Source organism: Epinephelus fuscoguttatus, linkage group LG13, assembly GCF_011397635.1.
Source record: "Epinephelus fuscoguttatus linkage group LG13, E.fuscoguttatus.final_Chr_v1".
NCBI classification, from domain to species: domain Eukaryota; kingdom Metazoa; phylum Chordata; class Actinopteri; order Perciformes; family Serranidae; genus Epinephelus; species Epinephelus fuscoguttatus.
Genome location: NC_064764.1, coordinates 215858 through 325000, shown reverse-complemented (window position 1 = coordinate 325000; position 109143 = coordinate 215858). Strand labels below are relative to the sequence as shown.

General features: G+C 42.7%; 1 protein-coding gene and 1 long non-coding RNA gene across 2 annotated transcripts; both read right to left on the bottom strand.

Annotated features, from left to right (window-relative positions):
• Positions 1-19643: 19643 nt before the first annotated feature.
• Positions 19644-87068, bottom strand: LOC125900098 (interleukin-10 receptor subunit beta-like). Its single transcript, XM_049594877.1, has 7 exons — positions 86468-87068; positions 83436-83559; positions 72080-72261; positions 36685-36839; positions 35257-35407; positions 20430-20566; positions 19644-20172 (listed from the first exon to the last, which is right to left on the bottom strand). The coding sequence occupies exons 1-7, from the start codon at positions 86523-86525 to the stop codon at positions 19927-19929; spliced, it is 1053 nt and encodes a 350-aa protein (XP_049450834.1). The 5' UTR covers positions 86526-87068; the 3' UTR covers positions 19644-19926.
• Positions 67655-72073, bottom strand: LOC125900122 (uncharacterized). The gene is made up of 3 exons (XR_007450813.1): positions 69096-72073; positions 68567-68821; positions 67655-68379 (listed from the first exon to the last, which is right to left on the bottom strand). It is a non-coding gene; the product is annotated as an uncharacterized LOC125900122 (long non-coding RNA).
• Positions 87069-109143: the final 22075 nt, after the last annotated feature.

Below are 109143 nucleotides of genomic sequence, written 5' to 3'. Positions count from 1 at the left end.
GTTCCCCTACTTCTAATTTTAGAAATTAAGCACTGCTGGTAATGATTTTGTTTATACTTGCTTCATTCTGTCAGTATTAGGCTGAGGTTAAGTGAATTGCTGTGAAATGATTTCCTATTCACATAATCTCCTTTATGCTCAGATGGAGCTATGATGGGGATGTTGAGTCCCATAAATGAGCCAATTACACCGCGGAATCTTTGAATATATGAAAAGTATTCATAAATCATTGCATAATGTATCCACGTAGATTAATTTCTTATTACAGTTTTTCTCTATTGCTTAAACACCTTTTTGGAGGAAGACCTCCTTTTCTCAAAACTCTACACACAAACCACAAAAACACACACAAAAACTGCTAAACTCAACACTTCTCTTGCAAAATAACACTCTGCCTTCAAAACAAGTTCAACATCTTCTCAAAATGGAACTTTGTGTTCAAATGACACACACAGCCATCATATGAGTAGACACTTGTAGCACCAATTGAACATTGCAGTGCAAAATGGAAAACACTACTGTCTGAATGGACACTCAGAATTATACATTTGCATGTTCACGCTGTCACACTTGCCCATTTTGTAAAATACTGTATTATAGTATGTTTTGTGGTATATTCAAATATAAAACAACACATTTACAGTAACAGAATGTTTTTTTTTATTTTCATCCAAAATCAAACAAATATGGTCTCAACCATCATAACAGATTTACCGGTGTGCCACATCGTGCCTTTGGTTCCTGTCTGGCCACAGGACCTCATTCACATCACAGCTGATGTTTTCCCTCAGCAGGCAGTGGGGGAAGTAACGCCTTGAATGTCACATAAAACCTTGCCAGGCCTCAGCCAGGACATCGTCACAGGCCTCCTCCATTGCCTGGAGCAGTGCGACGCGCTGCTGGGGGTTGAGCTCATACATCTTCCATCACCTTGCGAGAAGAACTCCTCAGTGGGGTTCAGGAAGGGGGAGTATGGTGGGAGGAATACAGCAGAAAACTGTGGGTGGTCGGTGAACCAGTCTTGGACCACAGCAGCCCAGTGGAATCTCACATTGTCCCAGAGGACAACGTAGTTGAGCTGCTGTGGTCCAAAGAACTGGTCGTCAGGTGGGATGAGGTGGTTATGGAGTGTGTCCAGGAATGCCACACTATTGTAGGGACCGAAGGTGGCATGGCAATGGAGGATACCATGGTGATTCATCGCCGCGCACATGTAGATGTTACCTCCATGCTCTCCAGGGACCTCAACAATGGCACGCTGGCCGATTAGATTCCTCCTCCGACACCTTCTTTTCACCAGGTTGAACCCTGCCTCCTCAATGTAGAGGAATTTGTGGATCTCGGCGGCCGCATCTAGCTCCAGAACTCTCTGAAACAGACAGCATAACAGTATCAGACATGGACCTAGAGCAGTCAATACATGATTGTGTGAGACAATGTAAAGAAACACTGTAACTGCATCATACAGTATTACAGGTGCAATACAGTAATGTGTCAGTGCTGGATATAGGATTTACTTGCACATAGTCATGGCGCAGCTCCTTGACCCTGGCCGAATTCCTTTCAAAGGGCACCATATATACTTGCTTCATGCGTATTGCATTGCGCCGTATTAATAATTGAGAGCTGTGTGTTAAGTAGACTTGTGTGTGTAGTGTTTTGAGAAGAGGAGTGAAAAGGGAATTGAGAGCTGTGTATAAAGTAAAGATTAAAGTTCCACTGATTGTCACACACTAGAGTGTGTGAAATTGGTTCGCCACATTTGACCCATCCCCTGAGGGAGCGGTGAGCAGCAGCGGTGCCGCGCCAGGGAATCATGTGGTGATCTCACCCCCCAATTCCAACCCCTGATGCTGATTGCCAAGCAGGGAGGCAATGGGTCCCATTTTTATAGTCTTTGGTGTGTCCCGGCTGGGGATCTAACCCACGACCTCCCAGTCTCAGGGCGGACACTCTACCACTAGGCCACTGAGTAGATGTGTGTGTTTGAAGTTCAGCAGAAGTGGTTTAGTGATTTGGTACATAAGTCATAAGTAATAAGTTAAGGATTATGCACATTGTGCTAAGGGGAGAGGGAACAACATGCAGCAAAGGACTACAGCCTGGATTTGAACCCGAGGCCGCTGCAGCAGGAACTGAGCTCCCATACTTTGGGTGCCACCGATGACCCGTTGGACTTTATCCTTGATAATCATTTCTGATGTATATCCAGGAAAAAATATTAAAACGGGCAAAAGTCTTTTCAGAGCCAGAATCACTTCTTACGGCCTGACAAACCTCTGTCTTGCTGATGTGTTCAGTGTCTCTGATGTTATAAAGAAAACTGCTGCTGCTAAAGAATTGAAGGCCAATGCATAAAATTTGCTCCGATAATAATGTAAATCCACAAGTGTAATATTTGATATATCTGAGAGGAACAGATTGTTAGATAAATGATAGAGTGTGAGGTGAATGGTATCTTTCATATAGACACCCCACCGGGCAGACTAATCACCTTCTCCTTACGCAACAGCCTCTGAATAAACTGTGCCTCATTGTCCACGACTTCATTCAGAAAAGGACACCATGTCTCTCCTTTCTGCTACACGCTCAGCAGACTATCAGCCTCAGGCTCTGCCGGCTTGCAGGCGAGAACAAGCAGCGATCTCATACCGTGCCTGAAATCTCACGAGAACAAGCAGCAACAGCTGGAAGACAGAACTGGACAGTAGCCTGAAAAGTTCATTCATATATTTTATGAAAGATTTATAGAATAATGGCTGACTTTTTGCCAGACTTCGACTTTGTTTAGGAGGAATTTGATTTTGCAGAGTTTGATGGCCGCCCTTATTTATTTGAGCCAGAATACACTGACAAAGAGCTTTGTGAAACTGAAGAACGGAGGAGGAGAGAGAGAGGCGCAACAGGTAGAGGACAAGAGAGGAGGAATGGCTGCTGCAAGGCCGCGTAGCTCTGGAGACTGGTGGTGTACCTCTGAATGCTGTGCCCCAGTGCCCACAGAAGATGAATGCCTCTGTTGCAAGGAATGGGACCGGTTGCAGCCTTATTTCAAGGTCTGGATGTGACCGAGGACGAGACAGCTCCACCTGGAGTAGTATCCAGCTGGGCTTTATCTAGAGCTTGCAAGATTTCAGGCATGGTATGAGATCACTGCTTGTTCTCGTGATGTTTCGGCCGCGCTTTGGAAAGCAGAGCTAAATGGTAAACAAACATGGCACCACACCGATAAGGTAAGACAACACGTTTACATTCATTCATTCAGTCATTTTCTATATGTTCTCTGAAATTTATCCTAACGATATGAGGTGGTCTTTGTGGAAAAAAAGCTTGTTTAGTGGACTAACTTTGCACTTGAAGTATGCCCATTCACTTACGTTTTAACAGGTCTGACGCTACTATGCGCCCCGGCTGTATCTAGGCTAATGGCTAACATGCTAACTATTATTTTTATGTCACTAGTCACTTGAAACAAATTTAGGATGATAGGAGACAGGTTGAAATAAACCAAAATTTCCCTTTAAATATGATCCAGAAATATATTCTCCCTAAAAGTCACGTGATTTTGACAATACTGATGACATTTGTTTAAAATTGTACAACAACATTAGAGGGTGCCAAAATGATCACAGTAACTGAAACCTCCTCAGTCTGCTGAGGATTAATGGCATACACCTGGGGACACTCATTAGCCTGTTCCAATGTGTGTTCACTGAATGCTAGGGAGGACTCTTGCCTTGCCTCTACAGGCCCGTCCTCCAAAGGAAGGATCCTTGACTTTAAGAAACACCTGTTGGGTTTCACAGGACCACAGATGATTTGTCATTTGTTAAAATCTAAACTGGACATGTGATAGTCTCGCCACCAGACAATCAGAGATCTCCGGCTTCTGATAGTCTGGGGACACTCCTTTCTAAAGTGTGTTTAACACACCAGCGAAAATGGCTGGCAACAAAGCAACGCCTCTTGCATTTTTGAAAAGGACACGCCCTCACGGAAATGTGCACTCCCCCTTCTCTCTTCCGCAAGGAAACAAACACACAGAGAGCTTGAAAATGGATGCCGAGAGATTTAACTCCGTTTTATCAAACGTGTGCTCAGTCCACAAGATTGTGGAAATGAAGGACTTACAGCGACTTGAGCCATTTTGTACCGCTACACGTGTTTCTAGTCGGACTATGTTTACGAGCACAAGAGTTCAGCGAGCCACCGAAGGACTGCCCTGCGGATTTACTATTGGTTCTGCAATGTAGGGAGTTTTTTTTAAACTCTGAAATTGTATCTGCCCATCTAAACACAAAATCAGGGAGAAAGTCATCAGTCTTTAGTTAAGCAAAGCGTCTAAAGAAGGCTTTTCTTCTCTGCATGCTCTTTGTTCTTCAGACAAAGAGAGCTATTTCTCACCTCAGTGAGACCAGTCATCAAACTTACAATGACATGTGACTCTGTGATGTCACCAGGCAACTGTAGAAGGTCTGCTCCCTTCAGACAGTCTTCCTCTTGCTTCCGAGCTGTCAGTCAGCTCACACCACCTCTGGTTCCTGGGCCTTTGGCTGACTTGGACGGACCTCTCTTCCTCCTGAGCTCTGACCAACTCAGAGGCCATTGCCCCAAACCACTAAAGGGAGGGCAATTGCTCACAGACTCTCTTTCTCCTGGACCACGACTTGCCTACGCTCAAGGCAGAAGCAAACCTGAACCAGAGAAGTTAGAGGTGCAAACACAACGTTTGCAACTAAAAAGAATAAGCAAGTTGAGTGAGCGCCCCAACGTCTAACTCTGCACAGACCCCGAGCGACAAGCTTCCTTGGATCTGCTTTTTCGTAAGAAGGACAAAACAAAGACTGCATCTGGAACAACAGTTCTTTCCAGCTTTCTTCCGCCAGCTAACAGCAGCAGCACACCACAAAGCAACTCTTTCTTCCATCCATTCAAGGATCTGTAATGTAACAACTGGGCATAGCCTTATCACAGCTTTACAGACTAAGCAAGACTGTCAAACTTGTTGAATGTGATTAAATGCTGTTCACCAAGTTATTGCTGTGATTGTTTGCAATTAGGTCATTGGTTAGTTGGCTTTGCCAAAACTAAGTGATGTTAGTTTGCTAATGCTTTACACAGAAGTCTTGCTTGCAACTAAACATCTTCTGCACTAATCCAGACTCAACACAAATCACATTCACATAGACTCATTTACAAACAGGCTTTCAACAGAGCTACACCCAAGATGCAAATCAAAGTTTCCACTTCTCTTCCTTTGTCTTTGTCCTGACCACACGGTCAGACAAAACCTCCCCCGATCTGAAGCCATCTTTGATTTGGCCATCTCATAGTTCTCTGTTGTCAGCCATTTTGTTTTGAAGGCCAAACGGCCCTTTGATTACCACACCCGCCTTTGTCTAGACAGAGAGAAACACTGAGGAAGAGGCGAGCGAGCAAGGGACAGAGAGAAACACTGAGGAAGAGGTGAGAGCCCAGATTTAAAATCCTGGCAGGACAAGCTCGGGCTCAGTTCTCTCATTGAACAACAAAAAGTGGGGAGAGTGGGAAAAGAGGGAAAGAAAGAGAAACTGTAAAACTGTTCAGTTGCTATTTATTGTAAAATTGGTTGAGACTGTTAAGTCAAGGTGTGAAACATTTAAAGAAAAGGAAAATTCAAGCTGTTGCTACACTTTATTTTTTCTAAAATTAAGCACTTTATTTTAAGATGCACAACTTTTCAAAAACTATTTCATTTCTTTTCTCATTTTTTTTTTTTAAATGCATATCTGTATTGTTCAATGTTAAGTGACAATTAATATTGTCAGTATGTTTTTGAATCGTACTTTCTTTATTTGATTTGGCAGTCAGATGTTGATTACGTGCAGACGTTGATACAACACATACTCACACACCTATGGAACAGCCATTGGGAGCAATTTGGGATTCAGTATTTTGCTCAAGGATACTTTGACATGCAGACTGGAGGAGCCGGATATCGAACCGCTGGGCTTCTGATTGGTGGCCGACTCGTTCTACCTCTGAGCCACAGCTTTTTTTAACTACTGATTCTAGGGTTTGTACTTTGTTGAGGAGATCATTTTGGGCTGAATTTAGTGTAATGGTTCTCTACAGGTTTTTAAAACGTTCTTTCCATATTTCACCATTTTGAATAGCTAATTCTTCATTTTTCCAGATTACGAGTCAAAAAGACTTTCTTACTGCCACAGCCCTGCAGTGCTGCTACATGCTCCCAGTGTCTGAAATGTTCAGTGGCTCCATGATCCCCAGTTGCTGAAGAGTGGCCTGAAAGAGTAAATGCACACTCTGCTGCGACGACACTGCCCTTACATTTGTTTGCCGCGGCAGAGCACCCTCCATCGCATTTGATCCCAGTCACCCCCTAAACACATACTTCACACTCCTTCCATCTGGCCAACGATACAGGTCACTAGCTTGGAAGAAAATAAAATTTAGCAAAAGCTTAATTCCATATGCAACTGAACTAAACAAAAGAATGTAAAGATTGTAACTGTGTGGAATGGATATGTGTATGGTGGCAGGTATACGTCTGTGGTATTGATGTTGTCTTTGTAACTTGTTAAGTTGCCTGTGTAATGTATGTCTATTCTCGTGGCAGTACGAAATATGAAAATAATTCTCCTGAAAAGGACAATAAACCTCTCTCTCTCTCTCTCTCTCTCTCTCTCCCTCTCTCTCTCTCTCTCTCTCTCTCTCTCTCATGGATGTGTAGTGGGAGCATGCTCTCTCTCCCATACAATACATACAAAAAGGAATGTTGGTATGTTTTTTATGTTCTTTTTTTTAATATCCAACACCCGTGTTAAGCTCTACAAACAGACAATTAGTTTTGAAGTCACTGCCATAACTTACACAAGTGTGACAAGGAAGTGCACATAGCCTACAGTGAGGATGGACTTTTCACTGAAGTCTGAGACATCTTGTTCCCAGCAATTCAACCTTTGAAATAAAACATACTTCCATATTCATACATTCTGGACTTCTTACAGTTTTTCTCGATTGTTTACACACATTTTCTGAAAGCATGCCTCATACTCTCGGAACTCTACACACAAATCAAAAAACACACACACACACAATGGGTAAAACCCCTCAATTCTCCTGCAAAATGAAACTTTACTTTCAAAACAATGTTATTTCTTCTCAAAATGTTATTTTGTTTTCAAATGACACACACAAACCATCATATGAATAGACATTTATAAGAACCAGTTGAACACTGATGTGCTCAGTGAACACTATGATGAATGGAAAACACTTCTTCTCCATTCATCATAATGACTTAGGCCTTTTTTTGTTCAGTGTTAAACTACAGAGAGTACATACATAAGTGTGTTGTAAAATATTTTAGAATATTGTTTTTATACTCAGAACACACAAATACACGGTAACAAATATATTTTATTTTTCCCACAAAAACAATGTACACAGTGTCCATTCCAACCAACACAAAGTTGCACATACAGTGGTCTACATACAAAACAACAGAAGAATTTACTGTATACAGTTACAGTAAAAAAACAAAACAAAACTATGCTGCATCCTCTCTTCTGTTTCGGTCTGGACACAGCACCTCATTCACATCACAAACAATGTTTTCCCTGGCCAAGCAGCGGGGGAAATATAGCCTAGCATGGCAAATCCAGCCATGAAAAGCATCAACTGCTATATCTCCACATGCGTCTACCATAGCTTGGAGATGGGGTATACACGTTTGTGGATTTCGGTCATACACTTTCCATCTCCAGGCAGAAAAAGTGGCTCGGATCTCATCGGAGATTATGGTCCTTGGCCTTCCTCGTCCTCGTCCTCCCCATCCTCCTCCTCTTACTCTCACTCCTCTGGCTCTGGCTCTCCTTCTCTTGTTGGCATCCATTGCTCCAAAACAGAAAAGCTCACCTGTTGCCCTTTTATGCTAAAGCTCTGATTGCTAATTGTAAAACTGTCTGACAGGTGTTTGCCCATGTGATGAGTCAGTGTGTATAGTAGGGCAATTAACTTTAGAATTTTGAATGATAGTGTGTTCTTTGTGAAAACAAGAGATTTTCTTCATGAAAATTGTGCCAAATGCAGAGAATTGTGTGTGTGTGTAGAAAAAATGTGTTTTAGAACTGCAGTTTGAGTGTAAAGCAGGAATTGTGCTTGTAGTTTAGCAGAATTGGTTCAGGGGGTTGGTGCATGAGTTACATGTTGTGGTCATTGTGTCTCAAGTACCAGTATTTGTGTGTAAACAACTGAGAAAACTGTAATACTGGGAAAGGCATGAATGATCTGGAATTTTTATTGAGAAAACTGAACTTTTGTTTTGTATTGTTTCAGCAATAGAGGTCATTTATTTGCACTCCATTTCATGTATGACTTAGATAAGTTATGTATATGTTGTTTCATGTCAGAATAAAACCAAATCAAATCAAATCATGCTAACTTGTAGCACAAATAAATTACTTTATCTAAGTTCAGCTAACATGAATGTAAACCTTACCTTTTTTCCTCTACAAACACATGGCTAAATCTGTGAGCTCTGTAAGCTCTGTGCGAGACCACAAAAAAAAACACACTTTAAGTTATAGCTTCTCTGACCTACCAATTTTTTTTTCATTCAGCAAACCTTCATATTGCCACAACGAGGCAGTTAAAATTACTGTATGTATGCTTCACAAATACCCCTTTTCCACCAAAGCAGTTCCAGTGCTGGTTCGGGGCCAGTGCTTAATTTGGAACGAGTTTTCCTGTTGCGACAGACAAAAGAACTGACTCTGGGCCAGAAAAAACGGTTCCAGAGTGGCACCAGTTCTTTGCTGGACTAGAAGAAAGAACCAATACGACACAGGGAAGGGGGCGGGGTTATGGAGACCAACAACAATAAACGAGACCGTGCGAAGCGCCATTTTTAAAAAACCAGCAAGAGAAGAGAAGCCATGGATGCATCAAAACAACAGTGGTCCGCCAAGGAAACCAGCTGTCTCCTAGCGTTATGGTCGTCGACGGAGGTGCAGAAGAAACGCGAGGGAGCTTCGCGGACCAAGCCAGTACTTCTGCAAACACAGTGAGAGATGGCTGCTGCGGGGTATGAGAGGACCATCGAGCAGATTAACAACAAGCTCAAAAAGTTAAAAAAAAAAAAAGATTACCGGGACCAAAAAAGGGACCTCGGCCTAAGTGGCAACGGGCGGTCAAGGAGAAATCCACATCCTCGACTCAGTCCTTGGCGACAGACAGGCGTGCCAAGTGACCGGAGCCCTGAACTCCGAGGCAGGGACTTGTTTAGCCCCTGTAAAAGTTCCGGAACTCTGTCTTTCGGGGGTGGCCCCGGCCCCGTAAAATTAAGTTCCTGCGGTGGAAACGGGCCTATAGATGTCTTCAGTCACTGTTTATAAAGAAATGAGAACATGACAGCCATAATCATTTCTATGAATTTATTGAACTGAAGGATGACACAATATTGGTGACATGACGTAGTCCAGCAAACAAAGGTAAAAGTCAGGTAAGCAGCAACAAAACAGCAAAAACAATAGATAATAGACAACAGAATACACAACCAGAAGTGTAGTGACTAGTGTTATACTTAGCCGCTACTGGCTGACAGTGGCATAAATGGCTGTTAGGGTGTCTACTCAGTTTAACAAAATAAAACAGATGGTAGACGTTGCGATTTAACTCAAAATGCATTTTAATTCTGGCGATGGTTTCTTTAACTTCCAATAAGCCTTTGATCACAATGAAATACAAAAATAAAAACCGAGCACAGTCGAAACCTGTTAGCGTCCTACCACTTCAGCAAACCTTTACAAAATCAACACAAATTGTTACACACCTGTAGCCACCTTCCCCCTTAGCTACGTGACATGACATTGACCTATGGTGGCCCTCCAAACAAAAAATGAATACATGGAAACAAAAGTAAATACATGGCTCTTACAAGACATTTGAATGGCAGGTTCAATCATTCCCTCTGTTAAAATATGCCATTAAAGCAGCTCTAATGTCAGCCCCTTCTTGGTTTCTATGCTCTTGTAATGCCTGAAGAGGAGGTTGAATGTTGGCCTGTCTGTCCTAGTGCTCCTCAGTGAAATTGTCACCATGTTCCTCACAAATGTTATGAAGGGCACAGCAGGTCAGAGCCATTTTCTTGCTCAGGTCAAGCTTGCAGTCATTTCTTTTTAGGAGGCACCTCCACCGTCCTGTCAAAGGCCATTTCCACAACCGACCGTGCACTGCTTAATCTATAGTTGTAGGTGTGTTGTTCAGGGGTCAATCTGCTAGTGTCCGCAAAGGGCTTCATGAGCCAGCTCTGTATGGGGTAGGCTGGATCACCTATCAGGTAATGTCCAACATCACAGCCAGAGATGGACACTTTGTTTTGGCCCAGAAATTACCCGTCACTTAGGACTTCCCACAAATGTGACTGTTTTAGGATTCTTGCGTCACGCACACTCCCTGGAAAGCCAACACATACATCCCAGAAAAGATAAGACCTCTGCCATCCACAACTGCTTGCAGAACAACCGAATGCCATCCTTTCCAGTTGTAGTAGTCTCTGGGAAACTCCTCTGGTGCTATAATTGGAATGTGACTTCCATCTATTGCACCAACACACTGTGGTACCCTCCAACGAGTCTGAAAGTGAGCGGCCATTTCCACCAACTTCTCAGCATCAGGGCATGCAATGTGGGTAGGGAGCAGCACCTTGATGACTGCATTGCAAAAATCCTGCAAACAGTTAAATACAGTGCTCTACTCCAAAAAGATGGCTGATGGTTCTGTATTCACCACTGGTGGCCAACTTCCAGATGGCAATTGCCACCCGCTTCTGGATAGGGACACACAAGCGGTAATTTGTGTTCCTCCTGCCAATGACATGCCTCACTCGACTGCAGATGTACTCGAATGATTCGCGGGACACACGGAAGTTCTGGATGAACTGGACAGAGGTGAAATCAGGAGCAATTGTATCCCACCAGTAGTGAGATCTTGGGTGTGCCCAGACAACGGGTGATCTTCGGCTTGCCATCAGTTGCAAGACTATCTATAAAGACAAAAATGTATAGGTAAATAAGCATGTTGAGTGGAGAGTGATCAATACTAAAATGAATATCCACCATGCTATTTAAACCTTATGCCTCATTTAATAAAGTTTTGCTTGTATTGAAAAATAAGGCCTAGTCCACACGGACCTGTGTACTGTAGATAGGATAACCGCAGTATTTCATTGTGTTTATGTTTACATGTATTTCAAATAGTACAGTTCATTTCACAGAGCTAAGCATCGTCCAACTGAAACTACAGAGCAGCTCTCCCACAACTCAAGCACAAAGAAGCCCAATTATACGCCTACAGACGGATTTTATAAAAGGCAACTCTTTGGCATACAGAAACAGTAAAGTTAAAGATTAAAAATGAGATTAGCGCGATCAAAAAACAAGTGTGTTAAATATGGCTGTAATTAATTATTCACAATTAACGCGATAATTTGACAGCCCTAAGTAAGAGACAAACCATGTATTATTCAATGCGATTTGGCTGTTTGGCCAAACACAACCACACTTTTGTGACCCCAAAACCGCGTTTCTTTGAAACCGGAATCCAGGGAGAAGTTTTTGGAAGTCTCTGGTGCCAGCGGTTGCGTGCAGATAGTATTTTATTGTGTTTATGTTTATGTTTATGTCAAACGTAGTGTTTTATTTTGAAATTTGTTGACACAATCGGTTAACATGGGCGTCGAAAGGAAACTGGCTTCGCTTCTCTGCGCTTCGATTGTGTCATCCACACTGCGCCGCACAGCTCCGCTCGGCGTCTGGTCTATTTTCTGCATGAGCCATGAGTGAATGTGTCAAGGCGGGCAGGAAGTCAAACAAAGGAACAACAACAGCATCTGGTCAATTTTCAGAATAAAACAAATTTCAAAATAAAACACCCCGTTTGACAAATGCGATGTATATATGTGTGTGTGTTTATATACATATACTCATTACTAAGAAATGGACATACATGTACAGTTGTTAGAAAAACATGGCGTATAATTTTATGAGGTTATTTACTTACCCATGATGGAAAAACAGCCCCAAATGTGATGGAGACAACAGCTGGGAGCAGAAGTGCTTGTCGACCGGCGTGGAGAAATGCGCGTCTGCTGTGAACAGAAATGCTCTGGCTCGCGCAAGAATTTATGTGTGCTGTGCTTCACAGCACTTTGTTGGCAATGTGGCCCTGGCGTTATATTCTAGAACAAACCCACACCAGCGCTGGCCGCTGCGCTACGCCACTCTGCTTCAGCCCACTGCTCTATTTCCAGTGTGGCCGGCACTGCCTTTTATGTATGTTTAAGGCCAAAACACACCGGCGCCGTACTACGCGCGTCAAAACAGCCACCCCCATTATAAACCCACACCGGCGGTGGCTCGACGCGTGTCGACGTGGCGCGCTGCGGCACTTTACGCTATTGTCCTATTTTTCCAGCGTCACCGCCCTTAAATAAGCACTATTTTGTACTTCCCAGCTCCTGTAGTAGCAGTAGCAATGTACTGTCGTTGTCTAGTTGTCGCGGTCGTCCTGCGTTGTGTGTTTTCTTCTTGCGCCCCATCTTCTTACTGGAGTGTGCAATAGACATCCGGTTGACGCCCTGGCAACGCAATGCTTTTTGTGTGTGTTACTGTGCGTTCACACCGGGTGCGAGTGAAGCGAATTACTCGCTTGTAACGCGCCACGTGTAATGCTGTGTTCCCACCAAACGCAATGAATCACGTAAACTGCTACTCACCAGAGACAGGTGGACAGATGCTCCGCAGCTGAAATGGAGCACCTGTAGTTGGTGTCCTGCCGGGAGATCCTGGCGCCAACCCTCGCAAACAGGTCATCAAACTGGGCCCCAGTCAGCCTGAAGTACCGCTGAAAGCGGCTATCATCCAGACGGAGTTCCTGGAGGAGGTGGTGAAACTCGCCAAGCTGGATGCGCTTCTGCAGGATAGGGTAAACCCAAAAACGACGGCGTTTGGCCCTCCGACTCATTTGGGACTTCCAGAGCAGGTACAAAGCAGCGATGGTGGTTGTCTCAGCCATGGTCGTCAGTGGCTACCTGGAGCTACATGATACTACGTGTCTACTCTACAGAGACCACAACAAAAAGGAGCAGGCTTGGGTGAAAGACGCCGAGGAGACTGGTCTACTTGGTAAGTTCTGTAAATATGTGTCTTTAATTAGTTTGCAGAATGGTTGTACTTTGAACGTTAGCACTAGCTTAGCTCCAGTTAGCACAGCCGGCTTGCCCGCTACTCGCGCGAATGACGCGATAACACGAATTAACACAATGGTCAGGCGTCCAAACTTGCGCGTTACAGGCGGCGCATTACTCGCGTTACGAGCAATTAAATCACGTTCATTGCGTTTGGTGGGAACACAGCATAACTATGTTATCTCTTTTTTAGGATGCCTATTTCAATACAAAGTGGGTGATCACTGCCAGACATTAAAAGATGCAGCACATGTTGCGACAAATTTCATTGTGCGCTCTGCAGCTCAACAGTTTATCAACCCACAAAGTTGAGCAAAGTACAGGCTCATCTGGATAGCCACTTCAGTCGTGCACTTGTCGATGTAGGTAAGATTTGGAAACGTCTCTCAGAAAATGCTAATAAAGTTACCATGTGTCTGTCTATGCATTAATACCAATGATTAATACCAGATATGCACAATATTGACATTCTCCTGACAGATCTGGTGGACTTGATGGCTGTCTCTGTTGACAGTTGTGCACATATAACTTGACCTTTTCTACATGTAATAATTTATTTCAATGCTGTTATTAAGACATGGCCAGAGATTTGCCTTCTGGAGTAATGAGGCCAGAGGCTTGCTCCAGGAAACTCTTCAGCCAGTGTACAGAGTGCCAAAACAAATAGCCCCAACTGAAGATGTTCCCGCTCACATGCAGGCAGTCAGTGACCGTACCCAAAATGAAAAAAGACTTGTGGACTTCATCATACAGTCACAGGGAGCAGCGTAGCATTTGGTGGTACTTTGACAACTATTACATTTTACATACTAAATAACTGAATAGATTCACCCTCTGCCATTGTTAGGATATTATACATAACATAATAACATAATTATTTCTGTCCTTTGGTTTATTTACAGGATGTGCTTAATGGAAAGCCATCTTAGTGGTTTCCTCAGAAACCCTCATACAAGGGCCTCTAACTTCCCGGCGCGGCACAGGGTGGCACAGGGTGGCAAACCCCGTGCAGAGCTAGTTTCGAGCAGTGCAACCCGAGGCGCGCTCAGTTTGGTAGTTTGGAAGACCGAGGTGTGCTGAGATGGGTGTGGCGGTGTGGCGGTGTGCGTAATGGAAACCCAACTTGATTTGATTAACACAGCTGCAGACAAAAGAGTTCACATCCCTCTCAGCCAACCACAAACAGCCATAGCATCAGATAGGGAGTATATATTCAGCATCTGTCATCTTAGAAAAGTCAAAAGAAAAGAAACAGAGTGAGACTGCGAGAGAGAAAGAGAGAGAAAGAGAGAGAGAGAGAGAGAAACGCTGTAAACAAATTGTAAGTTATGTTCGGTGTATTAAGGGTGCTTCATGTGATTGCCTATACAAATATTAAAATGTTCTTGCTTAACGTGATCTACAAAGATGGAGTACATTATTGCGAGGAGGAGGAGGAGGAGGAGGACTTATGCAGAAAGAGGCCGAACTGCATGTGCCGAAACAGCAGGAAGAGCATCAGGGCGCACAGGAAAGGAGAGACCGCCTGGCTGCACAGCTCTGTCCTTACATGTGAGTATTTCCCTGTACATCCATTCACACATTTATGGTGTAAATTTACTCAATCACATTAAATATAGCCTACAACAAATCACCCAAAACAAATTATTTCAACGTTCAATTTATTTTATTTATTGAGGAGAGTGGGCTCATTTGATTGGTGTGATGTGAATTGGCTGTGTAAAACCCACTCCACACCTTCTCCCCTCCCTCTTTCTGACTTGTGCAGGAAGGAGGCACAGAGGTGGGAAAGAGGAGTAGCTGTGCCAGCGCGCATGGTGTGCCAAACTTGCAAAATCCGCCTGGCCACACCCAGTTACCGCCTCGCCCGGTCTGCGAAACTAAAGGCCAATGTGCCTGTGTACCTCAACAGTGAAGAGCAGCAGGACACCCTGTTTGCCTGTCTTAAGGGCATTCTGGAGAAAACACCAACAACACTGAGCTTTACTGATGAAGTAGACTTCATTTGTGGTGTTCTTTTTCCTGAAGTAAGCATGGCTGTGTAATGCATTTCTGTGTGGTTTTTGATTTTCAAAGCTTCCCCTCTCATATATGTACATACACAGACACACACATACATACATACATACATACATACATACATGCATACATATATATGTATATATATATATATATATATATATATATATATATATATATATATACACATGTATTAGGGGTGTAAAGATTCATCGATTACATCGATGCATCGATTTATTTTCCTACAATCTAAATGCATCGATAGAGCCTTGGCACTGATGACGATATTGCTGTGAAATCGATTTACAAGGTCAAAAATCGATGATATCGATTACTAAGCATTTGTGCGTTGTATTTAAGCACGATAACGTTATATACATGTATTTTTATCACTTCTAATCGTAAAGTTGCTCGATTTGCTTCACGCTCCCTGAATGTGACGTCATCGGCATGTGCCGGTAGTGCCGACTCAAAACAAAACGAAGCATGGCTAACAGCAAAGAGGAGGCGGACGAGCTGGAGATTTTCAAACCGAATTTGAAGTTGAGTGTGTGGAAACACTTTGGTTTCTGCAAAAAAGGAGGTGTTCTGGACAAGTCGGTGGCTGTCTGTCGAATGTGTACTGACTGAGTAAAATAAAAGAAGAAGCAGGGAAAACTACTGTCCATTCAACCTGATAGGTAAGGTTGCACTTTATTTTTGTATATTATTGTACTCCTTTTATACTGAGTAAAATGACAGAAGTAGCAGGGAAACCTACTGTCCATTCAACCTAATAGGTTGCACTTTATTTTTGTGTATTATTGTACTCCTCTTATACTGATTGAAAATCACAAGAGAAGTAGCAGGGAAACCTACTGTTCAGTTGTAATTCAGCCTGGAGGAATGTTGATCACACTTTTTGATCAGCAGGTTCTGAACTTGTGATAATTATAGTATTTAATAAAAGGTGAATGTTTTTGCCATTAATTGTCGTGTTTACTTATTTATATCCAAAATTAATTAATCACTGATTCTCTTTCAAGAAAAAACTCCCCTGCACGGTCCACAGTATTCAGGTATGTATTTCACAGTCACACTGGTTCAGTTTTTGGCAAAACAAAAAAAGTTACTGAATCGATTTCTAGCCCTTGAATCGAATCGAATCGTATCGTTCTAGATGAGCCAAATATCGTTCTTGAATTGAATTGGAACCATGGAAAATGATATGAATTGAATCGTTGTAAAAATGAATCGTTACACCCCTAATATGTATGTATGTATGTATATATATCCCACAGTATTAAGAAAAAAACATAAAAAAACAACAACACATATTGGCCATTTTTACAGTTTATTCACTTGACACTGTCAGGGACCTCAGTAGCGTGTGGAAGATCCATACACAGCCACAACAGCTTGGCACCTCCTCCTCATGCTGGTCACATTTTGCTGTGGGATGGCATCCCATTCCTCAACCAGGAGTTGTTGAAGGTCAACCAGTTGATCCCACAAGTGTTCAATTTGGTTGAGATTTGGACTCCAATCGGGTGCCACACACCTGTGACTGACACACACCTAGCAGCACTTGAAGCTCCGAACAAGCGTGAATACCAACAGGAGAATGTTGCAGGGGATTTTGGCACATTGTTTTGGGGCGTTACCCATATGTTTAGATGTGTTGCTCATTCCACTAATGCATGATCCTTACAAGTTGTACCTCGTTGTAAAGGTGACTAATCAGGCTTTCCAACAATATAAAATACAACTCCACTTGGCATAATTAAAGGGGAGAAATAATTGACTGAAATAACATTTCCAAACCTTTTTTGAGGAGTTAAGTATAATGTGTGTGTATATTCTGGCAGTAGGCACTCACAGGAGGCTGAGCAGGCCTATCTGTCTGGTCCAGTTTATGATTAAAGGTAAGGGTACATTTTCAAATGCAATTTGAAGTAAAATATCAACTTGGCAATCATTGTGTTCTCTGTTACCAATTTAGTGAAGTGGAAGACTTCATACAGAAGCTTGCAAAGAGAAGGAAGATCGAGGAATTGAATTTCCATTAAAAATGGGAAGAAAAATATACTTGTCTCTCTGACTTTTTATTTCTTATTGATTGTTTTTTGTACATTTTTATATATTTAGACATGTTCAGTTTAATATTTTTAATCGGTCCCCACAGTAATCCTTGTGTTTTATGTTTTTGTAATCTTTAATATCTGGTGAGGAGTCAGTCAGCTCAGATTTATTTAAGAGTAATTAAATTACTTTTTACTCCTTCAAAAAGTAATCACAGTTCTGATCTGTTTACTTTATTTCACAAGTAATCAGTTACATTACTAGTTACTCCATTCCCTCAAAAAATAAATAATAATAAACAACACAGAACAAACTCTAGCAGGACAGCAGAGCGTCCCGACACTGTGTAGCCCAGGATGGGTGTTTAAGTGTGGGTGAGAAGAGCAGAGAAGACCACGGTGGTCAGGCGGGGCGGGCCAACACTGCGTTACTGGCAATGGTAATGAACCTGGGCTTGTAACTATAATCTGATTAGGCCTACTATTACTAATTAATTTCTCCTATTTTTGATAATCAAATTACAGTAATGTGTTACTAAATAACGAGTTACTGCTCAACACTGATTTAATAAAAAAGTAGTATTTGGGTACAACAAAAAGTAAAAATAAAATAAAGGTAATTGCAGCCTCTGCTCGGCAAATTAAACGGTCCTAAAACTGCGGTCCTCAATCTGCAGCCTCCATTATTGCAGCCTCCGCTCGGTAGGTGGTGCTATGACGAAAATTGAAGGGCCCTAGAACTGCGGTCCTGAAACTGCGGTCCTGAGACTGCAGCTTACTGCAGCTTTCCATTATTGCATTGAATAGCAGACTATGCTGTTTATTTAAGTCCACATCCATACTTTGATAATACACACTCATACACTTAACTCTTGGCTGTATAAATACCTCAGTGTGGACAGCTCCAGTGGGCCATGCCACACTCCTTCTGTTAAGTGCAGAATCCTGTACCTACATGTCTCTTTGGCTCTAACATATGATCACTTTAAATATCAAAAATATCAATACTATACATATTATGCTTTCATATAAAAGACTGAGCCTAGCAATCAATAGAATCAGTACTAAAACAGTGATTAGTTTCTCTCTTCTGTGTCTTATCAATTTGTATTTCAAGAGTTAAACTGTCTGTGCAAACAATGTTCCGTTGTTGTGAACACATCTAGTGCTTTTGTGTTGTCTCAAACAACATATGCATTGCACATGCGAAGCGCACGGCATTGTGCACCATAACTAGTTTTAGGAAAACCAGAATTACCATCTTGCGGTTGTATACCTCCGCAAATTAGTCAAGTTTCTGTGAAAACATGGATGCTTCACACACATCTTCCCCCCAACAGCACAGAAGATCTATACAAATAGCACAATTTCAAGATAAGTGTCACCAATACAGTATCTGACCATATGTCTTCTCTTCTGTTCCTGACATATGATGCAGTAGTAGTAGTATGAAGTAATGTCCAGATAAGGTTTTTTGCAGAACTTTATGATGGCACAGTAAAGTTCACCTTTGACCTTTTGGATATAAAATGCAATTACTTCATCATTATATCCTATTAAACATTTTTTGAAGTTTTTTCATAATTAGTGTATGTATTCTTGAGTTACTCTGGAGCTCTAACTTAAAAGAAGGGAGGAGGAGGGAAATGCCTCAACATCTAAACCTCTGACACAGAGACAGAGTTCACTGGCAGAGTCTGTTCACAGAGGCTCACGCCTGGGATCCACTGGCGTTTTTTGTGTCCGCCGTGACGCTTATGCCTATTCATTTCCTATGGATCGCGTCAAACCATTGCTGACATCCCTGCAAAGCATTTTGGGTAGGCAGCGCGGCCGTTTGAGCAGCTCCAGCGTGCCCAAAAGTTGACCGCGACTCAACTTTATGCAAATTAACCTGTCAGACGCGAGGACACTATCCAGTGGGGAGCAAGCTCGGTGGTGGTCTGTCGTGACGTTTCGTTTACTTTCCCTCTATGGAACAACATGGCAATGGAAGATAAGCTAATCGTAGCAGTGGTGAGAGCTTTCCTATAGTAGCCGCGTCCATCTGTATTTCCGCATATTTCTGGGCTCTGCCTCCAAAGCGTCCTTTTCAGGGTAGGCGTCGCGTCCGGCAACGAATCTCTGTGACGCCAGTGGATCTGAGGCGTCAGACAGGAATATCCAGGTAGGCCATATCAAAGTGAAATTAATGGTCTAGTTAAATCAGATCTTCAGCACTGGTTCATGTTTTCAAACTGTATTTGGTCATCATTAGCTATTACTTTAGCAGACTGATTATTCACCTCATAAATCACGACACACTGCTTTACCCTTAATGAAAGTACGTAAACCACTTTTATTTATGCATCCTATCGATATTGGTATCGATATTGATATCAGCGATTCTGGCCCTGAATTACTTGGTATTGGCTCAAAACCAAATTTTGTTGCATCGCCCACCCCTAACAGTAACGTGCGCACCGAGGAGTAATGCGGGACTGTTGCAGAATTTGTTGCATTAAAACTCAAGTAAGAATCAATAGTTCACTGTTTCTCATTGTCTTTAAAGTCATTCCTGCTGATGATGTCTAACAGTCCCATCTAACTGAAGCCTGCAAATCAACTCTTCTCCATGGCCTCTGCGTTTTTCAGCCTGTCCCTCTTGGTTCTATCTCTCCCCTGCTGTGGTGTCAGCATAGAGGTGTCAGGCTGTTGGCTGCAGCTACTCCCTGCTGCCTCCAGTGGGCGCCCTTCTTCCAGAGTCCTGTTGTCTGCAATGACGCTGACCTGGTCGTAGATCTCCTCTGGTGGATGGGAGTTCTGCATGATTAAGTACAGTGACGAGTTGGGGGGTGCCAGTAGGTACTAGGGGGCAGAAAGGAAAATGATTGAGGTTTTTGGTAAATACCTGGGTAAAGACTAACAGAAGGGAAAACACTTCCATGACTCTTGCTGCACACATGCATACAATGGAAATCCTTATTTCAGTTTTATGGACATGCAAGTAGATCTCATTTTGTTGCTTGCCACACACACCAAGACCTGACAGGGTATGATGATGAATTAAACATTACAGACAACCCTGTACACACAAATCCATGCAGACATATAAACATACAAACCTCTTCAAAGTGCTGAGGCAGCACATATTTTGGATGAAGACATTTTTTCCGATACACCACTGCAACCACCACCAGAGCCACTCCCGCTACCATAGCGACAAACATCCCAACAGCTACCACCCACGGAGCCTCTTCATCTGCAAAACAATGAGACCAAGAACAGCCAGAGTAATAAGTACGTTTCTAATTTTAATGTATTTGTTGTCAAGCCCTGGAGCTTTTTGATTGGAATCAGTCACTGCGAAAGTCAACACACATGCCAACTAGTGACGGTTTTGTCCACACCCACTTACAGAGAACATCAAAATTGAAGATGCTTTGCATACTTAGCCTTTTTTTCAACTATTGATGAAATTCAACACCTTCTGCAAAGTATTTTACATTCACCTCTGATGACAGAGAGGGTTTGGACAAATTATTAGAAACACCACTGACTTTATTATTAATACTAATAATAATACTAATAATAATAATAATAATAATAATGATCAATCGGTTTTATATAGCGCTTTTCTAGGTACTCAAAGACGCTTTACAAAAGAATACGCACAGAAACAGGCACTCAAACAAAACACTCAAACAAAAGGCAGGTAAACAACACTATAACAAAGGGACAACATATTGAGAGAAAGAGCGGGTGGAGGATGACGAGGGAGGATTTTCAGATGCTGTAGGTGATCCTGAAGAGATGGGATTTAAGCTGACTCTCGAATCAGGGGAGTGTATCAGAGTTCCGGATGGCCAGGGGCAGGGAGTTCCAGAGGGCAGGGGTGGCGATGGTGAATGCTCTGTCTCCCAGGGTATGGTACTTGGTCTTGGTGGTGGGGGTGAGAAGGTTGGCATCGGCGGAGCGGAGGCGGCAAGTGGGGGAATGGCGATGGAGGAGATCGGTCAGGTATGAGGGTGCAAGGTTGTTTAGGGCTTTGTAGGTGGTGAGGAGGATCTTGAAGTTGATGCGTTGTTTTATGGGAAGCCAGTGAAGTTGACGGAGGATGGGAGTGATGTGTTCTCTGGAGGCGGAGTGAGTGAGCAATCGGGCAGCCGAGTTTTGAACATATTGCAGTTTTTGAAGAACAGTGGTGAGGAGGCCATACAGGATGCTATTGCAATAGTCGAGTCTGGAGGTGATGAAGGCGTGGATGAGTGTTTCGGCAGCTGAGGAGGAGAGAGTGGGGCAAAGGTGTGCAATGTTGCGGAGGTGGAAGAAAGATGTTTTGGTGACGTGGTTGATGTGTGATTTGAAGGAGAGTGTGGGGTCCATGATGATGCCGAGGTTTCTGACCAGGGGGGAGGGAGTGACAGAGTGACCATCGATGCAGAGTGAGAAGTCCTGGGAGGTGGGGAGGATGGATTTTGGGCCAAAGATGATAATTTCCATTTTATTGCTGTTGAGTTATAGGAAGTTGTGGTTCATCCAGGTTTTGATGTTGGTGAGACAGTCGGTGAGGGTAGAGAGAATGGCAGGAGTAATGGCTTTGGTGGTGATGTAAAGCTGGGTATCATCGGCATAACAGTGAAAGTGAAGACCATGGCGGCGGATGATGTGACCTAGTGGGAGCATGTAGAGAATGAAGAGGATCGGGCCAAGCACTGAGCCTTGAGGGATTCCGTGTGAGACAGGGGTGGTGTGGGATTTGTGGTTGTTGATGGAGATGTAGTGGTATCTTTCAGACAGGTAGGAGGTGAACCAGGAGAGGGCGGAGTCAATGATGCCAATGGATTTCAGACAGCTGAGGAGGATGGAGTGATTGATGGTGTCGAAGGCAGCACTGAGGTCGAGGAGGAGGAGAATGGTGAGGGAGCCGGAGTCAGAGGAGAGTAAAAGGTCGTTTGTAACTTTTGCAGTCCACTTAAGCATCAGCACTAACTGTGGCCTCTGAAGGTGCCATCAAATTGAAAACAGTAAACAATAACAAAAAAATTAGAAGCCTCACAGATGTAGGACTTTATTAAACTGCTGCTATTCAGTATATGGCTCTGATGTTAAACAATAAAAATACGTTTTCCAGCAAGTTCCACTTTTAAAGAGGACCTGTTATGCTTTTCATTTTTGTGTCTTAAGACCCTTACACACTAAGCTGACAGTCGGCAGTTGGTCAACGTTGGACCATCAGATAGCATTTGTGGCCTTCATCGCTGTGGTGTGTCCTGCACCGTTGGCCCTAGTCAGCAGAAGTCGGCTATTTTTCCACTGATACAGCATGCTGAATTGGCACTGGTGACTGTGGAGCCCATCAGTGAGAGAAGTCACTCTGATTAGCAGTTCAGCTCAGCGCACAAGTAGCGAAAGGCATCAAACAACTGATGTCCAGTAGGGGTGGGAATCTCTAGGCACCTCACAATTTGATTCAATTCCGATTCTGAGGGCAACGATTTCGATTATAAAACGATTCTGGATTCTAAAACAAGCCAATAAGAAAATTTACACTAGATATTGAAAAAATTTATTGTAATAAAACTGGGAATACATATCCAGTGCATACAAACTCTATCACTTACTGTGGTTGTGATGACTACACTCCACCAGTCTCATCCGGTCCATCCTCCTCATCCACAAATCTCAACGGGACTCTCCTGTCCCTTGTCGGCCTCCTCAACATTTCTCCTCCAGTATTTACAAAACTATAACTGACTATAACTATCTATAACTGACTATAACTATCTATGAACTATAAAAACACGGACTATTGCAAAAAAGATGAATGATGGCAAAACTACGAACTATGGTGAAAACATGGCAAAAACACTCAAAAACATGGCATAAAAAAACTCAGAAGCTCTCAAAAAATACTATTATTTACAACACTAAATATTACTTACAAAGAAAACGCCACCCAAACGCCACTAAAACTAACCAAAACTCTGCTAAAACACCACTAAATCACTCCATCTTGCACTCTCATCAGCTGTCACTCGCCTCCTGCTGTGCTCACTTCCCTCCCCTCCTCCACAGGTAATGACATCTCTACTGTAATGTATATCACTGGAAAGCTCCACTTCTCAGCTTTCAGAATCCATTAGAATTACGTCGATAGTGTGAACGGTCGAGGAGTTACGGCAATTTGAAAAATAAATATAAAAATAAAATTAAAATCGATTATGAGTTTCCCACATCAATGCTCGCATCGCTCAAGGCAGAATCTCGATGCATCTAAAAATCAATTTTTTTCCCCCACCCCTAATGTCCAGAGGGAGCGAGACCAAAACAAACTTGTTCCAAAAAGTCAGATTATTTTTCAGTAGTCATTGAGCTCTTTAGCAGAAACGATTCCTGATGGTTTGTGTTAGAAACATGCTCTGCTCTTTCAACATTGGATTGTGCTAACTGGCTAACGAACATCGAGACAGTTACCCTTTTTGAATGACAAATACAGGCTACCACAATCTATTGGTATAGATAGTTATTTCCTCTCATACAAGCGCAGACTGTACATGCCAGTTGGCCATCTGCTGTAATCTTTGTGGTGTGCTCATGTGCAACTTTTTGGCATGGTGATGTTAGGTGATGGACCTTCATCCTCCCTAGTTCTCTGAAGTTGGTTTGATGTTTCTGGGCCCCAAAACTGACTTGACTTTTGAAGTGCATCACATTCTGTAGAACAGGTTCTCTAAAGAGTTTGAAGGCTGTTTCCAAAGTCACACTCTCACTCATTCACTTTTCCCTATACAATAGACACGGGCTACTTTACACCATAGTGGACTTCATCATTATGTGTCATCACTGATAGTTTTGGTGTTGTGTGGCTGTAACATCTCATCTATCAAATGTGACACATTCATAGACTATAAAGTAATAGACGTCACTACTGTGACATCAGCCATTGATTTGTGGACTGACGCTTTGAAGCCTCGAGTTTTGCTGTAAAAAAAAAAGTCACCTTCAGTATGGTACTTTTAGTAGCTTATAGTGACCTTGATGAAACTTTATTAGTCGTGTTCTTCTCAACTTAAACACAACATGTCAGGCACTTTTACGGACTAGAACTCTACTTGCAGGCTCTCATGTCTCCTGCATGCTACCATGATGTGCAGATCAAATCCTCTCAGGTGGCGGTGAAAGTGGAGATGGATATAAGGTTCTATTTTATCCCTGCTGTACTTTTAGCACTGAATATTCCCCTTTGTGCATGCGCGGTTTGAGTATGTATATCAACAATGTCACCCGTGACCCCTGGATGATGATGAAGAGACTATATCTTCCGGTGACATCAGAGGATAATTTCCTTTTCATCTTCTCGCATGCAGGTTGCTCTTCGGAAGCAGTGAACTGCATCTCAAACTTATATCCCGTAGCTAGTAGTTCCGTGGCCATTGTCGGTTGGAGCAGTGGACATTCGCCCTCCAGGAGCTGCGACAGCATTCTTTCCCTCGTCACAGAAGTTGTTTAACTACACTTAATTCAGTGTGGAAGTGGTGCGTCTTTTTGCCGTAAGGCAGTGTTTCACTTCCCTCTCCGGACAAGGTATGTAACTCCTAAGATTTGTCGGTGAAAGTTGCGTTTGCACATCTTCCTGGCACTTGATTTACTCTGACTGAGTTAACAACCTCTGTTTCTGGAGTTTTTTTTGCTGGAGGGTTGCGTGAGTGCTTCCCAGTTGCCAGAGTGTATAGCCTGTTGTTTATTTAGCGGTAGCATCCACACTAAAGTTTATTTTGAGTCACAACTGGATATGAGTTTGTTATAATCAACCTCTGTTGGTGAAGGCTGCGTATGCGCTGCCTCCCCCCAGCATATGGTCTCAGCCAATCTCCACCTGGCTGGAACATTGAGTGGCTGGTCACCAAAAACTGGGAAACATGTGTTGTGAATGTTTACAAGCCCCCACCAACAGCGCTGACTGTATCATCACTTCCATCTGTGCCTGCTCCCGCCATCTATGCAGGTGACTTTGTTGCAACTCATAATGTAATAATGGCTCATAATATAATAACTTAAATGTAATAAAAGTTCATAATGTAATAATCGGCTCATAATGTAATAAAATCATGAGCACATAACGTAATAACGGCTTTGCGCATAATGTAATAATGTAATAACCTATTACATTATGAGCCTTACTGGCGTCGCTCATAATGTAATAACAGTTCATAATGTAATAATGGCTCATATTGTGTGAAAACTGCTGCATTATCATAATTTTTACATCTTAAAGGTGCAAATAAAGCAAACGGCATGGGTTTCAGTGCATAGTAAACTAAATTAGTGAAACCAAGAATTATTTAATCGTAATTGCATTCTCACATTTTATTATGTAAGGCTGACCAAACGTCCTGTTTTGCCCGGACATGTCCACTTTTCACGTCCCGTCTGGGGCGTCCGGAGGGGTTTTATAAACTGATGATAATGTCCGGTTTTCTGTGTGTTTGTGTGTGTGTGTTAGAGTGCAGCACGGGCCGCATATTTCTGTCCGAACCCGAACCGAGCCCGACATTATTTAATGACCAAAGCACTGAGTTTCACAGTCACACAGTTGTTATGGTTACAGGCTATTTAACAGGCTGGGCGTGCACCATGGGTGCTCAGCGAAGAAGGGAGACCTCCGTGTTTGAGACGGGAGCGGGAGGCAGGAGGTCCGACGCTTCCAGCGAGAGGAGAGGGAGAAATATAACAAAATAACATAAAATAGGAAAAACGTGTCTCCCTCTTTTATTTTATTTTCAGCGTTTAATCAAGGCGGAGGTGGGTGGCTGGAAGTCCGAGACTTCCAGCGAGGGGAGAGGTAGAAACAAACAGTCAATGTGTGTCTGTGTGTGTTACGTTCAGGTGTTGTCACATAAATAACAGTGCCCAAGCAATAAACAGGACAGACAATAGGATTTTATTTATTTTTACACTACATTTTCACTGAAAGCTGACCACATCCGACCCGAGCCCGAATACAATTTATAGCTAGGCTACATTTTTGACCAAACCCGGCCCGACCTGTCGGGTACCGTCGGGCTCGGATCGCCACACTGTGCGTATGTGTCCCCTGTTGGGTCCTATCTGAATTTCTGTCTTTGAGAGATATTATTTTGTAATATAACTGAATTTTCTATCCATACATATAAATTTTAAATATATTAAAATTATAAGGCATCTTTGAGTAAACTGCAAGTATCATTTAAGTAGGCTATGTCGTGGCCGGCCGAATGTCCTCTTTTTTGGGAAATCAAAATATGGTCACCCTACGTACATCTCCGGTTTCAGGCCTTTGTTGCGGCATACGGCGAAGGCCAGGAGAGGGTTGGTGTAGGAGTTCCAGCGTGCAGAACATAAGCTTGGAGGCTCTTTTGGGTCAAAGAGTAGCAGTGCTTCGGTGTTAGAAGCCCACTCACTCAACACTTCACCATCCTGTGGTGTGTGGCTGTAACCCCAATCTGAGTGTTGGCAGTTGAAGGTGTGTTAGGTATTTTGGGCCTTTGAGAATGCCATGCTCACTTCCACTGTCTGATTGTTGCAGGTAAGCAGTTGGTGGAAAGTTTAAATATTATGACGGATGAAGTCTGCTGCATAAGTATTAGTAGGTTATACAGAGTGGCAGGACGCAATAGTGGCCTTGCGTCCTATATCAGGCAGTTCTTCAGCCAAAATGCCAGGTGGATTACAGCCTGGATCGTGACTAAACATATATCCTTTGGATGGGTCCATATTAAAGACATTCATTGGAAGAAGTAAAGTTTTCTTTTAAAAAAAAAATCCCATTCACTCGTTAAGCATTGATCTGAGTGAACACTGGCACAGTCACTGACAAATGGAGCCCCCTGGACTTGATTTTTGCTCTATTTATGCATATTATTTAGTTAAATTTATTTGGACTTATGTTTTTACTTGGGTGTCCTGACAGGCTGTGTTTACATTTTAAGAACTTTTGAGCTGGTTCATTGTTATTACATGGTTCTAAAACGCTCTTTTCATTCTTGCACAAGTTCCAAAATAAAGTAAATTGAATGAATATGTCATGCTGCTATCATGTATTTAACGTAAGTAGTAGGAAAACAATGCTTAAAAGTCTTTATTAAATTGGCATTAAGACCAACAATAAAATAACAGCAACATTTTGACTGGAAGGTCTTCACTAGGTTGTACGGAAGGAGAGAGTGTTCACTTACTTATTTGGTTACTGTCACGCCACCTATAAACAAATAACAGTCAAACACAAACACAGACCTCTGCCCTTAAGTGCACTCTTGTTGTCAGTGTGTGCAGTTTTGACCTAAAAATGATGATAATGCAACACTTTTCTCACAATATGAGCCATTATTACATTATGAGCTGTTATTACATTATGAGCAGTGCCAGTAAGGCTCATAATGTAATAAGTTATTACATTATTACATTATGCACAAAGCTGTTATTACGTTATACGCTCATGATTTTATTACATTATGAGCCGATTGTTACATTATGAACTTTTATTACATCTCTGTTATTACATTATGAAGCGTTATTACATTGTGAGCTATTATTACATTATGACTTGCTACAGACTTCAACTGCCAACACTCAGATTCGGGTTACAGCCACACACCACAGGATGGTGAAGTGCTGAGTGAGTGGGCTTCTAACACTGAAGCACTGCTGCTCTTCGACCCAAAAGAGCCTCCAAGCTTCTTTTCTGCATGCTGGAACTCCTACACCAACCCTCACCTGGCCTTCGCCGTATGCCGCAACAACGACCTGAAACCAGAGAGACATGTCTTGGACAGGTTTCCTCGTTCACATCACTGGCCATCCATCATCAAAGTACCATCGCTGGTACAGTCGGTAGCTGGCAAACCGGTCAGCAGATGGAACTTCAGGAAGGCAAACTGGCAGTCGTTTATGGCAGAAACGGAAAGAAGAACTGCTGGTCTCCCGGACCCAGAAGCAGCTGATGTGGACGCTGCATACGCCGCCTACCGTAAAGTCCTCCTAAGGGCAGCAAAGCACAACATCCCACGTGGCTACAACAAGAACTACATCCCAGGATGGGATCAAAGGTGGATCAGCTGTCTGCTGAGCTCATTCTAAGGGCCCGCAAGCCTGCTGTCCCTTCGGAGGAGGATGAGGTGCTCACTCCTCCAATGCCAGAACTGGTTCCAGAGGATGATGTGCTCTCCCTGGCAGCTTCGGCTGCTCACTTCCATCATTATGGGGGAGATACAGGGGATGGGGTCTCCCAGGCCTCAGAGCCGGGCTCCCACTCCTCAGCGCAGAGTTCACTGGCTGAGAGGGAAGACAGCTCCTTGCGTGATCATGTGTCATGCGTGATCATGCGCATGGCCCTAGATCGCCTACACACAGGCATACCACAGCAGGCGGACTCAGCTCCTGCAAGTGCCTTCTTCAGGCACAGGCCGGCCTCCACTGCCTTTGCTGTTCCCCACTCTGAGGCCTACCTGAAGGAATTGCAGGCCTGTTGGAGAGACACTAGAGCTTGCTTCCCTCTCTCTGCTGATGGTCGAACCCTGGCAGCTGTGCACGACGCAGCAAGAGGGGGCCTGGATCGCATGCTGGCTATCGAACCTATCATCACATCCCTCACATATAATTTAAACTCGTCACCAAGTCTGGCTTTCACAATCGAATTTGACGGAAGCGTCTAGGAGAACTCTCCATAGTCTCCCTGTGGAGCCAGGAGAGATATGTGGTCGAGCGGCGCAGGAACCTGGAGCGAACCATCCAGGCTGGACAGACCAGGCAGCAGCTTGCAGGTCTTCGATGTATGCCTCCCCCCAACAGGCCTAGGCCTCGGGACAGGCTGTCGGGTATTTCTCCCATCAGCAGCTCAATTACTGGGTTACTCACGCTTCAGACCCGTGGGTGGTTGCCACCTTAGCCCACGGGTACAAGCTTCAATTCCGACGCCGGCCCCCTACATCCAGCCAGGTCAGAATGACCATCATCAGCGACCCATCAAGGCTGTAGATCCCCGTCACACCCCGAGGGTTCTACTCAACATTCTTCCTTGTGTCAAAAAAGACTGGCGGATTTCTTCTAGTCTTAGATTTGAGGGGACTGAACAGGTTTATGAAGGTCATGCCATTCCATATGTTGACCACGGTAAATGTTCTGGGAACTGTTGCCCAGGGAGAATGGTTACGTCCATAGACCTGAAGGACGCTTATTTGCATGTTCCCATTGCCCATCAACACCGGCATTTTCTGCGTTTTGCCTATCGAGGCCGCCACTGGCAGTTCAGGGTGCTACCATTCGGGCTCTCCCTCTCCCCAAGGATGTTCACAAGATGTGTGGCAGTGGCCCTTGCACCTCTGCAGGCATGAAGGTTCTTCCATACTTAGACGATTGGCTGATCTGTGCCCCATCCCGGACTGTTCCAAGATACAGAGCATCTCCTGTCCCACGTGGCTCACCTAGGACTCAAAGTAAATATGGAGAGGAGTTGTCTGGAACCATCTCAGACCACAATTTTCATTGGTGTTGAATTGCACACTGTAACTTTGACAGCTTGTCTGTCCCCTCACCGTGTGGCCGACATTCTGCACCTTCTTACCCTATTCCAAAGGGGACATCTGTTGCCCTTGGTCACATTTCTTCATCTTCTGGGCAAACTAACATCCGTTTCAGCTGTTGTTCCGCTGGGCTTGCTATCGCTGCGCCCTCTGCAGAGGTGGTTGAACAGCTTCCACTTGGATGCCAGGCGGCACAGGAAGCTCAGGGTGTCACAGCAGTGTCTCCTCACCCTGGGTCCGTGGAGGGACAGGGCCTACATGACAAGGGGTGTCCCTGTGGGCTCTATTCCATCTCGCAGGGAGACTGTCACTACAGATGCCTGCACCTAGGGATGGGTGCAGTGTGGCAGAGCAGGGCGGCTCACGGATACGGTCTGTGGACGACCGCACCGAACACATCAATGTGCTGGAGTTGCGAGCGGTGCATCTAGCTCTCAAGCACTTCCCGCTGTACCTGAGAGGCAAGCATGTCCTCATACAGTCAGACAATACCTCAACTGTATATCATATCAACCATCAAGGTGGGGCCAAGTCTGCACAGCTGCTGCAGGTGTCACAGGATCTCCTGACCTGGGCAGCCCCCCACTTGATCAGTCTACGGGCAATATATCTACCAGGAGAGCAGAACCACCTTGCAGACTTCCTCTCCCGTCAAAGGCCTCCATCAGGGGAGTGGCGCCTCCCCCTGGAGGAGGTGCACACCATCTGGAGCCTCTTTGTCAGAACAGAGGTGGACCTCTTCGCCTCAGAGGCGTCAGCCCACTGCCCTCTGTGGTTCTCCTTGGCAGAGACGATCAGCCCTCTAGGCCAGGATGCTCTGGCTCATCATTGGCCAGAGGGTCTTCTCTATGCCTTCCCACCACTTCCTCTGATTCAGCCAGTACTTCAGAGAGTTCTTCAGCCCCCTTCTGGCCAGGGAGGACATGGTTTCCTCTGCTGCACCAACTCTGTCATGGCGTGCCGTGGCGGGTGCTTCCTCCAAGAGCCAGGAGACCCCCAGCACGAGATCTTCCCCTGGTGCTGGATGCACTATGTAGGCCTCCCTTTGAACCCTTGGCACAGGCAGAGCTGAAGTGGGTGTCATATAAGGCCGCATTCCTCCTCGCCATTCCCTTGGCGAAGCGTGTCAGTGAGCTGCATGCTCTGTCAGTGACTCATGTCTGAAATGGAACTCAGATGGATCATCCACAATCCAGCATCTGTCACACTGGATTGTGGATGTCATCCGGTGTGAGGTGCCACTCTACCAGGAGAGTCTCCACATCTTGGGCGGCCCTGAGAGGAGTATCCCTGGAAGACAGTTGTGCCGCTGCCTCATGGGCATCGCCAGACACTTTCCCCAGGTTCTACGGGGTGAATGTTGCCACTCCCCATCCACTGGGTGTGGTCCTCTCACCAGAATCCTCTGATTCTACTCATTGAGGTTCGTAATCTGGATTCCTCGTGACTTTGCTGGTATAAGTCATTCAGTGCTTACAGCACCACCTCTGGGATGAAATAGAACAAAAGTTACGAATGTAACTACGGTCTATGAATCCCGAATGACCGCCAGAGCACTCAGAATCCTCGTGTTCTCGCAAGAAGATTCTGTAGGAAATTATCCTCTGATGTCACCGGAAGATATAGTCTCTTTCGGGTCATCCAGGGGTCACAGGTGACATTGTTGGTATACATCAGGGCTATTCAATTACTTTGGAACTGGGGCCGGTTCACGAAACTGAGGCCAAATAAGGGGCCAGAAAATATGAGTAATCACGGTAACAAATAAAGAAATTTTAACAACATACTGAAGGAGTTAATATATTGTATTTTGTAAATGCATAACAACATATGTGCATTGTGTTATACTAAGACACATAGGTCCAAAGCACTGTTAAATTCAAATGGCAATACCATGTTCAAAAATCAGACCAGGTGAGCGATATCCAAGCCATATTACACAGACATGTAGAAAAATGTATTTAACTGACAGAAAACACCCACTTAATTGCACATAACTGTACCAGCACAACTTGACAACTTTATCCTGAATAGACAATGTGGAGATAAATTCCAATGTTACAGGAAAAGAGGGAAATACTTCTCAGAAACATCAAACTGTCCCCCCTGCTCCACCTACTAGCTAAAAATAGAAATGTAGATAACTGATGACTGAATACATACACATATAATACACTTTTTTTCTTCTTAGAAATAAAATAGACTGCCCCTTAAGTCCACACATGGACTACTACTGTACTTACATTTGTCCATTTTGAAAATATATCAGACAACTTAACAATCAGTCTAGGTGAGCCATATCACATATATTTAATATTTCACTAATTTGAGTGACAGGCAAAATCAGATTTAACTCCACCAACAAAAATAAAACCAAAGTGTGGTAGTGATAGAATTATAACAACATAACACTGCATGCTATTTTATCAAGGCAAGGTATTTCAAATTGCATCACTCTGTTAAATGAATACAATTCTAAATAACTGATATGGCACTGACAGACAACTTAAACTTCAAATGCACCAACAAATACAAAACAAGACTACATACTATGCTACTGAATAGAATTATAACAACTAACAGTGCATGGTATTTTATCAAGGCAAAATGTTTCAAATTGCATCCAACAATAATCACTTCATCCAGGTCAGTCCTGCTAAGACATGAGAAGAATCAATTTAACAGTCCCTTAGTTGACCTCTCTTGACAGTACCAATGTTAAACTGTTCCTCTGCTCTAACTACTAAGCCAAAAGCAGATACACTGATAAGGAGATTTGGTGAGGGCTTTTCATTCTTATCTGTCCATGTTGAAATTGCACCAGACACCTCAATATTCAGTCCAGCTGAGCCATACCACATCAAGAAAAAAATTAAGTGCATAATATGGCATTATGAGGTGAATAACATGTAAACTGCATCATACTGTTCAAAAATCAGTCCTCATTGCTTGCTTGACTAACATGTCTGTTACCTTCTATGTAGTTTACCAACATTTGCCATCTAATGAGAGAAATGGCATTTTTTTGACTTAGCAAGAGCAGTGAAGTCAGGTGTATATGTTGTCAGAGCAATGCGCAAGCAGTGTTGCAGATGCTGGTCAGTGAGAGATATGCGATTGTGAGTTTTAATGGCATTCATGTGTGAGAATGACGACTCACAAGTGTATGTTGAGCCAAACGTTGTCAGGAGAAAAAGTGCAAGACCCCTTGAGTGTGGAAATTTCTCTTGGCTGACTTCATGAGTCCAGAATTTTTCAAAACCTGCCAGCTGCAATGACTGTCGCAAGTCTTCTGATGACTGAATGTCAGTGAGTTCCAGTTGTAAAGGTGCCTTGTCCAATGACATTATCAGCTCCTTTGCTTTCATTGCAAAGTCTGCCTCAACATTCACACAGAAAGGGTCCTTCACAAATCTCATCACTTCATGGGGGATGCTGAAATCATCAAACCTAGTGGCACAGTTGTTTTTCAATGAGTCAATAAAGCCTGACATCACCTTTGTAATTTGTAGGCCTGATTTCCTCAATGTGGGGAAGTGGAGCATCTTCCCTGGACAAAGATCAGCAGAGAAAAGTGAGAGCTTTCTTTGAAAAGCGTGAAGTCTCTCCACAAGTTGCGTGACTGTTTTATCTCTGCCCTGCAGTTCCATGTTGAGTTGGTTCAAATGATGGAAAATATCGCTAAATAAGCAAACAGCAGCATTAAACTCCTTATTTTCCATCAGAGACAGAAACTTGACAGCTTTTTTCAGCTTTGAATTCCGGAGAAACACCACAATCTCCTCTCTTAGTTCACAAAATCGTTTCAATGCGTTTCCTTTGCTAAGCCATCTAATGTCATTGTGAATGAGCAAATCTTTGTATTCAGCTGACATGTCTGTCAACAACTTGCGGAAAAGTCAGTGCTGTAAGCTGGAGGTACAACAGATAAAGTTTATAATTGCCATGACAGAGTCCATGGTCTCTTTTAACTCACCACTTAGCTTGGCACACAGGAGGCTTTGGTGGATGAGGCAATGAACCGATCTCAGCTGCGGAGCCACGGCTGTCATCCTCGCGGCGAGCCCCTGTTCCCTGCCCGCCATCGAGGGCGCACCATCCGTCACCAACATGTTAACGCGCGCCAAATCCAATTTGTTCTCTTCAAAGAATAAAGCAATTTTTGTGAATAGAATCTCACCGGTGGTGTGTCCCTCCATGGGAATTAATCCAAGCAGATCCTCACGAAAGCATTCCCCATCAAAAAATCGCACGTAGAGGCACAGCTGTGCAACATCGCTGTTATCCGTCGATTCATCCACGGCCAAAGACATCACCTCCGCCTTCCTCAGCTTGTCCAAAAGCGTCTCGGAAATGTCCAATGCAAGGGCCTCCACTCTCCTCATATTTGACGTGTCAGATATTGGAATTTGCTTGACCGAATCGATTATGCTTTTTCGGGTTTTCTCATCTGTAACCACTTCCTCGATTGATGCCAGCATACACTCTTTGACAGTCTCTGAGTCTGTAAACGGCTTTTTCTTTTTGCCTAATATCCATGCCACCCTTAACGATGCAGCCGTTGCTCTCTCCTGATCCGTACAGGCCCGAAACTTTTCTCATAACAAGATGTAAGCCCCGAAATCTTCTGGCTCCGAGCAGCAGAGTCCGGTGGGAAAGTGGCGTCAAAATTAGCGTGTGTTGTCTTGAAATGCCTTCTCAAATTATACTCTTTACTCACGGAGAGGCACTCGTTGCAGATTAGGCACACAGGCTTCGCACCAACAGCAATAAACACATATTTCTCTGTCCATTCACTGTTGAACTGCCTATTCTCTGAGTCAACTTTTCGTTTTTTTAAAGTAGAGAGAGACATTTTGTCTTGTTAGTCGAGCTCCGTGCTTGGCTTGAAAGAAGAAACAAATAGGTCAGAGCAGTGCGCGGCTAGAGCGCGTATGGGTGACTTTGATTGGTCCATTGTGGTCCCCAAAAATATGTGTCCGGCCAAAACAAGTAGATATTCTTCCTCCTCTTTTGATTACATAGCAGATTGCCACCATGGTGTAAACAGGTGCATACCGCCACTTACTGCACCAGATAATGTACCATGAGTCATAGCCATGAGCTGTATATGAAACTACCCGCATGTATTCCCTATGTTCCGCCCAAGGGGCCAGCACAAAATCCCCCGTGGGCCGGACCCGGCCCGGGGGCCGCCAATTGAATAGCCCGGGTATACATACTCGAACTGCGCATGCGCAAAGGGGAATATTAAGTGCTTAAAGCACCGCCTCTGGCGGTCATTTGGGATTCATAGAACCGTAGTTACATTCGTAACTTTAGTTTTATGGCCGGCCACCCGATGTGCTTTTACAAATAAACGAATAAATAAAAATCCAGCAAAGACACTTACCGATGGTGGTGCTCTCACAAACAGCTTTGCTGGGCTGGCTGGGGTTGTGGTTGCTCCCTGTGTTGATTTGGACTTGGACGCAGTACTTGGTCCAGGGGTCCAGGTCACTAAGAACCACCCGGTTTTGCTGCACGTTGCTAATGTTTCTGGCCTGTAACAGGAACAGAGAAGAAGAGGTCAGGTGTGGAAATGAAACTAGAATCACCCCCTTATGGTTACATGCCTCTGTAAAATTGTCAAGTTGCAGTTACAGTTTACGTCCATGTCTGTGAAAACATGGATGCAAACATCTTCCCCCTGGGAAGACAATCTATACAATCAGTACAGTTTCAAGATAGGAGTCACCAATTCAGTAGTTGACAAAATGTTTCCCCTTCTGTTCCTGAGTCATGACATTGTCATGTCACAGTGAAGTTGATCTTTGACCTTTGGATAAACAATGTTATTAAATCCCTCATGGTGTTCTTGATTTCTCCAAAATCTAATCAGTTCATCGTTGAGTCCCGGTCCAAGTGAATGTTTGTGCCAATTTTGACGTTATTCCCTCAGGGCATTCCTGAGATATTGCATTCACAAGAATGGGATGGACGGACAACCCGAAAACATGGTGCTTCTGGCCACAGCTGTCGCCGGCATGGAGGCATAAAAATAAATAAAATACATCACAGCACAGTTACATACGGGACATGGCAAAGATCAATATTATTTGAAACAACAGTATCACATTATGGTAAATGGACCTGCATTTTTATAGCGCCTTTCTAGTCATCTAGTGACAAAACACTTTTTACACTACGAGTCACATTTTAACACACTCACACACCGATGGAACAGCCATTGGGAGCAATATGGGGTTCAGTATCTTGCTCAAGGATACTTTGACATGCAGCCTGGAGGAGCCCGGGATTAAACCGCTGATCTTTCAACTGGTGGACGACCCGCTCTACCTCTGAGTCACAGCCGCCACCATGGTATTGTAATGTTACGGCATTGTAAAAATTATTGTTCCATAAGGAGTGTTTTGAGCAGATATCAAAAGCACATTTATGTCCAGATTTCACAAATAATACACAAAAGACTACAAAAAGACCAAATAATGCATAGACTGTCTATTCATCATTTGGACAATATCTTGACAAATACTAGATGCATTACCATGACATTTGGTACAGATAAGCTAATGTTGGGAACTTTTTTAGGTTTATGTTAACTTGGCAAATTCAAACTGTTTATATGTTATTCATATGGCACAGCATTATTTATGCCATTCATAAGCACCTTGACACTCTGAGCACAGATGTTTTTTGTCATGGATGGTCAAGTGAGAAATCAGATCCCCAAACCTAATGGTTAATAATACTTCGTTGATGAACCACAATGTGTGAGATCCACACTGATATAAAGAGCACTTAGAGCAATGCATCCAACCTTTTCCTTCTGTCCATCTTTCCAGTAGGTGATGTTGTAGGTGGCCAAGTTGTAAACATTCCTGAGTGCAGAGATCTTGAACAGTGGATCTTTAATGCTGACTTCCACAACACCCCCATTCGAGAGGAGAGAGACACTGGGTGGGCCGATGATGGCTGAGGAATGGACAGAGAACAGTTAACAAAGCTTAAGCCTTCAGATAAAAGCAGATGGAGGTTCTGGCATGTCCTCAGTAAAGACAAAAAGGTTTATGATTTAATTAGAAAAAGATATAGTTGGGGCGTCGGTAGCTTAGTGGTGGAGCAGGCGCCCCATATACAAGGCTGTTGCCGCAGCGGCCCGGGTTCGACTCCAACCTGTGGCCCTTTGCTGCATGTTACTCCCTCTCTCTCTCCCCCCTCTACGCTTGTCTGTCCTGTCAAATAAAGACTAAAAATGCCCCAAAAAATACCTTTAAGAAGAAAGAAAATGATATAGTTATATTTAACAGTCTTTAGTCATTTTTTTGTCGTCCCTTGTAACAAATGTTTTCCTGTTAACTCACACACATTAAAGAGTGCCACCATTGTCCCTGTGCCCAAAAAAGCCAACCCTGACTGTCTAAATGACTTTCACCCTGTAGCCCTCACCCCAGTAGCGATGAAGTGCTTTGAGCGGCTTGTCATGGAGCACATTAAAGCACGACTCCCTGTCAGCTTAGACCCTCTGCACTTTGCTTATATGGCAAACCGGTCTATGAAGGAACCATACCTTGACTCATCTGGAGGCTAAGAACACCTATGCCAGGATTCTACTCATCGACCTACTCATTGTTATATAAACTCATTAATCAACATGGAAAAATAATCAAAGTGTATCCATACCGACAGGGTAACCAAATCCAATGTCCTAAATTAAAAGAGTTGAAATATATTGCCATAATTATTTCTATATCATGCTATACTTCAGAGGGAGATATACTACGTGTCTTGTAACACATTTTTGGTGTACTATATCAACCTGATGAGTGTATTCAAATTTAGTTGAACTAAAACAATAATACTAGATACTTGCATTGATCCAAGTGTGCAGATTCTCTTTTCTACACAACTAAAACAATAAATAAATAAATAAATAAATAGATAGATGAAAAAGAAATGCATTTTTGGAAAAATAATTATAATCAAGGAAAGAATATTGGATCTTTTTCAGTTTAAGCTGCAGATTTGCAAGTTGTAACTGTACTGGACATTTTCAAATCCACCCTCAAAACTAATCTGTTCACCATGGCTTTTTAATTCGATAATCCATCTCATGCCCAGTGTACCATCACACAATTTCTCTGCTTTCTTCTGTTGTTTGTTATAGTTTTGTTGCTTTTCTGTACTGCTTGTGTTGTATTGTACTGTTCTGTTGGTGTAATTGTTTCATTACTATGTACTGTAAAGTGACCTTGGGTTTTTTGAAAGGTGCTATATAAATTAAAGTTATTGTTATTATTATTATTATTAATGATTGATGGACAAAGAAAGCAGCAGTAAAGATGAAATTTTAGCTTTAAAAATAGTTTAACAGAGGAGGAGGTCCAGAGATAAAATGTGTTTTTTTTAAGATACAGAGGTGAAACGGGCGTAGAGCAGTGGCAGTACCCACAGCTGACCAATCTAAAGCATTGGCGAATCACAAGATTTATTACTCAAATACAAGAGACTATTTTTAAGCGGGCAGTAGGAGCAGGTGCTGTGAGATCTGTAAGCCAAAAATACTAGCACGAGTGCTGGACCGACTGGGTAATAATCCAAGCATTATAGCACCAATTCTTCTGAATTTATTTTCTGGAATACCAGAAGGGGTTGCCATTATAGGTCAACACAACAGAGTGACTGGAGCTCTACGGCTGTGCATTGCTGCCAACCCCAGGAAAGTCAAGTGAAAGACAAATAGGAGAGGCCACATAACCGAGGCACCCTGAAGAAGACGGCCCAGAGATACCAGAGTATACTCCCATATAGAAGATATACATTCATTGATAAGTACGCCAGTGTTGGGATTCACAGGACCACAGATGATTTATCATTTGGTAAAATCATCACTGATTTCAAGGCTTTTTCCTCTACATGCTCTTTGTCTTCAAACAAAGAGAGCTAAGTGGCACCCCTCTCCACAGGAGGTCTCACCTCACACCTCAGTGAGACTCAAGTCCCAAAACTTGATTGGACAAGACCTTTTACAGTGACATGTGACTCTGTGATGTCACAAGCATCTGTACCAGGTCTGCTCCCTTCCACAGAACTTCCTCTTCTCTTCTCTGCTCCAACCGTGGAGCAGTGCTCTTCTTGCCCCAGCTGTTGAACAGCTAACACCTCTTCCCGTTTGGGCCTGGACAACAGAGGCCCGAACCCTTGCTCCATAGCCCAAACCACTAAAGGGAGGGCAACTGACCACAGACTCTCTGGCAAACACAAGGTTTGCAAACCAGCTTTCCAGCAACAAGGAACTAAGTGAGTTAGCACCCAGTGTCTAACTCTGCAAGGACCCCGAGCGACCAGCTTCCTCGGATCAGAACCTTTGGAACAAAGGACCCAACAAAGACTGCAGCTGGAGCCATCTTCTCAGCCTTCTTCTGCCGGCTAACAAAGCAGCACTACCGAGTGACTCTTTCCTCCATCCATTCAAGGATCGGTAACGTAACAACTGGGCAGAGCTTATCACAGCTTTACAGGCTAAGCAAGACTGTCTGACTTGTTGTATGTGATTTGATGCTGTTTACTGAGTATTGTTGTGATAGATTGCAGTTAGGTCATTGATTAGTTGGCTTTGCCAAAGCTAAGTGTTTAGTTTGCTAATACTGTTCACAAACAGATTCTTGCATGCAACTAAACAATCTCTGCACTAATTCAGACTGTTTGCAGCACACGTCACATTGACACAGACTCATTAACAAACAGGCTTTCAACAGAGCTACATCCAAACAGGCATCTCCAAGTTCCCGCTTCTTTTCCTTTGTCTTTGTCCTGACCACACGGTCAGACAAATACCTCGACCGGAAGCCAGCCTTGATTCGGCCATTTTGGTAGTTCTCTGTTGTCAGCCATTTTGTTTTGTAGGCCAAACGCCTCCTTGATCACCACACCCGCCTTTGTCTTTCTTTTTTCTCTCTCACACACACACACAAACACACACACATATACACACACCAAGCTTGTATATAGTTAGTTAGAATTTGTGTGTTTTGGTTTGCTTTGCTAATTTGTGAATAAATATAATTCTTAGGAATCATGCCTGCTGTCTGTTTAATGTTGCACAAGGGTGAATGAATAGTCATCCTCTGCTGCGTCAAGAACTCCAAAATCCTTCAGGCATTACCGTTAATTTTGGTTGTTGTTATTAATTTAATTATTAATTAAACTCCAAATTAATAGTTTAGCCTATTTTATGAGACTGATCTTTAACTGAACTAAATCATTTTTCCCTTTACGGGAATGGTGCCCCACGAGGTGATTTAATGTTAATTGAGTCACATTATTTAACATAATTATTAATTATTAATAATAATTATTAATTATTTCCGATAGCCAATTTAACCCCAACATATTTGGTGCCTCCGTGTGAAGCCTAAGGTGTTGACCCCAACAAATTTGTTGCCACCGTGTGAGGTAAATATATGTTGATTCCCAACATATTTGGTGCCACTGTGTGAGGTAAATATATGTTGATTCCCAACATATTTGGTGCCATCGTGTGAGGTAATTATATGTTGATTCCCAACACCAGAGACTGACAGATAACCAGAAACTCCCAGATAGGAAGGAGTTAGCTTACAACAAGGCTACACGGGGGCAAAACAGGGAAAGGAAAGAGGCTCGTCTGACCGCAGGATGTCACTGGCTGAAGCAGTGATGAGAGCCCACCCAGATTGCAAAAAAGATTCAAAATTGTATGAGAAAACAGAGCAAAAGAACAACAAGAAGTCATCAATGGCAAAAAGACGGCACTTTCAATGAGGAATGCCGCATTAAAGTGGAAAACTATGGAGCTTTATCCCTATCTTTATTCAAGAGAGTGGTCTATCAGTTTGAGAGCATTATTTATTGATTTCACGCTCAAAAACCCTGCCCTCACACTCAAATAGCCTCTGCTTACGCTTGGATCTACTCTGTTTCTGCTCAAACTGTGTGCTTGCACACAGATACCATGTTGCTCGCACTCAGATACCATGTTGCTCGCACAGATTTCCTGCTCGAGCTTCGGCTTTTCTCCTCACGCTCAAACTGTTTCTGTGCGCTCGTGGAATTTCTGCTCTCACACTTCTGCTCTGCGCTTGGATTTTGTTGTGTAACAACCCTGTCAAAATCCCCCAACCAACAGAATGCCAGATTTACTGTTGACCAATGAAATGACCCCAAGGAGCAGCAGCTGCTGTGACCTTACCAGAAAATGAGCTGCAAGGATGGTTTCAGGTTAAAGACTCCACCCCAAACATCACATTATTGATAGCAGATGGACACGAATCACATGAACTTGGTCCAATGGTGAAAGCAGCCTTGGCAGGGGAGATGTACATTCACATCTTCCCAGACAAGCAGTACATAAGGATATCTAGTAAGATATACAATGAGGCAGTAGCACAAAAGGTTCTGGTGAATAAAAGGACACTAATGCAGATGACACTGACCTCGGAGCAGGAAGCCCTATTAAGTCAGGTGCTGGAGGAAGTACAGTCAAAACACAAGACGGATGTAGGACTTGTCAAAGTCAGCACAGCCGGTACGCATAAAGATAAAGCAAGGTGCTAAACTGCCCTACAAAAAACAATAGAGTCCCTGTAACACTCCAATCTTTCTAATCAAAAAACCACACTTGTGTGATTACAGATTGGTGCATGACCCGAGGGCTATTAATGTTGTAGTGGAGGCCGAGACACCTGTCGTCCCCGATCCACGCACACTTCTCACCAACATCCCACCTGGAACACGATGGTATACAGTGATAGATCTACAGTATGTTCAGCTTTCTTTAGTGTACCATTGCACCCAGACTTGCAACATCTTTTCACATTCACATTCCAAGGCCAACAATATACAAGGTTGGCCCAGGGCTTTGTACAAAGTCCCTCCATATTCAACAGGGTGCTGGCCCAAGACTTGCATAATTTACATGTCCCTAGTACTATCCAGTATGTGGACGATCTTCTGATTTGTAGTTCCACAAAGGAGCAGTGTACAAGAGACTCAATTGCAGTGTTAACAGCATTAGCAACAAGGGGACACAAAGTGAGTAAGTAGAAATTGCAATTCTTTCAACAGAGGGTTAATTACTTAGGCAGACAATTGCACGGGGCGGCTGTGGCTCAGAGGTAGAGCGGGTCGTTCACCAATCAAAGGATAGGCAGTTCGATCCCGGATTCCTCCAGTCTGCATGTCTAAGTATCCTTGAGCTTGTGTGAATGGGTGAATGTGACTCGTAGTGTAAAAAGCGCTTTGAGTGGTCAGATGACTAGAAAGACGCTATACAAACGCAGGTCCATTTACCATCCATTTAAGTCCATAAAAGACTAATTGCCCCATCGCAAGTAGAAGCCATAGTAAACGCTCCAAAACCACAGACAGTAGGGCCCATGCTGACTTTCTTGGGGATGGCAAGGTACAGTCAGCCGTGGATCTGTGATGATGCTCTCAAAACGGCATCATTAAGAGCCCTGATTAAAGCAGCAGGACAAACAAACAATGCTGCCCACTTGCATTAGACAGAGGAGGCAGAATGATCCTTCCAGGCATTAAAGGAAGATATGCAGTCCGCATCAGCACTTGGCAACCCCGACTACTCCAAACCCCTTCACTTGTATGTCACAGAACGCTTGGGCTATGCTAACGCTGTGCTAATGCAAGACACACCAATGGGAAAACAACCATTGGCCTATTATACTACTTCTATACTAAGACAACTTCTACCTAAATGTTTTAATAAATACAGTATTTATTCACTACACAACTGTAGCACAACTACATACACAACTCTAGCCTAATCTCCTCCTGTCTCCTGTGAGATGTGAAATTTGACATGTGAAGTGTATGGCAACTTAAAACTTAATGTTTTGATAAATACACTATTTATTCACTACACAGCTGTAGCACAACTATATACACAACTATAGCCTGATCTAATTGCAGCCTGGCTGAGAGCACTTCATTTTTCTTGATTTTTTTGAAAAAGAGCTCTAAGGCTCTGTCGCGCGCCCCCCCTCTTGACGGCGCCACTGGCCGCATACACGTGAGTGATCAATGGTGACAGCGTGTGTGTCAGCTTCGTCGAGTGTACCAAGTGCAGCACGATGCTGGTATATGACAACAAAAAGACAGGGACCTCGACACTTAAGAGGCACATGACAAAGGCTTGCCATGGAAAGAAAGACGAGAGTCAGCCTTCAATGTCCACATTCATATCTTTAAAAAAATGTCGGGTTTAAAGTGGGCTCGGGCTCGTAATTACAGTTAAAGGGACGGGGCGGGCCGGGCTCGGACAGAACATGCACGGGCTTGGGTGGGCTTGGGTGGAGTCGGGCTGGATTTTTGGGCCCGATCTAAGCTCTACAGTTTATACACGGAGCCGACGTGCCTTCAGAAAGCTGTTAATGAGACCGTCACGGACTATGTTATTTGTGCAGAGACTGCCATCACAGCACTGAGGAATGCAGGAAACTGCCAGACTCATTTAAGCAATTTTCCATCCATATTACACAAAGTGATGAGAAGTTAAGTTTCACTGAGTTTAAAACAAAGCCACTGCTAGTTGCATATAGGGGAAACACTGCTCTTTTTGCTATGTGTTCTTCTGGGTCATCGTGTTCTTATTCAGCAACGTGTGCAGTTGCTTCGCTTTCAGAACTCTCTCCATTCACCATTCTCACCTGTATACCCTGTAGCTCTAACTGCCCCTCTGTGCACCACGCTCATGTGTGTGCACTTGTGCGCGAGACCAGCGAAAGCACGTGAACACACATGAACACACATGAACGCGATGCCCTTGTCTCATGGTCTCGCGCATCAGGACACTTGGATCACTACGGACGAGCAGTACCAAGATATTTTATGGTTTCAATTATGTGTTTTTCGACGTTTGAATCTGGGGTGCCATAAGCCTCCATTAGGTGGAGTTGTGTTGCTACCCCCTCTCCCCTTGGGTCTCCGCAAGTGATGTGAGGACACTAAAACTTGCTAAAACTTCAGCTGAGTCTCCCTCGGCATATGGGTGAGTAGATAATGGCTGAATTTTCATTTTTGGGTGCACTACCCCTTTTAAAAACAACCAGAGCTGACCAAAGTGCTGTACAGAACATGTGAGTCAACATCAAATATCAATTAATCAACAAAATCAGCATAATGTAGTGCAACAAGGACCAGTTAAGAACAATCAAATGCCAGGGAATACATATCAGTTTTTAGTTTTGCCTAAAACATAACTACAGAGGAGGCACATTTGGTAGAAAATGGTAAAGCGTTCCACAGCTTGGGAGCGGCCACCGCAAAGGTCCGATCTCCCCTGCCCCTTGACTTTGGGACAGCCAGGAGCAGCTGAGGATCTGAGAGGTCTGGGGTCGGTGAGGGGGCACAGGAGCTCAGAGGTGTACTGGGGTGCCAGGCCATGTAGGGATTTGAAGGCAAAGAGTAGGATTTTGAATTCTGTTCTGAACTTGACCGGAAGCCAGTGCAGAGATGCCAGGACGGGTGTAATGCTTTCTCTCTTTTTTGTGCCGGTTATTAGTCTGGCAGTGGCATTCTGCACCAGCTGCAGATGGGACAGAGCAGTCTGGTTGATGCTGAAATAAAGTGTGTTGCAATAATTGAGTCAAGAAGAAATTAGGGTGTTCTTGACGGTTTTCAGATGGGTAAGTGAGAGGAATGGTTTGACTTTGGTGATATTTCTGAGATGGAAAAAGCAACCTTTGACCACGGCGTTGATTTGTTTTTCAAATTTGAGTGATGAATCAAATTGTCTTTGTCATTATTTTCACCCTTATCATTGTTTATGCTGCTGTGATTGTTACTATTGTTGTCATTCATTTAACTTATTTATTTTTCATTTATTTTATTGCCCCCCATCCCTCTTTCTCTGTAGTCCCCAAGCCCCCACCCACACAGTTATAACTAGTCACATTAGACATAATGATTCCGTTGTTCTTCCTTAGACTTCATTACATCCCCCCATTTCCCTTAAAATTTGCTTTATTTTTTTCCTTTTTCTTCTGCTCACCCTCTCTCTCACCTCCCCTGACACACAGTTCATAAATTATATAATTTCATCATTGTTATTGCTCTGCATTTATGTGCATTGTATTCCTCCTCCATTCACTTTTTGTGTATATCTTATATATGTGTGTGTGTGTATGAATATATATATATATATATATATATATATATATATATATATATATATATATATAGTCACCTGAAATGGTTTCCACTTCACAGGTGTCCCTTATCAGGGTTAATTAGTGGAATTTCTTGCTTTATCAATGGGGTTGGGACCATCAGTTGTGTTGTGCAGAAGTCAGGTTAATACACAGCCAACAGCCCTATTGGACAACTGTTAAAATTCATATTATGGCAAGAACCAATCAGCTAACTAAAGAAAAACGATTGACCATCATTACTTTAAGAAATGAAGGTCAGTCAGTCCAGAAAATTGCAAAAACTTGAAAAAAATGTGTCCCCAAGTGGAGTCGCAAAAACCATCAAGCGCTACAACGAAACTGGCACACATGAGGACCGACCCAGGAAAGGAAGACCAAGAGTCACCTCTGCTTCTGAGGATAAGTTCATCCGAGTCACCAGCCTCAGAAATCGCAAGTTAACAGCAGCTCAGATCAGAGACCAGATGAATGCCACACAGAGTTCTAGCAGCAGACCCATCTCTAGAACAACTGTTAAGAGGAGACTGTGCGAATCAGGCCTTCGTGGTCAAATAGCTGCTAGGAAACCACTGCTAAGGAGAGGCAACAAGCAGAAGAGATTTGTTTGGGCCAAGAAACACAAGGAATGGACATTAGACCAGTGGAAATCTGTGCTTTGGTCTGATGAGTCCAAATTTGAGATCTTTGGTTCCAACCGCCGTGTCTTTGTGAGACGCAGAAAAGGTGAACGGATGGATTCCACATGCCTGGTTCCCACTGTGAAGCATGGAGGAGGAGGTGTGATGGTGTGGCGGTGTTTTGCTGGTGACACTGTTGGGGATTTATTCAAAATTGAAGGCACACTGAACCAGCATGGCTATCACAGCATCCTGCAGCGACATGCCATCCCATCCGGTTTGCGTTTAGTTGGACGATCATTTATTTTTCAACAGGACAATGACCCCAAACACACCTCCAGGCTGTGTAAGGGCTATTTGACCAAGAAGGAGAGTGATGGAGTGCTGCGGCAGATGACCTGGCCTCCACAGTCACCGGACCTGAACCCAATCGAGATGGTTTGGGCTGAGCTGGACCGCAGAGTGAAGGCAAAGGGGCCAACAAATGCTAAACACCTCTGGGAACTCCTTCAAGACTGTTGGAAAACCATTTCAGGTGACTACCTCTTGAAGCTCATGGAGAGAATGCCAAGAGTGTGCAAAGCAGTAATCAGAGCAAAGGGTGGCTATTTTGAAGAAACTAGAATATAAAACATGTTTTCAGTTATTTCACCTTTTTTTGTTAAGTACATAACTCCACATGTGTTCACTCATAGTTTTGATGCCTTCAGTGAGAATCTACAATGTAAATAGTCATGAAAATAAAGAAAACGCATTGAATGAGAAGGTGTGTCCAAACTTTTGGCCTGTACTGTAGATACATATATATATATATATATATATATATATATACATACACACACACACACACACACATTCTTGCCAGTTATATTACCAAAACCTTCATTGCTTTATATTGTTCACCTCTCCTGGCTTCATGCATTTTTAAAAAGTGAGAGTAGGTGTTTCTGTGATGATCTGGAGAATTCAAGGATGATGATTGTGAACAGAAAGAGACACAGTTTATATAGGATGGTGGCATGCATACTGTTACCTAAAATGGTGTCTTGACAAATTTAACTTGACCTTGGGCCAACTAGAATTAGTCTAGTCGTCTGTCATAACGGAACATGATCCCCAGGGGTCTTGACCAAGTATCCATTGGTCAGTGGAGATGAAAAAATACATACTAACAAAAAGCAAAGTCAAAAATCAAACAAACGAATAAAAACATTTCAATATTTTACTGTACCTGTATGAAGTAGAAAGAAATTAGAAACACTTCACAACGTGTATAGTAAAATATTTGTTTTAATGTTTAGGTTGCTGGCATGTATGAAACCTTAATGAACACTTAAAACCATGCATGTCATTTTTTTCTTTTTCTCTTTGCCTCTTTACTTTTTTTTGTTGTAAAAAACATTTATCAACATCCACAATAAACTCAATAAACTATAAAATTAACTCAATAAACACTAAAGTTAAAGTGTCTCTTTTGACAGGTTTATGTGAAAATGACAAAATTTTTCAAAAAATCTTTTCAACATCTTAATCTAACACCTGAACAGTTAGCATGTCTGTTTTTGGACTTTCAGACATATAAGTGTCACAGAAATAAATTAGAGAACAGATAGTTATGAGCAAAAACTCAAAATGGATGTTCCCCTCATCAAAACACATCACTTAAAAGATTTTCCAAAGAGGCCTAAAGTAGTTATCCTCCTTTGAGCCATGCCACTTGTTGTGTGAGGTGCTCTTCTTCCTTTGCCCGGCCAAGTCTTTACATAAGGCAGTGGATTCCACTGCATGCATGGTGGTCCAACTGAGCTGATGAAGAGGAAGTTTGCTGCATTCTTTGTTGTCAGTTTGCTCCTGTACTCAGTTATGATATTGTTCATGGCACTGAACCCCCGCTCACAGTCTGCATTACTTGCTGACAGTGTGTTCACTGCCACAAGCAACTTCCTCATCTTGTTGGGAATGCTTCTTCCTCCATTGGCCTTGTATTCTATGAATCCAAGGTGTGCCTCTTGTTCATCCAGATGTAGGACAAGACACAAAACCCTCACCTCATCTTCTCCATATCAAGGATTGTCGTGGTCCCACTTGACAGGATTAAGGACTGTCATTTTGAGCCTATTGTAAGCCTCTTTTCTGTTGTCTGTGACACTGGCCTGTGCTTTGTTTGCTGTGGTTGTGAAGAGTCTGTCTTTCATACTCTCTGCCACTGCTTGAATGAATTGTACAGAGTCAATGATGGGAGACTTGCCAACTCTTAACTGTTCTCCCTTAAATTTCATTACGTCCTCTGCCTGGGTAGACTTCAACTGCATGTTGTTGAGTATGAACTGAGGCTTTTAATGCGTTTGACATCAGTGTTCAGTAAGGGTTACTTTAAAAGTAATGAAAGTACTTTAAAAAAAAAAATAACCAGTTACTTTACAAAGTTACTCCCTGAGTAAAGTAACTCAATTACTTTAAAAGTACTTCTAACGTTACTCCCTGAGAAACGTAACTCAAGCACTTTTAAAGTACTTTTGAGTATTCTACATTTCCTATTGGGCAATGGACCACAGGGCACTAAGTCTACATTTTTTTGTCTCCAAAATTAAAGTTATGGACCACTTGCCCTTCACTGAGATCCAATTCTCCCATCACAGCTGTCACTTTGACCAGTAGAAACACAGAACGATCTGCTGCCGTAGACAACTGTATGACAACAACATCCCAGCATTTTTAATATTTCCTCTAGGGATGTTACCACACAGAGTAAAAGGGGGAAATTATGGTGTGAAACAGCAGAGGCACTTTGTCAATCCGCTGAGTTAACGTTACTGTCATTAGCATCAAGCTAGCAAACAATGGTACATCCTCACGGTTGGACATAAAGTAATAACATTAACAAATAGTGGCGGGGCTTTTACTCACCACAACTGCAGAGGCTCCCAGCTTCATTTGAAACAAACTACATTATTGACAGTCCGTTATTTATTAATTCCTCTGTGTCTTTATATATTTACTTTTTAACCGCTCCATTCTATAAAGTCTTTATAAAGTTAACATATCGCACCGTCATTTCAAACTCAACACTTGTTTCAAATTAAAAGCCCCTTATAACCTCTGCTGAGAGAATCCCTCCATTTTCTAAATAGGCCTTTATTCTGAAACATTTGTCAGAACTTCCTGTGAAAGATACAGTAGCTTGACAGTTTACGTATGGCGCTTCAAATGTAGCTCCTGCCATCTGCTGACGTTTTTAGGTGACTACAAAAACATGTCGGCTGGCACATGAACAGACACAGTGACTCAAATAATAGTGAAAGTAATAAAAATAGGACAAGAATAACCTGATGACATCACACACGTCGTGAAAGACGACCGGGGATAATTGGTGAGTACCAGCGTGTAGCGTGTAGGCCTACCAGGCATAATGCAAGTCCTGAGTCTGAAATACGTCTGTCAGCGAGTCCTACTCCACCTATTTAGACTCCACCGTAGACAACGGCAGCATTTCTCTGACCACGTAGTGAGCCACAAGCTCCATGGCTTCTTTTAGACTGAGGTTTAATGTTATCTCTGTTATTAAAACCAAACAACAGCTGTTGCTGTTACTGTGTAACGCGTCATACCCAACTCTGTTTGACATACATTGTCATGAATTCATGGGCCTTTGGGAGCGTTGTCTCCCTGTTTTGAAGAACCTCTGACAACTTCTTCAGTCCAGTCAGGACATCTGCCATCAGTGCAAGACTTTTCAGGAAGTTTACAGAGCACAACTTAGATAGCAGACCTTTGAATTTGGCCCTCTCTCTACTGTCCCTTGTCTCATCCTCCGATGCCCTGTAGAAATGTTGTGCCAGCGCTGGATAAGAGTGCCAAACTGCAGTGATTGCCCTGCATGAAGAAGCTACCCAGCAAACACTGAACAATCCTTCTCAGTGTGATGTGTAAGTTGTGAGCACATTCACGTAGCTCCTGCCTGTTTTTTGGTGACTGGCTATACAATGAATAAAAGCAGTCAAGGAAGGCCTTTTGTTCCCCCCTGTTGCCTCCAGTGCCTGGTCTACAGCAAGCTCCAGTCTGTGATTAAGGCAATGCCTTAACGCTTACCAACACCTGACTTCACTCCAAGCATTGTACTGGCCCCATCACTGCAAAATCCAATGAAGACTTCCCGCAGCAATTCAGTGGTGAAGCCACTCTTGAACAAGCAGTTCATAAGCTGTTCTTTGACATGAGCAGCAGACAAGCTATCCAGCTCAATCAGGTCCAATGGAAAGGCAATGGGCTCCATATCTCCATCAACACTAGCTTTCAAAAACATAATTAGTGTTGACTTGTGCCCCACACTGGTTGACTCGTCAGCCAATACTGTGATCTTACACCTATTTTCTATTATCTCACTCAGTAGTTCCTCCTTCATCTGTGATGACACGTGATCAATTATATCAACACAGACAGTTTTGCTCTGCAAAACATGACCTAAATCGACAGAATTAGCTTGCTGCAGTTCAATCAGACTCTCAAAGTCTGTGAATGGCTTATTGTTTTTGGCCACATAATATGCTGTCCTGAATACCCTGGCAGTGGCCTCAAATGCAGACTCCTGACTGGTGGCGTTCATGTTCAGAAGTATGTCTTTCTTTGCTGTGTGAAGAATCTTAATTGCTTCATTATGTGCTGTGGAGTTTCTGTGCTCGTGGATTTTTTTGCCCAGTGATAAAAGCTGGACTTCCCTTGAGCTACCAAATGGGGCTATCTTTCCCTCAGCCCACTGGCTGGCAATGCTGACACCACTGGATGCCATGACACCAAGATTCTTCACATCGTGGCATGGGGTTTTCAAAACACCCCCTTTGTTGACAGAAAGTTGGACTCACCCACCCTCACACTCAGCGTCCCGGTGACACAGACCTCCTGTCTGTTTCTGTAAGCTGATACCATTCCCCTCAGTGGAAAGAAGCTTGTATTTACTTGTATTTCACAGATAAGAAACAATAAATTGTGAAGACAGTAAAGCCTCCACTAAAACAGCATTTTAAGTCGTGTGTGTGATTTATCCTTCAGGGATTCATACTTCGGGATTTATCCTGGCTTCATATGAGCAGAGGAAACCTCCGCTTGTCACTAGGCTAATTTATACAGTGTAAAATGCCACAGGCTGGCGTTAATAACGTTAGCATGTTGTATTTGCTTGGAAAACATGATTAGTATAAGACTGTTGTTTTGTCGGTGAATGTTGTGAGTTGTAATGGAGCCAAACTGTGTGCCGCTGTTGTCCCTGGCTCTATATGAGAAGAGGAAAAGATCGCTAGACGCTAGGCTAATTTATACAATGTAAAACGCCATAGACTCGTGGTAATAATGTTAGCATGTTGTATTGGTGGGGGAAATATGTCCAGATAAAGACAAGTGTTTGTCTGTCAGTTCTGAAGTCCAGGGCAGGAATTTCACGAGGGCCATGAGGGCCATGGCTCTCATGCCCTCCTCATTTGGCCCTGTGCCCTTGAAAAATATATCTGCCCTAAGGCCACAGTGGCCTTGATGCCCCACCTGCACTGCCCCAGGTGATTTTGCGGTTTTCTCCTCTGCCCTTTTTCCTGTCAACACGGCTTTGACACCTGCGTCTTTTGAGAAAAAAAATCTGATGATATTCTGGACTCTTATTGAGCAACATCAAATGAGACGATGCGTACATCACCAGTGGTGGGTTTGATTCGAGCCTGGCATGAACCGCTTGGACGGGCTGTAACGACAGTTTGACACCAATCTATCACTGGCCAACCACGAGACTTCATCAAACGCCCGGGCAGGGATCTGTACTGAGACCCAGTATTAAACAACCCAAGGTAAATTTAATCAACATTGTAATAACAGTAAGCTCCGCTATTATCGGCGTTACTTTTTAAAGTTTGGGTTTTATGTATCATCATTCTGCAGCGGTGGGGCCGCGGTGCAGATGAAGGGAATATAACTTCAAAATTACTCTAGTTGACGACAACTACACTTGTTACTGTGAGTAAGTGCAATAAAACCTCTGCCAGCCAAGCAAATACTTTATCAATACATGTGATCAGCATGTAGAAAGCCATATTTCAATCTGCTCTGTCCACAGTCTCTCATTCACCGCTATTATGATTTATGATCGCAGTCAACACAAGCACATCGCGCTCGCGAGGCAAACAGCAAAGTGTTAAAGACAAACTAAAATGAAAGCTGTCTGTATGTAGGCTAACACTTTATCTGAAGATGTACCTGAGGCAGCCGACCTGCAGACAGTGAGTGTCCTCCTCAGTAGAGGAGGGACAGAGAGCAGGATGAATGACTGATACTGATGTTTGTCTTCATGCTGAGATAACGAGACTTTCTTCACTCAGTATTGTGATGTCAGGAGGAATATTTATATTGAGATATTATTGGGTTTTAAATAGTGACTTTGTTGTTGTAAACATGACTGTTGCTGCCACGGACTGTATAAAACTATACCCTGTGTAACTGACCTATAAGGAAAGCATCAGGAGGTGAGGTGTGTGCATGTATGTGTGTGGAGGAGAGGAGAGAGGGAGATGCTGGTAGAGAGATAGTGTGTGTTATTAGATACTGTTAATGTCACTTATTATGCTTCTGTGCATTGATAGCTCTTTTTATTCTGTTTCTGCATCATGTTGAGGAGGGCCATGCCTGTATATATAAATATATATATGTATGTAAAAAAAAAAAAGTGGATCAGTTGCTTGCTGCTAAAAATGTGGCCCATCGACATTAGGGACTTTAAGCAGCGGTGGATTTTGCCACGGCTATGGCTCCCGGAAATAAATCTCTCCTGGCGCTGGTGCCGTAGCCGTCAGATCCACAGTAGTCATTACGCAGGTTGCTGCAGTATAGCTGTCAGGTCGGAACAGCTGATCGCTCACCACGTGACAGGGGTGAGCGTAAAAACACAGCTCAAGTGAGCTATCTCAGTCCGGTCAAAATGTCTTTCAAAAGGGCCAGAGAGGAGTTGCTCTATGCATTAGATAACAAGTTAATATCAGAGGAAGAGTTTTTGTTATTATATGACGTGAACAAATCTAAGAACTTAGATTTACCATATCAACACTATGCGCGTTTTAACCTGGATGAAATGGAGGAGGATGAATGTCTGGCGGGGGTTCAGAGTGAGAAAGTGCGACCTTCCAGTGTTGGCAGATGTGCTCGGGATTCCAGACAAGTTCATCTGTGATCAGAGGAGTGTCGTGGGAGGGATGGAGGGCTTATGTATGCTCCTAAAGAGGCTGGCTTATCCATGCCGGTATAGTGATATGATGGCAAGATTTGGTCAGCGGCAAGTACCTGTCCTGAGCATGGCCACAAATTGTGTTCTCGAGTACATCTATGACAGACACCACCACCGAATCACTCACTGGAACCACGGCATATTGAACCCTGCAGCTCTACAAACATATGCTGATCGGATCCACCAGATGGGAGCACCTCTTGATAACTGCTTTGGGTTCATAGATGGCATCGTGCGACCCATAGCCAGACCCGGGACCGATCAGCGGACCCTGTATAACGGCCACAAGCGTGTCCACAGCTTAAAATTCCAGGCCACAGCACTCCCCAATGGATTAATTGGCAACATCTATGGTCCAGTAGGTAAGAACTGAGTAAATAAAACACACAAAACATAAAGAGCACTCTCATAGAGAGCAACAAAGCACATTGTGAAACATATAAATAAATTTACATAATTGGCTGCATTAACTAAGGGGAGGTGAAAGGAAACTTCATTCCAGTCTGCATGTAATACAGCAACGTAACTTAAATGTCCTGTCTTACACCTGACCGTCAACACAGACAGATGCCTGCCTGTCATGCATGGTCATACATAATATTATTTGTTTTAACGCAAAATTATGAAATTAACTTAAACTGTATGATGGCAGCTCTGTCAAATAGAAACATGTGTTATGTATTATGTTACATAATTTTCACAATATATAGGCTATAGGCTATCATATATTATCACTCCTTAAGTCCCATGAAGTGTGTGTGTGTGTGTGTGTGTGTGTGTGTGTGTGTGTGTGTGTCTGTGTCTGTGTGTGTCTGTGTCTGTGTGTCTGTGTGTGTGCACGCGTGTGCGCTAAATCGGCCTAAATGTAATATAGCCTATTGTTCTCGCCTTGCAGAGGGGAGGAAACACGACTCTGGGATGCTTGCTGATTCCAACCTGTTAAGTGTCCTGGAGGAGCATGCCGTTTCTCCAGGTGGTCAGCGCATGTGTGTGTATGGGGACCCTGCATACCCACTGCGTGTGCACCTTCAGGCTTTCAACAAGGCCATGAATGAAGTCAGGGTGTCCGTGGAATGGTTATTTGGGGACATAGCCAACTATTTCAAATTCATGGATTTCAAAAAGAACTTGAAGATCGAGTTGAGCAGTGTGGGTAAACTGTATGTAGTATCTGCTCTTCTAAGGAATGCATTAACATGTCTGTATGGAAATCAAACCTCACAATTTTTTGGCCTTGACCCTCCACACATTCAGGAGTACTTTTCATAAAATAGGTGGTGGGAGGTGATTCATTTTTCATTTTCTTCTTTTGATTTGTAATATACACAAGGCTATTCCAGAGACAATAGTCTTCACTTTGATAATCCACGATAAATATTATTATTTGTATTCTGGATGTGTATTCTTGCCATGTGTGATCATTGTTTACAAGAACTGAACAGAAAAAAATTCTTATAAGTCCCGATATGAATAATACTTTTTTATTCACATGTATTCAGTTTACAAAAATCCACAGCTGGTATTCACTTAAAAAAATAATATCCACAGCTGGTATTCGGGTAAAAAAATGTTTCAAAATAAATAATATTCACAGAGGTAGGCTATTCAGTTTACAAACAAATGTTTCAAAATAATACTCACAGCTGGTACAAAAATATATTACAATATATTACAAATAATATTTCAAGAAATCTAGAATTAGTCCTTTTTTTTAAGGCTCTCTATGAGGGCAAGCATAACTTGCCCTTGTTGCTGCTGCTGCTGCTGCAACATCATGGCCTGTTATTGCTGGAGAAGTGACATCATTTCATTATGTTGTGTTTGGCGTTCTTGGGCTCTCCTCTCTTGGCCTTCCAGTTCCAGTCTCTTCAGTTCTATTTCCTTCTCTCTCTGTGTTCTCTCTGCCTCCCCTTTCTCTCTTAAATATTGAATTGTATCATTCCCACTTCTCCTTTTTCTTTTACCCTCACACTCTTCTTCTCCATCTTCACTTACCCTTCTTTTTGTTTGTCCCATCCTCTCCATTGCCTTCTTCCTCACTTCCTCTGCTTTGGCCCGGTCTGCCTCTATCTTTTTCATGCTGTCCTCACCCCCTCTGTTCTCCTCTGCTGCTTGTTCTTTCTCAGTTATTTCTTCGATGAGCAGCTCCAATTCTGTTACATCTTTTGAGGTCCCACTGCTCATCTCATCTTTTTGGTTGTCAGATTTGAATTTTCCTTGTAGGGCAGCAAACCTCTCCCTCACTGCCCTCTGGGTAACCTTGAAGTGGCGCTCTTGGCAGCTGTTAAGGGACTCTGCCACCCTGTTCCACATCTTGCCTCTCTCTACACTGCCTTTCTTATGTTTGAATGGCTCTGTCACTAATATTTCCCGGCACAGAAAGATGCTGTGGGCCTCCGTCCACTCCACTGGGGGTCTGCAGAATAACAGCATGAACATCAAAGTTGTTAGCAAAGTAGTTAGTTCAGTGTGAACTGTAATTGTAACTGTGACCTACTGTGTGCGTTTATTTGTCCCACTCCCACTGGCCAAAGATGCAGATGACATAGCTTCAAGGGAAATGGGAAACTCTTAATATTAGATTAGATTATTCAAATGTATTATGCCAAGTACAGGTACAGAGCATAATGAAAAGAAATGTGCATATTTTTTATAAACTTAATTTGAACAATTAAATTTAAAAAAGACCTAAAATTTGACAACTTAAGCACACATTTAATCAGAGTGTGAAGGAATGGAATAAAGACTAATGTACATAGTAGGCTAATTATAGGGTATACTGAGAAATTATATAGGCTACCGTATGCAATGCAAGGATGAGAGGAGAATATAGCCTATAGCAGAAAATAGTTCACTATGGTTTTTATACAGTGAAATATACATAGTATCCTGCGTCTGTGGGAAAGGATCGCTGAAACATGTAATATATAGTTTGTCACTATCAATTGTAGAACACGTTTCATTTCAGAAATATAATGAAAACCATTTAATTCACTCACCTGAACCACACGTTGTAGCGACTACTTGAGAAGCTTTGTTTTCCCGTAGTGAGTCCGCGGGCTACGGCAGACAACACCGGCACTACGGCTTAAGTCTCTATCAGCAGAGCGCAGATCTATTTCCGGGAGCCGTAGCTGTGGCAAAATCCGCCGCTGCTTAAAGTCCCCATTATCTGGTTTTGAAATGTGGCCCAGTAGTAATCAGTAAATAGTAATTGAATAGCCCTGCTGTAGTTTTTGTTTGTTAGTTGGCTTACAATTATTTTTGATGTGTTGTTAGATAACAGCACATCAAAAATAAAGGCCAAGTGGCCTTGCCCCTAAAATGACGAAATTCCAGGCCTGGTGAATCCAATTTGCGTACTTGTGTTTGAAGTTGTCCCTATTAAAGTTATAGTTGGTAATCCTGTTCAGAAACACTTTTTGTTATACTGGGTGAAATGGTCCTTCCATCCTGAGAGTAGTCAATACATAATGTGTTCAGAAAAAGAAATGAAAAAAATCCAACCTCTGTGGCAGCTGCAGGGCTGTAAAAACTCTGACCAATCCCTGCCATTTGGTGCGAATGAAAAGAACCAATCAGATGCCTTCATGTCTCGTGCCCGAGCCCCCCCCCCCCTCTGTCCCTCCCTCCCTCCTCCCTGCGTGCACTCATCACGTTTCACCGTTGCCGGAAATATTCAGCACACTCAGCAGAGACACTGAGTAAGCAGGAGGATAAGTTTGCTGAACAATGGCAGATAAAATGCAGCCAAAAGTACCACTTCCAGCGTTACTTGTAACGGCTCGCCCCGATAAACAGCCTAAGAAAAGAAAGTCTGAGGCAGAAAAGGCTGCAACGAAACAGGCTCTGGATAAAGCGAGAGGACAAACTAGAGTCAACATCGGTGCAGCTTTTGAACGGTGGAGACAACTGAGGGAGCTGAAGGGCCTGAAAAGTGATGCAGAGGTTGCTGTCTTTCTGTTGGACAGGTAATTATTTGTTTTGCTTCGGGGGGATTTGTTATTTTCATGAAATATGTAACGTTAGCCAACTTAGCTACTTTTGTAGCTGGTATTAGCCCATTGCTAACATTAGCTTCTCTGTCAGTGTAAGCCAGTTACGTTACAGGTTGTCTGTACATACTGGTTATCTAACTTATAGGATATGACATTTTGATCATATTGCACAGTCATAGTCGCCAGTATCTGCATTATAATTGTGATAAAATGACGTTGATATATTGGCTATGAACGGCACAACTGTGGTGATGTAGCATATTTGTGTTTTTTGTAGCTATGAGAAGGATCCATCGACTTCCACGCCATTGAAACACAGATTGATGAGACCCCCTCCCCCACCTGTTTCAACTATTGTTTCTGAGTCTCTGTCCGACCAGTGAGTTTTACTTGATGCTGCTATGAACATGGCTTAGACTACTGTTGTCTTTGGTGGGATATATCCATGTTTAACCATCTATCTTTTAGGGGTGCACCGAATATATTCGGCCGAATATTGCAAAAAAAAAAAAAAAACACATTTGGTATTCAGTGGAATAGCAGCCATAGCGCTCCGCGGCGCAAGATAACAGCTGGCCAACGACTGAGAAGCCCGGCTCCAATAATGTCCTCTTCTTGTTGTCATGACTGCCCAGAAGTACCTGGACAGCTGAGCCGTGGCAGCACACAGGTATGTGGCGTGTCAGAGGAGAAACAAGACGTTCACATTTCTGTCTTTGTGTCAGTAACGCTCCACAAACCTCACCGCACTTTAGGGACTGTTCTTTACTTGTCAGGGTGGCTGGTTGATTTTTATTTTATTTATTTATTTTATCTCAATCCCCCCCTATGTTCATCAGTGATTGGTGCTGTTTTTGAAGTATGAATAAGTCAGTAAGTAATTTATTCCATTGGAATATCATTGATGTATTATAGAAAAGTTATTTATCTTTTTATAAATGACAAAAGGCACGTCTGCCTCATTTTTGCTGTGGTATTGTGATACTACTCAGAACCATGATATTTTCACTTGTACCGTGGGTCCCAATTTTGGTACCCTGACAACTGGGATTGCACCGAAATGAAAATTTGTGGCCGAAACCGAATAATATTAAACGCTTGGCCGAATACCGAGTACCGAATGGCGTTGTTTAGTTTTTCATTAGTTTTTGCAGATGAGCCCCCTCCAGATTAGTGTTGTCATGGTACCAAAATTATGACCCACGATATGATACCAGTGACGGTATCACGGTTCTGAGTAGTATCACGATTCACGACGTATTCCTGTCTGTGTCTGTGACCCGCGTTCAACCCACAACCGGCAGGATTCGCCTTTAGTTTCTGCTGCTGGTTGAAATCTGTACTCACACAGCGTGCTGTATGATTTATTTTGCTCGAACAAAACTATTTTTAGTCGCAAATGCGAGTGCGGTGACGGACGGAGTAAAATATCACCACACTGCCAACATTTTACTCCGTCCGTCACCGCACGATGTTTGATTGCGTTATCAAAACACGCAGCTATTATTCGGCCTTGCTTTTCACTTATTCCACCGAATTCCGAATGTGTGGTTTTTTTGCAATATTCGGCCGAATATTCGGTACATCCCTAGTGACAACACTAATCTGGAGGGGGTTCGTCTGCAAAAACTAATGAAAAACTAAACAACGGTATTCGGTATTTGGCCAAGCATTTAATTTTATTTGGCTTCGGCCGCAAATTTTCATTTCGGTGCATCCCTACTATCTTTCATATCTAGCTTGTTTGTTTTATGTGTATCAAAGTGCCCCTTGACAGATACTTAAGAAAAAATGTTACTGCACATACAATACGTGTTATCAGTGATATCTGTGCCAAATCTATATGCAGACAGTGGGTAAATGTCAGTGAGTGTGCAGTGTGTGTTTGTGTATATCTGGGGGAAAAATGAAGCCTACTGGCTGGTGTGGTGGGGGCAGGGAAAGCTGATTAGATCTTTTGAAAAGTCTGATGACCTAAGGATAAAACCTGTCCTTCACCTTAGGAGGTCCAGCACTTCACACGCTCGTTAACATCATGAAACACTCCACCAACCCCCAAGACTAAAAGAAAACACAGTTACAGTAAGTTGTACCTCTACCTTTGTGAGGGTGTTGGTGGAGTAACTGATCATGTTACAGGCTCGTCTATGGACTCTCCTCTGGTAGATGCTATGCAGAGAGGATAGGGCAAACTGAGGATCTTCTCAACAGTTTTTATTACTCTTCAGGCTTTTTCGGTCCGTCAAAACATCTTCTCATCAACTGCCAAACCCAGGACTTCTATTTCTACATATTAACAGTCCTGTGTTGCACCCTTGATGAATAAAAACGTTTTTTATGTTGATGCTGACAATATTATATAATTTTGTATTATTCACAGAGATGATGCCTTCTCAGTAGCTGGGGTTCAGGTTTTAAACATTAGCTGCCCAGAGGAGACAGCTCTCCAGCAATTGGATGCAAGGTATGTTATGGTAGTAAGATGATTTTGTCCAATTATTTCCCCAAAAAATTTTAGAGTAAATTCATGGTCTGTGCATTATTTCAGCGACATGTGGTAATGTAATATTCCCTCATTTTTGTGTGTGTTTTTCTGTCTTTTTAGTATGTCATCACTGGACCTAAACATTGATGATTCTCCAGGGAAGTGGACTCAGATGATGATGACAGTGATGACGCAGATTTTAGGCCTCGTATTTGTTTTAGGTAGGTTCAATACCCTCTGGCTCCACTTACAGTCAAGTTATTGTGTTTTGTTTTTTATTTCTCATAGCTGTTCTTATTACAACAGGACTGGCGGTGCTCTGAAGACTCCAATTTGCTTGGAATCACTTGAAGAAATCAGCATAGAGGACACTGTGCCTGATGCTCCAGACACCGCCCCAGATCAAACTATGGCAGACATGCCAACACTCTCAGAAGCAGAAAAAGTCATGGTTGAGGATGACATAATTGGCCATCCTGCATCCATTGCATATCATGACAGCCTGAAGCAGCTTGCCGAGTATCTCCTTCTCCCTGTCAGCGTGTGTTCTGCCAAGGACCCAAACAGGAAGGCAGAGTGCACCTGGACCATTCGAAATCAATATCAGGTCCAGGGGAACGGCTGCTGTCATTGAATGGGTGAGTCTTTATTTAGCATCAAAGATTATTACATATTTTGGGACTGTTTTTACCCTGTAACACCAACCCTATTTTGTGGATCAACTCGAACATAAACAAATGGAGAAGCTTATAACGTAAGTGCTGTGGGGCGGAGAATGTTAAAAGTATGTGTATTAGTCATTGTAGTTACTGTAATGTGCTGTCTTTCACCGCCTGCTTTTTTCCAGATGTATCCTCGTGGTCACACTGTTCCCAGCCCATGTTGAAATATGGGATGCTAGTTGGAGACTTCATGCTTTCCAGTAATATCCTACTGTCAGGCAACAACTACGCCAAGATCTCACTACTGTTCAAGTTTATGAAGATGGGGATGGTGGAGAGGTCGACATTCTTCAGGATCCAGGACTCCTACTGTGTGGACACTATAAAGGAGTTCTGGAATGAGAAGAGCGGCGCAGTCATCACCCAGCTCAAGTCAAAAGGGCCTGTTGTAGCCCTGGGTGAGTTTGAGACACACACGCATGTGCGCACCCCCCAATCTTACAATGACCCATGGCATTCCTGTAAGACCCGGCGCCATCGCTTCTAACAAACTGTGAAATTTATTACTTCTCTCCTCGCGTAACCACTTCCTTCATTCATGAATCGACTCTAGGCAAGCGGTTTCCTTATATGGAGAAATGGGGGCATGGTAGTATGCTGATTGCAGATCGCGGACACGCGCCTGTCAATTTAGAATGGTTCTGATTTACTAACATACGCACAGTGGTGAGAACAAAATTGGCCAGTACGCACGTGTCATGAATCCGACGGTGATTTTGCACACGTACTTATTTTTTGCGGAGAGTAAGAACATTTCTGCGCAGATATTAGTGAATGAGGCCCAATGTTCTTATCACATTTTCTAATTTATTTTCAAAGGAGATGCTCACATGGTCAGTCCTGGATTCTGTGCGCAGTATTGTACGTATACTGCCATGGACAATGGATCCAAACAGATAATCTGCATGGTCAACATCGACAAGCGTGAGACCATGTGGAATTCTGTCATCATGGAGAAGGAGGGCTTTATGCGAGCATTTGAGACACTATGTGAAGAACTCAACATTGAGGAATTCTGCACGGATGCTCATTCACAGATATCAGCCCTCTTCAGTAAGTTTATTATTGTATTTTGCTTTAGGAGATTGTTTCAGCAATCCAACTCTATGCATAGAGTCCCATGCCACAATCATCACTTACATTATTATGACTGGACAATGATTTGGATTATGACTTAGCATATATCCTCAATGATTTTTTTGTCTTACAGACAACAAAGGGAAATATAAAGATTGTGGCGTCCGACACACCCTGGACATGTGGCATGGGTCCAAAAGTTTGGGGAAAAGAATTCATGCAGTAAGTTCATGATCTCTCTGTAGATAGATATAGCTGGATTTTTTTTAAAAAAATCATCTACATCAATTCTCTTCTCATAAACCTATTTGACATCCCAAAAATGTATTTGTGCTACAATGTCAAGGCAGGACAGCAAAGGGGGTGCACCATCCTTCAGATGTGGAGTAAGGATATCTGCAACCACTTCTGGTATTGCTGCAAGACTGCAGATACATATGAAGATTTATTCGTAAGTATTATCGAAATTCATCTATCTAGGCCAGCCTCTATTGCTGAATAGTTATTGGGCAAAATTGGCTTCTATTCTTATTTACCACATTATTCACAACACATGTAATTTTTTTGCCATAGGACAGGTGGGCTGGACTACTTCACCATGTGACAGGAGAACATGCGTGGGCCCTTGGTGCCTGTCAGCATGGTCCCTTGGTGGAGGACAGAGAGAAGGAGTGGATCCAGAAGGGTTCTGTGGCACACCAGAGACTGACACTGCACGCTGGCTAAAGAGCATACACAAATATCTACATTTTAGGTATGTCAACATAGGTCTATGTTCAACTTACTGTTTTCCCCTATGCAAATATGTGGCCCGCCACAAGAAACCCAGCAACAAGTCGGCCCGGTTGAAAAAAAAAGAAAAAATCTTTTTTTTTTTTTTTTTTTTTTTTTAAAAATTACTGATTTTTGTTTTGTTTGTTTTTTTCCAAAATGTGTAAGTTGAAATCATGAAGAAGCCACTCCATGTTTCAAATAACAGTATTGGTGGCCTTAAAACCATAAACTTTGGATTTGAATTTGGGTTGTTTTAGAGGAAATGCTCTGATCCTAGTTGGGGGTGCGGCGATAACAACAGTAAATTTGCATACTGGCTTTCTTTGGCTATTCACGTGCTTTTGTTCTTTTTTCGGCCAATCAGCTGAACCACATGCAGCCAGCCACTCCTGCATATTAAGGAAATGCTACTTCTGGAAGCTGCATGTGTTTTCATCATTGAATGAAGATGGACCAGGAAAAACACATTGCAGAAGAGCTAAATCGTGGCTGTTACAGCACAAATCTTTGGCAGTACTTCTTCGACAAGACAGATGCTTCTGGTTATGCCGACGCCGATCTCACTTCTGATTCTGAACCCGAACTAGAAGATGAAACTGACGAAATCGACGAGAGTGACTGCATTACACTGGAGAACATCCCTAATCTACAGCTGACCTTAGCCGAAGATGAAGATGATGAAGAATCCCTCAGCCTCGCAGCGGAGGAGCTGGAGCGTAAGACATCAGAAGCTATATCTACGGTAACATTTGAAGGGGATAAAGACAGCAAAATGGAGAAGATCCGTAACTTTGACTGCAAATGCTACAGAAGAAGAAAGGAGAATTCTCTCCTTGGGACACAGTCGTGTAGCCACAAACTTTCTCCAGAGCTTATGTACAACATAGGGATGGATTCTTTTGCTGCCGAAAGAGAGTGGCAGGACATGAGAATAATTGGACAGCTCGAGGTGAACACATGTACAGTAGTTACTTCTGAGATGACTACATCAACCAAGAAGCCCCCGACGAAAAGAAAGCACCCCCGAACCATTTATTTCATCGGAGGCAATGAAGTCTGCAGGAATACTTTTCAGTATCTTATGGGGTGAGTTTTCATTAACGTCCAAGTTATCTACGTTACGTTAGTGTTCATTCGAAGTCACATACAGGGATTACAAACTGTTTTTTCATGGCTATACCTTACATTGTTATTAGCTAGCTCAGTATTAGCTCAGTACTGTCATGAAAGTGCACTGGAACGGCACCAGTTCCGACCCCTGACGTCACATAACCCACAAACAAATATGGCAGCCCCTGTGGATGCGGTGATGCTGCGTCTGATACATGGTAGACTTTAGGACAATGTAAAACTGTCTGTTAAACTGTTTGTGCACCACAGAAACATCAGTTTGTCACGGTCACACTGATTTTGTGTTCACGTTTGTGGCTGTGCACCTGGAACGCTGTATCTAGGCTAACGGCTAACATGCTAACTATTATTTTTATGTCATGAGTCACTTGAAATAAATTTAGGATGATAGTAGACAGGTTGAAATAAACCGAAATTTCCCTTTAAAATGAAAATGATATGCACATCGAAACTAAGCTGTAATGGGAGGTTTATGTAGGGTAATGTGAGCATCTGCTATTAATTTGAATAACACACCAACCTGATGATGTGCTTGAATAATGTGTGAATCACACACCCCTGGGTGAATAACACACCTTTGGGTGCATGAATAAAGTATTGACTGTGATGCTAATGATTTAGCAACTAACCTACCTGAGGGCAGTTTGGATGAATATATCCAGAGTCAGGTGACAAGGTGCCTGTTAGCATGACCCATGATCTGAAACTTCTTTGTTTTCCTTTTTCAGAATTGGCAAAGACACTCTGACTGACATAATCAAACACTTTGATGAGAATGGGGAAAGACCACGGTTAAGGAAGAAGAGCTCACAGCCACGGCCAGCCAGGTTCGTCAGCCGTGAACAAATCCACAGAGCTGTGGAATTTATAAAAAACTACACAGAAGACAATGCCATCATGCTGCCTGGCTGACATCCTGGGCATAGGGATTGGCATGTGAAGTTGCTGCCAATCCATGTGTCTAAGGCCTCAGTGTGCCGTCTCTACGTGAAGTCTGCTAAGGAGCTTGGTATGTGTAAAAATTGATTTTGAATCGAACTCTTCTAATGTGAATTAATGTGAAGCACTATTAGCAATTAAAGTATAATTAACCGTAAGTAATATCTGTTTTTTCAGGTGAGCGTGCAGTTTGTAAATCAAGCTTCAAAGCAATGTGGAACCAGCTCCTCCCGCTCATCAGAAGCTGCAGGCCACGTACAGATCTCTGCTGGCAGTGCCAAAACAATAATGAGCAGCTGGTACGAAGTACAAACCTCCCAGATGATAGAAAGTCTGAAGCGGTCAAGAAGCAACAAGATCATCTTGCCCTAGTGCAAAAAGAGAGGGCTGTGTACAACGAGATGACTGCTGCCTGCAGAAAGACATGTGCTGACTCTCAGTTGTCTTTTGGACCCTCCCCATGAGCAAGCAAGAAGATCAGGATGCATTACAGTTTTGATTTTGCACAGCAGGTACTATTTATCACACGTTATTTACTTCACTTCACTTTATTAAATGTCCCTTGAAGGGCGATTTGGTTTGCAGCAGACACACACGCCAAGTGTTACTGTACAATATTAAAGTGCATAGAGAATAAGTAGCCTAATAATAAATAGTTACAAGTGCAAATGCAAAGTAGCAATAATAAATAATAATAAATAGTTGCAAGTGCAAATGCAGAATAGCAGCAATATAGCAATCACGGTTATTTTGTTGAATGAAAGTTTTTTTTATTTCTATAATTTTTATAGTGTTTGATTTATTAGACTGTGATGAATAGACACAAACGTCTTTCATTTAATCTAATCCCCTTTCCCTCTCTGTCTTCTTCAGATGCACTTTCCCTCAAACCCTCTTCAGCCTGGGCCAATGTACTTCCTGACTCCACGGAAATGTGGCCTTTTTGGTGTCTCCTGTGAAGGGCTGCAAAAACAGGTGAATTTCCTGATTGATGAAGGCATGTCATCAAGTAAGGGGAGCAATGAAGTCATCAGCTACATGCATCATTTCTTCAGCAACTTTGGAGTCGGAGAAACAGACGTGGATCTTCATTGTGACAACTGCAGTGGGCAAAACAAAAACAACTTCATGCTCTGGTACGGTGCCTGGCGGGTTGGACACAAGCTTCACTCCACACTTAGCATCCACTTCCTTATTGCTGGCCACACCAAATTTGCCCCTGACTGTGGCTTTGGACTAATCAAGCAAGCATTCATGAGGACCAGAGTCAACACTCGATCGCCAAGGTTAGTTTATTTTATTTGACTACTGTAAATGTGTAAAACATGCATTTTTTAAAAAAAACATGAAAAGTAATAGAATATTTCCATTGCGGTCCTTGCTGTCAACAGGTAGTGGAAAACAGCTCTCCTGAGAGTCACCTCAGTATCCCACAGCTTGTTGGAATGGCAGATGGCAGAGTGACAGTCAAGACCTTCGACTGGCAGACGCATCTTAGTCCCTAATTCCGAAGGCTCCCACAGATCAAGAGTTATCAGCACTTCAGGTATTTATATTGAAACTTCCACATTGCATATAAAAAATAATTTCATGGACATGATAGTGTTTTATGAGAAAACAGTGAGTCATGTTTTAAATATCCTGTTATGTGCTTATATTCTGTCACAGCTTTGATGCCAAGAGACCAGGTGTGATGCTTGCTAGAACTCACAGTGATGCAGAACCTGTCGAATTTCAGCTACTGCGCAATCCGGGAGTTCTGCCCCTTGTTGACAGTCTTTCTGTCCTGGCCCCACCTGGACTGAACATTGACAGGCAGACCTATCTTTTTGAAAAAATCAGGCCTTTCTGTGCTGACGAGGCAAGAGACATCACATGCCCAGAGCCAAGGGTCACAGCACAGAAGAGTATGCAGAAGAGGATGCGGGTGTGATATCACCAAATATTGGACTCTCCTTCACACCCTCTCCACAATGATCAGCCACAGGAGCTCATTCAGCAACAGACTTGATCCATCCACACTGCATCACAGAGTGACTTAAATGTATTTTATTTTGGTAAATATTATAAATAAGTATTTGCTCCTTCTGACTCTTACGTATATTACCTTCTTGTTTTTCATTTTTATTCATCAACATTAACTACATTGTTCAAACTACTACAATAGTTTCTGCCTTGCAGGCTAACAGGTACCACTGAGAGCTAGACCAGTAGGGGGTAGGGCTTATCTAAATGAGATGCAAATGAGCAGCATTGTGATTCCTGGCACCTGAGAATTCAGAATCGTTCAGATTGGATTTCTCAGGAAAGTAGTTTGAGGAGTGCCTGCGTTCAAATGGCCACAACTTCTTCAAATATTTTAAGATTTCCACGTGTTAGACATCGTTGGAAAGTTTAGAAACTACACTTTCAGAATCTGTAAATAACTCAAAATGCCTCTCGGGAGACTTGTTCCTGGTTTTTCCATGGCTGGTCACATATTTCACTGTACTTCGGAATTTGTCCTGCTATGTCTTCATTTGTATTACCAGAGTATAAAGCAATAGTATCCTTCCTCTGTGCTCTCAGGTCAACTGCAGAGTTGGAGACCTTCCACAGTCATATTCTAATGTATGCCAGCAAACGCTTCTGCGTTTCGCTGCCTGTGTACGCTGCTCAAGTCATGCTGGCTGGCATGGACTACAACCACCACGTTGACAGACCAGCCAAGAGAAGGGCTGATGGCTCTATTCAGTATGTTAAATTTTATGTGGAAAAACAAAATACTGTACATTGTAAGGTAACATGAATGTATCACTAAGCTTATATTCTTTTCTCTGGTGGCAGATATGGCAAGGTGTACAATAAAAAGTCCAGGAAGTGAAGCCTTTACACACTAAAGGTGGAAAAGGACTACAATTACATTGTGGACCTCCAAAGTGTGATTCTGCGGCGCAGGTTGTCCGCTACTGGGGGTTTGCCACGGACCGCAAGAAAGAGGCCTGATGATCCTCGTCAACATGGGGTTCTGTCAGGTGTCCCTGCCCCATCAACACGGGAGCTTTTGCAGAGTCAACTCAGCAGAGGGCTAGGTGAATTTTCTTACAATATTGTTCGCTTGATCATGAAGTGCTAACATACTTATGTGCAAAAGGTAATTTAAAAAATCCATATCATAACTTATGATTTAAAATAGTTATCTAAACAAAGCTACGGATAAACCACTTAGAAAATTGACATAAATGTTTGTTACTGTGTGAAATGGAAACAAAGTTATAAGTGTTGTCATTCATTGTGTGTCTTTGAGATGCAGTAATTATTGTCAGATGTGTAATTGTGATATTCTTCCTAAAGTTAAATCACTGCCAAAGGACTAGATCACCACAGCAATGACGCCTCATGTCTGACCTGTCAGCCATCCCTGGACATGCCTTTTGTTAGATGTAAATACAGAATGTTTATGACACTCAGAGGCGGCAAAAGTACAGATACTTGTGTAAAAAAAGTATTTTTCTTAGGTCTCTCTTGTATTTTTTTTTTAATAAAACAATAAAAAGTGTTATACCACATTCGTTGTCATTATTCATTTAGCATGTAAGGAGGTAAGAAATGTAATAGCTTGTTTATGCTGAAATGGTAAAGGAAAGTCATTTATCATTTTCAAATTTTTATTCCAACGTGACAAAATATAAATAAACAGAAATTTGAACTGTACAGACTGTACACCTCAGTGCAAATTTTACAGGAACAATATGTAAAGCAGTACACAGAATAAACAGCAGGGCCCAAGAGTGAATGCTATTTATTGCACTGTGCTTACACCCTACTAGGGATGAAACCTGTATACTATCAATGTGGATCTGGGTAGCAGTTTCTAATTTTCCAAACACAGCAACTAGATATTACTACTCTGTGCCCAGCTCCCAGTGCCCCATATTGCCACACAACATATTGCCGGTATGCTGCATAGCAGAATTTTTTATTGCTCTCCCCTGGGTCTGGAAGATCCTCCACAGCCCGGACATCATTCCAGATCCTTCTGGCAAGTCTCAAGACCCCCTCCTGCAAAATGTACACTTCCATGTGAGGCAGCATGGAAATGCAGGAGTCGTGCTGTTGCCCACAGCACTTTCTTTCTACATCCGTGGGCATCTCATGGCAGTTTCGGCACACACACCAAGTGGGTTGACCCGGAGCTGGAGGGCCTGGTGGAGGAGCATTTCCTGATGTTAACATGTGGAGGAGATCAAACATGAGGCTTGGGTCCCTTGTCAGGCAGATCTGCAGCAACTGATGGGATTCTTCCAAGCTCAGTGTTTGAATTCTAGCCTGTAAAACAATAGTTCATCAAGAAGATTAGACTTTTTTTTTTTTTTTTTTTTTAACAGAGCTTTACTGTCCTCTAAGAGAAATTTTGTGTCCACAGTACATGCCAGGTAATCATTTATAGTTATTGGTGATGCTGAGGTCCGAAAAATATGAAACAAAAATAAAAATGCTATTACAGATAGGCTACCTGCTCATCTGCAATTCTTTGAGCTTGCAGATTCTCCACTCGCAGAATATCCTCATGTCAAAGTTGTTCTCCGGTCACAGTCCGGCTTGCTCCCCGTCCTCTACCTCGACTTCCTCGGCTTCTACCCAGTGCACCCCCTCTAGCACAGCCTCCTCTTGCTTGAGCACGACCTCAGACCTGTCCTCTTTGACCTGAAGACGTGCTTGGCTGTGGACTGTAAGTAGGATCAGAGCCAGTGCTCTCATCATGGAAGCTCTAACAAGCAAAATAACGAAGATATATAAAAACACAAAATTCACGTTTGTCAGTGATGGTAACAGAAAAAAAGTTACATTGTTAGAATGTAATTTAGCAGACGCTTTTATCCAAAGCGACATACATTTGAGAGTTGATACAACACAAAACGTGTAACGTTAGCCTAGTATTGCTAACGTAAACATAACGTGCTAGCTTGAAAGCTGCAAGTAACGTTACTAACAATAGCCATGCTTTTTTTACATTCATTATAATAATAATATAGTTTACTTACAGGTGACTGAGACAAGAGGTAGTTTGGTTGATGTCCAAAATGTGCTGAAATACTCGGCTGTCCTGTGCCCTGCAGCTGACTCCGACTGCAGGATGCGCGTTCAAGTTTGTGGGGCCGTGGCCTTTGGACGGAGCACTGACGGGAGGGGGAGGAAGGGGCGGAGCTTAGAGGAGGTGCCACTTTCAATTCTTGCTAGCTCTCCAACATTACCAACTATAGCTTTAAGCTATATTTAATGTGTGTTTTGAATCAACTATATAAATAAAGTTTGATTTGAACTAAACTTTACAGCACTTAACACAGTCTTCCACCGCCGACTATTGTTTTGGAGGTGTAATTGCAGAGTGGTACAGACACACCACCGCAGAAGTGAAAATAACGTGCAGATTTTTTTTTCAGTGGACTTCAGTGGACCAAGATTTTCTTTGGTTGACTACAGCCCTACCAGTTACTTTACAAAGTTACTCCCTGAAAAAAGTGACTCAAGTACTTTTAAAGTACTTCCAACGTTACTCCCTGAGAAAAGTAACTCAAGTATTTTTAAAGTACTTTTGAGTATTCTACATTTCCTATTGGGCAATGGACCACAGGGTGCTTAGCCTACATTTTTTTGTCTCCAAAATTAAAGTTATGGACCACTTGCCCTTCACTGAGATCCAATTCTCCCATCACAGCCATCACTTTGACCAGTAGAAACACAGAGTGATCTGCTGCCGTAGACAACTGACAACAACACCCCAGCCTTTTTAATATTTCCTTGAGGGATGTTACCACGACAGTAAAAGCAGTAAAAGGGGAAAATGATAGCGTGAAAACAGCAGAGGCACTTTGTCAACCCACTGAGTACTGTTATTAGCATCAAGCTAGCAAACAATGTTAAATCCTCACAATCGGATATAAAGTAATAACATTAACAAATATTTGCGGAGCTTTTATTCACCACAACTGCAGAGGCTACCAGCTTCATTTTAAACAGTCTACGTTATGGAAGGTCCTGGAATCAATGAAATCTCCTTGCACAGCCACAGGTAGTCAGGTGCTGGTAGGCAGCAGGAACGTGTGTAATCAGCTTGACAAACAAATCCTCCGCACGCTGACATAGACTTTACTATACTTGACAACGCTGGAACAACGCTCAAATAAAGTATAGTAAAATCTATGTCAGTGTGCGGAGGATTTGTTTGTCAAGCTGATTATAGAAGGTCCGTTATTTATTAATCCCTCTGTGTTTTTATATATTTACTTTTTATCCATTCCCGTTGTCTTTATAAAATTAACACATTGCACCGTCATTTCAAACTCAACACTTCCTGAATTTGTTTCAAATTAAAAGCCCCTTATAACTTCGGCTGAGAGAATCCCTCCATTTTCTAAATAGGCTTTTATTGTGAAACATTTGTAGGAACTTGTTGTGGAGGATACAGTAGCTTGAATATTTGCATACGGTGCTTCAAATGTAGCTCCTGCCATCTGCTGACGCTTTTAGGTGACTACAACAACATTTCCGCTGGCACATGAACAGACACAATGACTCAAATAATAGTAAAAGTAATAAAAATAGGACAAAAATAACCCAATGACATGAAAGACAACCGGGGATAATTGGTGAGTACCATCGTGTAGTGTGTAATATCTGTCAGCCAAGTCACGGCACGATTTTATGACTCCACAATCGTGTAATGTGACATAGTGACTTTCAGAACGGGCAGAAAAGTCGTGTAGTGTGTGTACCAGGCATAATGCAAGTCCTTCTGAGTCTGACCTGAGTCAGCGAGTCCTCCTCCATCTATTGAGCTGTGGGGATTTTATTGACGGTCCTGCGGAGACTCCACTGTAGACAATGGCAGCATTTCTTCTACCACGTAGCTAGCCACAAGCTTCATGACTTCTTTCAGACGGATAGGTTTAACATTATCTCCGTTATTAGAACCAAAAGACCAGTGTTCTAAAAGTAATGGAAGTAACTGATGGCTTGTTTGAAAATGTACTCAAGTATCTGATTACTCAAACAGCAAACTAACACATTAGGTTACTCGTTACTGCAAAAAGTAATCAAAGTACTCTAACGCATTACTTTGTAACACGTTATACCCAACTCTGGTTAGTGCCCATGGCATCATGGCGAACTTGCACATCTGTGAAGGCACCATGAATGCTGAAAGGTACATACAGGTTTTGGAGCAGCATATGCTGCCATCCAGATGATGTCTTTTTCAGGGACATTCCTGCTTATTCCAGTGAGACAATGAGACACATTCTGCACGTATTCCAACAGCACAAAATATGACAACAGAGACGCCAGACTGTGTAGCAACTGAAGCTGAAAATGGTAAAGAATTTCACTTTCAAAACTTCAACAGTTTGTGTCCTCAGTTCCCACTTATTGAGTGTTGTTAAAAGAAAAGGCGATGTCACACAGTGGTAAACATGTCTCTGTTTCAACTTTTTTAGAATGTGTGGCAGGCATCAAATTTAGAATGAGTGTATGTTTACAAAAAAAACAATAAGATTTATCAGTTTGAACATTAAAAATCTGGTCCTTGGACTGTGTTCAATTAAATATAGGTCAAAGGGATTTGCAAATCATTGCATTCTGGTTTTATTTATGTTTTACACAATGTCCTAACTATTTTTGTAGAATCAGGGTTGTACATGCAGTCAATTGACCAATTGTTAATCTTAAAATATTGATTGGAGCTACTTTAATTGATTGTCTTTTGTTTAAACAACCATTTATCTACACTATAATTATAACAAAAGCTCTATTTACTTGAGTACATTGGAATCAGTTTGCAGTGATTGACTAATCAGCTAACAGAGGAATAATTTAAGCGCTAAAAATCCATCATAAAGTAATTTCCTGCAAGATATGTTTTTGAGAGCACATCAGCTGTATTTGCTGATAAAGATCACTGTAGAGTTTTGTTATAAAAATGAACACATGCAGTGTTTTACAAGCCATGAATCATAGAGTTTCTACTCACTATCTCTGTCCATAGTAATTTGGTTACTTTCCACCCAGGCAGAGCTCTCTGTCCCCAGCTGCGCCCGCACTCTGCCTCTATACTTTCCGTACTCAAATACGGAGATGTTAGGGCACATTGTGAAGTCACATTCAAGCGTGGAGATGTTCACACAGCCCACTTTGTAGTCTGTGAATGTGGATCTGTGGACAAAATACAGTGCTGGTTTTACAGATTTGCTAGAGGTGATGAAAAGGTAGAAACAGAATGGTAGTGACCAAACCTCTGAAGCTGACGGTGGGCTTGACAGCAACACAGTGTGTGTGTGTGTGTGTGTGTGTGTGTGTGTGTGTGTTTGACAGCGTGCTTCTGTGTGTAAATAATTTTCAGACAAAGCTAGCAGTACACCATGCTGTCAAATAAAGATTTAATCATCACATCAACACAAATTATAACCTTAATTGCGGCTATGACTACCATGTTAGCAAAGAGATGCCTATCTAAACATAGAATAGAACAGAATAGACTTTATTGTCAATGCACAAGAAGTACAACTAAATTTGCTGTGCCATGCCTGAAATAGAAAAAATAGAAAACAGACAATAATAAATACACAACACATACACGTACACATGTACAGTCATTCCAATCAATAAATATAAAAAATAACATTAAAAGCAGTATTGCACAAGTGGACCCATTATTGCATGTTTGAGTTAAGCTGAATGATTCTCAATATAATTCACGACACAATTACGCAGTGTTTGATTTTGTTCAGAACATCCAGCTGTCACAGAGCATAAACATAAGCATTCATTTTAAATCAAGTTTGTGTACACCTGATAAATCTAAGCCCAGTTTTCACTTTTTTTTTATGCCTCTGCACTGGTTAGCTATGGCTGGAGCATTATGTTTTCGGGCTGTCTGTCTGTCCTGTCCTTGTGAACACAATATCTCAAGGATGCCTCAAGGGAATTTGGCACAACTGTCCACTGGGACTTAATGTTGAGCTGATTTTGGTGGCCAAAGGTCGAAGGTCAAAAGTCAAGTCTATATATCCTCATCTGTCTCATTGTCGTGAATGTGGTATTGGGAGAAGGAGGAATTTCTTCAAAATTGGCACAGATGTCCTCTTGGACTTGTAGAGGAACAGCCTCTCTGGACTTCCCCTGAACCAGCATTATCAATGAACAAGACACACCAGACCACCGGGGGTCAAATGTTTAGGATTCACCCCTGTATTACCCTGACTAGACAAAAACTTCTTTCAGCCATCCTTAGGCCAAAACGAGGTAGAAAGTCACTTGGGATCCCTCAAGTTTCAGATGCCATCCTAAAGTATCCAGCCTTGGGGCAAAACGCAGTGATGAACGACCCACTAGTTGTCGTGAGACAATGCTTCTTTGCTCTGCCACATCCTGTCCATTCGCATTGCCCCGGGAGAAATCACGCCCTCTCCTCTCTTACCAAATGTTTCTGTGTGACAAAATTGAAATGTCTGTTGGAAGTGAAATTATACATTTCATCCCTATTATGTGTTTGGAGTTGTAGAAATATAATTGGGATTTGTTAATCAACCTGTTTTCATGAATATGTGCTTTCTCATTTTGTTTTTCATTATATGTTGCAACTATAGGTTGTTTTCAATTGTATTCATTTTAATTGGATGTTAAGAACCGATTTTGACCATAATGAGAAGAGTATGTGCCTATCGCGCGTAACATGTCAAAGTATATGTCAAAGAGATTCACATATATATATATATATATATATATATATACTTTTTTTTTTTTTTTTTTTTTTTTTAAAACGCTGCTGCGTGACGTCACCGCATTGTAATTTGAGCCGAGGCGAGCAAGCCGGGGCAAGCAGGCGAGCGAGTGAGCGAGCAGCGTGGAGCTGGAGCAGCAAGTGGAGCAGGAGTCTGGCGACAGAGAGAGATAAAGGAGAGAAAGAGAGCGAGAGACAGGAGCAGAGAGAGAATGGCAGCTGCTGCAACCATCACCACGCCGCAGCTCGTTGATAAATCAGGTGCGCAAAGTGCTATATGGAATTACTTCGGCTTGAAAACAAATGAGGACGGTGAAGCCATTAACAGCGATGCACCACTGTGCAAACGGTGTTATAAAACATGTGTGGCCAAGGGTGGAAACACTTCCAACTTGGCAAAACACTTGAAGGACAAGCACCCAGACCTGCACAAGGAGTTTAGAGAACGACAGGTAGTAACTTATATACCCATGAAAAAAAGCCACATTCAGTGCTAAAAGCAAGCAACGCCAGCCCCCTTCACTCTCCACAAAAGTAGCTCTGGAAAAAAATTTAAGCTGCATTGCAATTACCACTTTCTCTGGTTTAAATAGCCTATTTATATTATTTTATTTTATATTATATTTATATTCTCACAGTGATTTTTAAACTTTTTGCCATACATGTAGACATCCTGATTAACAATAAATTTAAAGTGGCCCCTTAATTTTTTTTTTCCAGAGCTGTAAATGCACACATGCATGATCTTTATGAAGTAACAAACTTTTACATACACATTTAGCCATTTTATATGTTATAAAGACTACAGCGTAGTAACATACCATTTAAAGACACTGGTCCTAATTAAGACTATAAGGCTATATCTAATGAAAATATTTTTTTAGGTTATGTAACGTAATTAAGGCCTCAGCTTGTATGACAAATATATCACCTTCATTTTATTTTTTGATGACAAAGGTCTGGTGCTTCTGGTACAGAGAGAGTGACCCCACCCAGTGCCCCCACTCAGAGGCAACCAACCTTTCAAGCTGTTTTTGAGCAGCATGCAAAATACTCCAAAGACTCCAAAGATGCTAAAAGGCTCAACAGAGCAGTTGCAGAATTCATCTGCATGGATCAAGTGCCAGTACATACGGTTGAAAAGGCTGGGTTCAGAAACCTTGCTCAGCAGCTGGACAAACGATATGACCTTCCCTCAAGGAATTTCTTCATGTACACAGAAATTCCCAAAATATATGAGGAAACAAGATCAATAATTAGTGCACAGCTGGCAGACAACCCATTCTTCTCCTGCACTACAGACATCTGGACAAGCAGAGCTGTGAGTTCATACATGGCTGTAACTCTGCAGTTCATTACAGCATCCTGGGAAATGCAGTCCTGGTGCATAGGATGCTCTGCATTGCAGTCTGACCACACAGCAGACACTCTGAAAGAGGTCCTGGAAGATGTCATCATGGACTCCTGGGGCCTTGATATGGCAAAAATGTCTGGAATTACAACAGACAATGCTACCAACAACCACAAAGCATTTTCCAACTACCTCTGGATTCCCTGTTTTGGCCACAATTTGCATTTGGCAGTCAAGAAAGCCATCGAAATTGATCGCGTGGCAAACTGTCTGTCCCGGCTACGTAAGACAGTGTCAGGCTTCTCCAGATCAAATAAAATGTCAAGACAGCTGAAGGACAAACAAAAATCTTTAAAGCTGCCACAACATAAGCTGATTCATGATGAGCCTACATGATGGGGATCCACCTATGGTATGGTGGAACGCTTTTGTGAGCAGCAAGCATCAGCAGCAAGCAGTCTGTGCTGTTCTGGCTGATGACAGAAAAAAATGGTACCTCATACCCAAAGACACAGACATGACAACTTTGGAAATAGTGAGGGATGTCCTGGCTCCACTCAGTGATTTCACAGATGCCCTTAGTGGAGAGAAGGAAACAACTCTCTCATCAGTCCTGCCACTGTGGAAAATTAAAACCTGGCTGAAAGATGAGGAAGGTGACAGTCCACTGGCACTGGAAATGAAGGAGAAATATAGAGAAGACTTTGAAAAGAGATATGATGACCACAATATTAAGATGGGACTGAACATCTCCACCTACCTAGACCCAAGATTTAAAAGCACATTTGTTACAATGGAAGAGGAAGTTAAAGGGGAACTGCTCCTAAAAGCTCACAGAGTTCTGCCTCCAGGGCAGCAGAGGGCAGAGCAACGAGAAGACTCAGACTCAGAGCACCAACCAGCAGGTGCTGTAGCAAAAAAAAAAAAAAAAGAAGTGATCTAAAAAGCCTGCTCTGCACAATCACCTCCGAAAAGAGGGGGGCTGACACTTTAACAAGACAAGATTCGTCCACACTGACAACACCTGAACAGTGACTGACTATGAACAGTTAAGAGAGATAAGTGCTGCACAGGACCCTCTGGCCTGGTGGGGTCAACATGAGGCTGATCTGCCCATCCTTGCTCAGTTTGCAAGACAACATATGTGCATTCCAGCATCAAGCTGTGCATCACAACGTGTCTTCAGCACATCTGGAAATATCTGTAGTCCAAGGCGTTCTAGATTGAGCGAGGAACACCTAGACATTCTTGTTTTCTTGGCCAAGAATCTCAACAAGACAAAAAGCCTGAGAGACTCTACACCAGAATCAACCACCTAATAGTAGGCAAGGGAGGGAGTAGGGAGAAGGGGACATAATGTTAAGAGAAAAGCAAGAGATTTTGCTGCTACAGTTGCTAAGCTTATTTTAATTTCATTTTATTTGTTCTCATTGTTCTAACTTAATCATTTTTATTTATTCACACTGACTGTTCTAAAATTGTTTTTTGAGTGCAATAAGAAAAGCCCAGTATTTTGAATTGTATTTTATTACACACTGTTCTAAAATTGTTTTGAGTGCAATAAGAAAAGCCTAGTATTTTGAATCGTATTTTATTACACACTGTTCTAAGATTGTTTTGAGTGCAATAAGAAAATGTTAGTGTTTTGAATCATATTTTATTTTTTATTTTATTTATTTTAAAATTGTGTTGTCTGTGCATTAGAAAAGCCTGTCTTTGTGGTATTTTTTTTATTTACTGATGCATACTGTTATAGTTCTAAGATTTTCTATTAAAATAAAGTCAATAATGACATTTTTTGTGTTCTCTTTTTATTTGGAAAAGTATCGAAAAGTATCGAAAAGTATCGGAATACATGTTGGTACCGGTACCGATACCAAAATGTTGGTATCGTGACAACACTAATATATATATATGATCTGGTATAATAAGAAACATTAACTTTCTTTTGAAATAAAGTAATCAGCCTGTTTTACAACTAAGAAGACCACCTTATCAGATCCGCTCACTTTGGCCGGTTAAAAACGTGCGCTTTGGTGCACTCGCTCTCTTGTGTGTTTCTCTCTCTTGTATTTCTGCTCTCTTGTTTCCTCTTGTTTCCTCTTTCTTGTCTCGCTCTCTTGTGCTCTTCTTCTTGTTTTTTTCTTTTGTTTCTTCTTTTTTGTATCTTAGCCTCTTTCATATTTACGTTTGTTACGCTTTTATACACTCACGATCAAATTTATTTGAAACTTTTAAGCTTTGCTTATCCAGTTTTCATTTATCTCCAGTGTTTTCAACATTTTTATGCGTGTTAATAATAACGTTGATAACAATATCGAACAGCCAGCGATGTTGTTTTCACCATTATTATAAGTGAGTAATTATAACAAAGTAGACAAGTGCCCTTTTCGACCTGCCTCTTCAACCAAAGATTCATCAAAACCAGTGGCTGCCAGCCACTTGCCACAGTGGTTCTCATGCCAAAGCCAAAGGCTTTTTGCAGTGTTAGGAAATCGACGCTGGGGACACCCACAAGACTTCACAGGCTCAACCGCTCCCCCCTCCACAGTGCTGGAAAATCTGGGAGTTGCAAAGTGAAAGTTCGGGGCCCCAGGAGAAACGTCTGCATGATTCGCTGCTAAGAAGGGAGGTAACGAGCTCCCCTCACAGGTGACCCTCTGGGCAGTGGTGAGAGCTGATGTCAATTTGGAGATTTAACTTTTTTATATTTAATTAATTAAGATTCCTTAGATAAATATTTTGCGCATTTCTGCATTCCCAAGTTATCGTAACATACTCTCACTATCGCCAAATTAAATAACTCATATGAGTGTTACTTCTTGTTTTAATCAATTTATACATACTGTTGATTTTGTGTTATTTAATATTATCCTCATTCATTTATTCAGTTGTTACCCATTTAGCTTATATAAATTTTCATTTACCGCCAAGTCGTTGTCTGTGGATATTTCTTTTGAGTAGGAATTAAGATCACTGTATGGAGAATTCATACCCAGATATTGAGATTGATTCATTATTGATAAGTGTGCTGACGAATTAATAATTGGTTTACAGAGTTATTAATTTGATTAGTCGCTTCCCTCATTAGGAGGGTGGTGACCCAAACTTTGTCACGAGTGCAAACATTCTCAAAAAGTAATTTCTCCTACAGACTAAACAATGAACTGAGTGGATTTTGGTGGTCAAAAGCCATCTTATGAATGTAATACCTCAAGAACAGCTTCAGGGAATATCTTCAAATTTGGCACAAATGTTCACTTGGACTGAAGGATTTTAGAATTGTGTGATCATAAATCATGGGCCACTGAGCAACTCTGTTGCTCAGTGGCCCATGATGCTAAAATGGTATAACTGCCATGTAAACAATGACCAGGATGATCTGCACTTCTTCCATACTGTGCAGCCCATAGAGCAGGCACACTAGAGACTTACAGCAGCCGAGCGCTACCAAGTGCAGCAGAGTGTTTTACTTCCACCAGCTGAATGGCTGACTTCCAGTTCAGCGCTCCACTAACTTGAATAAGGATCAAATGATTTAATCTTGCGGCTCTTCTAGACTTTCAAAATGTTATCAGACCAAATCAATCAAATACTCATTGTAAAACAAATCATTTCGTGGGGGTGGTGTCACTCAAAAAAAAATTTTTATTCATTGATTAGCTGACGTCTCTTCCCAGTGAGTATACCTCGGTATACCAATTCAGTGAGAAAAAGTATTTTTGGGCCACAGGACATCACGACGGACCCCAGAAATTGCAGTACCACTGTAGTTCAGCTCAGCACACTAGAGGAAAAACTGAGGGGAGGAAAGTAAAGAAAGAGCTTAAGCAAAGAAAGTTCGCTCCTTGGTATAACTCTCAAACCCGTAAGTTAAAATAAATATCACGAAAATCTGAAAGGAACTGGCAATTAACCAAACTGGAAGAATGTCATTTAATCTGGGCAGACAGTCTCAAAACGTATAAGAGGGGCTTCCGCAATGCCAGAGCAAACTATTACTCAGCTTTAATAGAAGAAAATAAGAATAATCCCAGGTTTCTTTTCAGCACTGTAGCCAGGCTGACTGAGAGTCACAGCTCTACTGAGCCTTGTATTCCTTTAGCCCTTAGCAGTAATGATTTTATGAGCTTTTTTAATGACAAAATTCTAACTATTAGAGGCAAAATTCATGACCTCCTGTCCTCAGATAGTACCTATCTGCCCTCAAACACAACTGTAAGACCTAATATATATTTAGATTGCTTCTCCCCAATTTCTCTTCAACAACTGACCACAGTGATTTCTTCATCTAAATCATTAACGTGTCTCTTAGACCCCATCCCAACTAGGCTACTTAAGGAAGTCTTACCTTTAGTTAACACTCATATATTAGATATGATCAATCTATCCTTATTAACAGGCTATGTACCACAGTCTTTTAGCTGTAATTAAACCTCCTAAAAAAGTCCACCCTGGGTCCAGAGGTGTTAGCCAACTATAGACCAATATCTAATCTTCCCTTTCTTTCAAAGATCCTTGAGAAAATAGTTGCAGTGCAGCTGTGTGATTTTCTCCATGATAATAATTTATTTGAGGAATTTCAGTCAGGATTTAGAGTGCATCATAGCACTGAGACAGCACTAGTTAAAATTACAAATGATCTTCTGATTGCTTCAGACAAAGGACTCGTCTCTGTACTTGTTTTATGAGATCTTAGTGCAGCATTTGACACAACTGACCATCAAATTCTGCTACAAAGACTGGAACACTTAATTGGCCTAAAAGGTTCTGCACTAAGCTGGTTTAAATCTGATTTATCTGATCATTTTCAGTTTGTTCACGTTCATGATGAATCATCCTTACGTACTAAAGTTTGTTTTGGAGTTCCGCAAGGTTCTGTGCTCGGACCAGTCCTATTTACTAGGGGTGTAAAGATTCATTGATTACATCGATGCATCGATTTATTTTCCTACAATCTAAATGCATTGATAGAGCCTTGGCAAGTTGTCCCTCACTGATGACGATATCGCTGTGAAATCGATTTACAAGGTCAAAAATCGATTATATCGATTACTAAGCATTTGTGCATTGTATTTAAGCACGACAACATTATATACATGTATTTTTATCACTTCTAATCGTAAAGTTGCTCGATTTGCTTCACTCTCCCTGAGTGTGACGTCATCGGCATGTGCCGGTAGTGCCGACTCAAAACAAAACGAAGCATGGCTAACAGCAAAGAGGAGGCGGACGAGCTGGAGATTTTCAAGCTGAATTTGAAGTTGAGTGTGTGGAAACACTTTGGTTTCTGCAAAAAAGGAGGTGTTCTGGACAAGTCGGTGGCTGTCTGTCGAATGTATACTGACTGAGTAAAATGACAGAGAAGAAGCAGGGAAAACTACTGTCCATTCAACCTGATAGGTAAGGTTGCACTTTATTTTTGTATATTATTGTACTCCTTTTATACTGAGTAAAATGACAGAAGTAGCAGGGAAACCTACTGTCCATTCAACCTAATAGGTTGCACTTTATTTTTGTGTATTATTGTACTCCTCTTATACTGATTGAAAATCACAAGAGAAGTAGCAGGGAAACCTACTGTTCAGTTGTAATTCAGCCTGGAGGAATGTTGATCACACTTTTTGATCAGCAAGTTCTGAACTTGTGATAATTATAGTATTTAATAAAAGGTGAATGTTTTGCCATTAATCGTTGTGTTTACTTATTTATATTCAAAATTAATTAATCCCTGATTCTCTTTCAAGAAAAAACTCCCCTGCACTGTCCACAGTATTCAGGTATGTATTTCACAGTCACACTGGTTCAGTTTTTGGCAAAACAAAAAAAGTCACTGAATCGATTTCTAGCCCTTGAATCAAATCGAATCGTATCATTCTAGATGAGCCAAATATCGTCCTTCAATCGAATCGGAACCATGGAAAATGATATGAATTGAATCGTTGTAAAATGAATCGTTACACCCCTACTATTTACTGTATATATGCTTCCTTTAGGTAAAATCATTAGAAATCACTCTGTAAATTTTCATTGTTATGCGGATGATACACAGTTGTATTTATCGATGAAGCCAGAAGAAAGTAATCAATTAACTAAACTTCATAATTGCCTTAAAGACATAAAAACCTGGATGAGCACCAATTTCTTTATGTTAAATTCAGACAAAACTGAAGTTATTGATCTTGGCCCTAAACAACTCAGGGACTCTTTATCTGATGACATAGTTTCTCTAGGCATTGCTCTGGCCTCTAGCACTACCATAAGAAACCTCGGAGTAATATTTGATCGAGATTTGTCTTTTAATTCTCATTTAAAACAAACCTCACAGACTGCATTTTTTCATCTGCGTAATATTGCGAAAATTAGGCCTATCCTGACCTGAAAAAATGCAGAAAAATTGGTCCACACTTTTATTACCTCTAGGCTGGATTATTGTTAACTCCCTATTATCAGGTAGCTCTAGTACGTCTTTAAAAACTCTCCAGCTAATTCAGAATGCAGCGGCATGTGTATTAACAGGAACTAAGAAACAAGATCATATTTCTCCTGTTTTAGCTTCTCTGCACTGGCTCCCTGTAAAATCCAGAATTGAATTTAAAATCCTGCTGTTAACTTATAAAGCTCTAAATGGTCAGGCTCCGTCATATCTTAGAGAGCTCATAGTGCCATATTATCCCACCAGAACACTGCGCTCTGAGAATGCAGGGTTACTCGTGGTCCCTAAAGTCTCCAAAAGTAGATCAAGAGCCAGAGCCTTCAGCTATCAGGCTCCTCTCCTGTGGAATCATCTTCCTGTTGTGGTCCGGGAGGCAGACACCGTCTCCACATTTAAGACTAAACTTAAGACTTTCCTCTTTGATAAAGCTTATAGTTAGGGTCAGCTCAAGCTTGGCTTGTACCAGCCCCTAGTTAGGCTGACTTAGGCCTAGTCTGCCAGGGGACATCCCATAATACACCAGGCACCTTCTCTCCTTCTCTCTCTCTCTCTCTCTCTCGTGTCCTATTACTGCATCTTGCTAACTCGGCCATTCCGGATGTCACTAACTCGGCTTCTTCTCCGGAGCGTATGTGCTCCACTGTCTCTCAGGTTAACTCGTATTGCAGCGTATACACATATGATTATTGTCACACATGTATACTATCAGATATTAATATATTATTATTAATTATAATATTACTTTCATTAATGCTATTGTAAGCTACTGCCATTACCGCCTATCCTGCATCTCTCTCTGTCTCTGTCTCTCTCTCTCTCTGTCTCATTGTGTCATACAGTTTACTGTTAATTTATTATGTTGATCTGTTCTGTACGACGTCTATTGCTCGTCTGTCCGTCCTGGAAGAGGGATCCCTCCTCAGTTGCTCCTCCTGAGGTTTCTACCGTATTTTTTTCCCCGTTAAAGGTTTTTTTTGGGGGAGTTTTTCCTTATCCGCTGTGAGGGTCCAAAGGACAGAGGGATGTCGTATGCTGTAAAGCCCTGTGAGGCAAATTGTGATTTGTGATATTGGGCTTTATAAATAAAACTGATTGACTGATTGATTGATTTACTTGCATCCAGAACATGCAACTACGAATCAGCATGGTAGATGAAACTTCTGATTTTCTCGTAACTGGTCTGATCACAGCACTTCAGAGAAACGGAACAGCATGAATGATGAAGCAAAAAAAGTCTATTCATATGCAAAATAGCATGTAACTGGCCCACAGCTACTGAGTGCTTACCAGAAGAGTGGAATTTCCAAGTACTAGTGGACGAGCAAAACTTTGCTTTTGCTTTTAGTTGTGTAAATTCACACTGTGTCTATACTCTTGGCTTTACACAGCTCACCAGTTTCAGAATTTTAACAGTAAAAGAAGATTCAATCTCTTTCAAATAAATGCTGACCCTCATCCCTGGATATTTCTTCACAGGTTTCATAAGATGTGGATATAATTATCTGCTGCCTTTGTCTCATATGATAGTAAACTGGGTTTCATACTGGACAAAAACAAACAATTTGAATATAAAAACTGCACTGTCTCAGGGTCTAACAACTTGTGATGGTCGTTTTTTTATATTTTCTGATGTTTTCTGATAAATTGATCAATCTAATAATCAATAATGAAAATAATCCATAGTTGCAAATCTAGAAATCAGCTGTAGTTTTAACCTTAACAGTCTTTGATGGCTGTGCAGTAATAACAGACTGACAAAGAAGCCAGTGTTTGCAGAACCACAGAGGATTTTATTGGTGCTAAGAGTGGTGCTGACTCACTTGTACTCAGTTGTGTAGATCAGGCTGCTGGCTGGCTGTTCAGGTGAATCCCACCGCAGCACCAGGTTCAGGTTATAGGAGGTCAAGTGGACATTTGTGGGTGTGCTGAGGACTCCTGATACCACTGCACAGGCCAAACCCAAATATGGTAAAAAGTTAGTAGGATCACAGGTCCACTCAGGAATGGATATAACAGTCAGTTTTTTTAATAATACAAAACATGTCATGAGCTGAGCAACTGTACTTGAAGGTTTTCTATTGAAAAAAACCCATATTAACGACAGGCTCTTTTGTCTTTGCGATCATCATTGTTGTGTGGTGATCATAATGTTGCATATTTTATCGGCTCATCATTTTGTTCTAATTATGTTTCCATTAAAGCCACAAAAAACCTGTATTTTTGTTCCCCAACTTCATTTATTGGTTTTTATTACATGTTTACAAAATTCAGCTACACTTATTCATTCAGTGAACACTCATTATTTGTGAACTGACCCCTCCCAATGGTACTAGGGTGACCATATTTTGATTTCCAAAAAAGAGGACACTCGGCCGACCACGACATAGCCTACTTAAATGATACTCGCAGTTTACTCAAAGATGCCTTATAATTTTAATATATTTAAAATTTATATGTATGGATAGAAAATTCAATTATATTACAAAATAATATCTCTCAGAGACAGAAATTCAGATAGGCCCCAATAGGGGACACATACACACACTAGAGTGTAGCGATCTGAGCCTGACGGTACCCGAGGGGTCGGGCCGGGTTTGGTCAAAAATGTAGCCTAGCTATGAATTGTATTCGGGTCCGGGTCGGATTCAGTCAGCTTTCAGTGAAAATGTAGTGTAAAAATAAATAAAATCCTATTGTCTGTCCTGTTTATTGCTTGGGCACTGTTATTTACGTGACAACACCTGAACATAACACACACAGACACACATTGGCTGTTTGTTTCTACCTCTCCCCTCGCTGGAAGTCTCGGACATCCAGCTGCCCACCTCTGCCTTGATTAAACGCTGAAAATAAAATAAAAGAGGGAGACAGGTTTTTCCTATTTTATCTTATTTTGTTATATTTCTCCCTCTCCTTTCACTGGAAGCGTCAGACTCCCGCCGCCTGCTCCCGCCGCCCGCTCCCGTCTCAAACACAGAGGTTTCCCTCTCCGCTGAGCACCCACAGCGCACGCCCGGCCTGTTAAATAGCCTGTAACCATAACAACTGTGTGACACAAACTCAGTGCTTTGGTCATTAAATAATGTCGGGCTCAGTTCGGGTTCTGACAGAAATATGCGCCTGTGCCACACTCTTAACACACACACAAACACACGGAAAACCAGACATTATCATCAGTTTATAAAAACCCCCCGGAAGCCCTGGACGGGATGTGAAAAGTGGACGTATCTGGGAAAAAGAGGACATTTGGTCAGCCTAATTATGGTACACACCCAGTGTAGAGCAAAACAAAAAGTACAGGGCAGAAAAGTACAGGGAAAATAAAGACGAAGAAGAAGAAGAAGAAGAAGAAGAAGAAGAAGAAGAAGAAGAAGAAGAAAAGCTCAACATAACAATGAGTCAAAGCAAGCAAGACAATTATATTCAGTCCAAAGCAATGACAGGTCATGGTATTAACATATGTCAGAGAGGGATTCCATGTCTTTTCAAATGCATTATAAGTGCCAGATAAGGTCAGCCTGCTTTTTTCAAGTTTAAGAAAATGCAGTACCTCCTTAATCCAGCCCGTGTGGGTAGGCAGGACTGATGATTTCCACTTTAACAATATCAGTCTCCTAGCTAACACAGTTGTAAATGCTATTATGTTCTTATTACTCCCCATCCACCTCATATAGTGTGGCAAAAATCTCAGTAATAGTAGTGGTAAACAGTAAATGTAATCAAGAAATCCTAATGACAAAACAGTGGCATCATTAGGCCTGGGCGTTTGAGGCTAGGGCCTGTAATGTTTTATGAGTAGCCCCAGGTCTACATATATAGGCTATAGGCCTATATAATAATACTAATACTAATACTAATACTACTAATAATGATGATGATGATAATAATAATAATAATAATAATAATAATGATGATGATGATGATGATAACAATGAAGAGCCCCAAATGTACTCATTACATGTATTACAGGCCCTGAATCTTTAAACTAACCAAAGCTGACAAATAAATGTGGTGCAGTATAAAGTACAATATTTCCCTCTAAGATGTTAAGGAGTAGAAGTATACAGTAGCATAAAATGGAGACACTCAAGTTAAGTACAAGTACCTCAAAATTGTTCTTTGGTACACTACTTGAGTAAACATGCTTAGTTACTTTCCACCACTGTTAACATAAATAAATGTAAAAACTATTGTTACATCTGTAGTCAATAAATGTTTAATGGTAGCAGTTGCGAAGTACTCGCTTTTTTAAAGATTATTATTTTTTGGCATTTTGCCTTTATTGGACAGGACAGACTAAGAGTGACAGGGGGAGAGAGACAGGCTGCAAAAGGTCATGGGCTGGAATCAATCCTGTGGCCGCTGCGCCAAGGACACAGCCTTTGTACACTGGGCATGTCCTTGACTAGGTGAGCTAGTGGGTACCCTGCAAAATTCTCTTTCTGCTCAATACCAATACAAATAATTAACAACTACTAGGCTAATACTTTTTACATGACAATTCACAGTTGACCTGGAAACAGTATCTTAAGTACATATTTACTTTTTTTAATGATTAAGATGTGTACTTTAAATGTAAATAATGTTCCAGAATGCATAAAAAAAAAGCGTCAAAACGGAGAATGAGCTACAGAGGTCCAGACTTAGCCCCAAATGTCTTCAAATCCCAGAAACGCCCTTCTGTACTTAAGAAAAAAAAACTTTACAACTAACAGCTCCATATTTGATGTACTTGGCTGGGGTCGTCCTTCTTAAATGGAAGATGGTTCCTCGTAAGCTGTAGTTACAGTAATAAGCCCAGCACACATTCTGTATGATTAACAATCAAGTGACAAAGCTGAATTATGTTTACCTCTGGATCCGCATAGTGTTGAAAACGTCAGGGCAAAGGCACAAATAGAGGCTGACATGTTATCCGCAAGTCTCTTCTGTCAGTTTAAAAAATAATTTAGCTGAGCACTGTGGGTGACCGAGTCTGTTTCATATCTCATGTCTGTATTTCCTGTTATCATTCAACAGGGGGGGGAGTCCGCGGAAACGAAACTCACTACTGCACAGAAACGTCTGCGGCTTCAGGGAATCAGCCTATCGGTGACCGTTGAAAAAAAGAGGCACTCGTGTTGTCGTGTAAACAAGACTGCTTTTCAAATATAAAAAGTAGGCTCGTTCGAGATGAGCCAGGCCTGCGCAGATTCTATCACCGGCGATCGGCGCACAATGCATGTTTTGTGTCCGACTTCATTCCGACTTGCTCTGACGTATTACAAAAGTGGACGGTGATAAAATCGCGAAAGCGAGGTAGTGATGGTGAAATCGTAGCTTCATGAAGCAGTGAACCACCTTGACACAATTCAAGAATGACACACAAGGCTCTTTCGCGATGAACTGCGCCTCGTCTGCAAAGTGGACGAGAAGGCGGTTGCAGCAGGGGGCGGTGACAAAAAGTCAAGTCGGACAGTTTCCCGACAATGTACAGCAGCCTTCAGTCCGTACAGGAAGTCACAGAAACACAAGGCTACATCCTGTCCCATATGATGTCGATTTATTAAAATGTTACCAGACCCATCTATCAGTTTGTTTTCAGTCTCCAGTTGTTTTAATTACAATAGATTGATTTATTAAAATGCTTTACAGGCGATCTGTAATTTATTTTCATGGTTCACCCTCCCTTTTACATTAATTTTCATGTGAATCAGCATCATATCAGTTTGCTGCTGCAGAGCAGACCTGTCCCCTCAACTACACAGGCTAAATAAATTTTGTCTGACTACAAGGTTCATATTTTATACAAGAAAACAGCTTTCATTACAGATTACTCAGATATAGTCAGGGCTTCACCTCTGTACAGCTGTTATTTTAAGTATCCTCACATCCCACTGACTGCAAGTCTTTGTGATGTTAAATACTTAAATAACTAAAACACTCTCATGTTAATATACAGCAGCCTCTGTATAGTTTATGATGGATATATCTAGTCTCTAACAACTAAACTTCACCATCAGTCACACAACATTCTGTTCACACAATAAACTCTCCAAATCAAAAAACTGAAATTCAATAAAAATGAAAAGTTTATCTAAAATGTCATATCGTTGAGTAGACCTCTAAACCAATCAGTTAAATCAGGTGAGAGCCAGGTGGTGCAGTCAGTGAAGAGCAACTGCAGCGCCTGGCTCAAAAAAACTGTGGCTGTCTCGCTCTCGCGATTTTATCGCTGTTCATGTTAGTTCCGTAATACGTCAGAGCAAGTTGGAATGAAGTCGGTGTCGGACACAAAACTAACCGGCATGCATTGTGCGCCGATCACCAGTGATCAAATGTGTGCAGGCCTGGCACATCTCGAACGAGCCTACTTTGACACAACTGCTTCAAGAATGACACACGAGGCTCATTCGCCTGGAAAGTGGACGAGAGAAGGTGGCTGCAGCAGGAGGCGGTGACAAAAAGCTGCGGTCAAGTCGGACAGTGTCCCAACAGTTTTCAGCAGCCTTCAGTCTGTACAGGAAGTCACAGACACACTTATATCCTGTTTGAAATGGTGTTTATTTATTAAAAAAGTGATCAGACCCATATATCAGTTTGGTCTCGGTCTCAAGTTGTTTTAATTTTGATAGATTGATTTAGGCTATTAAAATGCTTTACAGGTGATCTGTAATTTATTACCTCCGCCAAAGAGGTTATGTTTTCGCCGGCATTGGTCTGTTTGTTTGTTTGTTTGTCTGCAAAAAACTCAAAAAGTTATGAATGGATTTTGATGAAATTTTCAGGAAAGGTGGATAATTGGACAAGGAATAGATGATAAAATTTTGGTGGTGATTGGTTGAAGCAAAGTTGATAAAATAATAAATAAAGTCTATGATCTGACAGCCTCAGCAGCAATCAAGACGGTGAAAATAGCGCCATCTGGTGGCCGGAAAGCACATCTTGTTCTACTTGCTAATTATTGTTGTAATTCTAAAGTTTAAATTAATGTTCTGTTTTGAAAAAAAGAAAGTGAAAAATACAAAAAAAATATATTATATTCTGTGTTGGTACAAAATAAAAACAAAATAAATACACAGTGTCTCCATGGTGAAGGTATATATAACCCGTATAAACTTGTATGTTGTGTGTGAAGGACACACCAACTTAAATCCTAAACACTGGTTTTTAATAACAGACTGGGTTACCCGAAGATGAACCTGCAACATGCATAGGCCGAGAGAGACACACACACACAAGATGGAGCTACAAGCACACTAATAGGCTAGGCTGTGCATAAGTACGGTGGCTCATGACAAACAAAAGAGTGATCATACAGCCAATGATCTACATCCCTTCTCTTTAGCTGAAATCTTCAATGAATAACAAAATGTCACTGGTCAGATAACAGTACAGAACATTTCACCATGTTATACCATTATCAGTAAGCAACCCAATAATGATATTCTTAGTTTACCTAAACCTAGATAACACTAATCAGGGTAAACAAGAGAGAAAACACATCACTTTAACTGGTGCATCTGTCACTCTACCATTTCACTATAAGTGCACAACTGAAATAATTAAATGCAGCAACAATAATAATCATACAAATCCAGCAATATGCATAGCATTTCAAAACATGAATTTACTACACATATTTGGGGTTTGGTCTGCAGGTGCATCCTGAACGTGTCATGTAATGAGCAGTTCTGTCCTTAGTGGGTGAGTGGGGTGTGGGTACAGGCTGAAGAGGAGAAGGGGGCTGTGTACACATGGCGTATGGCTCTGGCATTTGTGGTGTGGGGGGGGAACAGAGGGGCCAGTCACATGGGGGTCTGAGTCCTCTGTGTGGGGCTGTGGTGGTGGATCTGCCACAGGAAGGATGTGGTGGCAGTTCCTTCTGTATGTCGCTCCTTTGGGCTGGATCATGTAGGAGCGTGGCTCCTTGATCATCTCCTGTACAGTCCCAAGCTGGTCATATCCTTTGGGGTTTTGCATGCACACCACTTGTCCCTCTGCTAAAGGCTGTAGAGGGTGACTTGACTTGTCGTAGTGGCGCTTTAAAGTGAGCCTTTTGTTTAGAAGTTGGGCATTGATTTGTTGGGTGCATTTCAGTGAGGGTTTCAGTAGGTTGGTGCTCACTGGAATGGCTGCTCGTGTCTCCCGTGACATGAGATGCTGAGCAGGGGAACCCAATATTGAATCCCGGGGAATGTTTCTGCCATTAAGAAGGTTGAGGAACACATCAGTTCCTTCTTTGTGGGACTTTTCCATCAGCTCTTTAGCACTGCGCACCGGTCGCTCTGCGAGGCCGTTTGACTGAGGATATTCAGGGCTACTGGTGGTGTGGATGAAATCCCATTGTTTGGCAAAGTCCTTGAAATGCTGACTGGTGTATTGTCTGGCATTGTCAGAGATGAGAGTGTGTGGTGCACCATGAACGGCAAAGTGTCTCTTTAACTTGGAGATCACTGCTGAGGTTGTTATGTCAGGTTGGAGGTAGATCTCGTACCATCCGGAGTATGAGTCCACTTGGTAGTGCTCGCCACGCCAGTTGAAAATGTCTATGGCGATGAGACCATGGGAGGTCTGGGACATGATGATGTTGAAGAGGTTCCTTTTGTTGGTGTGACTTGGAGAATGAGAACAGCGCTTCAGAAATGTCTTTTGTTATAGTTGGCCAGAAGATGATGTTTCTCACTCGTTCAAGCACTCTTTTCAATTTTGCGTCATGGTCAGCTACTCCTGCGCCTCCAATGATGATTTAATCAACGATGACTGAGCATGGATAACCAGTGAATAGTTGCTCCATGGTACAACGAAACACCTCACTAGCTGAGTTAATGCCGAAGGGCATTCGTAGAAATCTGTAGCAGCCAAATGGGGTGCTGAACATTGTCATCAGTGAGGATTTCTTATCAAGAGGTATCCAGGACTGAGAAGACTGTTGCTCTGGACATCTGTGCTGACACCTCTTCAACACTGCGCACGGGGTAGTGTGGCCTTTTTAGTGCTGTGTTGAGATCTTTTGGATATATACAAAGCCTGATTTCTGGCTTGTCTTTCTTGTGTGTTGCCACCATGGAGGAGGCCCAATCAGTTGGCTCACTGACTGGTGTTATGACACCTATCCTTTGCATGCGTTCCAGTTCAGCTTGTACTCTCCCTTGCATCGCGAGATCGCAGGATCCAACGAGGACCCAGTTAAAACTCCGCGAGACGCAAGAGTTAAAACTGAGTCTGGGCAACCCGGGTCAGCCCGCCAGATGCAAGGCTAACCAAGAGGGCCTCACCTCCGCACCACACAAAGCACACACTGGCTACCACCTTCAGGCAAACTGCTATGCCTCACAATTAATTAACAAAAGGCAGCCTCATCATCTTCACTATCCTCGTCTGTTCTGTCATCATCTTCTCCAGACCCATCATCCCTCTCTTTGTGTTCTTGGTGTTGTGAGTATGTTGCAGCATATACCATCATTGCCTTTGCAGGAACAATAACTGGTACAGGCCAGACCTGCAGCTGCACAGCTGCACTTTGCTGATGTGCAAGGTTTCAAGCCGGCTTTGCAACCACAGCTGACAACATCTAACAAAGCAGGAGGAGCAGCTGGACTTGAATTCTGGGTGGGCATAATCAGTTCCTCTCCTTCCTTTAGCCTTCTTCTTGTCCCATCCAAGCAAGGTGATATCCACAGCCGGTGGATCAGGCTGGTCTGCTGCTTTCCATAGCAGCACCTGTAGGTGGGCACGTCTTCCATGAAGGCGCATATTGCGCTCTGTAGGAGGTAGTGTCTTCAGTGCTGGGGACCTTTTGCGCTTTCAATAAATTTCATCCTGGGCTGCATCCAAGGTTACAGAGCTCCTCTGATTGTACAGAGCCAGAAAGAAAGCCCTCGTTGTTTTTGTGATCTGTAAATCTGTGGCTTCTGCCTTTCCAATACAGTGGAGAAGCTTACCAGGTACGACTCTCATGGCCTTGAGTGCACCTTCCCCTTCCCAACAGGATATGAGGTGGTATCACATCCTGAAAGAGCATGCATGGCCAGAATGGTACCACATTGGTCACCCAGGTTGACAATGTCAAAACTTGTTTAGAGAGGTGTTGGTAAACTAGCCGTCCTAGACTAGCAATCCAGGCTTTAAGGATAACTACTGAGTTGGGAGCCTGGGTCAGCTCAGCGTTGGTATTACCAATCTGGTGTTGCTGGGAGGTCACAGGTTTGAAACCCAGGGCAGGCAGACCATATGAGAAGACTGCTGATATTTTGGTGCCGTGACACAAATGAGAGTGAGATTAAGGGGGGTGAGTGTCACAGAAGGCGTAACTGAGGCTAGGTAGGTATATTAACACTGGTAAACCTCACCCAGAAGTAGACATGTATTCAGGAATTTTAAGATAAGTACTCTCAATTCCCAATCTGCCGTTGTTGGGTGGTTGCAGGTTCGACCTAGGGCCTGTTCTTCTAGGTAAACCTCCGTCCCAGTGATATAGCGGAACGCCGGCGTTATTGAAGTCATAGCCCTATCATGCAAGCTTGTTACTAGTAACCGAAATGTGCAGCAACAGGAAAATTTGGTAATACGTAGCACGAGTTCTGTACTCAGCTGCTAAAGCGCAATGAACCAGGCATTTTTGAAATGAAACCAAAACTGCAAAAATGCCCTGTTAGGTTAGCTCTACTGCCGAGCACACAACTTAAGTTATGTTGTACCAAATATTCTCATTCCTTAACGTTTCAGTTGTTTGTGATTAGCTTGTTCGATAGGGCTATGAGTTCAATAACGCTGGCGTTCCGCTTTAAGGAAGACTTGCTAGTTGGTGAAACTGCTCCCTTTATGATTAAGTTTTCCATACATTTTTTAAATGTTTCAAGTACTTTAAAATTAGACTATGCTCCCTTGCCTTACAACATACTTATTACAACTACAACAGCTAGCTGCAACAGCTTATTTGCATAAAAACATGACCGTACCTCAAGAAATGTAAACAAATTTAGGTTATCAACATGAATTCAGCATCCTCTAAAACCTCTTAAACCACTCCAATATTGTAGAAACTGGTCACACAGTACAAAATTTATTGTCAATCTGGACGATTCTGCTAATTATGCTAATTGTGCTAATTATGCAAATTGCTCAACATATGAAAATTAGCATCTGGCAGTTTCTGTATGCTAGGGACCCATACTTCACATTTCTGTAATAAAACTTTGGTGTACTCAACATTTCCGGGTTCACAATGGGGCTCTATGGGCTGGCTACTAGACTACAGCCAGGACTGTCCATTGTTATCCAAATAACAAACCGTGGGTAACAAAGGACATCAAAGCTATCCTCAACGCAAAGAAGAGGGCCTTCAGAGCTGGTAACAGGGAGGAGGTGAGAACAGTACAGGGGGAACTGAAGATGAAGATCAGGGAGGCTAAGGAGAGGTACAGGAGGAAGCTGGAGTGGAAACTCCAGCAGTACAATATGAGAGAGGTCTGGAGTGGAATGAGGACCATCACTGGCTTCAGGACCAACAACAACAGAGGAGTTGAAGGCAGTGTGGACAGGGCTAATGAACTGAATCTGTTTTTTAACAGATTTGACACTGCTGGCCCTGCCCATCCCCCCTCTGACTCTTCTGCTGTCTGTCTTGGACAACCATCACCCACTCCACCCTCCTCCCCCACTGCTCCCTCTCACACCTCAACAGCCTCCTGCGTGAGCCTTCCTCACACCTCCTCTCCCCGTGGCCAGACTGACTGCACTCTCCATCATGAGGACTACACCCCTCCCCGACGTGTCGTCACCTCCACAATGTGCTTCACTGCTGACCATGTGAGAAGACAGCTGATGAGACTCCACTCAAATAAGGCTGCAGGCCCTGATGGTGTCAGCCCCAGGGTGCTCAAAGCCTGTGCCCCCCAGCTATGTGGAGTACTTCAGCATGTCTTCAACATGAGCCTGAGTCTCCAGAGGGTCCCCATGCTGTGGAAGACATCCTGCCTCGTTCATGTGCCAAAGGTGTTGTGTCCCAGTGGCTCCGAGGACAACAGACCCATGGCATTGACCTCCCACATCATGAAGACCCCGGAGAAACTCGACTTGGAGCAGCTCTGGCCCATGGTCAAGCCACTTTTGGACCCCCTCCAGTTCGCCCCGACTTGGAGTTGAGGATGCCATCATCTACCTGCTCAACTGCGTCTACGCCCACCTGGACAAGCCGGTGAGCACTGTGAGGGTCATGTTTTTTGACTTCTCTAGTTCACCACCATCCGTCCAGCTCTACTGGGTGACAAGCTGACAGCAATGCAGGTGGATGCCCCCCTGGTGTCCTGGATTGTAGACTACTTGACTGGCAGACCACAGTAGGTGCGCTTGCAACATTGTGTGTCAGACAGAGTGGTCAGCAATACCGGGGCCCCGCAGGGGACTGTCCTCTCTCCCTTCCTCTTCACCCTCTACACCATGGACTTCAGCTATTGCACTGAGACCTGCCATCTTCAGAAGTTTTCTGATGACTCTGCTATAGTTGGATGTATCACCAAGGGTGATAAGGATGAGTACAGGGCTGTTTTGGATAATTGTGTCACATGGTGTGAGCAGAACCATCTGCAGCTCAATATGGCAAAGACAAAGGAACTGGCTGTGGATCTGAGGAGGACGAAGACACTGGTGACCCCTGTTTCCATCCAGGGGGTCAGTGTGAACATTGTGGAGAGCTATAAATACCCTGGGGTACACATGGACAATAAATTGGACTGGGCTAAGAACACTGATGCTGTTGGGAATAGAATGATTTTATGACCCCGACGTGATTGAAGCCGGAGGAGTGACGGGATAAAAGACATTCAACAGCGGAGGACAGCAGTATCGTGACAACACTTGCCGCGGCCTAAAAAGAAGGTAAGCAGACGCCTGTTTTATCGAAGTTCTGCAATTGGAAACACTAAAACTTGTGTTGTCATTGTACTAAAGTCTCCTAGTCTAAAATGTAAAGGAATAAAATTAAAACAAAACAAAAGTGGAATGCCCTGGGGCAGGGTGAAAGGCCCTGGAGCAAATCATAAATTTGACTCCTAAATACGAAACATAGTCAACACCTCGACAGGATAGGGTGAAAGGCCCGGGAGCAAATCATAAATTTGACTCCTAAATATGAAACATAGTCGGGTGTAAGGCCCTGGAGCAAATCATAAATTTGACTCCTAAATATGAAACATAGTCGGGTGAAAAGCCCTGAGATTAGGTTTTCCATCTAATCTCTAAAAAAGAAAAAGACGAGTGTCCTGAGGTGGATAAGCTCGGGGGGGAACCCATAAGGTTGCCCCTTGGACAGCTGAGAATATAGTCTGAAGACACGGGTTGTCTGAGGTTGAAAGACCTTTGTGTAGATTGTTACAACACAAAAAAGAGGTTACAGAGTTCTGCGTGGCAGGGAGCGCTTTTCCATGTGATCCCTAACACTGAATACTATCGCTCATGTTGAGACATCTATTCAATGGTCCGCAGAACCACCCTTATATTGGGAGTGTAAATAAATAAGTCTTTTAAGGGGATATTGTTTTGTGGGTGGCTTACCGACAACCAGCTATTTTTACGGGGCGGAAGAGTTGTATAGAGTCTATTAGAGGTGACTCGAATTCCAACTCTTTTCGTGCCTGAGCGGTGGTCGCGTTCTGTGGGGAAGAAAAAGAGGAAGTTGTGTAATTTCGCCTTAAGATAGAAGCCATTTGCCGCCGAGCCATAGGCACCCCGCACCCACCTAGGAGAGTGGTGTAGAAGCTTGGGTGTGTCGGCCTGCATTTGGTGGAACTTAAGCAGCAAAATCACAACGGTAGAAAGGGGAAAATAAGTCTGCGCGGACTGCGCTGCAGAGCGGTCACGTGGCGCTGAGTATTGTGTGTATTGTTGTAATTGTGTAAGTTTTGTAAGTTTTGTAACATCGTGACGAGTAGTACCCTCTGAGTGAAATAAGTAAGAACAGAGGAGGGACAGAGAGACATCATGGACGGTGAATTTGACAGGGACTGTCATGAGCAGGGTGGGTGTCCTCCCATCCTAGTAAAAACACAGTACGGGGAGATTAGGAAACAGTTATTGTCAGGAGTAATAGATAAGCAGAGACAGGCTGTAGGAAAGGAGTTTGATGATTTATGGAAGGCATTACAGGCCCAAAATGAGCTTCCTGGCGATGAGGAGGTAGTAAATGTTACAAAGAAATTGCTGGCTGCAGAAGTAAAAGCACGAAATGATTTGGAAGAACACGCTAAAAAGGAGAATGAACCTAAATTTATAAAGAGAACATGGAAAAATCAGAAAGAAATGAAGGAGCGCAAACGAGCTCTGCTCCATCAGATGGCAGTTACAGCCATGGCCTACTGGAAAAACACAGACAAAAGTCACAAAAAACAAAACTGCTCCTGCAAAGGATCCAGCCTCACCCCCACCAGAGCCCACCCCTAATAGGTTGTATCCTGAGTTACCCCAAACACCCACAGCTCCAATTCCCCCACCATATTCAGGGAAGGATATGCAAATGCCAATGTTGATGATTAAAGACGGTGTGCTTAATACAGATGTGATAGGGGAAGAAGAGTATGTGAAGGCCAAAGAGGAAGTGATGAAGGAAATAAGACAGGGAATCGTACAGGTGGAGGCATTGAAACAGGATGTGATGAGTATTGTGGCGGGCACACAGAATGTGCATCAGGAGACTCTGAGATCCGTAGACAGGAGTAGGGACATGCAGGATGATGTGCGCAGCATAGAGAGCAGAGACAGTAAGAGAAGCATGAAACAGGGCCCTCTTTCCTCCAGCACCTCTAATGTGGAAGCAACGGAGGAGGAGCCGAGGCCACTAGCAGAGGCAGTGTTTCAGTTGAGGGCACAAAGAGAGAGGTCAGATAGAAGCAACAGAGAAAGGAGAAATAAGGAAAGGATAGAAGAACCAGAGGAGTGTTCTGAGATAGAGGAAATGGAGGATGAGGAAAGTCAAGGATGGTCAGAGTCAGACTCTGAGGGCGACCACGATACGAGGGCTGTAAGACTAACAGGAATAATGAAGTCAATCAAAATGCCACACAGTGCTGCGAGCTCACGTTCAGGTCGTCCCCGTTCTCCTTATAATCTCCGACAAAATAAGAACAAGCCAAAAACATTCGCCATGCCACTCCTGGAAAAGACCCCAGGAGGAGGAGAGGTATACCAACCCTTCTCCTTTACAGATATGCACTGCATCCTGGATAAGATGCCCCCGCCATTAGAGTGAGGAGGCCCCTGGATGGAGCGTTTCTGTAAACAAACCATGGGTCACAAATTAGCATTAGGGGACTGGAGAGCGCTATTGGGACAACAGCTCTCCAGCTGGGATTTAACTGCACTTGAGACGTTGGCAAAAACAGTTAATTTAGCGGATAAAGAGCCATTCGCCCACCATGCCACTGCTATCGGTCGGGCCATGCGACAACAGTTTCCCATTCCGTCTGGCGCCATGCACACGCTCACGTTTCACATCGAACCTGACGAAAACGTCGCAACATTCCTTGATGATGTAAGAACACATGGGTAGATGTAGCTGGAGTACACCCAGGGTCTTGTGACCTACAAACCACCCTGTTCAGAAAGGCCGTGTTAGAGGGACTGCCTACGAAGGTAAAAGAATCATTAGAGAACAATCCTGACCTTCCTGGCTGTTCCACTGAACAGTGGGAGAAACACCTCACACACCACATGAAAAAACACAGAGCTAAACAGGTGGAAGAGAAGGAAAGCACAGACTCAGCACAGGTTCAGCTGCTCAAACTTCAATTGGAGGATGCACATCGTAAAACGAACGATGTGAAAAAAGACAAAAAATCAAACAATCAAATGATTCAGCAGCCTCAGCCATCACCCACAGTTACCCCAGATCTTTTTCCAACCCCTGAGGGGGTAGACCCTCGCCCTCCCCATTGGAGCAGCTCCCGAGGTGGTACAGGAAGATTCAGAGGCCCCCCCCATCGCATTGGCGGGAACGCTGTCCACACCAGACCCACTCATGTAACGCTGACCCCGAGTGGTTGGAGGACAGGATGCACCGGATGCGAGGTGGGCAGCTCAGACCTCCCAGGGGTGGTGGAAATAGACCCCCCAGAGGCGGATATCAGGGACCGCACAGGGGAGGTTATCAAGATTATGTGCATCAAGCACCCAATGCCACTGTCGCTCCGCAGGGTCAATATCCTCTGATGACCTGGGAAGATTCCCAAGGATATTGACGGGGCCCAAGAACCCCTATGCAGGAGGGGCTGGCAGACCCCTACCTGCGACTGAAAGTACTGAATCAAGAACTGCCTTTCATGTTAGACACGGGGGCACGGTATTCCACATTAAACCTCCCTGTGTCTGCTACTCACATGTCATCATCAGCGGTTGAATTAACTGGGTTCTCGGGTCAATCAGAAAATCTGCCGCTCACAAAACCACTCACCACTACCATACTCCAAGCAGATCAGACATTTCCACACATTTGTTTCCTCAATGGCATGTCCTGTTAACCTTTTGGGCAGAGATGTGTTATTAAAGTGTGGAGCCTCCATCCTGTGCAGCCCGGACGGACTGATAGTGACATTCCCAAACGGGTACACTGTGAACTGCTCATTGTCAACTGTACATTCATCTTCACAAATGTTGTTATCTGCAGACACATCCCCCACAGCTGAAGGACAGTGGGCAGATATCTACTGGGGCCTCCTCAAGCCAAACACCACAGCAACTCCTGGGATTTGCGCTCTCTATCAGTCATGGCGCCCTTGGGTTCAGTCATTAAATCCCTACACACCTCCTGATCCCTTCCATGTAACACTTTATTATGATAGAAAAGGGAATGAGATGTATCAGCAGGCATTTTATAACGAAATTGAAGGTCACAGGTGGGATATACAGTCGTCCTGTATACTGGTGGGTAATGAGGGAGTGGCTGCAGCTGTTGACCTCGCTTCAGAACAGCAACAGTGGTATGAGGGGGAGGAAGAAGCCTCCCCTCACATATCTCTGGCAATCCATGCAAAACATCAGGCCAAAGACTTGGGCCCTATGTGTAAGAGGTTAATGCAGCTCACTGATTGGATCCGAAATCAAATTCCTCAGGTGGATTTCTCACCCTCTGAGAAAGCATATCGCATCAGGCAGGGAGCTACAGACAAGGCGATCCTGGAACACCGACAGATAGAGAGGTTTCATGGTAGGGAAAAGACTGACCATCCAGACGCAGAACACATGTTACACACACTTCCTGACTCTGGTCTTCTGGACCCACCATTGTGGGCTACTGTGCACAGGTCACCCCCATTACATTTGAGTTAAATGATTGGACACCGATTTGGCAGAATCAATATCGCCACAAGCCAGTGGCTGAGGCTGGTATTGCAGATACTATAGAGGGTCTGTTACAGGCTGGAGTGTTGGAGGCCTCAAACTCCAGTTGGAACACACCCATTCTTCCTGTAGAGAAACAGAATACAGGCAAATATCGCATGGCGCATGATCTCAGACGCATTAACGCAGTAATCTCCACGCCCACAGTACCAGTGCCAAACCCATACACCGCCATGTCTAGCCTGTCGCCAGAACATAAGTGGTTTTCCTGTATAGACCTTGCGAACGCCTTTTTCTGCCTACCTCTCGCACCGCCCCTTCGCGACATTTTCTCATTCACTCATCGTGGTAGACAGCTACGTCACACCCGCGTTCCACAGGGTTTCATCCTGTCACCTGGTCTTTTCAATCAGGTTCTCAAACAGCAGCTGGCTGAATTGTCACTACCAGAAGGGGTTGTGGTAATCCAGTACTTTGATGATATCCTCTTGGCCGCACCCGATCCCTCCACCTGCCTGGAGGCCACACGCTCTGTCTTACTACGCCTACACCACACAGGGTTCAAAGTCTCTAAAACCAAGCTACAATGCTGTAGGCAGCAGGTCTCGTTCCTGGGTCGCATAGTGTCGGCTAAGGGCACGGCTGTGTCCCCGTCACACAGAGAATTGATTCTGCATCACCCAAAACCACACACCGTGAAAGACATGTTGTCATTTTTGGGCCTCACAGTGTACAGCAAGCACTATGTGGCCTCTTATGGCGAACTAACCCATCCTTTGCGTGCCATGGTTAACGCACAGGGCATGCGCAATCTTACTGCTCCCCTGGTATGGACCACTGACACTGAAACCTCATTTATCTCCCTCAAACAGGCACTCTCTACTGCTACGGATCTAGCCATCCCCGACTACAAGCTACCGTTTTTTCTTGATGTTTCTGAAAAGACACACACCACCTCTGGTGTGCTTTTTCAGAAAAAAGGGGGAGGCAGACAGGTGCTGATGTATGTAAGCATATCCTTAGACCCAACCGAGGATAGACACCCACCGTGCACTCGACATGCAGCAGGAGTGGCAAAAATTTTGCAGAAAATAGCACACATAGTGATGGGACACACACTGACTGTACTAACAACGCACAGCATAGTGGCATATGTAAACTCAGCGGCATTTACTATGACATCACTCAGACAGACGAGGCTGGAAAAGATCTTAAATGCACCACACATAACATTCACACATGAAGGTGTAAACATGGCAGATAACATGGGAGAGGGTGAGCCACACAGATGTGAGGAAAAGGTGCAGAAAGACACCAGGGTGAGAGAAAATTTGCAGGCGAAGCCCCTGACTAACACAGAGGAAACACTGTTCACAGACGGATGCTGTTTCAGGCATCCAACTGAGGGACTGAAAGCAACATATGCAGTGGTGAGACAGACAGAAACAGGGTTTGAGGAAGTCCTCACGGAAAGGGTGACAGGGAAAGAGTCCTCGCAGTTGGCTGAGCTCCAGGCAATGATTGCAGCTCTAGAATGGTCAGAAGGGAAGAGAGTGAACATCTACACAGACTCTGCATATGTTGTAGGAGCAATCCATGTGGAAATGACACAGTGGATCAGATCTGGTTTTTTAACAGCAGCAAAAACCCCCATTAAACACGAAAAAGATATGAAGAGGCTACAGGAGGCTCTGATGAAGCCAGCACAGGTAGCAGTCATTAAGTGTAAGGGCCATGATAAAGCAGGGACAGCTATCGCTAGGGGAAATGAGGCTGCAGACATGGCAGCCAAGAGAAAGGCAGGATATAGTCCACAGTATATCATGCTACAAACAGAGAAAACAGTACATGACCTCCTGCCACCTTGTGATGTAAATATGTTAATAGCAGAGCAGCAGAAAGCTTCTCCACAGGAGCTTGCAATCTGGAAAGAGAGAGGAGCAGTAAGAACAGAGGGTGTGTGGAGGTCTCCGGACGGAAGACCAGTGTTACCCCCAGGGCTGATGAGATCAGTCCTCCAGGAGGCTCACGGGGTGACTCATTGTGGAAAGGTGCAAATGGAGCGAGGTCTCACGCATTGGTGGCACCCTTTTCTGCCAGCCATGATTGAGAATCACATCAGAGAATGTAAAATATGTACAGAATATAATGTCAGACCCACAGTGAAACCACACCAAGGGAAATTTCCTCTCCCTAAACTCCCAGGTCAAGAGGTCATTATTGACTACACAGATATGATAGAAAGAGTGGGAGGACACAGGTACCTTCTGGTGGCGGTGGATGCATACACCGGCTGGCCAGAAGCCATACCTGCCAAATCAGAGGATGCAAAAACAGTAATCAAATTTCTGATAAATCAATATATCCCCAGGCACGGGTTCCCCAAACGAATCAGATCTGATAACGGAACTCACTTTAAAAACAAAGACCTACAGCAGGTAGAGAAGGCATTGGGGCTAAAACACACATTTGGCACAGTCTATCATCCTCAGTCACAGGGCAAGGTGGAAAGGATGAACCAGTCTATTAAGGGAAAAATAGGCAAAATCTGTGCTCAAACTAAAATGAGCTGGGTAGATGCTCTACCCCTAGCTCTAATGTCAATCAGGAGCTCAGTGAACGCATTGACAGGGTTCACGCCATATGAACTAAAAACAGGACACCAGTTCCCGGGACCGGGAGCTGGGATCCAAACTACAGAAGAAATAGAAAGCCCTATGCAATACAAACCATATTATGACCAACTAACAGCATTGGTGTCAGCTTTCTCCAAACAGGTGACCACAGCTCGGGAGGGAGCAGAAGGGAAAGACCCCCCAACATCAGAGTGGGTCCTGCTCAAGGTGATCAAACGAAAGTGGTCAGAGCCAAGGTGGACTGGTCCCTACAAAGTCGTGGAATGGACGTCCCACGCCGTCAAACTATAGGGAAAAGGTGACACATGGTATCACTGGAGTCAGTGTGCAGTGGCAGAGACACCTGCCCGAACACTGGAGGACATAAGAGACACTAAAGATTAAAAAAAAAACCAAACAAACACACAGCTTACTCACACAGACATTTGTTCATTTAGCTTAGCATAAGTGCGGAAGAGATATCCTGTGATCAATGTGAAGGTTTGAAGCTCCTTTGAAGCAACACTTTGCCCAGAGTACGTTTGAGTAATATAAAGCCAGGATACAAGAAAGACTCGCTTGCAGAACATTTACACTCCATATTTACTCTTATATTTTACACGTCTATATTTACCTTTTTGCAATACAAAAATTAAAAAAAAATGAAATTGTTATTAGAATTATTAGGATTAGAACCACGCCACCATAAGTGGTGTGTGTTGGGAGTTGTTGTGTTAACCTGTGTTATTGTTTTACCTCTGTTGTATTATGAGTCTTCCCTCAGAGACAAAGCCGTAGAACCACCACGAAACCGAACCAGGAGAAACACACCAGGGAGTGGAACGTCAGACTCCTGCATAGCTAAGTATGGTGGAGTAGAATTGACATACATCATAGGGCAAAGTACAGGGTTCCAGTTTGACTTGTGCTCCGTAATAAACTGTAAAGGAAAGGATCCAAATTGGAGGGGGTATGACGTGTACATATGTGGATTCTCATGGGGAGGGCCCACACACAATCCGTGGTGTGGAAGATGGAGAGATGTGATGATGTATTCTGGGCTTTGGGACCCACCACCATATAGGGTAGGAGGACAGGACATTGGGAAAAAGATAAAGATACAGAGGCAGCGGCTTCAGCCTCTCCCAGGCTCCCATAAGCAGAATCCGGTATTGCTAAGCGTGTCTAATCTCACAACAAACCCATGGTCAAACTCAATCAGGCACCGCACCAAATGCAGAGATCGCACCAACAACACAATGTATTTGGTGTTGGGAGTAGACCACAGTGGCACCGATACCATGGGACTAATTAAACTAACCTTATTGAATCCTACCCCTACTAAAACCACCGTATCCCTAAGTAATGTAACCAAGGCGCCTGAACCCCAACAGAACACAGGCGTGATAAACATTGACTACTCTAAATTGACCCGCAGTGACGTGGTCAGATTGGCCACAGGCTATGGAGACAGAAATTTATGGTTAGACTGGGTGGCGGCGACAGCAGAATCCATGAACATGTCAAATTGCATTGTATGCTCATCTGCTAGACCTACGCTGTTCACCACACCAGCCCCTTTGTATCCTGACACAGACCCTATTGGTTTCAACTGCATGATAAATATGACCGTGTATCCTGATCCTGCTAATTGTACCACTCTGAGTTCTCTGTTTCCACACATAAAGAATCACACCATCCCACCAACTTTTAGTCCCAGAATCGCTAATTACACTTGTTTCCATAGGAACCTCTCCACCGGGGTAGTAACTGATATGGGACAGATGCAAGCTGACTGGTGCCAGAGAACACTGAATGTGAGTACGTGGCAGAACGCCAGCGCATGGTTCAGGCTAGAGGGGACCTGTTCTGGTACTGTGGAGATAAGACCCTCCACTTGTCCCTGCCATCCTCCTGGGTTGGTACGTGTGCACTGGTCCGACTGGCTGTACCCCTGGTCCTGTTAGGGATGAGGGATACCTAGACCAACTCAGGTAGACAGAAAAGAAATGCATTTGATATGGGCCAGGGAACAACCACGTATATGGACGCCATAGGTGTTCCTCGTGGGGTCCCAGACCAGTACAAATTGGCTGACCAAGTGGCTGCTGGTTTTGAAAACATACCCATATTAGCTGCACTGTTTCCCATCACCCCTAACAAAAATGTGGACAGAATTAATTATGTGCATTACAATGTTCTTAGACTGGCCAACAGCACTAGGGACGCAGTTGGAGGACTCTCTGAACAACTGGCAGCTACCTCCCTGATGACAGTACAGAACCGAATTGTGTTAGACATGCTTTTGGCGGAGAAAGGGGGTGTCTGCTCTATGTTCCAGGGCCTCTGCTGCACCTTCATCCCAAACAACACAGCTCCAGACGGGTCAGTAACTAAGGCGCTAGAAGGGCTGCGACGCTCTCTGAGGAAATGCATGAACACTCAGGCATTGATAAACCCCTGGGTGGTATCTTCAGAAGTGGTTCGGTAAGTGGAAAGATTTAGTGGTATCGGTATTCTTGTCTCTGGTGGGAATGCTCGCGGTGTTAGCATTATGTGGTTGTTGTTGTATCCCATGTATCCGGTCACTCTGTGAAAGAATCATAGTGACAGCTGTGGAGAGAAAACATCCACAGCCCCCACCATATCAGATGACTCAAATGGAGACGGCCACCCTGTTAGGAGGGCTGCCTACTGATTCAGATTCGGACTCAGACTCAGGAGAAGACAAGGTGTGAGTGGTCTCATGTGTATGAGACCAAAAGGGGGAGTTATAACTTTTTGTTTCAAAAGAAACAAAAAGTGCAGTAATCACAAGACATAAAAAGGGGGACCTGGATACATTGGGACTAAAAAAGTGGCCTCAGTCCTATGAGGCCAAAAGGGGGACTGTTGGGAATAGAATGATTTTATGTGTTTTACTATCAGTTGTGTTTCACTATATAAGTTTTAGATGTGTGAACAATGAGAATACTGAGATGATTTCAGCTGATCTGAATGTGTTTGCTTTGCAGAAGTGGAGAAGTACAGGAGAGGAAGAGACATGAAGTCTGAGGAGCACATACCGCAATGCTTAGATAATTAGTTTCATATATGGTAAAAAGAATAGAAAGTGATGTACAGATAGTAAGGTACAGCACGTGTAGAGAGTTGTGTTGTTCTCTTGTCTTTCAAAACAGGAACCACGCCCCCACTGTCAGCGGGAAGGAGTCAGATTAACACGAGGCAGGGGCGTGGTGTGGTGAAGGAGGAAGTGGAACTGCCAATGAGAAGAGGACAACGCCTTGCGTGCACAATGACACTCTGTTACGCTCAAATATACTGGGTCAGGGAAAGGACAGGAGGTCAGACTTCGTAAACTGACACGTCAGGGACGTGAAGTTGAGACCCAGAGCTCTGTAATTTTATTCCTTTACTGCTTAATAAACTACATTAACTGAGACCAAATATCTTCTCCTATTGCTTCATTAAAGAACACGCAGGACTGAGCTCACACATAGCACATTGGAGAGTAGGATGAGCCCAAGTCCATCAATGCTCTCTACATTCCTGCCTGTGGCCATCAAACTTGCAACTCCTCCCTCTAGGTGGCCCTGAGACTATTTCACCCACTGTCAACATGTGCAATAATTTAATTTAACTTGTGCAATAACCCCATTTCACCTTGACTGTATATATTCTGTGTATTATCTATTTATAATATATATATTGTGTAAATAATCTTGTTTAGGTTACAATATATATATACATATTTTCACTTTTACTTTTTGTTAATAATCCTGTTTATTTGAACTATATATTTGTAAATACTCTTGTTAAATTTCTTATATTTTCACTTATCTTTACACTCTTGCAAGGAGCACCTGTAACGCAAGTAATTTCCCCTCTGGGATCAATAAAGTATTTCTGATTCTGATTCTGATGTCTCTGTCCACTATGTAGAAGGGCAATGTGTGATGCTGCTCCTTTGAGCTGCATGGTAGTGTTACCTTGCCAGTGGTCCCAATTTTAGTGCCTCCATAAGCAACAAGATTTGCAACTCTTTTCCGTTCCACAATATGCTCACTGTTGGACACGTGTTGGAAAATCTCTTGTGGAATGACATTGCATTTCGCTCCCGTGTCAACTTTCATTCCAGTGGGCTTGCCATTGATGTGTATTGTAACGAATCCTTCATCCTTTTCGTCATCTGAGTGGGAATTAACACTGTCAACACTGTCGTGGACCTCCACTCCATCCACATAAAATGTGTCATCATCACATGTGGGTTGATCAACTGTCACTTCATGCACTGACTGCCTGAGAGTCATTTTCTTAGAGTTATGTTGTCTGTGTGGTTTAGACTTGCAGCATCGTTTGTAATGGTTTAGCTTTTGACAGTTATGGCACTTTTGTCCGAAAGCTGGACATTCATTCCTCTTCGCAGCATGGCTTCCTCCACAATTATTGCACTTTGTGATGGTATGTGAGGGTGACAGTGGTTTTGACTGATGTTTTCTGTTTGAAGCTGGTTTTACTGCATCAACACAGGTGACTTGCGTAGATAACATTTTGCTACTTGCTTCAGTCATTTCATGGATGCGGCAGATTGAGACTGCCTTGACAAGTGTTAACTCACTGTCTCTCAACAGAGATTTTCTCAAAGAGTCACTGGTAATACCAAGCCCCAACCTCCGGGGGAGACGAGTGAGACCAATGCGGAAGTGCCAAAAACTGCAGTTCACTGACTGTCCACTTGAGGCTGGTTCCGGAAGTGAGTCAATTCCCATAGACCCCCATGTTAAAATGCCCAACTTTAGAGCAGAAATAAACATGTTTACAGCCTGGTACAAAAAATGGTTTTGGTCTCTATAGTTAATTTCCCCTTTCATGACGACTCTGGGGGGGGGGGGTGAATTTTTTTCTAACTCTTCTGTTTAAATGTTATTAAGGTTTGAAATTGTGCATAATTAAGGGCGTGGTCACTTTGACTGACAGGTCGCACCATCACGGGTGGCTAACTAGCATGCTAACTAGCCGCTGGCTCTGCTGCAGAGCTGAGCCTCGACTCGGCCGTCTGCTCGGCGTCATCTCAGCCAATTCGTGCCCATGTTCAAGGCATTGAACCTGTCCTCTCAGCCGTGTTTGCGCCTTTCGGATAATTTTTCAGGCAAATATTGAAGTAATATGGCTTGCTGTTCGACTAATTATACCAACAGACCGTCCAAGAAGTCTGTGCTCCAGGTTTTTCGGTAAGTGAAATTCTGAAATTCTAGTATTATTTTATTTATGTTAATATGTTAGCACTAATTAGCGAGTATCAGTGTCTGTGGTCACTACGGTCACCACCTAACTTGTCAGCAGCGTGTATCGGTGTTTTCGGTCACCACCTAGCTTGTCAGCTTATTATTATTATATTATTAAGTCTTTATTTAATACATGTAAAATCACGTTGATACCGGGGGTCTCATTTTCAAATGCAACCTGTATCACAGCAGCAACATCCACATCAAGTTACAGAGCCACAGACAATACGATACAACACAAGCTTAGCTCGTTAACTAGCTAACCAGCCAGCTAACGGTTAGCCTTCGAGCAAGACGCCAGTCCGGGGATGCATGTCAGAGCCTGACAGAGAAGTGTTAGGATTTAACGTTAGGCATTTAGGGGGAGAATATTTTGAACAAAAGGCTGAGGCTGTGTGAGGTTTGAAAATAAAGGTCCACCACGTTAGTTAGCTAACGTGTTGCAATGTTAACGTTGTCATATGAGCAGTGTAACGTTAACGTAACATTAAGGCTATACTTGTGTATGTGAATTAAAAAGTGGCGAACTGTGTGAAATTACAATAAGGTGTGTAACATAATTGGAAAAAAAAACTAATGTGACATTTGACTGTCACATATAAAATATTAATAAGATTAGTGTATGATATAGGCCTGTGCTTAAACAACAATAGATAATGCACAGACAGAATATGAGGACTGTGATGGCCACCACCTTTTTGTTTTGCTAAAATAAATTGATTATGATCTGTTAAACATTGAAGTAAGTTAAGTTGTATTGTTTGCATGTAATGGAGTCTGTTAAATAGGTAACCTAACACATATATTACTTTTAATCTCTATTTGTCTGTGTAAAGTTTTCCTCTAGGTGACCCAGACAGACTGGACCAGTGGACACTCAACACGAGGAGACAGAACTGGACTCCAAACAAGACTTCCCATCTGTGCAGTGAACACTTTGAGAGTCATCACTTCAGCACTGACTCCAGGATAAAGACACCTTTTTTTCATACAATACCTCACAAAGAGTCAAGAAACTTATTAGTTTGAAATGATGAATTATTGTCCATAATACATTTAAATGCATTACATAAATTACTAATTGTCATACATTACTAAGTACTCGATTAGGGCACAGCTTGCTCCGTATTATTCCTGATAAGGTGAAATTACTGACACACCAGTGCAGTTTAGTGTTCTCCTGATGCAAAAGGCCAAATGAAGATTTTATTAATCAAGGAACATGACATGTATTTACCAACTTTAACATTTTAGTGCCTTTTATGCAAAGACCCTTTATCAAAGTGAGAATTACTACCTTTTTCCCCACACACAGTCTGTAAAGAATCAATGGAAAAAATATTCTCATAATGAGACAGCCGAACATAGCATGATTCCACAGTGGCAGTGAGCTTTGGTTAACAGTTCAGTTTCCTTTTGATAGCAACAATTATTTTAATGTGGATGAATTGCATACTGTACATTCATACTCCAGTTGTCTTGATAGTACAGTTAAATTTAAAATCACATTCAAATATAAAGTTGAATATCTACAGAACTTAAACACAAAACTATTTTATGAATGACAGCCACTTACTCAGCAATAAGATCATTTTGGTGGTGAGTGGGCTTTTAACCAAGACAGGCTGTAGTCAATGTTTTCTACCTGTGTTTTTAACCTATTATCTTTCTCTCATGTAGGACACTTGTGGAAAGTTGCAACGCCTCGACCAATGTGATATTTACTCCACAGTAAACAGGTTGTTTAACAAGAAATTAAGATTTTGCAAATTATGACACTGGGTCCTAATCCATAGGTTTTATAATTACTGTTATAAATCTTTTCATTTATTTCATGTGTACTTTTTGTAACATTTTAAAATGGATGTTTTCATGAATGCAAGCTTTGACTTAATTTTGTTAAACTGTTTGTGGAATGGTTCGAATTTTTGTGATATAAAGTGGACCAGACAAAATTTACTTTAGAGTAAAAGCAATTTTTTTGAAAGCTGTCTTTCATCAGTTTTCTGTGATGATTGGAAATATAGTGGTGATTTAAACCTTTAACAAAATATAATAGTTATTAATGGCATCTTAATGTTTTCATTTATGTCTTAACATTTACCCAAGTTTGCATTTATCTTAGCAGAATGTAAAAAAAAATAAAAAAATGAAAAGCTGATGTTATGTGCTGGTTTTGTTTGGACATTTCTTTAAGACAAATGAAGAAAATTCACTGAGAAACTCTTCTCCTTTTGTGAAAAACAAGGAAATATGTGCACACTGAATAGTTTTAAGTCCCGTAGGAGGTATTATTTATTTGTGACGTTGTGACATAT

Excerpts from the sequence above, each read along its gene's own strand:
- LOC125900098 (XM_049594877.1), bottom strand. The coding sequence starts at position 86,525 with ATGTCAGCCTCTATTTGTGCCTTTGCCCTGACGTTTTCAACACTATGC. Across the intron at positions 35,408-36,684 it reads AAGATGGACAGAAGGAAAAG|GCCAGAAACATTAGCAACGT; the intron begins GTTGGATGCATT and ends TTCCTGTTACAG. Across the intron at positions 20,567-35,256 it reads TTGTGAGAGCACCACCATCG|ATGAAGAGGCTCCGTGGGTG; the intron begins GTAAGTGTCTTT and ends ATTGTTTTGCAG.